The 143,032-nt window shown below is 41.1% G+C and overlaps 3 protein-coding genes and 1 long non-coding RNA gene across 9 annotated transcripts in view; 3 read left to right on the plus strand and 1 right to left on the minus strand.

Annotated features, from left to right (window-relative positions):
• The first annotated feature begins 11,664 nt into the window (after window positions 1-11,664).
• PDK3 (pyruvate dehydrogenase kinase 3) lies at window positions 11,665-69,081 on the plus strand. Its single transcript, XM_052794759.1, has 11 exons — window positions 11,665-12,018; window positions 33,959-34,100; window positions 40,408-40,479; window positions 48,846-49,030; window positions 51,147-51,236; window positions 54,870-54,947; window positions 57,064-57,140; window positions 58,358-58,459; window positions 59,067-59,177; window positions 62,499-62,612; window positions 63,707-69,081. Exons 1-11 carry the CDS (start codon window positions 11,913-11,915, stop codon window positions 63,848-63,850), a joined length of 1,221 nt encoding a protein of 406 aa, XP_052650719.1. The 5' UTR covers window positions 11,665-11,912; the 3' UTR covers window positions 63,851-69,081.
• Window positions 69,082-76,761: 7,680 nt separating this feature from the next.
• PCYT1B (phosphate cytidylyltransferase 1B, choline) lies at window positions 76,762-110,626 on the minus strand. 4 transcript variants are annotated; one of them, XM_052794760.1, is made up of 8 exons: window positions 110,304-110,604; window positions 97,867-97,966; window positions 96,329-96,445; window positions 92,974-93,125; window positions 91,958-92,036; window positions 87,538-87,746; window positions 85,156-85,344; window positions 76,762-79,484 (listed from the first exon to the last, which is right to left on the minus strand). In XM_052794760.1, the coding sequence occupies exons 1-8, from the start codon at window positions 110,421-110,423 to the stop codon at window positions 79,278-79,280; spliced, it is 1,173 nt and encodes a 390-aa protein (XP_052650720.1). In that variant the 5' UTR covers window positions 110,424-110,604; the 3' UTR covers window positions 76,762-79,277. The 4 variants fall into 4 exon arrangements, with proteins under 4 accessions (XP_052650720.1, XP_052650723.1, XP_052650722.1 ...); XM_052794763.1 differs by having other exon boundaries at window positions 76,763-79,484; window positions 87,538-87,680; window positions 110,304-110,597; XM_052794762.1 differs by lacking the exon at window positions 76,762-79,484 and adding an exon at window positions 80,069-80,394 and having other exon boundaries at window positions 110,304-110,626.
• LOC128145107 (uncharacterized) lies at window positions 80,396-92,954 on the plus strand. Of its 2 annotated transcripts, XR_008236350.1 has the most exons (4): window positions 80,396-84,643; window positions 87,559-87,778; window positions 89,659-89,867; window positions 91,886-92,954. It is a non-coding gene; the product is annotated as an uncharacterized LOC128145107 (long non-coding RNA). The 2 variants fall into 2 exon arrangements; XR_008236349.1 differs by lacking the exon at window positions 91,886-92,954 and having other exon boundaries at window positions 89,659-90,244.
• A 12,968-nt stretch (window positions 110,627-123,594) lies between the features above and the next one.
• The window catches only part of POLA1 (DNA polymerase alpha 1, catalytic subunit), a 204,000-nt gene continuing 184,562 nt past the window's right edge, over window positions 123,595-143,032 (plus strand). For both annotated transcript variants that reach the window (XM_052794757.1, XM_052794758.1), the window contains exons 1-12: window positions 123,595-123,707; window positions 125,093-125,217; window positions 126,209-126,305; window positions 126,780-126,860; window positions 127,635-127,750; window positions 128,002-128,064; window positions 129,556-129,654; window positions 131,569-131,764; window positions 132,004-132,172; window positions 133,064-133,242; window positions 136,643-136,755; window positions 137,206-137,322. In XM_052794757.1, the coding sequence (XP_052650717.1) occupies window positions 123,677-123,707; window positions 125,093-125,217; window positions 126,209-126,305; window positions 126,780-126,860; window positions 127,635-127,750; window positions 128,002-128,064; window positions 129,556-129,654; window positions 131,569-131,764; window positions 132,004-132,172; window positions 133,064-133,242; window positions 136,643-136,755; window positions 137,206-137,322 (1,386 nt within the window). In that variant the 5' untranslated portion in view covers window positions 123,595-123,676. The remainder of the gene's footprint in view (window positions 123,708-125,092; window positions 125,218-126,208; window positions 126,306-126,779; window positions 126,861-127,634; window positions 127,751-128,001; window positions 128,065-129,555; window positions 129,655-131,568; window positions 131,765-132,003; window positions 132,173-133,063; window positions 133,243-136,642; window positions 136,756-137,205; window positions 137,323-143,032) is intronic.

A 143,032-nucleotide genomic window follows, 5' to 3' on the forward strand; every position in this document is an offset into this window, starting at 1 on the left:
GTACTGCAGAGAAATCAATATAAGGATAATCTCATTTGCTATTTATTTCTGGCTCATATTTTCACAGGCTTAGAAATATGCATTTCATCAGTCAGCTACTCTGGAGAGGAATGGCATGAATTTCAACACTCCTGCTATTCTTGCCTGCAAAATATTCAAAATTGTTTCTGCAGAAGCTATGGGCAGCAGTGGGGTACATTTATTTAAAGAAATTTGGAACAATGGATCACTAGTGATTAAAATAAAAATGGAAATTACATTCTGGATGCAGGAGGCAAATGAGTATTGCATTTACAATACTTTGGCATTTGGCATGTATGAACCATCCCTGAGTAGTTGCATTTTGGAAATTTTGAAACCTGGTTGTGTTTTGAAGCCTATGAAAAATGCAGATTCATGCTCCTTGTTTTATGCTAATGTGAATAGGTGAAGGAGAATACCAGTTTGTTGAAACAAGGGAATTAGCATGTGAATGGGGAGTATTGGACTTCTCCCTCTTGAAAAGGCAGCTTTCAAAGTAGAAACTAGGATTTAAATCTCACACTGTGATTCTTCTCTTTTCATATCCCCAGATCATGTTACTTGTAGTGAATTAACAGCCTTTGAGCCTGTACCCCATCAGGCTACAGCTGCTGTCATTTTAACTAATAGCCATAATCTGCAGATCTAATGATCAATGAACCAACCTGTTTTCTTTCCTCCTTCCTAATTCTTCTTTTGGATCTCAGTTTCGGTTTTCAGGACTGATGGTTACAAAAATACTTGCAAAGTAAGAATCCGACTGGGAGGCCAGCCTGGACTCCCTCCTTCCTCGTCAAATCCTTTTTTTTCAGAGGACTGCATTGTCAGCCTCGCCAGAGAGCTCTGTGTTCAGTGCTGATGTATTCCTTGTGAACAAAACAAGCTTGCAGCAGTATGTTGCTGAGTAAGCTAGATTGCAGTGACACAGGAGAATTAGTGCCTACTGAAGGGAAAAGACTTGTGGATGTAGTTTCAGGAATGTTTCCAGCACAAGCGGCCATCCACATACCTAAAATCGCACAGCTCAAACAACCTTGTCCCATACTGTAACATGTCAAGCCCCCTTCAGCAGAGACTATGACGTTCTTTGCTCATGCGAAGTAAAAACTCAGGAATCTCTGCTGTGAATGCAATTCCCCAATGAAAGCAAATTTTTGCCTTCCGAGCTCCAATACTCCCTCTCCCCCACCTCCATTCCCCCGAATTAGCCATGGTAACCTGCCCTGCGTTTCAAACACTTGCATTTGTGCAATGGCGTGCGTGTTTGCTTTCCTTCATTGTATTTTATTTGCCTTTGATTAATGACTAAAGCAAAACAAAACCGCTGTAGCTGTTTTTAAGTGCCTGCTTTAGCAGAGAACGGAGCTTGCGATAAGTCTGCTGTGGTGGCACGACTACTCCTGCCTCTGCCAGCACCAGAGCTGGGCCGCTCTGGGCTGCTCTCGAGCTGAGTCCTGCAAATACGACTTGATGCTCTCTGCCCCGTGCAGCCTGCTTTTTATCTGCAAATACATTCACATGGTTTTGAAAACGTTTTATTTGACAATAACATGGGGATTTTTCAGTTTTAGTCCTCTTACTCGTTCAGGGTAATTGCAGTAGTCTTCTTATGAAGTAACACTAGTCTGAGCTCCGTAGCAACTGGATGTTCCCACTGCAATACCAGCGAGCGGTGGCTAAAATCGACTTCTGCTGCACTGCCAGTTGGAAAGGTAGCAGGAGGTGCAGTTATATTATGCTGCTTTAAAGGTTATAAAGCTCTTCTTTCTCCTGGCAATGCCAACGTTTGCCTTTCTGACAAAATGACTGACTCTTTGATGCAATAGCTGCTTTGCTTCATAGGGGGAATGTAAGTCAGTCAGTAAAACAAGTGTTTACCGTCGTAAGAATACAAAGGTGGTTTGGTTTTGTTTGTTTTTAAAATGGATGTGTACTTGTCTTGATTGCCCTGCTGGGCAATAAAAGTTTTCTAATCAGTTCAGTGAAAATCTTGATTGGTACAGGACTGGTGTTGGTGCTGCCTTGTAATGAGATGTACTGTCTCCCAAAAGGATTTATCATAAGACACCTGTAATCTTCTCAAGAGAAGGCAATTTAGGTGGTAGCCGGTGGGAGAGAACAAGCCATTTTTCAGTTCAAGTCACCCTGATTGTCCTTCGAAAGCAGTAACCGGTGTCATGTTCCTAAATCTGCTTTACAGTTTGCTGATTTCAATGAACTTCCACCTGATGCCTGCATCAGAGAATCAGAAAGGTACTGCTATAGTTACAGTCAGGCTGTGCTTAAAGATGAGATACCATAACATGGCTGAACAGATCTCACGCTGTTGTTAAGGGTTGGGGAACATCTGCTGAACACAACTGAAAATGGCTTCTAAAAGCAAGCATTCAGCAGCCATAATAATAAAAACGGTCTGTGCTCCTCATTCTGCTTTTCGGTGTGCCTATCACACACCACTCCTGGCTTCAGCTGAAAAGAAAAGCATTAAAACTACACAGATGGGGAAACTTTGTTAATCATTTGAGTGTGACACCCTCATGTTTAGTATTCAGTTGCTTAATGAAGTGCAAAGATAACTTTGGACCATCAGTAATTCCATTCTTATCCATGTCCACATCCATATCCATATCTAATCTTTCGAAGCTAATCCATCCTACAACAAACCTGTAGACCTGAGTGATGGTGCAACATGGAGAAAGTAAGACTTCCAGGTAGCCAGGTCTCTGCACAGGACCCATTTTTCACCTGAAGAATGGCATTTTATTACTTCTGTTATCTCAAAGCGCACATCTACAAGCAAACACTGAAGCAGAAGTTTTCTCCCCACCTATGAAGCTCCTGGGCTATGCTTTCCCACTGATCATCAGAATAATTTGCAAAACAAGCTGCATATTATGTTTAGTAGGTAGAACAGTTCAAAAAATATTTCTTTGTTTCTCTTGCTAAATTACAGTATTTTCCAGTCATCTTCTTCCAGGAGGCTCTGTATAGAGCCCAGGATATTTTGCCAAATGTTACTCCTGGAAAAGCCACCAGCTGTTGGCAGCAGGCCTTCGAGCCTGAATTGAGGCCTACTATATTTACCAGGATGATACGCATGGATATGCCAAATGAACGTGATGCATTGACTTCTCCTTGGACTACGTATATAAAGACAAATCAAATTGTTGTGGGATTCTTATTTGGCATTGGTCTTGAGCCCCGTTATAGGCATGGATCTGAGCAACCACACTTGCATCCTGATGAGACTCCCCACTGTTAAGAGGAATTGGAACCTAAGATCATGATGCAAGAACGGCTGTACAATACCTACCAGAAAAGCTTATCTCTAACCACAAACTAGTGCTATTATAACCCCGACAAAGGTTTCTTGTATTAGTGAGGTGACACAATCTTTCTTTAGTAGTTCTTTTCTTTCTCCTTGCAGAACTTTATCTGCTGGAAGTTATGCTTAGGGCTAATTTGTTAAGTCACTGTACATAGACATCACCACTGTGTTTGCCTAGTTTCTCATCTAGACCAGTCTACAAGCTACAGTTTGCAAACTATTACAGAAAATCAAGCAAAACATGTCTTGCTGTTTACTCTACAGTGAAGAGGAACTCCAGAATCTGGCAAAAAGCAGTATCAGCAAAAGGTGAAAAAGTATATTTGAAGTCCAGGACGTCACAAAAAGGTATAAGATGATGTTTAACTTGTGCTATGTAAACCAGTTCAGTTTCTTTACTGTGCGCTTCCAAATCTGTAATAAACTGAGTAAATATACGAAAATGGGAACAATAAAAGCTTATTGGTTGAATAAATGAAGAAAAGTGTTTTTAACAGAGAAACTGGAGAAACTACAATCATTAGTTTAAACTTTCCATGGGGTCAAGTTAAGATTCAAAACTCCATCAATTCATGTGTAAATTCATAGAGTGAAAAAGCCCAATGAACAGTAAGAACCACAGGTTAATAAAACATATCAGGTCAGATAAACTTGATACCCAAACCCGCTGTAATTGCATGTGTTATATAAAGGCATTCTAGTGCATGTAATGCTTATTGATTTCAGAAAAGCGCTTGATATGATACTGAATTATAAAACTTTTAGCATTTGGTGCATGAGATACAAGGAAATATCATAATGGGGTGAAAAGGAGACTGATCGATGTGGAGGGACAAAGTGTTTTATCACTGCATCCTCAGAGGGCAGAGCTGCTATTGGAACAGAGGCTGTTCCCTCATCTCACTTTCTACTGCCAAGATCTGGGAGAGAAGGCAATCAGAAAATGCATTTGTGCTTCCCTAAAATGTCTTCTTTCGTTTGAGAGAGGAAAATGGCTGAGAATTCATTACAAAGGGTGTATTTGGACTCAGAATTTTTTATTAGTTTGTCTCTTGGCACACAGATACCTCTGGAAAGTGCAGCTCAGGAGCAGGAATTCTTCTCTGAAAGATTTTTAACATTCAGAAAGCTCCACAATGACAAGCATGACAGCTCTTCTTCCCAGTTGTTTCTGGAGTTGACCTTCTATACTATTTTGTTTAAAGAATCCCATTAAATGGGTGGATTCTCAAAGAAGAATGTTTTGATGTTTCTATAAAAAACTATGATGTTTCCTGGAATCTTTAGCTCTCACCTCATGGCTTGCAGCGAAACCCAAAATCCGCAGTTTCGGGACAGTCCATACGGCAGAGCTGCAGAGGCTGGGGCATGAAAGCCTTGGGAAACGTGCTTCTCCAGCCTGCTCGATAGGGTGTCAAGTACCAGCATAGATGGGAACAACTTCCTGTGATATTATGGTGATTTTCAGACAAACCCGGCAGTTTCTTCTGGAAGATTTGAGTGCATGGAAAACAAATGTTCTACACAAAATGAATGAAAAGTGCATTTCTCTCCAGGTGAGAACTTTAAGAGCCAAGACGACTCAAATCTACTCCCCTAAATGGCAGATTTTATTCCATTTATCTGAGGATACAAGAACTTCTCCTGCTGCATGGTAAATTCCAGGTAGCAAGATCTAACTCCTTTTCAGCTTCTTCCTCACAAGGCCCCTGCAGGCTACAATTCTGCAAACAAAAATGTGCTGAGATTATTTTCCCCAAAGATAAAGATATGCCAGCATGTGGCTACAGCAACTCAAACTGAAATAAAGTTTTGAATTTTCCCCTAGGAGACTCCCTAGCAAGGGAAGAAAAAAAATTCAAGAGATGGAATTTCTTTCAGGGGCACTCTCCTGCTACTAATGCCAAACTAGTGCTATCCTCCTCCTCCTCGAAGTAGGCTGACAATCCCATTTTAAAGGATCTAGTACAAAACCCAAAGATGTATTTCTTACGTATATCTAGTGACTCTTCCTCAGATGGTGTTCTTGCAAGCTGTTTCTGGAAGAGAAGATTAAAAGTAAATCCTTGGCATAAGCGTACTGACTGCTGGTTAGATTCAGTTTTGCACATTTTAGATGCGAGTTAGGACCTGGCTGTGGGGTTTTTGTACATTTGAATGGTAAAAGGAGCACCAAGACGTAGTCTTACAGGGAAGGGGATGTTCTGGTGTGGTTCTGTGCCACCCAATCATAGGTCTAACTCACTTGTTCCAATGGTTGCTCTTATGGCACAAGTAGGACAAAATACCGTGGCAATAAGAATACTCCTCCCAGACAGTTTCCTTGTTTCTTTCTGACAACTGTTACTTTGCTTTACCCTGTCTGTTAGGTTAAAATGGGACTTTCCACCTCACCGACATTTTTACCTGCCTGCTAGGAGAACAGCCTCCTGCCAGAGGAGCGTTGGGTTCAGAACTCTGCTCGTGCCTTTGGGGCACTGGCAGGGCACTTGGACAACCACAAAGACTGGCTCCTGCCCGGGGGCCACAAAGATTTGTCCTCCTTCCCCTGAAGTGCATTTGAGGAAGGGGCAGATGTGAAACTCTGTTGGGGAAAGAAAGAGAGAGGAACACTCACGGAACAAAAGGAAAAAGCGTGTCTAATGGTGTGGTGTTAAATAAGAGTGGGCAAACTCATAAACCTGAAGTGAGTTTTCCTCACTGCCGAAAGAAGTGGGTAAACTCTTTTTCTCTGCATTTACTCTCAGTTATCTCAGTGGCAACGATTTTCTTTCCTGCATGCCTTAACAATTTCAAAAGAAAATCACCTATTTGTTTTTCCTTAGAGATGAAATTTTTATGGGCTGTTAAAGAATAATGTAGCTCTGTCCATTAATATTGGACACACAGGTGGTGTCATCCGATAGAGAGACGACATCACCACCATGGTGGCACCAGCTCTACTTACTCTAAAGCCAATTACTGAGGATAGCTATGTAATTGAAGGAGTCGTGGAGTGCATACTCTAAAAAACCCTAACACATCTAAGCCAGCTAATTATAAACACTTTGACAAGCCATGGTATTTTAATTTACAAAGGGAGTCAAGAATTTCTTTAGCTTCCTAACTCTTAGATTTGCTAGTTTTTGATAGTCCCTGATGGTTCCTTGAGAAAGACTGCTGAACTTTGCTGGTCAGCTAACTAGGATGAGGAAGACTAAATGCAATGACTACCAGCTTTTGCTGGCAAAAAAACTTGGTAAAGAAGCTTTGTTTTCTTGGGTAATAGACAAGAATGGCTGAAAATGTAGACTATGATAGTAACAGAATCTAATCATACATGTGCATTCCCAAATGTAATGACCATATTTACTTTAAACTCATGCCTTCGAGTGCTATCAATCTTATGGCTGTTATGGGTAACAGCCCATCCAAACTTGCCCACCTGAGTGCATAAACACTAGGATGAGATAAATTATTAAAAATAAACCCAGATCTTTTTTGAAGTATAGGAAAGCTTCATCAAGAAACCTTATCCCTCTCTAACTCCATGTGTTCCCAGGGTGGCTTTACACGATCCACTACTTGAATCTGGCCTTGAAAGCATATAACGGCAGGTGGGAAAATACAGTGGTGTTATTGAGAAAAATTAGTACTATGAACAGAAGGAATTTATATGAAACATCACACCACCCTATACTAGTTTTTCCTGTTCTCTGCTGTTTTTTTCTGTCATCTTGTAAAAGGTACTTCGGACTATAATTCTCTGTGTGAATTTCCACCAAATAACTGTTATTGGTTACTGTTATTGTTAGTGTTTCAATTGTATTATACCCATTCTCAGCGAGTGCTTCTGAACTTTAAGATACAGGCGTTACAATAACTTCAATATAAGGGTTTTTTTGGTTAAAAAAATTACTATGAATTCCACAAAGTCAATGTGTCTAGAAAACACTAATAACCATGTTTTCTTGGTTTACGGTTTAACATTCCTTTTCCCCTCCTCTGACATCCATACAAAGAAGTTCATTATGCTGAATCCCCTGCAGCTAGTTTATAGACCTACCAAGTACTCTGCAGTGAAGAAAAACAAGCTTTGTTAAGGAGATTATGGCTCTGGTGTTTTAACAATCTGAAATTTTCGCTGCAAATAAATCTTAATTGGACGAAACATTTAATGCAAAAGCTTTGATCTCTGAAAGCAGAAGTGCATGTAATAGAAAGGTCTGGAAAGAACAAGGTCTAAAAATGTAACAAAAATGTGTCTTTTGAATTGTCCAGAAGAAGTTTTGTTACAAATTTCTATAGGAGTCAATCCCTAATTGTAACTAAGCACTAAGAAAACTCAAACATGGGGAGACCTTTCTTTTCCAGTAACTTAATTTTCTGGCTACTAGTCATATAGGTGTTCCCTATTTGTCCCTGTGGCTCTGCTAAATTAATGCATAAAGACTAGTCCCATACGTAGGGCAGCAAACGCTCTTCCATGTACACTCTGCCATTAGGGTACACGCCTCCCCCCCAGCCAAAACACAAAACTAGGGGAGGGCTGTTTTTAAACACTGGCACTGAATTCAGTGGGAAGCAGTCAGCACTTAACATTTCTGAGGGTAGGAAACACCAAAAAGCTTTTGCTTATGTAAATGTGCTCTACATCACTTCCCCTGTTTTAGGGAATCACTCTGCAGCAAAACCTGATATTGCTACTTTTCCCTCTCAAAGTTTCTGTGGTTTGTGAGTCAGAAGCATTGATTTTACAACAACTCCAATACAGAAAACCAGGAAAAACAATTAAGGCAAGATTGGCTACTCAGATTAAATTATCCACCTCCCTTGTCACAGTGATGACCCCAGAAAAACTGATTTGATGTGTCAGGGTGCCGCAAAGGCTGGGGCTCCCCGGGGAGGGGGCAGGCAGGGGCATGGGGCCGGGTGGTGCCCACGGGGCCAGGACACCACGGCCATCTCATCCGCAGCGTAGGGTTCTGGCAAGTGTTCATACCAAGACCCTAATTCACTTACAGGTGCTGAGGTTTCCGATTGCCTGCACCCCCAGCATTTTTCACTGAACGGGGACTAAGGTATTCTGGCTACTAAAGGGCCATGTAAAACTGGGGCATCTTTGACGCCTAGCCTACTTTTAGTTATTCCGGCTTTGAATTCAACTAGAAAATACGAAAATAATAGCCTTGATAAAAGGGAGATGCTAAGCACCCGAGAAATTCAGCAGCGTCAGCTGTGTTATTGATGTTAAAATTAACTTTTCCTAAGAGGAAAATCCTTTCTTCCCCTCACACCTGTAGAGGCTCTTTATCATATAAACAAAAATTCAGGGAGGCACTCGCAGGATGGGCTGCAGGAAGCATTTCTGCACCAGATGTGTGCTGAAATACATAAAGGAGGCGGGTATGAGGTACGAGAAATCCAAATGGTCCAAAAAACCAGCTCTTAGCAAAACTGAGCTTATGCTTTAAGTTTATTGATCCCGGTGACATTTTCTATTTAGCATTGTTTATAACTTCTCTTTATTTAGGCAGATTGTTTAAGAACTAGGTTTACACGTGTGCTTTTTGCTGCCTTGCATTGGTAAAATGACCATAGATATACCTACGTGCGCTTTATGTTCTCTCAAGCAAGTCTGGCAGTCTTCTTATGCACAAGGTTAGGCAGGGTTGTTGGGTGAGTCTGGGATTCGTATTTGTCTTAAGTGTGTGTATGAACAGTTTTCAGAGAATTCTCCCTATTGATTACATAATCAGCTTCTCCAGTGTCAAGAGAAGCTATCAAGAGTCCATTTGATGAGAAGAGCACAACTCTGTTTTCCAGTGACTTTGCCCAATCTTCATTATGGTTTTAGTCTGTATCAGCATAGACAAAACAATTCCAATTTTCACATGGGCTGGTCAATATAGGTTTAAAAAATTCCCAACAAAGCGATGCTGTGACACTGTTTATACTGCAAAAAAGGCTTTGTGTTTAGAAAGAAAACTCAGTAGTTAACCGTTGTCTTGCTCTTTTTTGAGGCTGAAGTGAAATCACGCTAGGACTATTTAAAAATCTGAAAGGTATATAAAATCAAGTGGCTTAAATTTTGACAATGTATCATCCTTTGAAGTCGATAATTTCATCTTAATTTGGGGAAAGATTGTTCCGTCTTTAACAGAAAACAGTATTATTTTCTGCCAGATAATTCTGCAACTCATTTCAGAGTTATGCTACAGATAAATCAAAATCAAATCCTGAAAAGTATATAACAAAAGTTTTAAAACACTTTTCCTCATCTTCCAAAAAAGCTTCAGAATTACGGGAGGTGTTTCCTGTTGTCAGCCTTGATTACATGACATGCCTCTTCAAGGTGGTCATTTCTATAACCTGCAATTGAAGTGATTTTAAAATGTTTTCCAGCTATTAGAAGTCATTTTGTACATTAGGTCAGAATTTCTCAATCTCAAATTCTATGACAATCACGATAGGAAGGATGAAGAGAGACTTTCAGTAACTGAAGAGTACCTGTTTCTTTTGTGAGTCAGTTATAAATTTATCTTGTACGTGCTGAGTTTATATTGAATTCATTGGAGAAAAAATAAAGGAATTTGTGACCAGTTATTTGTCATCAGATGCATTTGTCATAAATGTACCTAAGCCACGTCATAGCAAAGCAGGAAAAAGTAAAGACACTGATTTCATTCAGTGGTACATTTTAGCTCTCAAATACCTGGCTTCACTTTTGATTTTAGCAATCAAAATTGATTTTAATTGTATTCAGGTGCTTTCTCAGATAAAGATGGGACTTTTCAGGAGATGTTAAGTATCATCAAGAGTTGAACCTTGACAGACACTGGACACGGACAGGGAGTAGAGGGTTGGAAGAGATTCCGTCGGGCCCCCCCTACAGCCACGGCAGGCCTCGTCTTACGATACGGTGGAGCCTTCCACCTTTAAACCTCATTCTCTCCATTCCTCAAAACTTGCTTCATCACGTAAAACGAAGGCGGCCTTTCTCCTGCCGCCAGCTGAATACTGTTACTGCGAAGGCTGAATTTCAGGCTGAAGCCGGTTGCGCGTACACCATTTTATGGGCTGGCTGAGACTGATTAACTGATTCTAAATGCTAGCCCAACGCCCTCAGCTGAATGAATGTCACAGGGTGGAAACAGCCTGTGCCGAGAGGAGGCCGAGGGCACTCCGCCGTGTGGGGACAAGACCCTGTTCCTTATCGTTTAGCCTGACTCTCCCTCCTTCCCACCCATGGAGCCCACAGTGCAAGAGGCCAGAATTAAGAGACACAACCAACTGTGTGATTTAATTATAACTGAAGTTAAAAAGAAGGATTGTATTGTATTCCAAGAGCCTATACTAAAGGATGAGCGAAATGAAATATACAAGCCTGATCTTGAATTTGTGAAAGGAGACCAGGCGGTGGTTATTGATGTAACAATTCCATACGAAAGTAAACTGTCATCATTGACGGACGCGGCGGCTGAAAAAAGTAAAGAAATACTGTCATCTTAAAAGTCAAATTCAGGAAATAACAAATGCTAAAAATATTAAATTTAAGGGATTCCCTGTGGGTGCACGAGGTAAATGGTATTCTGGCAATTACAAAGTGTTAAAAGCATTAGGAATCTCAAATTCCTGACAAGAAAAAATTGTGAGATGTATTTCAAGAAAAGCTTTATTTACATCGGCTGATATTGTACATATGTTTGCGAGTCATTCGACATCTATTGTAAGAACTTAATCATCTGTTACTGTTCTGTTTTATATCCTTTTTGCTGTATTACTAGTTACTGCTTTTGCTGTATTTGCTGTTCTGTTTTATATTGTCTTTGCGGTATTACTACTTATTGCTTTGCTGTATTATTACTTAATTCTTTAATAAAACTACCCCTGGTACTCCTGCCCTGTTACCCTGGCACTGGAAAGGTCGGGATAGTAAATTGGAACTCGTAATCATGACGCGTCATACTAATCTAATTTGGACAAAATATTAATTGGAAATGTCACGTTTTTTACCAATTTGGACCACCTCACCGGATTTGACACAGGTGGACGGGCCACCTTTACTTAACTCGGAAAAGAAACAAACGCGATTCACGTGTGTTTGTGCAGCAGCCCGCCTCCCCCTCCTCCTCACCCCGGGAGCCCGCTCTCCCCCTCAGCCGGTCGCCTCACGCCGAGCCCCGCCCCGCCCTTGGCGGCGACGCGCCTGCGCGTTAGAGCGGGAAAGGACGGCGGCGGGACGAGGCAGCTCCCGCCGCTCGCTCCTCCCTCCGCGGGCGGCTGTGCGCATGCGCCAGGCCACGGGCGGGAGGGGAAGGCGGGCGGGCAGCGGCGGGGCGGCTCCCTCCGCTCGCCCCTCCCGCCGGGCCGGGCCAGGCCGGGCCGGGCCGGGCTGGGCTGGGCTGCAGAGGGCGACGGGCGCCGGCGGGCTCTCCGCTCCCCTGGCATGAGCGCGGGTGGCTGCGCCGCCGCCGCCCCAGCGCCCTAGTGCCGCTGCCGGGGAGGGGAGGGAGAGAGGAGAGGAGCGGAGCGGCGGAGGAGGAGAAGGGGGGGAGCCGGGCGGGCCGCGCCGCGCCGCGCCATGCGGCTGTGCGGGGCGCTGCTGAAGAGCCCCATCCCCAAGCAGATCGAGTACTACTCCCGCTTCTCCCCCTCGCCCCTCTCCATCAAGCAGTTCCTCGACTTCGGTGAGTGGCGGGGCCGGGGGGGGTCACGGCGGTTCTTCCTCCCCGCAGGAGCGGCGAGGGCCCACCCGGGGAGGGGGGTGAGCGGCGGCGGAGGCCGGCGCCTAGGCCTCGTCTCCTCACCCGGCATCTGGGCGGCGGGGCCTGGGGAACGCGGGGTGCGCAGTCACGGTGTGTGTGTGTGGGGGGGGGGGTGGGGTCCGGGAGGGCCCCGCAGGCCGGTGGGGGCCGTCGTGTGTGGGAGGCGGGCTCCTGTGGTGACAGCCGGCCGTGCGCGGTCGTCGTCAGGCGGGGGTAAACACCGCCGCTGCTCTGCCTCGGCGTCCTGAGGTGAGGTGCCAGGAGGCTGGAGAGGCGGGCTTGCCCCTCTGTCCTTGCGTTGTTCCCAGGCGTGGGGAAAGAGGGTCAAAAAATAAGGGTTTCTGGCCTGAAATTTTGCGAGCTTAGCGACCGAAGGAGAGAGTAAGTTGCTGATCTTGAATGCGAACGTTTTGATGTGCCATGCAGACATTGGTTTAAGTAAACCTGAGGTGTAAACTGTGACAGGACTTGCGCAGGGCACCTGTTCGTGGAAGATTCATGCGCTTTAGGAAGCGCTGCTGATGAATAAATAGCATTTTTCTTTTCAGCAGTGCTGGCCTGAAACCCAGGAATGACTCGTGTTGCTGTTAGAAAACTGACATCTCGATCTAGATAACAATAAACTTCTCATGTCTGTGTCAGAGGTTATTTGGCTCTTGCTCTCTGACACAAGAGTTGTTTAGATTTTATTGTCCTATGAATGTTCCTGGCAGAGTAAATACAAAGACCGTATGTAACACCATGAAGCTTTATAGTGTTCCTTCATTCCAATGTTACGCTAACGCTAAGGGGAGGCAAAAGTGAGCCAGTGGTGTTAAGCCAGAAAGTTATTAAAAGTGGAAATGATTGCATGTTTTTGGCAATGGTGTTAGTAAAAGAATGCTGTGAGTATAAAGAGCCAGGGCTGGGCTTGCTACCACATCTCAGTGAGACAGGGTCTTCTGCCATTTTAAAAAAAAAATCACACCTTGTCCTGCGTCACGCTAAAAGGAGAGCCTGACTAGAACCCATGCTTTCCTTCTCTGGTCTCCACTCGTGTGCGTTTGTTCTCGCTTCCCCACCCCTTCCTTTGCTGCTGTGCCTCCCCTGCTCTGGCATTTGTGCTCCTTATGCCATGTCTTTCTGTACTGGCAAGAGCGATGGCCTAAAACTTAGAATATCTTTATTTTAGCCCTGGCACTAAAATCATTTCACCATTGTCTGTTTGAAAGCTGGGTTTGTAATTTGTTGCTGGGGAAGTATTAACGTTCGTGAGGCTTTTCAGTTGTGGCTAGAGAAGTGTAAAGATTTCAGTTTTTGCTTTAATGACTTGGGTGTTCCAGCAAAACTTTGCTTTTTGGTAAGGATTTCTACCGTTCTAAGTTGCCCCTGCATTATTACTTGCTTTTCGACATGTCTTGTGTGGCAGCCTTTTAATAATGCTATTTTTTTTTAACATTGTAGTATCTCTATTACTTTATGGTTTGAAAAGTGTCTCATGATTCTCCAGGAAAAAGTAGTCTTACTTTATGATTTTAAGACTGGTTAGTGTTATGTTCCACTGTGTTAGTGGAAATGAACAGAGTAAGAACGGTATGTTACAGTCTGGCCAGTTCTGTTCTTTGGATGTGTTCCAGTCTGTTGTCGCTGGATGTGTCTGTGGAATCTTGTGTGTGTGTAGGCTATGTTTTTTAAGTGTATTCATGTCTTAAGACTGATAGGAAACTATATAGTCATTGACATTTAAAACCTTTGAAGAAAAAAAAAATGCCTACGGTTTAGGCTTCTAAGGTCACCAGGAGTTTCTAAGATTAGCAGTCTTACGTCGCATCAGCCTTGCTAAAACTATCAGCTTGATGTTAATAAGCCTTATGGGCCACTTAACATCTCCACTTACTTTCTCTTTAGTGCCTGTATTTACTTAGGAAACCTCGAGTAGGAAGATTACAGCAGTTTAATCGAATAGATTAAAAACAATGTACTTAACTTGTGTGATCCCAGGTGTTGACGGCTTTGGGTAGTTTCAAGTTTTGTTGGAGACTTCAGAGGCCTAGAGGAGAAATTGGCAAAAAACCATAAGATGTTGGTGCAAGAGTTTTACCACTCGAGGCATGGAAGGCCTGGACAACATGCACTGTATCAGGGAGCTGTGTTACTTATACCTGAATTACACAAAAAATAATTTACTGGTGGCACAGGACACGAGTATTCAAGAGAGCAAATATGCCAAGCGTAAGGAGCATGATACTCGAGGTGCAGTTCAGTTGTGTTTACCCAGCCTGAATGTTTGATGGGAAGAAGACACTCTGTTCTGTGGTCAGCTAATAGAGGCTACCTAATGTCTCACTTAAAAAGGAATGGTGTTTGTGTTGAGCTATGTAAATGTAGTGCTTGTGTTACAAGAACATGGCTAAATTTTCAAAAAATGCTGAATAAGCCCAAAAGAAATGTGTGAATAACCCTCTCATGGCAGTCTGTGATTTTGTGGTCTGATGTACATGTGTTTCTTGTATTTAAAAAAAAAAAAAAAAGAATTTGCACTTACTGTAATTCAAATTTATTTGGAGAAGGATTTTTGACTTAATTTCTGACAATATTGAAACTACAATATGGTCTTTATGTCTTTTTTTTTTTATTGGTTGCATTGTTTTAGGCTAAACTGCGTTCTAAATTTGTCTCTGCAAAATCCTGGTGAGCAGGGGGAGAGAAACTTTACATTTCTTGTGGGCTGAAGAGTCTCTTCAAACACAGTTGGTGGCAATGTATATTGACATACAGCTTAGACTTTTATAAGTGTAAGTGTGGGTTGTATGGAATACTGTTACATGCCTAGTAGGGCCATAGAGTCTCTATTCCTTTCCAATGATAGAAATCAATGATGTTTATTTTAAAACCTTCTCGGGTAGCTTAAATCAGTTAATTAAACCACTCTAAAAGTTTGGCTGTTTAAGCTAACTCACTAGTACTAAAAACCTGTCAAACAAAACAGAAAGCAATACTTAAAGCAGTGATTCTCAGTTGGTTTTTATAGCTGAGTCCTGTGTGTGTCTATATACCATGTTCTGCCATATGTGATTTACTTGCTGTCGAGCTTGCAGCTATCTTTGTAGCTGCCGCAACTATGCAAGAGGTTACTGTCTCATGGGCTTGGGACCTCCATGTCACAAAGTATGAGTGCTCAGATTGTCTGTGCTGCTTTTTTCTTTATGTGTGTTCATTTTCTGTTTGTATACTCTTCTTGAATACTGTTCATTCAGTTTCTTTCCTACAAAGTGCATTTCCCAAGATTCTTGTGCAATCTTATTCCCTTGCAAAAGAATGACCTTCTGTAAGTGTGTTTTAATATAAACAAGTTTTGACCTTGTTTAATGTTAGCATGTCACTCCAGGTTTATCCAGGCATCCATAATTATTCTGGTCTGGAAAAAAACAAAACCAACCAACTGGATTCAGCTGTGTACTTCCAGACTAGTTACTCTGGAAGTTATTTTGGTAGATTTCCAAGTGTGGGCATTCCTAAATGACCCAGTTTGATGTAATTACTAAAATATCTTTTCTGAAATGAACTTGTAAGTAGAGATGTAGTTTAACATTCAGGTACATGAATCTTTATGTTTTGGGGGCTAGACTGTTTGAGGAAAAAAAATGCCCATACTGGAGATCCATGTTGATACAGCATCTCAATTTAGATTTGCTTCAGAGTGTAAGGTAGGCCTTAGAGGATGACACGTTAATCCAAAATACCAATAATCTGCATCAGCACCTCCATATGTGGGTAACAAATCGGTCATGTATGTCTGGGGGAAGTAAATAACCCATCAGACAGGTAGGTCTATATGAGGAAAGTAGAGTTTCTATGTCTAGGAGTGTCCTGGCATTTAAAAAAACACACAGAGAGACTGGAGCTCGTTCTGCCTGCAGTACAGCCTGGCTTGATAAGGGCTAGGTGTGAGCCAAAACCCTTACAGCTGTACTAATGCTGATCTGTGCCCGAGCTAGCAAGCTCCATGCAACTGCTTGGTTTGGGTCATGTTGGGGTACCTCAGTTGACAGTAAAGATATTAATGAACATCTCATGAAACAAATGGTTGTACTGAAAAGGTTACATATGAAATAATTAAGCACAAATGAAGACACAGGTGAAATATAAATTGTCTAATCCTTTGATCATGCATGAAAGAGTCATTTGAAGTTGTGCAAGTGCTATATTGTGAATGTATGCCAGTATACTATATTTGTGTAATACTTATTGCTACTGCTCAGCTGATGCAATGCCTGAGACTTTTGTGAGTCTGAGGTTTGTTTTGTGAAAAGCATGTGCTGTGTGCTTCTGGAGCTTGTTTACTACTAAAGGTATCTTGGCCAGTTGTACTTAGCTATATTCTAGCCCTTTCTGGTTTAAGTCTCAAACCACATGTTTAGGATGAATTTTGTGCCTGTGGGGTTAAACTTTGCTTTTTTGTTAGCTCTTTGAACGTATAGGTAAAACTTAACAAAATGGCACTTACCCTTCCTTATTTGTCATGTGCTAGTGTTCATGTACCACATAGTTACTAATGAGTTTGGACAAAAAAGTCATGTATATACTTAAGATAGAAGATAGTGAATCATAGTGAATTCTTGTTGTGGAATGTAGCTTAGGAGATCCTGATTTTGTAGGTTATAATCAAAATATTTGTGGCAACTGCTACAGCTACTGGCATTGAAAAATATTGCAAAGGTTGTAATTTAGTAATTTTACTGTACTGTGAACAGCTGAGCATGCAGCAGATAATCACAGTGAGTGTATGCAGTTTGGGAACTGGTGTGTCCTGGGGCATATCTGGAGGAAAAGATGAGCAATGGATCCTCCCCATTTTAAATATAATTTTTGGTATGAAATTTAGTTTGTGGGGTACTTATCAAACTTACCTGTCTTGAGGAAGCTTGTAGGCCTCTTCCAAAACTGATATAAAGAGTAAACCAGGTATTGGCATTGCTGGTGATTGCTGTCAGTTGCACCTGCAGTATTAGATCAGGTTTCTGCAAGAGTGTTTCCTCTGCTTGTTGTCTTGTTGGCAGCAGGCATGCATCAGCTCTGGAACTGAAAATGTGCCATTGAAAAGGTAGCTAGCAGATACAATTTGAACAAGATGTGGGGGTGGGAAAGTAGAGATCAAAAGCAGCCTTATGTCTCCAAACATAATTATTAATGTTCTGATGGAAGATGACTATTAGAAGATTTTTTACACACAAAGGTATTAGAAGTTTTGTGGGTTTGGTTTTTTTTTTTTTACACAGTGTTAGTGGGGAGACCATGCATCTAAGACACTGGCAAAATTTAGGGCTAAAAGATACTATTAAATAATTACCTGCCATTTATTGCCTGCAGCTGTGTTTTTTCTACTGCTGCCTGTGCATTGACCTTAAAACCTCACACTTGATTTAAATGCATCTTCAAAAAAAATTTCCTCTTATCATGAATGTTAACCATTGGTGTGCTAACCACTGAATCGGATCAGAAAGATGAGTGCTAGTCAGGCATTACTGTCTTTTATTTTCATCTGACTGGTTTCAGCTTCCAACCAGCAATTTTGTTACAGCTTTTGTTGGTAGGTTGGGATCCTTTGATGCCTGGAATTTTTTCACTATGAGGTATTTGTACATTGTGATGGAGTATTTTGTCTTGATTTTTGTAAAGCTAAATACATTCGTTAAATGAGTTATTTCAAGCCTTATGAAAACACCATGGAATTTTTTTTTTTGGCTTTTCCAGGATTTTCAATATTATTCTTCAAATGTGTCTGTTAGACCTTTAAATAGAATCCTGATAGGAGTTTTGCCTAACATTGGAATAGAATAATTTTACTGCTGTTTTGCTTTTACCTTGAAAGGCTATCCTTTTGTCACAGTGAAAGCTGGGTGTGCAAGCTGGATTGTCTGTCTGCTTTTGTTCTCGAATTATTTTGGGGTTATTGTTTTTCTGTATTCAGTCCTTCATTCTCTAGATATGAGCATGGATGAAGTTTGCATATAATATAAAAAAGGGTTTTCTTTGAATGGGCTGTAGCACAGCAAGTAGCTGGAAACCTGTTTGATGCAACTGTTGTTATTTATAACCTGTTACTATTTACAGCTCTGCCAGTCTCTGGCAGACAGTGATATTTCAATACTATATATAATATCGAAGGCTTTTGTAGGGCCTAATATTGATTGTTGTGAAGGCCTGGAAGAGTCATTGCAGTTAGATAACTTTGTTCAGCAGTCACTATTGAACTGTGATGTGATAGAGGTATTTGTGCATGTGGGAGTACTATGTAATATTAGATCATGGTGCATTTCATTTACATAATTATCTGTATCAGTCACTTCTGGAGGCTGTTTCAGGGATTAAGTGTGCTTGTTTGATAGTCACCTTTTTTTTTTTCCCCAGAAAAAGTTTGTTTTCAAATTTTATACTGCTAGTTAAATCTTCATTAGTGCAGTTCCACAAATTTCTCAAGAAAAATGTTAGCTTCTGAATTCAGTATTTTAGTATAGCTATAGTACAAATTCCAAACTGGATCACCAAGGCAGTGGATTTTTTTTTTTTGGCTCTCACAAAGGTAAGCATTGGAAATTCTGCCTTCAGTAGGTGATTTGACTGGCCACTTCTTGCCTTTAAGTATGGGCTAGTAGTCTGCAAGTGACCATCCTCCAACTGATGGAATTGATTGTGTTTTGTTTCCCTACACAGCAGAAAATTTCTTGGTCTGTGTTCTGTTTGTCTTTGGACTGACTAAAGTTGCTGCTGCAGTCCTCTGCCAAAGGTGCTCGGAAAGGGAGGTGATGTTACGCTGCGTACGTACATGTATGCATACTCACGCACTTTTTTGCTGAAGCCGATATGGTGTTGAAGCAGACAGTTGAATGTCTTTTGGTGAAAGAAAGAGGACAAGAACGCCTAATCTGCATGAAGCAGTAAACAATCCTAGTTTTTTTTTTTTTTTTAGCAAGTAACAGAAATGATAGAGAATACAGCGTGACAAAAGTTGAGGGCTTGGCAAAGCTACTTTCTGAAAGGACAAAAAGATAGGATCTGTAGTTCTTGAAGATCTAAGAATGTTTGGGACACTTTTTTCTTCCAGAAATGGGTAGAAATTTTTGAAGTGCCTGCTTTAGTCTAGATTTGGACTAATAAGGAGGTGCTTGAAGATCCAGACCTTAATTAAATTTTGATGAAAATTATCATGAATTGATAGCATTCTTTCCCCTTGGGAATGGGAGAAATGACAGCTAGTGATTTTAAAGTAGCATAACTTTTATAAGCTAAGGAAATCAGTAGAAAGGGTCTCTCCTAAGACATAGGGAATATAAGATGATCTGTCAATTTCAGAAAGAGAAATTCTAATGCAGGTAAAAGATATGAGAGCAGCAGAGCAGTGTTAGGAATTCCAGAAATACTGTTCATTAAAAAAGAATCATATGAAAACTGGAAGCAAGGACATGTATCTTGGGTTGCAGTACAAATAACAGCTGAGGTGAAAAGTTATGGGATAGAAAAACTGTGGGAAAAAGATGCTGAGATAATTTATAGTAATTGGGGAGAATGTTGAAGTGTAATGTTTACTTGACTAAAGTAGGTACTTAATGATAAAGACTGCTGAATTCATCTTTGCTTTGATCTTTAGAAAAAGATATATTGTATCCAGAAACTGAAAGGAAATCACAACTCTCCCCCCTGTCCCTGATACAAATTTTAGATAAGCTGAAATGAGTCTAGATCCTCTTGGCTTAGTGGGTGCCAGTAGAAGTAAGCCAATGCTGTGTTTTGTGAGTAGCTGAACACTTTCTTCTGCAAATGTGAGTGGCGTGGTGCAGCACAGCTGTTGCTTACAGGCTTCATGGAAATAACCGATGGTGATGGCCCCAGGGTTGTGGAAATGGGAAAACACGCTACCTGTACTTGTCTTTCAAAGAAAAGGAAGAGGACATTAGAGTAAGTCAGGTGGACTGAAGTAGCTGAAAAAATGATAGAGCTAATGCTGAAGTAATACATAGATAAGCACCAAGAGATAATAAGGTGGTAAAGAGACAATAAGGTGGTAAAGAGACAATAAATTGTGTTGAGGCAGTCTGATTTCCCAGTTAATTTGATGTTTGCTAAGGCAGCAGCAGCAGATGCTATATCTGGCTTTTTATGAAGTTTCGGCACAGTACCACGTGAAATTCTTAATTAAAAAAAAACACAAAAAACCTATGGAATAACATTAAGATGAGATTGCTAATATAGATGTGCAGCATTCTAGTGGGATGACCCCATCCAGGAGCTGAGCACCCCCGCAGGTGCTTGCTGTTGGCTTGGGGGAGAGAATAGGAAGGCTAAAAGTGAGAAAACTTGTGGGTCAAGATAAAGACAGTTTAATAAGGAAGGAAGGCGGAAGAGAAACAAGTCATGCAAAGGCAGCCACTTGCCACCTCCCGCGAGCAGACCGATGCCCAGCTGGTCTTGGTGTAATGGCTGTCTTGGGAGACAGAGCCACCCAGTTTTTCATTGCTGGGCATGACATCATGTAATGTGGAACATCCCTTTGTCCAGCTTGGGTCAGCTGTGCCGGCTCTGTCCCTTTCCAGCCTCTTACCCACCCCCAAACCCACTTGCTGGGGTAGGGGCTGGATGCAGGAGAAAGAGAGAAAGCCTTCATCCTGTGCAAGTACTGTTCGGCAATAGCCAAAACACAGGTGTGTCATCAACACTTTGTCACAACTCCAAAGCACAGCACCTTATGGGTTGCTGTGGGGAAAGCTGACTCCATCCCAGCCAGACTCAGTACACATTTATGAGTAACACTTCGTATATACTCTTATGTTTAACTAGCAGTCATTGATCTTCACAGTACTGTTCTGTGGAGAGTGAGTAGTATTTCTCTAGTTCCCCATGGCCCAAACCAATATAATCTGTAATAGAATTGGGCATAGATTCAGGAATTTTTATCTAATTCCATAGTAACTATACTAAAGCAGCTCTTCTAGATGCCAGTTATCCTTACTATATATTAGTAGTTTTTAAAAGCCACCTTTTCCCCAAAATTGCTAAAGATATTTTACAGGCTGCTACTTAGTCCTTTTAAAATATGTTTATGATTTTGTGTGTGTTCTTGGAGTCAGTTAAATGTAATTTTTCTTCTTGGGATAGTAGGTTGAAAGGATGGATTAGAGCACTGAACTGCCACTGTGAAATACACAATTCTTTTTCTGATGCTTTGTGTGTAAGCAAGTAAGAGACTATTACTGACCCTTTTTTGCTCTGAATCTTTCTTGTAAATGTGACATTCTCTCTTACATGTTCCTTTGTCTTCTTAGTTAAATTATTTTCTTTGCCTGGGAAGAGGCTACTTTTACTCTGTATATACATAAAAAACCTGGCACATTAGTTTGTAGTCAGTGTAAAATAAGTAACACAGTATTATAAATGTTTTAACCAACTTAATTCCTTAAAATAATACACTTGTGCAAATTTTCGTTGATTTTTTCAGAATTGGGTTTAAGACTCTGTAAATAGAGAAAGAGGCAAAGTTAAAAAGTTACAAAACTGCTTTTTGCTAAAAAAAAAAAAATTACATTTTAACTGCTACATCCTTCTTTATTGCTTTTCTTAAAGATTTTATAGACTGGGTAAATACATTTGAACCCTGGTGACTAGCAGTGGCATAGAGGAATCCTCTAATCTTCTTTTTTGCAATGTGGTTTGTTAATCATCAGAAGCATTTTCTAGCAAGATGTTTAACAGTCTAATACATTTCACCTCACTGAGACTGAAGGGAAACTGGATCATATGGTATTTGCAGTATTTTTATGTAATTGCTATTAACTGTGTGAGTCTTTGTTCATAAATGTTAATTTTATTTATGCTGGAGATTTGGAATTTGGCATGTTGACAGGGACTAAAGGATAAAGCAGAGATTTGTATTTTTCTGGAACAGTTAGGGGGAATTATGGAAGTCTTCCACAAAGGTTGGGGAGGAAGTTGTCAAAGCTGTGAGAGCTTAGGGAGAGTGTTAAAAATTTGGAAAATCTAATTGTAACCTTCAGTGTGAAATAGATCTTCACCTTTTATGGGCAGAAAAGGTGATTATAAGCTCAAAGGAGCAAAATTCAGTCTTTTCTGGTTAGTTTATTGTAACAGAATCTGATCAGAGAGCAACAAATGGGGAATAAAGTTTCTTTGGCTTGGTGTTTCAAGCCTCATCTACATTTAAAAAAAAAAGTTTTAAATTTGTTTTAAAATTTTGAGTCTCACCAGAACAAAACACTAAATTTGTTTTGTCCAGGATCTCCTTTTTGAAAGCCATAGAGCCCTTTCGCAGTGTAGGCCAGAGTTGATGTGCTGCACAGTATGCCACCTCTTTCCTGTTCTCAGACTCTTCCCTGCTTGGGTCTCAGGAGTGTTAGTGGAAGAGGAGCTGGTGTAGTTTGAAGAGCCACTTTTGTTTTTTAGAGGCTCTTTGCGCTTGGTTAGGGAGGGAGTCTTTGGGCTGCATGGATCACTCTAGGATCAGGAACCTGACCTGGGCCATGGTTTCTCCTAAGAACGTTTTGGCTCTTTGCCTGCCATGTGGTGTGGGGAGTGCCTGTGGTGTGGGCAAGATGAAGCTTAGCTGCTAAAATGATTCATCTGACTTTCAGCCTACTTGCGAGTTGCCCCAAGGAAAGACAACCTTGGGCCTATGTGTCTAAAAAAAACAATACAGCCTGTGGGTAATTGAGCACTGCTGCATCAGACTTCATAGATCCTTTTGATTACTGTGTTTTCTCTTGGCAAATGCTTTAAAATATGCAAAAAGTTACTTCATTAGAATTCAGTGGTAAGCAGTTTAACATTAGTTTTAGGTCAGGGAAGCTTATTTTAAAAATTCATGCTTTTATTTTAATCTGGGTTACTCTGTATAATATGTGGTACTGGTTTACAGCTTTTACAAGTGGTTGCCTGATAATCGATTCCTCTTGAGAGACATACATCTTCCCTTGAGTCTTTTCTATGAAGGGAAGGCTGTGGCTTTAAGAGTTAAAATTAATGGTTGCAGTTTGACTAAGACTTTGATAGATACGTAGTGTGTTGTGCATCTGTTAATTCCTTCTGTTTATCTGTTCCAGTTCAGTAGTAAGTTAAGCTGCTTTGCCGGCACAGTTGGTTTCATTTGGAGGACCGTTTACTGAAACAGGCTTACTCGAGTTCACAAGTTATATATTGTAACTTATATTATTATTACTACTATGTTATTTATTATTACATCAGTGTATAGCTAATTTAATAAAAAAATGTAGTGATTTCGTCCATGGTGAGCTGTCCAGTTGTGCTAATGACAGCTGTCTGACAGTTTGTCCTTAACCTGCATTTACATGAAAATGTGAACTGACTTTCTCTTGGCATCAGTGGTATTCATCTATACGGCTGTAGTAACTAATACACATAAGACATAAACAAGCTGACTCTTTCAGAGATTTTGGAAATAAGTGGAGGTAAGTATATTTTTTCTGTATACAAATTGAAGAGTAGTTATACTTGCTTAATTTTGCACTTCTTAAAGTCTAGACCTTTGATTGTGAATGGGATTTGGACTGGTCATTTAGACAACAGAACGTAGGCTAATACTTTCTATTCCAAAGGAAAATTTCAGGACACCATTCACTAATGAGAATGCAAGTGCTGCAGCTGGCCTGGCAGTCAAAGAGTGCTTCAATCTGTTGTTAGTTGAATTGCATAAATCAGAAATGGTTTATTAAGCTCAACTGTTTCTGTCGTTCAGCTCTGGTCATTTATCTGTATGCTGTCACATGACTGTTGGAAATTTTAACTGGAAAGTCAACTAGCATGTGAGCTTGCTAGTTGGGTTGTACCTACTAATGAAATGGCACAGAGTGGAAATCAGTGGTCATACAGTGTTAACTAAACTTTCATCTGTGAACATAAATAATTTACACTGAGAAGACTCAAGCACCTCTATCAGTGTGCTTTCCTTTAGACTGCAAAGGTGCAACTAGTAGTGGGAATTGGACTGAAGAACAGAAACAAACTATGTGGGAAAGCTTACTTGCAGACTTTAATTCCTCTGGCTTTAGCCTGTTTTCTGGCAGTAGCTGTTTAACAAAACTTAATTGTTCAGACTTCATAAAAGTGATATGTTATTTTTAGATCTTACTGAACTATAATAATTTTCCTGTCCTTAATTCTTCAGGTTTCATTTTTGAAACTTCAGAGTTACTCCAGTTTCTTTAGTGACATAGAATCAATCTCTTAATGCTGCTCCTATGTGCCAAGTGAAAGCATGTCCTTGAACCAGGCTACTTTAATGAAAAAATTATAGGTGTTGGTGGAAGTAGCCTTAGAGAGCAGCGATGGAGCTTGGGCTGAAGCTTAGGTCTGAGATGTCTAAAACCAGGCTGAATACCTAAGGTTAGTCTGGGCCGGATTCTTAAATTTGGCCATCTGCTGGCTACCTGTGTTGGAACAGCTGTACAGGCTGTGGTTGCTATCCTGTAGCTCAACGTGGTTAGGTCGGAAAAGGGAATCCAGTTTCAACCTGCAGCTTTCCCAAAGGCAGCCTGTGGTAGAGAGGGAGGGTCAGCAAGAGTCGGCATCTCCAGTTACGTTGTGTGTGTTCTTTTTCCCTTTGCTTCGTCGTCTTCATTGGGTTTTACAAAGCCCTGTCTTTTACCAAACAAACAAACCCTGTATGTGTTTTGTGGGATTGGTATTTTTAGTGGTTGGTGAGATAAATACCTAGAGAGTATGCTGAAAATGTCTTTATTTCTATTGGGGAATAGGAATGCTTTTGGAGTTGGGGTTGTTTTGATTTTGTGGTGGGTTTTTTTGTTTTGTTTTGTAGCCACATTTATTGGTGCTGTGCAAGCATGGTTTGTTTGCCTTTTAATGTATAGCTCGTGCTCCAGAAATGGTGTATAATCAGTGGAATTCATCGATCCTTCTTTAGTTCTGTTTTCCTAGCTTCAGCAGCAAGTTATTAGTTTTAGCCTTTGCTCAGTCCGCTCTGATGCCTTGATCTTCTTGCGTATTCATTCGAAGATTTCTCCATCCCTCTGCTTCACTTTTTTGTTTTTGTTTGCCTGTACAGGAGCTAAAAAGTACTCTGGAAGCTCAAGAGAAGACAGTAGATATGATCACTCCTGCCTTCCTGTCTTCCTTCCATTATTTTGCCCTAGATGAAAGCAATAGTAGTAGTTTCACAGGGAGAGGAGGCGAATGGCTTCTGATCTTGTTTTTATGGACTCTGAATGGAGTCCCTCCTCTCAGACATAGAACAGGTGGGACTTATCTGCTTTTGAGTGTTAAAGTAGTGTGGTATCTACTGTCTCAGCTTGGTGTTAGATATGTAGTTAATGGAGAGAACTAGACCTCTGGGTGTGGTGGAAAGACTAACAAGAGCACTTAGTTTCTTCTTTTCCTGTCTCCTCTGACAGATAAGTGTTAATACTCAGGAACTACTGATGCTTTTTTGATGTGACCCTGACAGTCCAGTACCTGCTAGGGATGTGACAGCAATATTAGGTTTTCAAAGCAGGTGACTTTGATCATCAACTGTGAAGGACTACTACTGTAGTCTGTTCTCAAATGGGTATTTAATGAATGTGGGAATCTGGCAGCTGAACTGAGAGCATTTGATAATGTTCTGGAGGAACTGGAGTTCATGGTATCATGCTGAGTTTCTGCCCTCTTCTGCAGCAAAATCAAGGTTTGTATACAGCCTTCTGTATGGAACTAATCCTTTTGTAATCTGAATCTTGGGCAGCGTAGTATTGCACTGGCAATTTGTAGCATTTGCCAGAATTGAATCAGGGTCTGCTGCGTGTGTGTGAATTGCTTCTACATTGTTTGTGCCTCTTGTTGCAGGATGCAGAACAAAAGTTTTCTTTAGGTCCAGCTTTGCAACAGAGGTCTAATTCCATCACTGCAATGGAAGGAACTGAAAAGATACTGGTTCAGAGGGAGCACTGTGATAAATGTTCATTCCTTCCAATTGAAAAATACTTTTTTTTTTTTCCCCCTAACATGCTATGGGTATATGATCCCTAGAGCCTGAGTGGGCCTTGTTATCAATGTTACATTTGTTTTCCATTTCTTAGCACTATGGGGTAAAAGGTGAAAGAGAAAAACAGGGAAAAGAGGAGTAAATGTTCAGACAAGAGTTGAATCCCAGAGCGGGGAAAATAGATTAGTAGAGAAAACTGTCTGGAAGTAGGTCTCTGCTTCCTGAATTTCCTTTGGATTCAAGGTCCACCAGTGATAATACTGATATGTAACCCCGAAACATCCCACTTTTAATCTTTTCCCATCTGATGGCGTATATACATTTAGAAGACCTAATGTGTTCAAGCCTGCTTTTGTGACCTGTGTTACCTCAAACCTTCTGGATCATGTTTTATTTATGTTTTCTTTTTTCCCCCCTCTGATACCTGTCTAATTGAATAAATGGCACGATTTATTTTTGGTGGAAAAAAACACCTTTTCACACCTAAGAAAATTGATTTTAATATTAAATGCCACCTTCTGGGTGAACTTTCTATGAAATCTTAATGTCTTACTGTCTTATTTAAATAAATTTACCTATATTCTCAACTTAAACTTGAGCAAGAACAGTCAAATCAGTTCTTCAGGTGTGTCATACTTCACTGCATAAGCAAATCCACTGTCATTTAGAGACACTGTCTCTTGTGGATGGTCACCATTCCAAATGCAGCAATGTTTGTGTAGGTACCATTCCCACTGTGTTGTTAAAAACCCTGGCTTGTTTCTGTCATGTGTAAGACTGTTATATGGAAGGTGGTTGTCCATAGAATATTCTTCACTGACCTTAGTTTGATGTAAAGTCCAGGAGATCACTGCTTAGATCCTTGTTCGACTAATGCATCTTCTCATTTTCTGTATGTTGAAGGGTGTATCTGTTGTCAGTCTGTTACACTGACTTGTACTTGAACAGAAGAGTCTCAAGATTGGCATCACAATCTCCCTTTGGTGCTAGTTTTGAAGATTTGATGGTGGCAGAGAGGAGGCCATGAATATGCTTTTCTATGTGACTTTTGTATAGGGTGACTGACTAGCCCAGACAGGTAAGATTGTTCAGAAGATTGAAGATGGTAGAGCATTTATTAAACAACCTCTTTTTTTTTTTTTAAACCTTTTTAAAGACCTGCTGTGGTGACACTTGACATTTCTTTCAGTTTTTGCGCTAGGTATGCATGCAGTAGTAATCATTTGAAATAATTTGAAGATTACTTCCTTCACAAATATCTTGCTTTTTATTGCCATTTTTCTGTCAAAGTAACTTCTATTGTATAACTTAATTTATGCAATCCGTGCTGCATTTTTACTAGCTCTGACTTCTTTCAGAGTTCTCCCTTTTTGCTTGTTTTTCTCCCTGTGTGAAATTGCCCTGCTTTCTTTTTGCAGGTGATTGACAAGATACGTGGTGATGACTTTCTTCCTCTTGGGTCATGAGAGAATTAGGGCTACAAAGAATGCTAGGCAGTGTTCGGTCTAATCTCCAGTTCAGAGACTGAATCAACTAGCTTGATGTGATTTGGGGCAGGTGTCTAACTTCACAAGTAGAAGAGATGGCAAAAAGACAGAGCAGGTTGCTGTCTTTTACAGTGTTTTACCATCAGGAAGTTTCTGTCAAATTATGACTTGAGTCTTCTGCAGTTTGAGTCTAATGCTTGTTTGGTCCTTGATGAACTAGGTTACTGCTGCCTCTTCTGTAGTGAACTGTAAGGCTTTGAAGAGTGTTGCTGTATTGTTTATCTGTTTTTTCTTAGGTAAATCCAGTCAGTTTCATTCATTCCTTTGTCACTGCCTGTTTTACTGTTGTGGTCATCTGGATTTCTGCTTGGTCCATCTACCCTTTTAGAAGATGCTCAGAAACTGATGTAATTTACCAGTGTTGAGTGGAGTGTGTTCTCTTACATGTGCTTTTCCTTCATCCTCTTTGGTCAAATTCTGGGTTAAGTTATAAGCACCGTAGGTATGATCTGGGAGTTTCTTAATCAGCTTGAAAGTATAACTTTCATTAAGAAGAGTAAAAATCTAAAGATAATCTAGCATCTTGACCCTGAATTAAAATCTAGTCCCTTAGAAGACAGAATTACTTTATAGGGTTATTTTCTACCATGCAGAGTGTACAGGGCTGCTTTGTTCCCTGCAGCAGAGTAGATCTATAGCAAAGAGGTAGTATGCTGTATGGTTTGTTCTTTATGTTGCCTTAATGTGATACTCCTCATTGAAGGAAACGTGTTTCACAATTCTTCCACTTAAAGCAAGAAAACTGAATCATTGTTCAGTTGAAATCAAGTATTGCTGTATTATAGACACTGGGAAATAAAAGTTGATGATGTGTGTAAAATTCTGAACCCCATATATCATGTGATGTCTTACTTTGCTTTCTTCTTGGCTTTGAGGATAAGAAGTGTTTCACTTTGAGTCTTCTAGTATTTCCATTTTCTGTTTTTTTTTTTAAAGCATGCTTTTAGAGATCTATTTGCTTTGTGTGTTTCTGTGTATATAAGTGTGTATGTATGAAATAAAACGGATGCTGTCCACTAGAATGTCCTTTTTTGGCTGTTCTGCCTGCATTAAACATTGATTATCAAGTTGCACAGGAGTTTTAATAAAGTATAATTCAATTCTAGAGATAACTTGCATACTTAATGAAAGGGTCAAATTTACAATGTCGGTAGTATATCCGTCCATTCTTCACGAGGTTGTTAAAGCAGAATATTGCTTAATTCTTCTGTGGAACTCTTGTCACAAAAATCAATGCAGAACTTGTGAAAACTGAAATAATTGCATTTCTGATGTACTGTTCTGAAAGGGTTTTCTTTTCCTAATGCGGAATCTTAGGTGTCTAACAGCTTATGTACCTCAGAAATGGTATTTAAAATCTTTAACAACTCAACTGTTTGACATGAGAACAGTTATTATTTGCATACCTCCAAAAGTAGGGTTTTTTTTCCTTTGTTTTTATTTTTTCCATTAACGTGTTCAGGACTAGCTAAACTATGCAATGAAATTCTGTTGGCTTTTGAAAGGATCTGAAGACTTGGACTGTTTTTCTGTGTTCTCACAGGTAGCAAGATATTGGAGGGTAATCTGTTACACAGCTTACTGAAACATTTCCAATAGATACGTAGCTAGAAACAGTCAATTCAAGAAACAGGATTCAGACTTTTTAGTAAGCTGTAGAGGGTCCAAGGCTTCCAGGTGCTGTGGTTTCTTGGGCATTCTCTCCTTTCTAGTATTTCTAATCTCTCATACATGGCATTGGGAACTTCAAACTCTTGCTTGAGTTGATGTTTCTTTCATGGATATAGTGTAGCATGCGGGCAGATCCACAAATGAGGTGCTGATATTGGAAACCTATGCAGCTGCCAGTTTAAGGAAATAATTTTCTTAGCTGTTTTTCTTGAAATGAAAGTCTTCCCTAACTTCTGACTTGCAGACAATTTTCAGTATCTTGAAATCTCACTCCAAAACTTTTAATCTGCTTTAAAATATTTTAAAAAAACAAACAAAATGCTTTAAAATCTTCTCAAATGCTTTGAGTATTTAAGTATTAAAAGCACAAGTTGAACTAACAACTTTTTGTTGTGCTCATTTGTTACAAGTGCTTGAAATCTAAATTAAAGTATTTGACAGCTAAGCAGAAGTATATTGTATATCATTACTGAGTCTGTAGAAAGAAACTGCTATGCTACCTCAGCAGATCAGTCTTCACTTAAAGAAAATGAATATATATTTGTATTGAAACACTATTTAGGGTGAAATGTTAACCTAGCCTTTATTCAAAGTCAGCAGGAATATAAAAGTTGCACAGAAATCCTTAGTTATAAAAGGTGTAATATTTTAATGGAAGCACATCCAATGTTCAGAGAAAGTTGAATCTAAAACTTTGAAAAAGTCTTTGGTGGTGGGTTAGCTGTTTTTAATTTGAACATACTCATTTTACTTAAAAAAAAAAAAATGTAGATGGAAAGCACTAGTAAAGAAGGCAAGACAAAAAAGAACCCTTAATAATCACTAATAGTTAAATAATGAGTAGTGGACTGTAAAAGTGAAGGCAAAGGCCTTGCTGTAGGTTTAATGTCAGGGTGGGAATGCTGTATGGATAATTTTATTAGAAACTTTTCTGTCCCTAGCAGTGTAGGTTCTGTTTTGTTGTTAGTTGAACAGTGAGGTCCCACTTCCCTGCCTTGGAGCTCAGAGTTTGTTAATGGCCATTGATAGCAGGATGGCTGTTCTGAGGTGGACCCACAGCTTTTTCTTTATTCTTAAGTCTTGAATGCTTTTCCTATTTATATCCTGTCTCTGGTACAGTATTTAACCAGTAGTTGCACTGATGTCTGTAGGACTACTCAAGACAGTAAAATTACAAATAAAATATGTATATGAAGCTTTTTCTTTATGCCAGTGATCCTCGCATCTTCTGACCAGACTCTTCTGCAGTATTCCTACAGTTGATTCAGTGACTTACAGGTGAAAATTCATGACTCCTCAGAGTTAAAAATGAATGCTAATTTCATATAATTTAACAAGGTGGCATAAAGCTGTATTTGCAATGCATTGCTTCAAGTATAAAAGCAGTGGGCCTTCTATTAGTAATTCATAACAAAAACTGTACTCCTAGTATATTATAATGCCATGCTAGCCTTATACTTCCATGTCATTACATTCTGCCTTGAAGTCTGCTGCTACTGTTGGGCTTCAGTGCACCATAATTAATCAACTCTCTGACACAACACCCCGTTTTTGGAAATTAAGCTAAATACAATCCTTGATGCCTAGTGCGGCGTAGTCTGCACTAGGGCATACTGCATTCTTTCTTCCATTTGAATTCACGCAAAGGTAAGCAGGTCATTGTTTTATACATGTGTATTACTGAGTAACTGCTTGGGGGCTGCAGTGTAAATCAAGGAGGGATTATTCACAAGTTTCACTTTCACTTTAACCATGGGAGAGACTTCAAATTCTCTTGAACTGAAACTGATGGATTTAAACTGGCTTTAGCCTACGGTGCTTAAGACAAAAGCCTGATTCTGGGAATGTATATTGTCCCAGCTGGAGTGATGATAAAATCAAGAAAGAATGCTGTATATTTTGAAAAAAATGTAACAAAGCAAAAATAAAGCCAACCTATAAAAAAAACTATATCTGACTATAGGCTAAACCTGCAAAAGTGGTGTTACAGCTTATTAGAATGCTGTTTCTGGAAAGATCTTTAGAACTTAGACTTACTTGTGTACAATAAATTATATTCAGAAAATACCTAACTTACAGACTCAGGTTTTATTTTTTGTAATTAGTAGGATGTTCCTCATTTTGATGAATGTAGTTGTACGGGCATTGCTGTGACGAAGAGCAGCCACGGAGCAACTGTTAGGACACAGTATGCTTTTTGCTTCAAAAGCTGGAGGATATCTAATTATTGCTGATTCTAGTGAATAGCCATCCTCTCCTCCTGTGCATGTGCTGTTTGGAAAGCAGAAAACTGACCTTATTCTAGAAGCTGAAGCAACTCTGTGGAGGCTCAGATAAATTGCATGCAGCTAAGCAGCTGATACTCTGACTGTGTGCCCCAAACCAAAAAGATATACTGAAGTTGTGGTGAAGCAAGCCTTCAAGTTAGCAGGCTTGAAACAAAACTTCCTTTCCTTTTCCTGCACTGGGCATGCAAAGGGACCCCAAAGGGCTCCGTGCCTAAAACATAGCGGTACATTAGAGCGAGGCAACTCCTTGAAAAGAGACAGTGTAGAACTGCTGGGGTGAGACAAGTTGGAGATGTGCCCTTGCTCGTGGGACGAGAGGAGGTGGGTCTCTTCTGCCAGTCCTGCTTTCCAGTCTAGCAGCTTTTGTTGTCTGCCTTGCACAAACCCAGGGACTGTGTCCGTGAAGGGTCCCCATGCCCTTTCCCAGACTCCCGCAGGCTGTGGGTCAACATTTCCTCATTGTCTGGACTGTTACTCATTCCTTTTGCTTATTATTGCCTAGAAAATAACTAAACTTGCTCTCAGTCACTCTTGGGAAGAAGCAGTCATCGCCTTGGTTCCTGAGGGTTTTTCCAGCCCAGAAGGTGTATGGTGAGCTAGTCAGAGTCTTTCCTGCTGTCCAGCCACAGTCTTCCTAAAGAACTACTATATACAATGACTTGTGAACAAACAAGTGTCTATCTATTGTAGGTGAATTGGTATCTAATTTAATTGAAGGGTTGAACTCTGAAATCATTACTGTGCTTCACAGAACACAATGATGTAATGTCTTGTTTCCTCTATCTAATTTTGACAGGATGTGTGTATTTGTAATTGAAGATGTGAAAATGCAAGTAAGTAAAATAGGTCCAAATATTTGCCGGAAGAACAATAATAGAATTGCTGACACCAATAGAATTTAATGATCCACTGGTTGATGATACCTAAATGAGCAAGAAAAAAGGGAAACCCTAATCCTTCCTGCATATTCCCCCAAGCCTGTGTTACGGTTTGGGAAATAATCCATCAATGCATGTTACCTATGCAAAGAAGGTGAAAACTCTGCTGTTCAGCTGATTATAATGGGACTGTCTTAAAAAGTATCACCTTGATTGTGCTGGTTGCTTTGTACTTGAGTCTTTCAAATTGCAAATCTCAGTGATTGTGTGCCTCGCAGTGCTTTTAACGCTTTCTGGTTTGCTTGAACATAATTTATAGCGCTTGTATTATGCCTTCGCTCACAAATTTTGCAGGCGGTTCTACTGGTTATCATCACAAAAGACACTTGCTGTCTTTCTAGACAAAAGCAGAATACTGACTGTTCATTACAAGTAAAACATGGATTATTTTTTTTATTATTTTAATTTACCTGGACTCTTTAGAAATTAGTTATGGTGGGGCGTTCCCCCACTTGTGAAACGCTGCAAAATACCAAAAAGTATGTCAAGTCAGGTCTGATCTTCCATCTGAATTACTTGCGCAAGAGTCTTAACATCTTAAACTTTCAAATATTTGTAGTTAAAGTTTTATAGGTATCTCCAGTAACTAGTTTAGCTTAATGCTATTGGTCATATCAGTCTTCTGGTTCGTGTAGGGTGGCTCCAGAGAATTATCACTGTTCAACTAGGTCCGCAGCAAAGCATTGTTGTTTTGCTGGATCCCTTTTATTTGCTTGCTGACTGTTTGGGTTTTTTTTTTATTATTTTATTTTCAAAATACTGTGCTGGATAAAACTCTATTTTAAAAGTGAAAGTCCCAGATAATCTCAGCTGCAGCTTTTCCAAATGGCAATGTGGTGATGAGCACTGCACTTTCCTTCCAGGTAGCTAGTGAGCATCTTGAAGGCTAGTCCTAGGAGGGATGATGACCTTTGGCTGGTCTTTCCAGGTGCTGCCGAAATGTTTAAGTACTTAGTAGGTTTGAAGACCTTGTGACATGAAACATCAGCCAGCTGTTGCTGTTCTTTTTTGTCCCTTTGTTTTCGCTCCTTACCCTCTGTTACGTGTGCAGCATGTACTTTTTAAAAGCTCGCTTTAGTAGAAAAGTCATACTGATAAAAGCTAGTATTTTGGGGTCTTATTTCGAGCTAATATCAAGTCTTTGGTATTTGATGATTTTTATTTACAGGATAAGAGGTTTTTATTTATAGGAGAGAGGATGAGATTATGTGAAATTAGGAAGAATGTCAGAAAAAAGGAGTTAAGCTCTAGGAAGATAAAAGTATCTAATATGTGTCTTGGGAGTGAGAGGGAAGTGAAGGTGGGTACTGAAAGAAATTTTTTAAACTGTTTTTTATTTCCACGAGTGGATTTTTTTTTTTATTTTCTAGCACTGGGAAGTCTAAAATTTGATCTGCTGTAACAGACATCTGTTTTTTTCCTTCCTTCTAACAGGTCGTGACAATGCATGTGAGAAGACTTCCTATATGTTTCTGCGGAAAGAACTTCCTGTGCGACTAGCTAACACAATGAGAGAAGTCAATTTGTTGCCTGATAACTTACTTAACAGGCCTTCAGTTGGGCTAGTACAGAGTTGGTAAGTTTAAAAATATTGGATTGAAAAATAAGTGTAAAACTAACACTATAGTTGTTGCTTTACTTGCAACTCAGCTTGAATTGTCTTGAACTGAAGTCTGTTTTCTGCCTTGAGTTGTTTATAATGCATGTTTCTTGTCAAATGACGTTTCATTTTCTTCTGTCTCATGTTAAGTAAATACTCTAATATGGAACTTAGAGATAAGAATTTGTAAGTTAGTCTTCTAAGTTAGTAAAAGCGTACTGTTGTCTCCCAGATAATTAGAATCGGTCAATAACTTCTAAGAGCAAGCTTTTAAAATATTCCTTACTGTATTGCACACATGAGTTCTTGAAATAGCTGTTCTTTTGCCTTATTCTTCCTTTGTCAAAAATACAGAAAGAAAATTTAAACTATCTGTTCTTCTTATTGCTATATCTTTAAAATCATAACCTGGTATTCAGTGGAAGTTACAGAACAGGTCAGAAATCTGATGTTGTCTGGTAAGTAACATTCTCCATTGTAATAACTAGTGTATATCTGAAGTGCTTCAAAGTCCTGTCATCTTTTCCTCATTAATTATTTCTAGCCTACTTACATGTTCAGTGAGATTTGGAGACTACTGCCTTGTATGTATTAAGCTTTAAAAAATTGTTGTTCATGGGGTATTTATTGTCTCTCTATCTGCAAATACTTGACACAAAGAATTGATGTAAAAATATCTTTGCAGTATACAACAGACTTCCCTTTGTGAGTAACAGCTTGTCTAACTGAACAGCGACTAATGTTGTAGGCTTCTGTTAAGTTCAGTTATAGCCCTTGAGCCAAGAAAATTCCACATTGACTGTACAGTGACTGCTGGGTTTGGTCTCATATTTGTCAAGCTTCAGACTTAGAAAATATAAATTAGGGTATGTGATACTGTGTACTATGGTTTAAATATGTTTGTTTATGAAAGGTAACACTAGCTGTCTTGATGACCATTTCAAACATAGTGATTAAGTGCTTCAAATAAATGTAAATGCCATGGAGCCACCCAGTAACAATCACTTTGTGGTTAAGTGGCAGCTCGTAAGGTTTAAAGGCTTGTATCATCTGTCTGATGTTACCGGAAGCTGTTATGCCAAATACGAAAGAGTGGATAATATGCAAGCCTTTTAGGCTTTTCTAATCTAGATGACTTGTGAAGCTGTCTTTAGTGAAAAGTGGACAGATAGGTGAATGAAGTGGCTCTACAGCATAATTTTTTTAGTCCAAATATATGTTCTGTGGCATATGCTTCTGCCCTGCAAATACAGAGTTGAGCAACATCTGGATCACTTCTGGCAAAGGAACTGAATGGGTGTTTAGAGTGGATGTCCGCTTCAGAATTTTTTCTTAGGGGTTTGAGGACTTATGGGATGACTTTTATGACTGCAATAGATACTACTGATTTGAGAGTTAAAAAAAAAAATCACTCCTGAGTGTCTTAGAATATATAGTGACTGTAAGACACTTGTCCGAGTCATGTATTTTATATGATCATGTGATTTGCACTATCACACCTATAGATGGATAGTTTTCTATTAAATGTGCCAAAATATCAGACTGTACTGTGATAAAGTTCAAGTGGACATCCAACCCAGAGATGGAAGTGTGAAATCAAAATGTTTGTTGTAGTGTTCTTCTTTGATCCTCAGTTAACTAACAGTTTTTGTGGCAAGGAATATCTTCACTGAGATTACGCAAGAATATTTTTGTGATTTTAAGTCAGAAGTAACAAAAGTAACTGTAGCATGTTGTTTTTCTGATTATAGATATGGACTTTGAAAAGTTTATTTCTTATATTTCTGTTTAGAGGTTTTTATTGCTTGTTTAAACATTTACCTGTAGATCATAAGTCCTAGTGATACACTGGTGCTAAACCTTGGGCAAAATTTACTGTATCAGTAGAAGACTGAAACAGAACAGTTTTATTAACTTCAGTGGGAATGACCTTGAGCATTATGCAGCTATGCTGATAGCAGGTTTCGAAACATAGTTATAAATCTGAAGTTTAGGCATATCTAGAAAGAGATTCCTGAATTTTATGCAGTAGAATAAATAAATATAAATTTAGCTATTCAGCTGTTTTGTGAACTTGTAAAATGAAGAAACCTCTTCTTGATGCACTTGTTTGATACTTCAAGAAGGAATTTTTTTCAGATCAGATTTCATGATCCTTTATTTTTACTATGCCATAGGTTGAGAAAACTTGACAATTTATTAACATGCAAACAAAAAAATCTGACGTACATTTGCCACAAGTGAGCAAAGACATAATTCAATGCATTATTCACCTTAATCTGTTTATTTGCTAATTGTCAGTAATTTATGTAGCCACCAGCATATTTGATTTATTTACGCTACCACTGTGCACTAGAAGCCTATGTGTTTATGTGCTTTTGGTGAGACTCCAGATTAGCTGGAGCTTTAAAATTTGAGTTCCCAGTCTATTCCTTAATGTCGGCATGCCAAAAAATACAAAAAGCTCCTAATCTTTAAAGGTTTTATTAAACTTTTAAATTAGATTAAGGTGGCTCTGTAAATAGCTGGAACTTAGGTTTGGTGGAGTGAGAAAACAAATTAACCCTGCCTACTGTATAGCATGGATCCTTTCCCGTCAGTCCTCTATCCAGCCAGGCAGTGACGTTCTGTATTGCACAAATTTCCTAGTCCCTTAAGGTCCCTGGGAAAGCAACCTCATCTTGTCACTTCTGAGAATATGCTCCCTGCTGCAGGCAAGCCCTGTTCTCTTCTCGGTTCTCTAATCCATCTTTATGGTCGTGCTGTAGGCATTTTGCTTCCTGTACGCTCCTTGACTGCACTGTACTGCCTAACAGATTTTACAACTGATTGCTTGATTGCTCTCGGGAAAGGTGCATTTTTTTCCTCCTCCTTTTCTGGGTTCCTTAGTCTGATGTGTGCAGCAATGAGGATAGGCAAGACAGCTGTCCTTCCTTTGTGCTACTCAACTGTGCTTTTCTGAATAGAGCTGGCATTACCCACAAAGCCAACTATGAACAAAAAAAAAAAAGTGTTGCATTTCAGTCTGTGCAGGTAAAACATTACCTCTGTCCCAGTTCGAGTTTGTAACTTTGTTTAAGTGTATGTTTTGCATGGAGTAGCAAGGGAAAGAACAAATTGAATCAAAATAACACAGTTAATATGTTCTGGCTGTGAACTCCGGTGATTCCAAATAACAGACAGATCAACAGCCAGTGTGCTAGGGATCAGCAACTTATTTTCAGTTTTTCAAAATTAATGGGCAACTTCCTAGTTCCAAAGAAGTGGGCCTTTTTTAGGCCAGCTTTAAGAGGGCATTCTAGCTAAAGTGCACTGCAGGTAGGACATTGAATGCATGGCAGAATTACATAATAAAGGATATCATCACTAATTGGATGTGATGAGGGAAAATGGTTACAATAAAACCTTGTAATGGATGAGCTTGTAAAATATCTAAAGTGAGTGTGGGGTTTGCACAATATGCTACTAAGTCATATCTAAAATTCACATTTTGATTAACCCTCACCAAATTTGTCGTCTTTAGTACTTTTGTCTGGAAAAGGCTATAAATTTCCATTTATCTCCTTGGAAAGATTAGAGAAATCAGTACAGTTTGGGGATTAATAATTGTTTTTTGTCTATTTTTTATGTTCAGACTATGCTAACAAGATTGTGTTACCATGGAGATATGTTTTATCTTTTCAGTGCTTTAGTGTTAGATTCTAAAGGAAAATCTTAGTGAAATACACACAGGGAAAAAGCAAATCTTAGTGAAATACACATAGGGAAAAAGCAAAGGTATTTTGCATGAATTAAAAAAGAAAAGAAAATCTGGAGTTGACATTATGGGCATTTACAGTGATTTCATGTATGAAATGTGCCATTCCAGAATTATTACATTTGGCAGACTAACAAGAATTCAATCTACCTGGCAGTAATTAACAAAAGAACAAGGCTAAAGGGTGCTTGAAACTAAAGAGCTTGCCCAACGAATTGTACTGTATTGTGACAAAAAAGTAAACACAGGAAAGACAACAGATTTGAAGGGCATAGGCTTTGATTTCTGCTTTTGATGACTCACCAAAGATAGCAAAATATAATTGACATTCTCTTTTTTTCATCTGTGGGGTTTTTTTTTTGTAGATTTGTGTCCTGTATAGTTGTATTCATTTACTAATAGTATAGCAAGTCATCCATTATTCTGGTACTTTTCTCCTTTATTCTAGCTGGCTGGTAATTGTGTGTGAAGTGTGTTTAAAACACCACAAGGTCTTGCTTTTCAGTGCTTGATAAATCCTGTAGTTACCACCATCATTTATCCATATCTGCACTCACAGTTCAAATGAAAAGAAAATTCAAGGAAATAGATGAATTTTATGAAAGGGGAATGACCTTTTTTACACACACTAGCTATTACAGGAGTGAACTGCATTGCTGACTGCTTGCTGTTAGGCAGATTGTAATGGTGGTGGTGGTGAAGACAATGTTGTGAATTATTTATTACAGCTAACCAGAGTTATAAATTTCCTTTTAAACAAGCTTTTACTTAATTTCTTTAATTTTGAGCTGTTTGGGAGGGAGCAGGGGGGGATGAATTTTGTGTAAAAGCTGGAAGTTACAACTGGATAAAAGAAAAATGTACAGCATTTGCATCTCTGAGTTTATTTAGAGACTTGGGATAATATACAGGGTATTAAAACATCCCAGGTTGGGTGACGTATAGTGGTAGGCATTGGACAGTGGGTTTGATTTGTTTGATGTAAGATTACTTTTTTGTAGCTTCATTTAGTCAAGGGATTGGAAGAAGTAGTAAAAGTGATGGAAGAAATTTGAGTAACTTAGATTTGAAGTTAACCTTTTCTCTGAGCTGGTCCCTCTAACTTGCTGGATACAGTGCTTGTGGTAATGATCTTGACTTCTAAAGTAACATCAATTTACTTTAGATTCAGAAAGAGACATCTAAATATTGTTGATAACTCTGTCTAAAGGAAAAGCATTGCCTGTTTCCGTAGTTTCTCTATCACCACAGATATTGAAGAGAAATCACTTTAGCACATTTATAAATTTCCTTAGAGCATTTAGTTTGTGTAATCTTGCTTTGTTTCAGAAACTCACAGTTCCTCATTGGTGCTATGTTCAGCATTGCAGCGTAACGACCTCAGAAGCTGTTCCACCTGCTGGTTGTGCTGAAGACTGGTGACCATGTTTGGCAGCTTTTTTCTGGTTGAGACCTGCTTTAGTCTTTTTCTGACTGAGTTTTCTGCACAATTACTTCCTGCATTAGATGAGAGAAACACTTGGCTTGCCCCTGCCTGATGCTCTAGTAGAACTGTTGATCCTTCAACACAGGAGTAGCAGTGTTTGATTATTCCAGAGTACGAATCTCAATACAGCATAGCAGTAATGGTAGACAGCAAATCAAATCCACACAGCACAAAAATCAGGTATCGGCTTCCTTCAGTACCAGAAATACTCATTGCTGTTTTAGCCTCAGCATCAGCACAGGGTTGCTGATGTTTGTTTGAGATTTCTGGTAGGAGGTCTGTAGTAAAAAGCACCTGCTGTGTTGCTTCTCAAGTGTGGTGGTTGTCCTGGATCTTCAGAAACAGGACTTGCAAAATATTATATGATAAGTGGGGGTGAGCAGCTTTCTAATAACCTCTTCTGACTGACTTTGCCACAAGAGAAGCTGTCACTTCTTTCATGACACAGAGGTATTGAAGCATCTTTCATATGGGAAGAAGCTGAGAATCTCCTTAGAGATATTCAGCAAGCCATCTGGACTGTTCAGCCTGAAGAAAAGGCTTGGGTGGGCGGGGGTACAATATGAGGAGATGTGGGAGTGTGTGAAGGTGCGTACTCTTCTGGAGTACTGTGGTGGGACCAGCTTGGTGCAGTCTTGTTAGCATGGCTTTTGGGGAGTGTTCCCTGGAGCTTTATTTTGGAAGGAATTTTGGATAGCTCTGAGGAATGTGGGAGCAGACTAACATCTGTACAAAGTGGATGACCAGGAAATCAAGATCCAGGGATGAACTAAGTTACATGAAATTACAGACCTGCTTGATTTATATAGCAGTTTTCCTGAATTGTGGACCGTAGGGTCATAACCAATACTTTTTAACTCAATATATTTGCTTTCTTTCTGTTTGTTGCAGAATCCCACTTTATTTTAGCCTTTGCAGAGAACTGTGTACTATGTTTCCGTTGTTTCAGATGAGGTCGTAGTCTTAAGATTAAAAAAAATTCAAAAGTAATCTAGGCTTAAGTATTTTAACTCCTCCTTTATCATTTTTGCTTATTTCAGGTACATGCAGAGTTTCCTTGAGCTTTTAGAATATGAAAATAAAAGTCCTGAGGATCCGCATGTTCTGGATGAGTGAGTAATTTGTTCTCTTGTGATGGTTCATTTTAAAATCATCTGTCTCAAAAAACCAAGTGTTTTTGTACTATAGGATAACAGTGATCTTATTTGTAAGGTAGAATTTGTGCAGCAAAGGCCAAAATTGTAATCTGGACCAGAATATAGATATCTAAGTGCTTTTGAACAATATATTCTGCATTTATACAGTCTGATAGTTTAAGAAATGGCATGAAATTCTTCCTCCAAGGCTTTATCGAGAAGACAACATGCCTGTGAGAATATACTTGTGTATCAAACACTTGTGATTAAAATGTCATTTTAGTATACATTTTGCTTAGTACTGTTGTATATAATGTGTATTAATTTACTAATTTATTAAATACTTTGAATTTTTTGAACACTTTCACTGTCAGTCAATGTGTTTATCTAAAGCTTTTTTAATGGACTTCAATTATTGGTGTTCACCTACCTCATTGTATATTATTACTTATGTTTTGAAAAGAAAGGAAAGCTTAGCCAATGTTCTTTATCAACAAAATCATATTAAAATTGTCATTACAATGTTTCCTTGAAATCTGTATGCATGAAACAGGAAAAAACCCCCCACATGTAAGTGAGAACAACAGGTTCAACACATGCATCAGACTTAAAACCAAACCAAAACACCCCCCACCCCCCACCACTAAGGTCTGTGGTTATCCTGTACTGTATAGCAGTCAACTTTGTTTCAGGAGATTCCTTCTTGCAGGTTTTTTGTTCCGTTGATTGCTTTTCTTAGGGTAGCTTGTCTTTTAACCTTGAATTTCTTTTTAAGCTCTGGAAATCTTGCCTGATCAAGTACTGCTTTATAGGAAGTGTTTCATAAAACATCTTGCAGTCCAACAAATGCTCTGTTTGTGCAAGATGTGGCCTGTGCAAAAATGGTGCTTTGTCTTCAGTTAGTTTCAGATACATTAACGGCTATGTTAGGTTAAATAAGGGTTTCATTAGGTAATGCATTTTAGATGTTAGGCTCTTTTGGTTTTGAGCATGTTATCTGAGGTCTTTACACTTTATTTTTTAAGTATCAAGCAGTACGTGGCAGGAGAAACTGAAGTGCATGAGTACCAACTTCCCTGTGTGGCAGAACTGTAGAAGAAGCCGTAAGGGTTACAGACTGAGTGAATTGTAGTGCTATTGAAAGTAACTATTTTCTCAGTGCGAGTCCTAAGCTGGAATGCTGTATTCAGTTCTGGGTACTACCTATTAAGAAATTAAAACACACGTGGACAGTATTGATGTGAAAGGAACAAGAATTAGAGACTTGGATAGTTCTACCTCTGAATAATGTTGAAGGCGTTTGTTTAGACTGGCAAAAAAGAGATTGAAGTGTGAGACACTGGAAGTCTGAGTGTGCCAAAAAAAAAGTCACTGTAATAAAGGATGGTTGGTTCCTTTAAGTGAAGAAGTGGAGAATTTAAAAATGGCTGATTTTTTTATTAAAGGTGAGACTGTGCACAGGGCAAAAAGTACAAATTGTAATATTAGTGAGAACAGACTGAAAAAGACCATTTCAGAAGGCTGTACAGCATCCCATTTTAAAAGCTTTTAAGAATATATTAGATAGCTTTCAGTGATGTTCTAGGCATGCTTATTCTGTAGTGGATAAATTAGATGAGCTTTTTGACTACCTCTAGCTGTTACATTTTGTGATTCTGTATTTACAGCCTGTTTGCTGCTGGGACAAGAATTTCTGTTTGTGACTCGTTTAGCAGTAAGTTTTTCTACTGCTTGACTTATAAGAACATTTTGAGTGGGATTAAGTTACCAAAACTTAGGTGTCTGTTGCCTTTTGAGATGGTGTAAGCTGTCCTAGACATCTAAGCAAGCCTGGCAAGTGTAACAGAGGTCCTGTTAAGCCTATAACGTCCAGGATGTGCAGGTGGAGACAAGGTGGTTATGTAGTTTCTGGTACCATCTTAGATGTTCTGTATTTAGGTAACTGAATTTCAGCTTTTTATGGACTTCAGAGGTTCGAGGTAGATCACTATATATATTTTTAAAAGGATTGATGAAGAGTTTTCTTGGAGATCTGTTTTTAGAGTCTGTTCGTAATTATCAAATGAATTATCTGATTCTGCTATATGGATAACACACATTCTTGATATTGTTTCATGGCAATTGGAAATATTGTTTGAGATGCTCTATATTAGTATGATATACCAAATATTTGATGATGAACCAAATATTTACTCATTCAGTATAACTGTTAAAAAATGTTTGAAATCTTGCACTTATTGTATTATATGTAATTAAGTACATATAATAAGGATGTTGGGAATTTTTTTGCTACCTGCTGAGGTGAAGTCCAGCTAGGGACTTTGACAGTAAGAGTCATCTTTTATACTGAGTTTGGCCTGTGAAAAGAGATGAAAGATGTGTTATATGATTAAAGAGCAAATTTATTCTTCTTGACAGTATTGGATAGGCTACCTAAGATGAGAAAGTCAGACTTACTTTCCTGCACTTTGCATGTCCTCTGTTCTTAACTTTCTGAAGGCTATGCCATTTAACTGGATATTGAGCTGTAATTAGCTATTATTTTAATATTCTTTGCAAACTATGTCTTTCAAAAATATTCTTTAACTACATCATATTTGTCTTCTAATAGCCCACAGATAAATCTAACAAATTTCTCAATCCCTGTACCAGTATTCCATGTTGCTGCTGTCTAGTCCTATCCTACTTTTATGCATTGTGGTCAGAGGAGAAATATTGGGAACTCTAGTAGTTAGTGAACTACTTTTCAGTGGGAAGAAATCCCATGTCTGAGTTCATTTATGTTCACATGAGTTTTCTATTCTTCTGTAATTGCATGTATAATTTAATACAGAATTTGAGCCATTATCTGGGACACTGTGGGTAGTGCCTTTAGGGATGCATGAATAGGAATAGTACTTTTCTTCAACCAGATTGGTTTGCTTAGAGAGGGACATGTGGAAGTTCACTCTATAAGGTATGCCTGGTCCTTTGAACGAGAGCCTTTCTTGTCCTAGCAGTATCTGTGGTATATCTCTTTGAGTACCTTGCATGTAGTAGCATATGAAGAGGGGTTGGAGCATGCTTCATCTCGGTTCCTCTCAGCTGTCTTGTTCCTGCATTGAGCATGCTGTAGAAGCATGCATATTAATATTACATATTATATACTTGGTCTTACAGAAGACCCACTCTTGCATCCTTTTGTCATTGTAGTGCCCATCCCTATTAGTGCCCTGTGTGGTATCAGGCGACTTACACGTTTCATGATGGCCCCTATCTCTTCTTCCTTTAGCTTAATTAGTATCACAAAATGTGAGACTTGCCTGGATGGAGAAGTACTTCTGCCCCAGTACCACCCCACCAGCTTTTGTTTAGAGCTGAGTGTGGTGTCCACCTCAAGCACCCAAAACCCATTAAGACTTACAGAGCAGCTGATTTTTGGAAATTGAATGACTGACTGCCTTGGTGGTCTTTTTGTCAGCTGAGGCAGACTTCAGTTTCTGTTATGGCTAATCAAGGTAACTAGCGCAGGAGAGAAGGGGAGCTAAACTGATCTTTTAAAGAGGTTCAGTATCCACAGATGTCCTGTATCACTGTTGGCAGTAGTTCTTCAATTAATGCTTTTTAAAATGTTGGAATGATTTGATCAGTTGAACATAAAACTGTCCCCTGACTATTTGTGTTGTATCTCTGCTTGTCTGGGGAGCCTGCTTTGGTATTCTCAGAATTTGGGCTCTCTTTCCAAGTAAACCATTTTATGTATCAGTGTTACAGGATTATAGATGTTATCCATGTACTGGCATAGCTGTCTATGAAGCCATGCAGTGAAGTGAATTGGGAAATTGATCTAGTGAAAAAATAGCCCACTTTCAGCCCTGTGGTCCCTAAACTGTTACACTGCGTGGCCTACAAAGACAGCAGTGCCAACACAATAGAGAGGGTGAGTGGTTGGGAGTAAGTGCGGAGACTAAACTAAAGCTGATGTTTTTCAGAATGGGCCAACTTACCTCTGCTCTTAGTGTATGAATTTGAGGACTGATGTATGTTCATGAGTGTTACCTTCTTATGAATGTTGGACAAAATCCTTTAAAGGGATTTTTTGTCTCAGCATTTCTGTGATGAAGAGGTTCAGAGTTGCTTCAGTTTCTTTATTATGTTCTGTTGGTTAGCAGACCTTATGAAGACTTAATACAATGTCGCCACATTACTGTCACTGTCAGTAGTATAGGCATACGCCAAAAGGTCAGGTTACGTTTGCATTTTTGATAACACAAATATCTTTCCTCAAGCTGCAGAGTGGTCAGGTGGAAGTCTTTCCACAGCTCTGTCAAACAGTATGATAGCAGGAGCGTTAAGATAAGGCGTCCATGCTTAGTAGAAGGTGTAAGCTGGCAGAAGTGTTGGAAATTTCCCATGGTGTCAATATGCATCTGGATAAACACACAGAGGCAGAAGTTGTTTTTCAAAGATTGAAGGGTTTGTAAAATGTGCTGTTCACGTGTACTTTCAAAGAACACTTATTCCACCTGCTATACCTGTGAGTTTCTTTGCTGATTTTTCTTTGTGGTGCTCTTGTGGGAGGGTGTGTGGGGGAGTGTCCTGGAACTGAGAGCAACTGCAGTAGTAAGTTGCCCTGTCTAGAGGTAACACGCACACAAGAAACTTGGTGAACAAGAACTTCTTTCTGCAGATTAAAATAGTGATTATTAGCAATTTGAAATAAGTAAATATTGGAGATTTTATTAAGAAGGTGCCACTTTGTTGTTTGCAAGTAATGTGAAATGCTACTTCAGTTAGTTTTGCACTTCAAAAGCAGCTACACTTTCTAGTAGAGAAATCTTTCAGAGTGTGAACTTGCACCTGTCTTTCTGGTGATTCTCAGCTACCAGCTAGCACCTCTTTAAAAAAGAGCAGCCAATCAAAAAAACCCCACTGCATGTCTGTTCCATTTAAAAGGATTTTTTAGCTTCAGTCTACTCATCACTTTCTTGTCTTTAATCTTTCAGATAATATTATCCATAAGAGAGACATAGCAAAAACGCCCTTTGTCTCTATATTTACTTTCTTATGACTTCTTTTCTTGCACTGTGATGATAGATCAAAACAGAATAATATATACAGTCATTAGGGCTGTATTTAAGTTATTTAACTTGTGTTGTGACATTCATTAATTGCTTTGCATAAGTCTATAGGCTTAATTTATTTAACAGCAATGGTAACACCTTAAATAGTCTTTTGTTAATACACAGAAGCTTGCTTGACTAAAATAGTTTCATATTAATAATTTTTATCATCTGTCAAACCAACTGTGTTGTCTGGAAAGCGGATTCATTATTGGCTTGTTGCACACCAGGTAATCACGCACTCAGGAGAGATATTATTTATTTCATATTTGTGCAAAGATGGGTGCTAGGTGGTAATTCCACAAAGCTAGCACACCCTGCAGTTAAGCAAGGAAGCAATTTATACAGTTTTAGATTCACCTACTTAGTTACCAAAGTCCTTCCCCCAAGTCGTTATTGATAGTCGCTTATCTGCCACCATTTCTACTGGGCTAAGGTTTTCTCCACTTCAAATTAAAAGTGCAGTGTTCTTTTATTCCACAGCGCATGCCCAAGGAGTGTGTGTGGGTTAAGTTGTTTAGGTCTTGAATTGAGTTGGTGGTCACCATCTCCCCTGCCGCCTTTACTTTTCCCCTAGTTCATGTTTCTTTGCAATCAGGCAGTGCCTTCTGGAGCAGGATGTTTCCTTTTGATCAGTCTTTAGTTCCTTTTTCAAGGGTATAGTTGGCAAAGCCTGCATCGTTCATACAAAGTAAGGGGGCCTACAGAGTGAAACTATTGAGTAATGGTCGTCCTTAAAGGACAATGCATCGTGCTTAACCCTAAATTAAGCAGTATCACCACAGTTAGGCCATAACTCAAACATATTACTACAACTGCATTATTTATTCATTGTGGTTTTGAAAATATGATACACTGAATTTTAAAAAAACCAATCATTGGTAAATAAAATTTTCAGAGCTATTCTGGAGTATTTCCTGCCTGCCCCCCAACTAATCCTATAAGCATTTTAAAAATTCCTTGATACAGTCTCCCACAGTTAGAGTACAGTAAAAGCTTTGTGTCTTTCAGGGGTGTGTGGGGTGGTAAGGAATGAGTGGTAAGATTAAGGAAATGTGTTTTGATTTCTGCCCTGCTGCTTTGAAATGTGCCTATACATTTCATGTGTTTGGTCCTTTAAAAGTATCTGCTTGACTCGGTTATCTTTGAAGATGGAGCGGGAGGTTTGTCGTATCACTGCAGTAATGAAGAATTCCTTTATTGTGTGTATTTGCACACTGAGCTTCAGCTATGATTTGCTGGTCTGTAGCAGATAAACCTCCTAGCCCTTTGCTTGCCCTTCGGCATGCTCTGTGCATTTAAGCACTTTGGTAGTGGGATGTCAGTGAAGAGTTTGCCCTTGTGGAGCACGTAGGCATCATGTATATATTGTGGATAGTGGAGCTATCAGCAATAGCAAAGCTGTCAGCAAATAGCAGTTAGTAGAGAGTGTTGTCAGTTGTCTTTCAGATGTGATTGTAAGCGTTGCTTCTCAGCTCTGTTTTTAGCTAGTGTCTCGTTGCTCTGAAACAGAGAAGCAGTGTGAGTAGCAGCCAGGCACTAGTCTTGTCTCAAACTAACATCAGATCTCAGTGGCTGCAGCTCACACAGAATCAAGACTTAATAAACATAAAAAGAGTCTACAAACCTTTTAAGCATTAAAATATTTTAAGCTGTCCAGTCAGCAAGATTGGTAAGTAAGAGAACAGTCGTTCTGTACTGTGATAATATTTAGATTGGGGAATTAGGCAGCTAAAACTTCCCCTTTTCTATGCAACAAAATAGTGTTGAAAGACTACTGAACTGTTAACACACAGGCAAAAAACTGGTGGTTAGACTGAGGATGATGAAAAAAACCTACTAAAAATGAATCCTACATTCCTTGGGAGCTGGCAGTATAGAATGGGAGAAATAATTTTAGAAGTGTATCACTTGTTAAGAATGGTATTTGTGTACTATCAAATGATTGTCTTGGCTAAGTGGTTATGAAAAGGAAGGAAGCATCTGCTTTAAATATGGTGACTAATTGGTAGTCTTTTTTACTTTTGGTGGTCTTAATGTTCTTTCCCCTGCTCGTTGCAGGGGGATTGGAGTAGATGACCTTTAAAAGTCCCTTCCAACCCAAACTATTCTAGAATTCCTTCCTTAGCTGGTATATATCCTACTTTTGATAAAAATAATTAATACATTTCTTTTCAGTGTTCATTATAAACCTACTGAGAATGTTTTGCTGTTGATGTTGTTTTAAAAAGGATCTGTAGAATTGCAGATATAGCTGAACAAGTCTCCCAGCTGTGCTTTCTTTTGAAAGCTGCATTTCACTGTGTGCTTTCTTTTAAACAAGATCATGTAATCATTGTGGTGTTAATATTCATTTAATATTAGAGAATGTAGCAGAGTTGAGTAGTACTAATTTTCCATGGCTAGGCTTTAGAAAGCTATTAATAATTAATATTTCAAGTATGTATTTCAAGTTTGCATGTCGGGGAGAAAAAAACGATGAGCACTTTGAAGATCATAGGTGTTGAACTGCCTTGGCAGGAGAAGCAGAAATCATCCAAGCTGTTTCAAAGTTAAGTGCTTGTTAATAGGTGCTTGTTAAAAGCAATGGAAGTGATATCCTAAAACTTCTGAGCTAGCACAGAGAAGAGCCTGTCAGAGCACCGTTGTATGTGCTCTGCCATCCAGCGGTGTAAAAGGAAACTGAACAGAAGTCACACTGATGATAATTACCTATTCTGATAATAAAACTTCCCAGAATAGATACCAGGTAAACGAAACGCATTCAGAAGTTACACTGCACGGGTTGAGGTGCTGGGAAGAAGGTATGAAGTGTAAAAACTCTCAGGAAATTATGAAGGGCAGTCAGGTTGTTTTTCCTGAGTTTCCTTTCCAATCTCCCAGCTACTGTTGGTTGCAGAGAATGAGAGTTACCATGGTGCATCTGATTGCAATAAAAGAAAATCTTTTGTTCTCCGTTACCAGTGAAGAGGGATTTAATTTAAAGGAAAGTTTCAGGAAGGAATAACTTAGAAGCCCTGAATATTTCACAGATCTCGTGAGAAGTTGACCAAATATTTCTCTTTAATTGGTTTATTTAGGTACTGCTATATTTTTATCTTCTACCTCTGATAATTTTTTGTTGACTAGGAGGGATGGTAAACAGATAAAACGGTTATGCTGTGGGGAGTTGAAAACACAAGTGAGAGATTGAATTTAATTATACTTTTAACAATCTGTTTCTAATTTTGTTTCCTCTAGCTTTTTAGATGTTTTAATTAAAGTCAGGAACAGACACAATGATGTGGTTCCAACCATGGCGCAAGGGGTGATTGAATACAAGGAAAAATATGGCTTTGATCCATTTGTTAGCAGTAACATCCAGTATTTTCTAGATAGATTCTACACCAACCGCATCTCTTTCCGTATGCTTATTAACCAACACAGTAAGTAATTGCTTTTTTCATCGTCGAGAACTCATTAGTTATTGCTTGTAAACCTGAAGCCATAGCTTTGCTTTGGTTTTTTTTTTCCATACTCATGACTAATTCTTAATATTCTGTGCTAATTACGGTAAAAGATATACTGGTGACTGGTTGATTTGGTACTTTGCAGTTATCAGAAATGAGTCCAAAACACCAGTATGCTTTCTTTTAGAATTGTCAGGCTTTGTCAGTGTGGCTGTCACTTTTTAATCTTGTTGGCAGAGGCAGCTCGCATAGTGATACATGAAGTATTTTTAGATAGTAGTAGAGTAGTTGTGTCTTTCTGCTCACAAATCTCTCAACATTGTTTGTAGTGCTGACATTTATTTCATAATGAAATGCAAGGATGCCATAAATTTTGAGTAGGTTATGCACTATATGTATTTTTATTGTTTTTTCAGCAAGTTATCTAGACTTTCTTGCCTTCTGAAGAGGTTGAGTATTTCTAACTTAAGTTTTAAATTATATCCCTTATCTCCCTCTACTTCCTATTGCCTATTTATGAATAAATGTTAGAATTAGTCATCCTTTGTCATTAGGTTCTGTTTCATTTGTTTTTACTAACAAACTTACTTTTTTATATTCGTATTACAGAGTGAAAGGAGTAACTTGCACAGCTCCTATTAACCCCTATGTGCAACTATGCAGAAAGTGATCTGCATAAAGTTAAGGACAGTCTTGTGATCTCTTGTAGTGTATCTTGTGCCTTCTAGCTCTAGAGCTTCATTCTCTGCCCAGTATTCTGCTTTTATGAGCTCTTAGAAATTGTAGTATGCTACAGATAATGCAGATGCTAGAGTACTGTATTGTAAGGTATTTTACTACAAGTTGTGTGTCTTTCCAGTAACCTTTTATGTGACTAACAAATGCCTTGTGTACAAATAACTTTAATGTAGCAAAGCATACAAAATGAGATAAATGCGCAGCTTATTCTTTACTTGCACCTGGGCAGACAAATGACAGATGTAAAACCAAGTTAAGTTAAAAGGCTCTCACAAAAGACTTCTAGCAACAAGTAAAAATGTTGTCCTAATAGAATTCTTGGGCTGAGTGCTAGCATAATTTGCAGTAGTTCTAAAATATTAAAGTTATTTCATTGAACTGAAACAGCTTTTCCTATGGACACTCTTATTGAACTGGTTGAAACTTAAAACTGCTTATAGATGCTTCAAGTTTAGTTAACCTTGTGCAATTTCTCTGTGAAGCAATGTTAATGATCCATCCATGATGGCAAATATTAATCTTGAAGCACTGATGAAAAAGACAATTGGAAAGCAGAATGCAGAAACAGGGTTTTATGTAGGTTGCATTTCTGTTTCATATGTTATTGACAGACTGTTTCTTACAATGCAGTTCTGCAAGGTGCAGTCTGCCAGTGTATTAGCTCACCGTGACCAGAATAGGAAAAGCTTTCAGATCTTGTCTTTTACTCACCTCATACTGCATCTGTTTCATATTAGAGCTGACTAACTTGCTAAAATAGCAGAAAATCACTTCTGCAAAAAAAGTGTAAAACCTTTCTACTTCTTTGAGAGCTAAACTCTTGGTGAAGGATCTGGTGAGTGCCAGACCCTTGTGCAAAGGAGGGAGTGGGGAGCATGCTGCTGAGAGTCAGGGAGAAAGTCGAGTGAGACCTCTGTGCCAGCTGTGAAATTGCAGCTTAGGTGAGTGTAAAAGATGTGCTTAATGCTGTCTTACAGTTCCTCAGTCCTTTTTACTATAACATTTTCACTGTTGTGAGTGCTTCTGTTCTGACATAATGCTATGAATGAAGCATTTTACACTTTAGTTTTATCTAATTTTTGATAGTCCACTTTGAAATGTAGGTTTTCACCTTAATCCTCCCACATCACTATTTCTGTTTTAACTAGCCTTAGCTATGAAAAATGGAAAAAAAAAAAAAAAAGAGGAGGAGGGAGGCAAGTAGTCTTCCTAAACAAGGATTCTGGCAATTTGCTAGAGTATCTTTTTACTAAATGATGCACTAGGCAGTAAGTTTCAAATACCATCAAATTTAAACTTTCCAGGCTGCTTCAAGTGTAATAGATAATTTACTGCCATTTCTTTTTGCTTTCAGCACTTCTTTTTGGTGGAGATATTAATCCTGCTCATCCCAAACATATTGGAAGTATCGATCCTAACTGTAATGTGGCAGAGGTGGTTAAAGGTAAGATGAAGTTAATATTTTTGTTGATTTAAAAAACCACACAACTTAGAATACACATAAATATGTTATTGAGATACAAGAGACTGAAGGTGATTTGAATTCATTTAATAACATAAAAAAAGAAGAAACGGAAGTTCTGCAGTTGCTCACAATAAAGCCATGGGCTTATTGAGACTTTCTAATGTCTCCATTATTAAGAATGGAGAAACTTTTGGTATGTTAACAGAACTAAGAAAACAACTGAATTTTTTAATAACTTTAATCTGTCCTTTTAAATATCAGATTAAGTATCTAAATGTTTTGTTAAACTTTAGATGTTTTCTTCCCTAAAATACTAGAAGCAGGTTCTCATGTACTGCTTTTTTTATCTGATGCTGGTCCTAAAGAAAAATGAGAGTAAGCGAAATTTTCTGATTTTAGTTAGGCCTTTCAGTAAAATGTGCTCAGTAGTACAGATGTTCCAGTGAAACTCCCCATTACTACGTGCATCTGACCGTATCACAGCCTGTTCTCTCTTATACAGAAGGTGTGTATGTGATGGTTGTACCTGAATGATCTGGCACAGTTGCATTAGAAATCCTGTTTGCTTAATGTTTGGAGTGTTCATATGCTTTCAGAATGTTAGTAAGTAGGCATGAGGCTATGCTGTCTGCTTAGAGAACTTGTTTATTGAAGATTCATGCTCTGGGTGTATGTATTTACAAACACAGGTCTTGCTGTAGGAGTGAAATCTACCCTCTGTCCTTCACTGCTGTTTGTGCAGCTGTAAGAGGGAAAAAATATGTTTCTCCCCTTCACTTTCTATCAGCCTTCTGTGAAGTAAGAGGGAAACCTTTCTTATGTCAGACTTTGACCTGCATGAGAGCTTGCTTTGTAATGTAGATGCTTTTTACTGTTATAAAGGCTTCTTGGCTTCTAGTTCTTTTTGGCTCTAAGGTGGCCTTTTTTCAGCAGCTTTCTTTTCTTTTGATTGATCTTACTCCCCTTTGACCTTAGCGTTGTATATGTTAGTTGTGTTGTTTATTTAGCTGTTCCTTCCAATAGCAATGTTTGAATCTATTTTGATCATCAAATTCATAGTTGCTGCCTTGGACAGAGGAGTACATAGTGTCAGAAGGTGCTCAGTCCAGTTTTCAAGCCAGTAGCTAAAGAAGAAATATCTGAAATATCTGAAGAAATAATCATGAACAAGAGGAGGGCATTGTAAACAGTATCCAGTGTTGTCTTTCAAAGAAACAAAATGTCCTTAAAGACAGATGCTGTCTAAAGTCAAGGTGATTGGGGCCACTTCCTTGTAGAATTGGTGGAGGGATTAATTTACATTCTGTATCCTGTGCTAGCTCCAAAATATTCTGGTTCACAGGCAGCATTCTGAGCAATTTGTCAAAGCTGAGATGTTGATTTTGGCACTATATGTGGCAGCTACAAGCTCTGTATGCCCTTCAAACATTGAAGAAGTGATTTAAACAACCACTTCTTACTTCAAGCAGCCCCACCAAGTATGGTGTCTGTAACTGGCTGAGGTGGGGGTCTGTATCTCACTGACTGTCCTATAATAAGATTTTTGAGCTGACAGCAAATCTAAGCTTGTTCCTGGAGCTGGGATTTTAGACGTACTGATAGATCCCTCACTCTTGCTGCTACTTACCTCCAGCCACAACATGAAGTGTGCTTTGAACTTTGCAGTCTCTTTTACAGTCTTAAGACTCTGCCAAAGAGTTGGCTTTTAGAGGAGGGTAAAATGTAAGACTGCACTTAGACTCTCACATGGTTTTGCTAGGGGCTGGGTATTTCACTGGATCGTGAAGTGATAGTGCCTTCCGTTCATCTGAAGGGTGGTAAGGTATCTACTACTTAAAAATGGATGAAAGTTCTACATTAAATTTAGGGAGGCTAAATGGATTTATTCAGAGCTTCTTTGTTCTCTCAAGGTTTGTATAGTGGCTGTGTCTTCTCCACATCCGTGTATTGAGAGGGCTTTTGGTTTATTCCCACACAGTTATTGATTTGCTTTTTAGAGGCCTTGAAGTTTTTCTCTGCAATAAGAATCCAACTCCTGCCCCCTGGATCCATATCTAATTTTCACTTCTATGATGTGGAAACACTTTGAAATATGGTAACATATTCCTTTCTCCATGTAGATGGCCTTATGGTCATAGTAGCTATATTGCTATCTTCAGCTTTTGATGACTGAGTCAAGATTGTGGCTGTGCTTCTTATGCCCCTTTTTTCTAAAGCACAGGATTACTCCCAAGGCCATCAGAAGTTGAGATGATTTTTAGAATATCGTGTAAGTGTAGGTATCCTGCATCTTTTTTTTCCTAAATTATGTGTATCCCAGGCTGAGGTTCTCTGTACAGCTTGGATATTAAATGGGATTTTGATCTTTTTACTAGGACACCTTTTATTGTGTTAATGACAGGACCCTTTTAGAAAGTCTTTGGAGCTGACCGTCTTGACATAAGATTCTTACTGGATAGCTGATTTTGAGACGTTCCTGGGACTTGATCAAGAACACTTCCAGTGTTGATTAGCTCCGTTTTACTAGACCTCAAGTACCATTTGTGTCAGCCTTGTGTGATATGTCTAGCCTTGCGGATGTTGAACAACTGATAGAAACTTTTTTCAGGTAACAGAGCACGTTATAGATTATTTCTGTAGACATCTTGAAGGAGGACAATTACAGGTAACCAGCTCTTTCTGAGGACTAGTGGTTTTTCTTTCTTTGTGCTTGTCACATAGCTCTGAGTCTTGGTAGTGACTGTTTTCTTTTGTAGTGTCACTTTGGACAGGAGGAAGAAGGTACATGCAGGGTGAGGTCAAATGCAATTGTTATGATATCTTAGCAAATTGCTCTCTGTCTGCAGAACTGCCCATCTGTTTATGTGCTTGCTTTCAGCCCACACTTATTACAAGGAAGCCACTTTCGTTAAGGTACCTTAAGCAATGTAGTTAGAACATCTTTGAGTTTGTGGTTTCTCTTTAAGCTAACACTTGCTGCTTGTTTCTAAAATATTTTTGCAAGTGAGGTACCAGTGAATATTTAGAACCACTAGGAAATCTTTCAAACACAAGATGACTTAAACTTTCTTGCTGTATTTTGACAGTGCATAAAGCCTGATTTGGATTACGGGGAGGCTTTTTTTTTTTGGTTCAGTGAGAAAGAATGAAGAATCTTAAAGATTCCAGCTTTCCCCCCGAAAGACCTTGAAAATCAAGTATTGTAAACAGTATTGTGTTTGGAAAAACTTAATTTATGGTTGCAATGTCATCCTTTTTTGAGATGGAAAGAACAAGCATTAAATTGTGATTGCGACTTGACAAATAAGTAGATATTATGGTCAGCCTAAGATTATACCCTTCTGGTTTTCAAGCCCTGAATAAAGATGAAAAATAGCTTTGTCTCTAGTAATCTGCTTTTGTTTGTAGAGCTTCAAATAGAATTTGCCCTTTCTTGACAAATAGGCTATGAGCACACAGAGAAAAGGGAATTAGAATGGATACCAGTTTCACACTTGTAAACTAGTTATGAAAATGAGTGTTCTGCTTGTAGTCTTTTACATACAGGGTGAACTTTGCTAGTTGTCTCTAGATGACTTTGATAAATCCGTGTTCTGTTCTGTTGTTTTGTAGATGCCTATGAAACAGCTAAGATGTTATGTGAACAGTACTATCTGGTGGCACCGGATCTGGAAGTTGAAGAATTCAATGGTAATTGTGAAATGAATTTAAGTGATGTATGTAAGAAAGCATTTCTAATATCTGTGACTTCTAGTTTTGTTAATTATTTGTAAGTTATAATTTGAGCTCTGCAGTTCTGTATGCAGAGTTACTTTTCTTCTTCTGATGTAGACAGACATGGGCACCTGAATGAGAGTTTATCATCATGACCTCTTTACTTCTTGATGCTGAATGCAGAATGCTATCTGCTGAATTCGCTATCACTTTAGGAAAATAAAGTGGTCAAGAACCCTCATAACTGGGAAGGAGACACACCTGCCTTCTAACTAATCTTTTAATAGAGCTGAAATTTGTTTCATTTTGAAGTATGCTTATAAATTCCACTGTCAGTCTCTGCACCAGTGGTGAGCTCTTCTGTGTAAGATGGCAAAATTAGGAATTTTTTTCATAGTCTTGCTTTAAGTCCTACGATAACTTCTCACATGAAAATCTGTTTCAAGTTGATTGCAAAGATGAAAATTGGATGCTACAAAACTGATGAGAGAGTCCTTGTCAGTGTATTGACTGATTTTTGTTCATCATTTCTACTGAAAGAAGGTAGATTATTTTAAGTTAAAAATATAAATTTTCTTGAGTGATCCTCTCAAATTTTGGACAGCTGTCCAAACATAAGACTAAGATGTTTCTAAACTTCAGCAGAAGAATTCCAAAAGTCTCAGAATAGGTAACACTCAAAATGGAGAGTGTGATATATGGGAACATATAAGTTGCTCAAAGTACTATTTAATATTGTGGAAATACTTCTCTACACAAAGTGATATTGTCAACACTGATGCATTACTACCAGCCACCCCTCTGAAAACCAAAGGACCCAACCTTCCCCCCTCCAAAATGGAGTGATTTTGGAGCTAAAAGTACTGAGTACTGCAGCAGAGGAATCAATGCAAAATCAATTTGAAGGCCTAAGTAAAAAGATCCAACAGTAGAGAAAACAAATTGCTGGATCTCATAAAAAAAGTGAGGAGAGAATTACTAGTTTCCTTTAAACTAGCTTATTAACATGAGGGAAGTGACTTTGCAAATTACCTCACAAAAGCAACAATAACATGTTTTCTATGTGTACTCTATGCCTCAAACGAGTACAAATCAGGTGCCTTGGTTTTGGTGATGTGTAAGAGAATTGGAGGATGGACTCTGACAAAATTAACATAATAAAACAGCAAGTTGCCTTGCAACTATATTGTGCACAGCATTGTCTTGGTCTTCTCCTTTTCCTAGGAGTTTTCACTACTGTGTCTCTTAAAGTAGTAACTGGTATTATCAGCCCTCAGTGCCAAAAAGGATGAAGTTGACTCTAGTGATGTTCTGTGTGCATGTTTGTATCTTCCTGCGATTTATGAAGCAGACATTTAGAGACTTTTCTTCAATCTGAACTGCTGCTGGGTCTGACAAGCTGTGACTGTATAATTTAATGCCAGTAGATATTTGAATGTTCAGGGATGACTGCATCTTCAGCACCAAAACTGTCTTGGAATGTATTAAGTGCAGCTGTATTTTCCTGCAATATCAATTGGCACTCTAGCATTCTGAGCTGTGCCGAGCCGTACACCTCTGCTGAAACACTAAAACCAGGACAACAGTGGACAAACAATTCAGTTATGATTTGGAATAAGAAAACTGTGATATTGTTTGAAGTACATTTTGAAGGTTTTTATGAATAGTTTACATTTTATAGGTTTTAATTAAGGTAAAATGTAGTTGTTTTTAGAATATTTAAACAGTGAATTTCTTAAAGAATCTTGTTGTGCAGCAAATATTATGCTTAAATATTGTCCCACTTAAGTGGGAAAGTTCTCTTAGTTAACATACATTGTCAGTATGAAACCAACCACTGCTTAGTGAAGTTTCATATCTAAAAGTCTGCTGACATAGATATCTGAAAATCATCATTAGAATGTTTTACTTCAGATGATAGCAGTAACTGAAATTTATGTTTTTACTTCATGGAACTAATCTTGCACTTGGAAAATTAGAACATGCTTACATACTTGTCTTTGCCTACAGTTTCATGTTATTCCTGTCAATAGAAATGCTACAAAATGCTGTTTTGAAAAAATATTTGTCTTTTTTATTTTTATTTTTTCAGCTAAAGCTCCAAACAAGCCTATTCAAGTAGTCTATGTACCTTCTCATTTGTTTCATATGTTATTTGAATTATTCAAGGTGGGTTGCACTTGTTATTATTTGGAAGGGTTTTGTGAACTTACATTAGTGTTGAAATTGAGATTCTTTTCAGTTACAGCTCTTAAATGTTATTTCAGTTTTCCTTTCTTAAGCTTATTCTTAAACAAGGGTTTGAAACTGTTAAAAGCTAGGCTTACAGCCCTCTCGAGCCCTTGTGTACTTAAAAAAATTTCTGTGTTTTCCTACTTCTCTTTTTGTGCTTTTGCAGCTGGTGAACTTAAAATGATAGTCTATTTTTGCAATGATGATATATTCATTACCTTGCAATTTTCATAAGTTTGCTTCTTTATTGCATATTTGAGGACTGGTTAGGATCAGTGTCTTTTGTTTATTGTGAAAACAGCCCATAGGTTTTTGAGTAGTGTAAATGACACGCTTTGTTGTTTTTATTTGTGTTTTCTGAATAAGTGAAACAAAAGTGAAAATGAAAGTGAGAGCTATTGTATGCGTTTGAGTAAGATAGGTGGTCTCTAGGTGGTGCAGTTGAACACTAGAAATTCAGGGGACGAAAGCATTTGGTCAGAGAAACTTTTCCGAAATAATGGTATTTTGGGTTTGATTTCTGACACTTGTCAAGTATGTTCATTTAAATCTTCCCCAATTTTGCCATTTGTAACATTAATTCTAGGGTAGAACAAGTGAGAATTTGTATGCTACTTGTAGGTATGTTTTGGTACAAGTCATGAAATGGTATGAAACTAGTAAGTTGTATCTAAGTAATGGGAACCTGTGACGGACTGGCAGTGGAAACTCTGTTAATAGATATGGTAAAGTCAGATTGATAGATGGTAACTTAACAGCTATGTGACCCAGGCTGAGAAAATCAAAGCTTGTTCTCTGTGGCGAACATCACTGTTGCTGTTCTGCAAAGTAGAGGTTAAGGATATTGTCATCCCTTATATATAATTACATGATTTCACACAGGGAAAAAAAAAAATCTTGCTTTATGTTCTCTGACTCTATAACAAATAGATAAAAGTATGTATAATGGAGTTCTGATGAAAAAGTTTAACTGGACAGTTCATTGACTTGAAAGCACTTCTTGAATTTGTTTTAAATACGGCCTTTTCTGTCTTGTATAGAAATGTAGCACAGAGTATCCAGATTCAACAACATAAATGCAAGTTCTAAGTTGTCACAAAAAGCCTATATGGTAAAGTTAGAATCAAAGACACTGTTTTTTCCTTTATCTTCAGAATTCAATGAGAGCTACGGTGGAATTGCATGAAGGTAAGAGAGAAGGCTATCCATCGATCAAAACCTTAGTCACTTTGGGGAAAGAAGATCTGTCTATTAAGGTAAATGCCTGAAAATAATATGCAGCTTACAAACCTAGGTTTAGAATAGTATGACTTGTAATTTGAAAAGGCAAATTACTGTATCACTTCTGATACTTGCTTCAAATTCATTAGAATAGAATATTTTCAGTTGGAAGGGACCTACAATGACTGTCTAGTCCAACTGCCTGACCACTTCAGGGCTGACCAAAAGTTAAAGCATGTTGTTAAGGGCACTGTCCAAATGCCTCTTAAACACTGACAGGCTTGGGGCGCTGACCACATCTCCAGGAAGCCTGTTCCAGCGTTTGACCACCCTCTCAGTAAAGAAATGCTTCCTCATGTCCAGTCTGAACCTCCCCTGGTGCGGCTTTGAACCGTTCCCTCGCATCCTATCACTGGATCCCGGGGAGAAGAGCTCAGCACCTCCCTCTCCACATCCCCTCCTCAGGAAGCTGTAGAGAGCAATGAGGTCAACCCTCAGCCTCCTTTTTTCCAAACTAAACAAACCTAAAGCCCTTGGCTGCTCCTTTAACATTTCTAAAGTTGTTTAGGTAATGCTGCTTGAGTTTTGCAGGGCTTTTTTTCAGAACATAATGTTTAAAACTCTTAACTTTTCATTCCTTAGATAAGTGATCAAGGTGGAGGTGTACCTTTAAGAAAAATAGACAGATTGTTTAACTACATGTACTCAACAGCACCCAGGCCTAGTTTGGAGCCCTCAAGAGCTGTGCCTTTGGTAAGCGATTGCAATATGTATTTAAATGTCCCTTTGCACTACTCTGGTTGTGCACTTCCCTTCACTGCAATCTACTGGATCAGGTTTTCCACTGAAGAATTGTTTATCATTGGCAGCTCTATGCAGGTAAAACATGTCAGGAAAAAATGGATTCTGTTATCATCGTTTAGTCTTTGGAATAGAAAATTGCTTTTCTTTGTCTCGACATTATATTCTTAGAAACAACCATTTCTGCATAAGCGCAATATTTTCATGGCTTAATGGACAGGATTTTTAGTGCTGTATTACTGAGAAGGTGGATAACCTAATGAGCTCCTCCTTGGTGTGTAAATTACTGTTTATCTAAGTTTCCTATAAAAAAATGTAATGGTGAGACACGCTGTCAGAATTGCAGAACTTGAGAAGCACCTCCTGGTAATGCACAAGCTTATACTGAACTTTGAAAAATATTTTTATATAAGTTATGGACTGTAAAAACACATTTAAAAAAATAAATTCCCAAACCTCCATGTCATAGGAACACTTTTGGTATGTTCCTGTTCAGTTGGAAATATCTCATGTGATACTCCCTTCTGAGATATATCGGGGTCAGATTTCAAACAAAATTTCCCCATAGTTTCTTCTAAGCAGGGAATTATTTCAGTGTTGAATTCTTTTGGCAAGCATGATTTTTAAAATTATTATTAAAATGAAATTATTATTTTTAATTTATTTCATTAAGTTACATATTGGCTGATTGTGATAAAAATTATATGGCTACTGTTCCATTTGACTGGCTTTCAATAAGTGGATTAATACTGATACTGTATTCTTGCCTCTTCCATCTTTGTTCTCTGTTGCTTCTGATGCAGCCCTTTATCTTCAACCATGTCGAGAAAAAGTTGATTCTTTGAGAAATTTCCTTTCGCTATTTAGGAACACTCATCTAGCATGTTCTTAAGGGATTTTTATTTATTTTTTTTTCTGCTGATACTTCTGTACTTGAAGTGCCTTCAGGCAGCTAATAAAATGTGGCGCAGAGTATGTGACTATTTTTGGTATAAAATAATTAACAGTGAACTGAGGGTGAAACCAGTTCAGAGTGGTTCAGAGATAATAAATTTAATTTTAGATTTTTAGCAGAAAGTCTTTATGGTACTGTCTTAGTCCACAGTTCATAACAACGTGGCACATAAGTGTATTGCATTTTCTCCGCTGTTTGATGCCACCGTGTAGGTGTGAAACCCAGTTCCATATCTGCATTGACTTGATATTAATCCTTCACAGCTCCTACCTCTACAACACATCTTAGTAATGTTTCAAACTTTTGCTTTTCCATAGAAAATCTTCTTGAATGGGATGAGTGATAGGGAACAGGCCTTAATTCAAATATAAACTTTTTTCTTTGTCAAGAATGGCAGAATCTTTCTTGATTCATAATCTGCCTTTGTTCTGTCTCACTTTTGATCAGTAATTTACTATATCAGCCTACAAGGATTTCCTGAAACTTGTTCCCACTATAAACTTATACCTTGATTACCAGTTGTATTCACTATTAAAATGTCTCTTCCTTTGTGGCTCTCTGATTGTAAAATGTGTTCATCTTAGGATTGACACTATTTTTTCCCCATGCATCTTTAGCAATGTATTCCTGTGTATATTTCCTCATCTTCAAGACCGCTTACTTTGATACTTTGATTCTGTGGCATTTATACTTGGTATTCTTCTACTGTATTCCATTTTCAGGACTAGTTTTTCTCTTTGGTCTCTATGTCACTGTAGTCAGAGCTGCAAAGTATCCCCCTCTCTTGTGAACCTGGCAGCTTTTTGCCCTGTGAGGCTGACTGATGCCTGTACGTGACAATGTTGAGAAGAGTTGTTAAGCTCCGTTACTTATATGTGTGTGCAGAAAGAAACAAGTCAAGAACTGGGAGTCTGTGGCATATCTTTCCACTAAGAGGAAAAAGGACTTGGCAGTGAAGCTTGACACGTTCTGTATTATGGCCCAGATTCCGTTACAAAAACAATTATGCTATACTTTGTCAGTCTAGAAACAAAAATCCTTCAGCAGTAAGGTTCCTCATAAATCCTCTTCAAAGTCCATACAGAATGAGATTTTCTTTATTGCGTAGTGCTGAAGACCAAACCACTTAAGAATTACTCCAGAAGGTAGGTAGGTCTGTCTGTGCTTGTCATTCTTGACCTAGATAATATTCTAAACTAAATTGCAGTGCAGTGTAAATAGACATATTCTTCTGTTCTAACACTCCCTCCCCTTGTTATATGATCCCCTGTCTAGTTTATGAAATATTCATAGCCTTTGGGAGGGGAAGAGAGGGATCTTTTTGTTGATTGGTGAAATTCTTTCTCAGTGTCATTGCAAATGTTGTTTAAAAACTGCTGAGAAACCTTGTTACCATGGCAGCATTCAGATTCTAGCAGGTCTTGTGTGCATCTGTACTGCTATACACATAGCAGAAATGTTAGAAACACGTGGTGATGTTTAATGATAATTAGGTTTTCTCAGAGAATGTAATGATTCTCTCTCTGGCAGCATTTGTTTATAATGGGAGAAATGTGGCTTAAATCAGGTTTAATTAAACCTGTAGATACTAGTAACACAAACTTAATAATTTCCTATCTGTATAATGCATACTGTAATATTTAATGAGAAATTGGCTCTAAAAAGCTTTTCCTCCTCACGGCAGATGTGCCACCATTGACTATATTTTGTCCTCTAGGTCAAGCACAGACCTATGTAGAAATCACTTCTTGTTAATTGCCTTTTGCAAAATAAACCTTTTGTAAGGTCTTGCATTAACAAGGTACTCATCTGGGATCTGTCATCTTCATATTTCTTATAAGTTATCTGTTTTGGAAAATACCCTGGAGACAATGTAGAGAAGAGACTGACAGGAAATTTTTGGAAGAAGACAGTATGAAATAATTATGTGGGCTAGCACAGCATAAAAATATTTTCCTGGAAGGAGCAGGAGGCAAACACAAGATGGGCATGGGTTTTAAGGAGGTGTAATTCTGGAGAGAGGGAAGTATAATGTGTTTCCAGGATTGCTTGATACTGCCCTTTACTTGAGCTGTTCCTGGGGGTATGTACTATCTGCCATTTGCCTTTCGGTTGCTGTGCAAAAAGCAAAAAAGGAGATTGCTGAAAAGGCTGAATACCAACTTATAGTGTAGGCTGAGTAATAAAAGAAAGCTTGAAAAGTAATTTGATGCAAATCTAATATTTGGGTATCTTCTGTTTTATAAACGATTGCAGTGATCTGTTGCATTTTCTTAACTTTCCATCATGTTTTTCCTTTTGTTTTCTTGTCTTTGTAGGCTGGGTTTGGCTATGGCTTGCCAATTTCTCGTCTGTATGCTAGGTACTTTCAAGGTGACCTTAAACTCTACTCAATGGAAGGCGTTGGTTCAGATGCTGTAATTTATTTGAAGGTATGAATTTGACCCTTTTATAAGCTAGTAAAGCAGTGCAATTTGTTTATAGCAGGCTGAATAAGTGAACTTTCTCTCTTTTCACTCTTCAACTTGTTTTCAAATTTGTAATTGCTATCTTCGTTATATTTTATCTAAATCAGTTACACAGAATCCTAAAAACCGAGGTAATAAATATTAACCCAGCACTAATACTGGTTAGTTTGGTTTGATTCCTGGCCCCCCCAGTCCCCCTTGTTGGATCTTTGCATTTTGTTAATTCGTCGTAAGTGCTGAACTTCCAAAGAACTGTGTGATGAGAGATGATTTTGGTTAATACTCCTTGATTCTAAAAGTTTTGACCATGGTAAAACTGAGAAGACTATTGACTAACTCCTGACTAGTACCTATTTTTTTTCTATGCAGTTCTTGACCTTTGTGCAATGGACTGTATTGATCCTGTTGTCATTTTTTGGGGAGATCCCAGGGTACTCAGGGGCTTAAGGTTGAAACTAACTGCTTGAATTTCATCAGGGAATTTAAAAGAACACAGCATATAACTCATGTGCAGGTTGTTGACTTAGCGTTGTCACTGTGCCTAGCTGTATGTAGCGAGTGAGTTGTGGAATCCTCTGCTAACTTTAGTTTCTGATGGGTTTAATGGTGTGCATGTGTGGAGGAAAAAGGTATGGTCTTTCTTAGAGGAAAAAGGCTAATGGACTGAACTAGATCAGTCCTCACAGATCAGTGTGCTGACAGAGTCAGAGTTTGCTGGAGAAGTGAAACGTTTAAGTAAAGTAGCTGTCTGCCCCCTGTCAATGACAAATCTCCCTAAAATGTTTTTGACCAAAACTTATTTTTCATGCTGTCTTTGTAGACACCACTGTCTGGAAAGAAGGGAAATATCTTAGTGTTATTACTTTATTTTAACTTTTACTATGACTAGAGCGATTAGTCACAGCTAAAGTATTTTCAAAGTAGTGTTGTGACGTGTAAGACTGGGATAATTGAGACACTTGTTCGATACAGAAGTTGTAACTGTAGAACTCCCCAGAGTATCATCTCGCTCTTGGTATCTCTAATGATAGCTTACCATTGCTTTTGTTTTTCCTTAGGCCCTTTCAAGTGAATCATTTGAAAGACTTCCTGTTTTTAATAAGTCAGCATGGCGACACTACAAGACCACACCTGAAGCAGATGACTGGAGCAATCCTAGCAGTGAACCGAGGGATGCTTCTAAATATAAAGCTAATCGATAATTTGCCACCTTTTGTCTCTGTTGGAGGTGACCTCTGCATTCAGTATAAAGTCTCTGCTTTGTTCCAAAATCCTTCAAACCACAATAGCTAATTACTTCCAAACAAAGACCTAATCAGGGCATTGAAAAATACTAAGAACAAAGTGATGATTGGGACTTAAAGGAAGGCACTAAGCACATTTGGTATGTGAATCCTGTCTACTTCACCAGAATATGCTTGGTTGCTTCAGTCATGCATTGACAAAAGGGATTGCACTGTGATTGCACTTAAGAATACAACGTTGTACAAAAAGATACTATTTGAAATGGCCAATTCTTATTCCAATATAAGGATTGTCAAGATGTGCAGAATCCCTTTAAATGGTGAATAGTATCTTGCACAGCAATATGGTATAAGAAAAATTCTGATGTAGTTAAACATACGCTTTGAAAATCCACTCTTGGCTGCATTTTATATCACACAGTGTCACCTGTTACAGAAAATCCCTTTGAGCTCTTCAGATCTCATATCTAATGAGCTTATAAATGCATAGGTCTAAAAAGGGTTGGGCAGCTTTAAACTGATGCTTTCCCCAAATTCCCAAATCCATTTGTCAAGTGCATACAAAAATTATGTTGTTATAAGACCTTGGGTCTTCCACTTCTTGGTATGCACCTTAACGATTTTTTTGACACGCAAACACAGAAATGCATTTCTATACTTTTTTCCTTGTTTTGAGGAAAGATCATAAGTAGTTAGATCATCTCTCCTTACAGGAAATTCTGTCAGTACAGGGGCAGGGGGGTAATTCAATTTCATGTTTATTGCCTGTCATTTTGGGCGGGGCTGGGAAGGGGAGAGAAATGCTTGAAAGGCCGGACAGCCAGTCATACAAATGAATTTGCCTTAAGGGTGTTGGTTGCTTGGAACCTGATTAGTTTAAAACCTGTAAATAGTTTGCAAAGTTATTTATATATTCAATGTCTGACTATAGTCTGGTAATCTCAATTTGTAGTGTATATAAAGATGTTGTACACCAGCTTTTGGAAAGTGTCATTGGTCTAAATACATGAAACTGGAAATACTGTAGAAATGGGAGGGACAAAACATAGCTGGTACCTGATTTATGAAAAAAAAAAAGTCAAAGAGAAAAAACCTAAGTATTTTCCCCTTAAATTTATTGTAAGGGTTATTGCTGACTACTAGGAAACTGTTCTTCACCAAGTCTTTGCCAATTACTGTTTCTGATACTGTGGCCTTTAGAAAAATTTGTGAAACTTGGAAGTTCTAGTGATATCCTAGCCATGGGAATGAAGTAGATGAGTCGTTAGCAACTCTGATGCACCCTCAGTTTCTCTTAGATGTTTTGATATTTTTTTGAAAGATGTTGCAGATTTTAGCATGGAATAATGAAACTTGTTTACTAAAATTGTGGGGGAACTGTCCGTTTTGTCCTCCCAATGTTTATTTTTATAAAGAATTGATCTATTAGGTAAACAGGGAAATGCTGAGAAATTCCTAGGTATTTTTAAAAAAAAAAAAAATCTTAGTTTGACTTAATGATAGTACTTTGCACTTACATAGCACATTTCATCAAAGGATTACAAAGTGCTTTGAGCAATAAACTTTATATAGCCCCCTTTCTGAAGAGTCAGAGTCCTTACCTCGCAAACCCTTACTCTTATCTGTTGCAGTCAGTTCAAGAATTTGTGAGTAGTTCACGAGTTTGCAGGGCTTGAGGTTCTGTGGGCTTCGCTACACTGTACAGATAAGTCACGCTGGAGCGCCAGGTTGTTTTAACGCGCTCTCGTACGCGTCTCTGCGGAGTGCTGCCGTACTGTTCAGAGGTGGAGATACCAGGATGGCTGCTGAAGGCTGCCTGACTTGTTGGCTGGTAAGCGCTGCCCTTCTGAGCCCTCTCTGCCAGCAGGTAGGAAGAGGGAGCGTGGTGGGGGGGCTGTCCTCTTCTGTTCCCAAACCAGACTTGTTTGACCCTGGCTGGGGGATCTTTACATGGCACAGTGAGGGTGTAATGCCTGTGGCCTCCAGAGCAATAATTTCCCACGACTGCAGGCACTGCTGCAGAGAAGGCAAATTGCTATTTAAGTGATACAGCTATGCTGCTGGGGTGAAATCAGAGTAATAGTTTGACTGAAACACCAGTTGGAAGTCACATCTACTAAAATTTAGTCACTTAACTTTTGCCCTCACCTGTAACTTCTTACTGTTTTTCAAATTCAAGTTGTATGTGTTTTCTAGTAATCACAGAGGAGGGCTTGCTTAAAAATAGAAATCTGTGGTGAAACTAATATTTTCCCCGTTGCCCGTGGTCAGTTTTTCCTAGAACATTACCTAAATCATTCCAAGGAGTAAGATAGTTTGTGTAAGAAGCTGAGTTTCAGCTTTTGTTTGAAGTCATATTTTGAAGTAGTAAATCCCGACCTAGTGCTTCTTTTTGGCTGTCTCCTTATATGTGAGGAGGAGAGGGAACAGAAAGAAAAGAAAGGATGCAGGCATATTGAACTTTTTTCTTGAAGTGAATATAAACCGTGGAAGCCAATGAAGGAAAGCTGAAGATACCATGGAGGATGTTATGGTGTATTAGTCATTTCACTTCTTTACTCACAAAAACAACTGGCTGGCTTTCAGGACTGAAGTACTCTAGTACTTGAAAACTGAAGTCCCCTTAAAGGGCACCTATTTCCAAGAACCCTGAGCCTGTACAAACAGCTCAAAGCAGGAGGGCAGAGCACAAGGAATACATTTTCTTCCCATTTCCCAATGCCTGTTTGTGGGCATTACAGTGAATATGAGCAAGAAGCAACTTTTCTCCTCCAACCTTGTCTAGGCAGTCTGTGCTTTAGTGGAGATCCCAGGTATGCCATAAATTGTTTTTCATCTGTCTTCATGCCGTGTTTCTGCATAGGGGTATTAGTCTGAAAACTGTCTTAGGAAGCAGCAGCAGCAGCAGACTTCTGATTAGAAGAGAGTTTTTCAATGGGTATGCCTGAAAAATGAGGGTGGATGGGTTTTTAACATGGCTAGTTCAGCTACAGATACTGATGATCTTTTTTCAGTTACTTCTACCTTCGACTGGAGTCTGTTATAACTATTTGTTTCAGTATCTTGGGGCTGTTAATTCCAAACTTTCTGATGATATAAAAGTATATTTCTTTTATGGATTTCAGATGTATGGCCTGCTAACGTTATTGCAACCTGCTTGTCTTGAGTTACAGGACACATAAATAGAAAAAAATGTTTTCAGTGAAAATGTTGCGTATCTGTTGTATTTAGTGACCAACAGAAACAAACTGAGCAAGAGATGTTTGCTCGTCGATTCTTCCTGAGAAATTACAAACAACTTCTGTGTGTCGTAGTGTAACAAATAGTTCAACTTTTTTGTCCATTTTGTGTTTTTGTGGTGTGAATGTAATCTATTAATCCCCTGCCTAGTTTAATATTAATAGATACTGAAGTCTCTCCAAATCATATACCTATTTGTGCTCCCTGCTTTTCTAGGCTTTGTTTGAGGCTAACGGGGTTTTTCAGAGTCAGCACTTGAAAAATATTCAGAAGATACTGAAATGCTTCTTTTACAACTCAAATGCACAGTCTTTGCCTCTGTACTTGACTGTGATGACCTAGGATAGTACTGAGAAAGTCTTTGTCCTGCTGCAGTTTGTGCTAGCTCTTGGGTAGTGTTTAAAGCAGGTTCCCTGACACATGCTTAAAGAAAATGGATATTAATTGTAGTGTTCTTGGAAAACTCAAGCTACTTTTTGGCTATGTAAACTACACTTGCTGCTCCAGCTGGATAACATACTCTTCTCCGTCCTCAGTGGCATGTAGAATTTGCTTTGAAACAGCTGTTCGCTTTCTCCAAACAGTGAGCAGGAGTGATCTTTCAGTGTAGTGCAATCTCCTATTCACTTCCACCCAAACTTAGTATTTAGGGTGAAATATTGACCTCATTGACATGGAAGACATCCCCCCCCCCCCCCCTTTAATAAACACTTCGAGATCCTTATGCGTTAGGTGCTGCAAAGTGGTCTTGACTGATATAAGTAATTTTGTAGAAAACAGCCTAAATGTTTATTGTTAGTATTTATCTCTTGAGGATAACCCTGTCTGATTGTGTGGTGTTCAGTTTCCTTGCATGTTTCCTCGGCTGCCATATAGATGCTCTGGTTTCTAATAGCTCTTAATCTCTTCTTCCTGACATACTCACCTGCCTATGAATTAATAGATATAAATGTATTTTTGCAGAGCTTAAGAGAGTATGATGGCACATGACAGAATGATGTATTACTGAGTTCAAAGGTGAGTTTATTCACAAATGAGGAGCACGCTAATAAATTGTGTAGCGACTTCAGGGCTGAATCTTGCAAATAGTTGCACAAGTAGACAGGGTATGAGAGTAATCCCACTTGAATCTGTTCTCAGGATCAACACTTAAGCTGTTGACATTAATTTGAAACAATGAAGATTGGTGTAACTGAAGTGGCTTTCTAATTAAAAATAAATAAGAAAATTTAAAGTTCACGTGCTTTAATTGCAGTATTATGTTGCCTTAAAAGATCTCAGAAATTGGCATAGAGAACTTGTTTCTTAAATCTAGAGATTTTTTTTGTTGTATCAGTAGGATTGATGTGTTTGTGATTAATTCTGACATTGTCAGACTAGTATTAATTGCTTTATTAAAATTATTCCTTTGACTTGAGTACTGCCGAGAGGTGCCAGATTGACAGTCCTTTGAAATTCATCCCCTCTGTAGATCGTATCAGGCAGTGGCAGGGCGTGTTTCCAAGTGGCATGCTCTCAGCTCTTCAGCGAGCTCTGTCCTTATGAGAGGGACCTGCTAGCTGTTCCATGCTTGCTCTCTCTGATGAACTGTTAGCAGTGTGCTAAACTTCGTACTGGGTTTTATGATGTGAGTTTCTGATGTGAGTGGAAATCAAGTCAATTTGTTCCCACCGTCGGTTTTGGGACAGAACTCTTACTGGTGAGCTGGCCTGGCGTCCAAGAGGGAAAGGGGTCTCGTGTTGCCTTTCCTCTGAGCTGGCATCCTTTGAACCAACTGAACCTATAATGGAGGAGCGGGAAGCTAATTTTTCATGAGGTTACTTGGTGATGTTTTGAGTCTTCTGTAACTTGTGTTGAATTGTTTCTAGTCCAATACCCATGTATATAATTTGTGTATACTCATTTTCCTTTTTTTCCCGTTGCTGACAAATAAAAATATGTAAAAACCATGTGATGACATTTCCAAGGGACTGATTCGGTTTCACACACTGTGGAGCTTAGTTTGTGATTGGCAGCCCAAGGTCAACTTCACACATGCCTACAGAAGGACACCCTCAGTGAGCTGCAGTTGGGAGCTTAGAATAATTTTATAGAAGTGTTTTTTCTTGCCTGTTTTGTCACAAAGCAGTTTGAAATCTATGGATACACACCTTTGAGTGTTTCCATGTCCATTTCCCTCCCCCCGCCCTGAGATTTATTGTTAAAATCTCAAGCATAATTTATTTTTTGTTAAGTTGGTTCTAGAGCTGTATATAAATGCAATTGCTTCCCTGTTGTATTACTCTGAATTTTCAGGTACGTTTAATCTGATCTGGTTTGTATCGGATTTCCAGGTAGATTTTAAGACTTGAAAACCTTGAAAAGTCTTTCATAAATATGTTTTATTCCTTTCAGATGTGAGTCTTTATGAAGTGCTTATTTTCACAAAAAACCCTAGTTTTCATTCTGAAGTTACCTTTCAGTGATTCTTGTGGCACAAGACTTGATTTGTTTTCAAAAAGATAAAATCACGTGCTAACTGAAATTGTGAACTGAAATTCACAATTCTTGATTTTGCTGTTACGCCAAGGACCTGGTACCAAAATATTTGCAAAGACAGCGGTTGTGTAGAAAATAAAATTGTACTTCATTTGAGTGGAAAAATTGAAATGTAAGAATTTTTTTGCTGATTGTAAATCTGAAGATGGCTCTTTCTGCAAAATAATGGAGCTGCAAAAGCATTTGTGGGAGACTGGTTTCTTGAAAAACTAGTCACTACAGATATTACTCTAGGTCCATCACCCCTGCAAATATTATTTCTATGTTATTCCTTGCTGTATATAGATAAGCTCCCTGGGTTCTATAGATTTGTAGCTTGAGGCAGGTTGGGGGGGAGCGAGGGGGTGCAGGTGGGAGTGTGTACCCTAAAGTATTTTGGGATAAAACTTAATTTTCTCTTTTGTAGTCTGAGACAATTGGGTTAACTCTTGGTTTACTCTATCTTTTTAACTAGTATTCATGGCTCCTTTCTCAGAACATTGAGGTAAGAAAAGTTCAGGCCTCTTATCTAGAAACTGCTGTTTCTGAATAACTGTCTAAAATAAAAAACCCCAAATTCTCCTTTTTTTCACTTTCATAGCGGAATCCAGACACAGTTAAAGAGCTTTAAGTTGAAACAATTATAAATTAAACTTATTTGGTGACTGGGAGCTCGGCCATTTGAAATTATGAAGTAATATTTAAAAAAATGAGCTTTGTTTCATGTTCTCCAAATTCCTGGTATTGCAGGAACACACAGGTTTATAAGCAGAAAAGGTGTTAGCATTGGCAAAACATTGAGCTGAATTACAGAGTTTTGGTGCCATCTGTACGCTATGTATGTTTTAAACTTTGCTAAAATTCAGCTAGACTACTGCGGTTTCGCTTAGCATTTTGTTCTAGAAGCGTATGGGGGTTTTTCCCTTTGGTTTTATAGCCCTTACTGTTGACTGAGACTTAATTTATTGATTTAATAATTCATTGGTTTAATATATCAATGCAAGTAACAGAAGGGAGTATTTAACCCCTTGAATCGTCATTGTTACTGTGGTAACAGCAGCACAGCCGGTTTGCAGAACTACGGGGTTTAGAGGGACCAAATCCAGTTTGATGCTGAATAGAGATGAAGCCTATAGTTTTAGCCACTTCCTAATATTTCTGCGGAGTGTGACGTTTCCCTTAATGTTCAGTGTTATTAAGGATTGCCTCCAATTCATTTTTGTTGCTTGGAGTTTTTGATTTCCTGATATGGAAGCAGCAGAAGGTCCTACAGTGGTTTAGAACCAAAAGCGAGTTATTGGGGGTTTCTGAAACGCTTGTTCTGGGTACGTCGGCATGGTTTGTCACCACATGTTGTTTTCTTCGAAGCGTATGAGCACCTTTGGGGTTTGTGTTTTTTCTGCTACATAAATCTCCCTAAAACTAAAGTTCCTTTGATTATTCCTGACATCTGAAATATCTGTTATAAAATAACACCCAAGGCTTCTACCTTGAGATTTCTTCAGCTTTCCATAAAGTTTTATATGTGTTCATAACTTATTCAAGAAAATGAAAAACCAAAAGTTTCTTATCAAGCAATTCCAGAGCAGGAAAGTGCCTGGAGACCCAGCTTGCTTGACTCAACTTTCTTATTAAGTAATAAATGAGGCTCCAGATGGTCAGAATTTTGCTAGAACTGAGATAATTTCCTTTCAGATGAAGAATTTATTTTAAAACTTCAGATGAGAAGAAATCTGTGTTGTACTTTCTTGCTGCTTACCATTTGCTGTGATAGGATATTCACAGGAGCTGAGTGGTTAAGTAGCTCAAAATTGCAAAATCTGTTGGCATGTACCACATAATATTTGACAGTAGCTGTCTGTAGAATATGAAGCAACTAGTTGCAGCAGCAATATAATGAAGATTTATGGCTCTAGGACACAGGCTTATGTGGGAGAACAACTTGTAATGAGGGATCAGTTTCCCATTATACAATTCATGCCTTTTTTAGACTGCTGTGGACTCATTCAGTACTTAAATTTGTTACTTTCAGTGGAAAGAGAAGTCTTGCAGTAGACAGTTTTTAAATGAAGTCAGACATACGAAACATGTCAGGCATGCCTAGTAGGAAAAATTAAACCTTCTTTTTGTCAGATTAGTTTATGTTCATCATCTAACTCAGAGGCTGTTTTTACTTCAAGCTTTTGCACCATCTCCTGTAGCAGTAAAAGTAAAATTGAGTGTAGTAAATAATGTCTGCTGTATTTTGTCTAAGAGCATCAGTCATTCACAAGACTGTTACAGCAATCTGAAAACCCTTCTCCATCTAGTGACTTGGATAATTTTTTATGTCTTTGGCCCAAACTGTCCCCCTTTGTGTCTCCTAGTCCAAAGGCAACAGGCATGTCGCTTTGCTGCTACTAGCATGCAACTAGGAGACGTGATTTGGAAGTTGTAAGATGATTTTCCTTCTTGATCTTCCACTGTGAATTCTTTTCTTGAAAGTCATAAATGAGCAGGCACCTGTAAGTAAGCTGATTTAAAAGGGCTTTTTCAGAAGAAAGCTTCAGTTCTGCCAGTTTTCAAGGTCGCGTGTTGCCTATGTTTTGGTATTAGAAAGCTTTCAAAGGACAGCTTCGTTAGAATTTTCTTGTGGTTATGGAAACTGATGTCGGTTGTTAAAACGTAGGAGCCATCCTAGCAGACTTGAGGTTGTCAGTGGTGCACGTGGCTTCCCCAGCGCTTTCTGTGAGCGCCTCCCTTGCCTGTTTTGCTTTGCTCTGATGTTAATAAATCTCTTCTTAGACACAAGAACACTTCAAACAATCCTTGGGGCTGTGGAGGACCAACACTTAAGCATGGTTCGGTTTGCATTCAGGTAAAGGAACATGGGTTTTTGTGTGTCCCTGCGAGTCATGGTTCTGTGGCGGTTTCTGTGTCTCTAGACATCGCTGGACTAAAGGGTTAAGTTTTACAAACACCAGAGAAGCAATATTCCTTCTGTCCTTATTTTCGGATACGGGTGTCCGTTGTCAGTACGATGCAGTATGCTTGAAAACTGCCTGCTATGTTATGCACCACATAAAACGGCCAGGTCCTGTATGTTATAATGTATGAGTTTACCACCTTTACAAAATATTTTGCAAATAGCCCTTTGTGATGGATGAGGAGGTTGCAGTTATGCTTTATTCTGGTATATTTAAATACATTTTGTCTTGCTGTTATTCTGTGCACTTAATGATGGAGAATGCCGGCTTGCTAAACATCGTGTTTTACAGCAAGAGAGCTGAAGTTTCTAGATTTTGAATGGTATAGGAAAGTATTTTATCAAGGTGTTTGAGACACAACTGTCAGTGTTCAAATATATAATCAATCTCTAACTTTTTGTTTCTCAGTAAAGAGTTGAACAGTTGGGTAAAACATGCAAAAAGATCACCTTGGGCACTTCCCTGTAGATATAATTTCATTAATTTAGCAGGTGAAGTCAAATCTGTGGATGGCACAGTAGTACCACCACTCTTTGCATAATGACTAACTGCGTTTTAATTAGCTTCTATGTAGTTTATGTTCTTAATGACAAATTGACTTGAATTCCCAGAAACTGGAAGTCGAAAGGTGTCAGAACAGAGGTGCTTGACCTCATGGCATTATTTTTTTGTGCATTTCTCTAAAGGATACAGACTGTGAGCTTGCTGGTGTTTTCTGATGGTTCTCCGTGTTCTCTGTGTGTCTATGATACACATATGTGCTGGGGGGGCGTTGAATAGAAGGTACTTGGGCGTGGTGTGGTGGATAAAATTAAAACACCCAAGGCAGAATTTCCCCTTAAATTTGTTTTGCCTGTTTGTTTTCAGATTATATTTTGCTGTACTCCACTGTACAGAGCAGGCTCTTGTGTTTGCGTGAAAGGCAAACCTGCCTTACCTAGCTTATGAACTTGCAGTTCACTGTTTCTCATTGAAGGAAGGATTGATGCTCTTGGAGAGAATACCTAAAAAGGGGTGGAGATACCAAGTGTGAAAGAACCGTTTGAACTGAAGAAAGGTACTGGCCCAACCATAAACTGGCCATGAATAACTGCTGGGACAAGGGGAATTCAAGCCTCTTACTTGAGGAACTGGTTTTAACACGGGAGCTGCTGCATGCGGCTGGGAGATACGGCAGAGTGACTTGTCATAGGAAGAGCCTCAGCTGTTGCAGGAGTCTCGGTCCCACGTTCCCCAGTTAGCATGGCAAAGATGCATTTCCAAAGGCTTTCAGCTATTTTTATTTCATTCTGCATCTGTCTCCTCTCCCTCAGGTGGAGCTGGGAGGCAGTGGCCTTGATTTCCATTTGGATTAGAAATGCTAATGCAGCCCTTCCTTGCGCACGCCAGGAAAGGGCCTTCCCTTCGGAAAGAGAAGGGCAGAAAATATCTGTGTGTGCGTGCTTGGGGAACATGCATTGTATTTTGAGAGGGGGAAAAAAAAATCTTCCTTCAAAATAAGATCAGAAGAGTTCTTAAGACAGCCTGCTGCCTGAAAGGGTCTCCACACAAGAGGCAAAGCCCTAGGTCTGATTTCAGCTCTGTTTTAGGAGGTTGGACGTCTTCCGCACCAGGCACGAGTGAAACTGCTGCTTAATTATGTGCTATCATATAGGACTTTTCCCATGGTGGTTTATTATTACACTTTTCTTTTTTTTACAAGCAAATTGATGTAGTGTCAAACCTTTTTTCCTGCTGAGCTGAGTTGATAGGCCTGGTGTTGATGCAGGGGACCTTCTTGGTCCTGAGGGGGTTTGCCGAAACCAGAATCTCCTCGGGCTGGTCTGACCACGGGGACGCGGCACTGGGGACCCACCAGACGGCTTCCGTTGGCAGAAGTCATTCTTCCCGAGACTTCAGAGTGGAAAAGCAAGGAATCGGGGTCGAGGAAGCAAAGTCCTCAACATTGCGTGCCGAGGGGAATTCAAACAGCTTCACCCTGTTTTAGCGAAGGCTTTGGCGTGGGGAAGGAGGTCAAGGGTCTGGCACCGATGCTGGACTCGAGCTGTTTTACAGTGGTCTCGTAGTCACTCTTGTAGCCAACGTCTGTGGCCACTAGCTGAGCAAGGCGTGAAGCCTGTCCTGCCTCCAGGCCAAAATCACCTCTGCCTTTTCAGGGGCAGAGAAGGTGGAAGTGAATAGCATAATTTCCAGAGGGATGACTTGCAGATGTAAAAGGGAAAGCGATGCGGACAAGGAGAGCAGAAGCGTTCGGGAGAAAGCAGAATGGGCGACGCTAGGGATTTATTACAGCCGTATCCTTGATAAATGGTCCCAGCTCTGAGCTGGTCCTCTTGGGAAGTCAGGATTCCTCTGCAGTTTTCCTGTAGCTTTATTTGAAATGCCTGTTTCCTGCTGTTAACTTTGTCCAGCTTCCAGCTGTCAGTACTGCTTTGTGCTATTCTAAATATTTTCTTTCTCTTGAGAATTACGTCCCTACAGTATTTGGGCATAATTTTTAATATACACACGAAATTATAATCTGTTTTTTTAAATGTGTGACTTATCTTTCTTGAGCCTTTTGAGCTCAATCATCCCTGCGAGCGAGCTTACACGATGTTGTATTTCATGCCTAACTGATGGAAGAATTTAAGGAAATACTGTAGATGTCTCACAAGTGCTGGCACAAGAACTCTGCCTTGTACTGCAGAAAATCATCTCTGCTTCTTCAGTCATATTTCAAACGTTCTCCTACCTGTTTTATATGAGCTCGTATCAATTCACAGCGGGGACTCTCCGACCACCTCCACTCATGCTCTTCGCTAATGTTTTCAGGGTTCCTACGGTGCAATGAAATACCAGTTACAAAATTGAAAATGCTTTGCAGTTCGTACCGCTGGATTTAAAGTTTGTTCCGAATCTAACATGGTGCTTGTTTGCAGTAGAGAGGGAGAAGCTGCCGCAGGGCGCTGCAGCTCTTGCTTTGTGTCACCTTGCCTGGGAAGGCCCGACTCGGCGATGGCTCGCGTCGTCCCTGGGTTTCAGGTCCGCGTGAACAAGGGTCCCCGTCGTCCCTTCCCAGAGCGCCGTCGGCAGCGCAGGCGCACGCCTGCGTGGAACTGGCACCCAAACGGCAGTGAGACGGTGGGGCAGGCGTCGGTCAGAGCCGGTCCCTCTCCGTGGGGCTGTGGAGGCGGCTCGGTGGCAGAAGAGAAGCGGGACTGCAGCCGGGCTGACTTTCCCCACTCCTGGGAGCGTACGAGGATGTCTCGTCTGTCTCCCGAGTGATGCAAGGCACTGCTTAAGACAGCCCCAAATCCATCTTAAGTAATAAAGCTTGTATTAGACCAGGGAGTGTTTTGGTGTAGACTCTGTGCTTTTAGTTTCTCTGCCGCACTGAACGACTTTGAAATTTGCTTATTCCGTGATTAAAAATATCTTAGCTGGGAAGTCCTAAGCCCCCGTCTGCTGGTTCAGCTTCTCCCTGCCTGAGGCAGGACTGTTCAATAAATAAACAATCTTTCCTACAGCTGCTGCAGTAACAACTTCTTTCTTACAGAAAGGACAAAAGGGGAAGAGCGAAGCGGGAACATTCAGGCATCAGACTGACTTAGCTGGAGGAAGAGTCAAGTCGAAAGGCCAGTGTCAGGATTTGCCCCTGTGGCTCAGGTTTGCTGCTGCAGTTTCCCATAAATCTGGCACAGCTGCTCACCCCCTTGGCGCACGCAAGAGCGTCATAGCTGCTGCTGGGGATGGTTTTCAGAAGCAGAACCGGGATGGCTGCGAAAGCACTGCCTCTTTCTTCCACTTAGAAGTAAGAATTAAAATAGCGGCTCCGGATCCCACTGCGTTGGGGCGGAGGGTGAGGGAGGTCTCGAACGTGCTGGTGCCTAAGAGGCAGCATTTCCCCACCTTTACCTTGCAGCCAGAAAAATGCGGGTGAAGGTGAGGAGAGAGGTGATCCGTCAGGGCGAAGAGCAGCAGTACCGACTCAAGCAGCAGGATTGGGGGCAGGTTTTGGCAAAGCTGCTCTGCTGGCGTTTGAGGGGGGTGTAAAGCCCTGGGGTACAAAGGGTGGGGATAATGAGCACTGTGCTATCAGTGGGTCTTAGGGAAGGGGTTGTGTTTTTGTGTCCAAAGGTGCTATAAAATGAAGGTGAGAGGCAGCAGTATCTGTTGTACACTTTATTTTTCATGTGGAGCTTGGCTGATAAATAGGACTGAATTAAAGCAACACTCGTGAAAAATAAAACCCAACCATGACTCAGAAGTGCAAAATTGCTCTCCACGCGTCCAGAGACGACGAGGTTCTGGTTTGCTGAGACAGCACATGGATTTTACTGTCTGTACCAGCAGGGCAAAGGCTTCAGCTTATTGATATCCTAAATGCAAACGGATGCCTGGTACAGTATATGGCTTTGTTGCTGGGTAGCCACCTGTGACGCTGAGAAAACAGCTTCTGTTAAGAAGAGGTCACTGGTGAGTTTTTCTCCAGTTCCTATTTACAAGTCGTGGTGCTGTCTTCCACTCAAACCACTGAACAAGGGCTGCTGAACAGCAAGCGCTATGAAATTAAAACAAAAAAACGAATGGTAAAAGCCCAGAACAACAAAAACCTGCCCACCTCCATTGCATTTGGACATGGCTCATCGTAGAAACAGCACCAGTAGAGAGCAGACAGTTCTCGTGGTGGAGGAGTGGTTTGTGATGGGAAGACTTAAGACTTGCAAAGGTTCAGAAAAACTAACAAGTGCATCCCAGGTATGAAATTACAGTAACAGGTTGCCTAAGGCTGAGAAAGGTCTTAATTGCATCATCCTGTTGGGCGCACAGCTGGTGGCAGCTGAACTAGCTGTGGCTCTCCCTTTGCGCTTTCCACCCTGTTCCCTGCTCCTCTTTTTGCAGCTCTGTGAAGAAGGAACTAGCTTGACTCCAGAGGACAAAGCAAAGTGTACTCGGTCCTGCGGTAGTCCGAGAAGTGCCTGGCAAAATGTTGCCAAAGAAAAATCGGTTACCCCGTAGCAGGGGAGGGACGAAAGCTGTAGGGAATGAACAGAGTGCGGGGCTAATGTGGTGCCTGGTACAAGGGTCTGTAATTTACCTGCCTGCAAAGGGATCTGGAAGGGAAGGAGTGAAAGGAGTTGACCTACTAGGCCACTCGGCAAGGTGAGGACGGTAGCCTGGGGTGAGGGGACCGCTGCCAGCGCCGTCCTGTGTGCTCAGGCACTCGGGCATCTTATTCCTTCGGTTCTTTTCCAAGAGCCGCTCGGAGCCCTCCCTCTCCCAGCGTTTCCTGGGCTGCCTGTGCAGGGAACCAGCCCGCAGCAGCCTGCGTGTCCTCATGGGTTTGCAACTCCAGGCAGCAGGGCACGGCAATGATTTCGCTGCTGCAACTCCCTGCCCGCAGTCTTTACCTTTACCTTTACCTTTGCCAAGCTGGAAGGAGATCAGCTAGGGCATCGAGGGGAGGGGAAAGCTTCACTCGTGCTACCCTTTCTGCTTGGGGCTGTATGGGTGTCATGGACGGAGAAGGAAAATCCCCATGCCTATTCCTGTTTAAAAGGTTTCCATTGTTTTTTCCAACTTTTTCTCCACGTTAGGGTAGAGGAATGGCCTCGGGACCCCTGCAGCAGCAGGGTGTCTGTGAACATGTCTTGGTTAGAGCTTGATGAGGAATTTGTTTAACTGGTTGAGTAGCATGTGAGGACAGCAGCACTGTTGTGCTCGTCATCTGGGGAGACGTAGCTGGGAGCAGCAGGGTTTCCTAGGAGGCCAGGTCCCCAGGCCTTGGGATCCTACTTGTGGTTTTTAGAATTCACCAGTAAAAATCACCAATGTCTTAAAACTGTCTGTTTCCTATAACACCACATTCCAGCTAGGGCTGTCTTTTCATTTACCTTCTTTCCTCCAAAGTGCAAAGCCAGGGAGCAAAACAGAAGTTATGGGGTAGCTGTTCAGGCACTAGGAACACGGAGAGCAATTTGATAAAGCAAATGCAGCCTGACTCTTTACATACACCCCGTAGAGAGGCTTGGTCAACAAGCAGCGTTCAACAGCTTGAATATATTAAATGGATTTCCACCAACTCAGCTGGAGAGCTCTCCATTTTGCTGGCATGGTTTGGGGTCTGGGGCAGATTTCATTCAAAAAGAAAAGAAGTAAAATTTTATTTCCCGTTTCTGAATGTATTTGCTGCAGCAATGCCGTTTCTTCACGTGCCAGAAGAGCTCAAGGTTAGCAGGGTCCGGTACAACTGCATCTTCTCCATCCACGGGCCGCAGCCATCGCGTTGCCTGTGTGCCGGGTCCGGATCAGGAGCCGACAGGGCTTCTCCCGCCGGCCCCGCTCGGTGCAGAGTTCCCCGCCGAGCCGGCCTGGCCCCAGCAGCTGTAAGCAGCAAGACATGGAGAGGAACTTGCACAAAGGTGTATGTTTTTCTGTTGGTCCCCGCTACCGTGTCTGGCAAGCGCTGCCGGCAGGGCCTCCGGGCACCGCAAGGGAGCGGGGATGGGATAAGCTCTTCCTGAGATCTCCCTTGCTGTGCTCCAGTCTGGTTTCAGCATCTTCTCCCAGAGCATGTTCCCTGCTGTCAGAGATAGCCCAGCTGTTCCTCACGCTTCTCCCCATCCAGCGGTTGAGTTCACAGCTTGTTCTTCTGTCTCATGGTTAAAAAAATATATATTTTACTTTTCATCCTCGTCTCCCTCGCTCATGCTGCTGAGGGAGGCAGAGGCAGCTTTTGGAGAAGAGGGAGGGGAGGCTTTATTGAAGACCCAGGGTGGAGATGGAGAACGGGACGGAGAACGGCCTCGCGTAGGACTGCTGTTGGGGCTCTGCCGGGGAGAAAAAGCCTGGAGCATTCGGCCACTTCGTTCCTGGAACATCTGCTTCTGCAAAAGCAAAGTGAAAAGATGCTCTTTGAGTAACGCACAGAGGGGGAAGGTATGTCTGTGGGCAGGCAGGGGCTGTGCTGCGCTGTGCCTCTCGCCTGGGAGAGAGCAGGGAGACAGAGGATAGACTTCTGCTCTGAAGCATGGCCAGTTCAGCCCACACTTAGCCTTTGCCTCTTCTGCTGTGCGCATAATAACCTGTTTTTTTACATGACAAGGTTTTTTTTCTTAGATGGGATACCCCTAGTGTGAGATTACCGTGTGTGTTGTCCTGTGCCAGCTAGGCAGAACTCCCTTGGGATTTCTTGTACGTGTTGGTCACACTCTGTCTCAAAAAGTCAGTTTTCTGCCTGAATTCCCAATGTTCCTTGTTCCCAGGACCTTTTCCTTTTAGTGTGCTGGGACAGACCACCCGTCTCCTCCTGAGCTTCCTGGCTGGCCCAGACTTTTTTCCTCCTTCCCTTCTGGAGGGATGCAGCCACTTCCCCAGCTACCTGGAGCAGGCACCACCCAAACCCTTAAACTGTGGATGGGAATGTTAGAATTCAGGTGTCTGTGTTGATAAGAGAAACACGTGCAGGCTCTACGTTCTGCTTTGGGCTTTATTATCATTTTTTGCTTTGTAAAGCTGAGTGGAGGCCTGCCAGAGCTGCTGGGGTGGAAGAGACCACCTTTTCGGTCAAGCAATCTGCTACGCTAAGGCAAATGCTGCAACTTGTTAGCGCCTGCGTGGCCTCACGTTAGGCTGCTGGGCTGGGTTACGGGAGATCTGGCATGTGCTGCGTGGCTGCTGCGGGCTTCCTGTGGAAAATGCCAAATGCGAGTGCCTCGCTGCTCCTCCTGGGAATGGGGAACGAGAAGTCTCAACCTTGGCTGGAGCACCGGGAGTCGGATCGTAGGTGATGCTTGGCTGGAATGGAAGAGCCAGCCCAGACAAAGTTAAGTTTGCTGCTCGGGTCTGAGAGCAAAATACAATTTTTCAGAACGTATTCTGGGTTTGCTTTCTTGGGCAGCTGCAGTCCGCAGAGTTTCTCAGCTTGAGTTTTTGTTTTCTTCCTCCCCTTCCCCCTGCAGCAACTCTGCTCTGTGATGACCTTCCTCCCAGCCAAGGAGTGTGTGGCTGCCCATCTTGCTCTTCCTCCCCCTCTTTGAAACTCAGTATTCCCTGCCAGTGGAGGGGCAGATACTAGGTTTTCCCATCAGGTTTCTGGTGTTTGCTAATCCTGGGGGTTAACGATTGAGCACAAATACCAAATTTAACTGTTACCCTGTCAGCTCCCTCACCCAACTTATATCTTTATCATGTTGGCCATTATTAACTTAGTTTTAGAGCCTGGATGTTGCTGCAGTGCAGAATGACAGAACAGTTCCTGGCTGGAGCCACACTTAGCAATGCTCTCATGCATAAAGACCCACGGTGTGTAACCTACCCTGCACTACTGCTAGGTCCAAAATAGTCAAGGTTTCCTCAAATCTCAATAGTTAGCAGATGGTGGTTGCTCCTGATAAATGGTGCCAGGCAGCATTTGGATGGGGGAAGGTTTCTGCTGCGGAGAGCCGTGAGGATGTCACCAGGGCTGGCAGAGCCCTGGAGCCTGCTGAAATTCAGTGGTAGGAGTGCAAAATTTCTCTTTCAATCACAGGAATTGAGGTTTTGTTGGCTTGACTTAGTCTGTTTCATCCTCTCGCTGAAGATAACCCCCAACAAAAAAAATTATGTTTGATATGAAATCTCTTTTTCCTGGCCAAGCAAAACACTTCGATTCCCTCCTGCCCCTGGCACCTTACCAGCCGCTTCAGAAAGCTCAGTGATGTTGTGGGGCTTCACGGCGGAGATCGAAGTGGCCCAGCTTGGCTGGTAACCCACATGGCAGGGGGTAATTGACTGTACCTCGGGCCGCATGGGCCAGGGATGGAAAGGAGAATCCCACCTTCTTGCTAAGGCCCTCAGCCAGGCCGTAGGACACCTGCTTTTCCTTCAGCAAAGAGTTTGTTGCTTGAGCAAGCTGCTGCACTCCCGGCTTCAGCAGGGTAAGCGCCTGGCCAGTCCGAATTGCCTCCTGCATTAGTGCTGTAAGCACCAGGTCGCTGGCTAAAACCTGCGCTGCTGCAGGAGGAGGAGGTGGTTTAAGTCACCTGCCTCCAGAATGACTCTTCTCCTCCAGCTGTGCTCTAGCAGGGTTGGTAAGTCATGCCCTTCGCAGGCAAAATCTTCCTAACAGGGACTGCTCCTCGGGCCATTGGGTGCTGAAGAAGTAGAATAAGTGTTAATGGCTTCCTTGAAGTGCTGGAGGGTTAGACAAGGCTGGGTGCGCTCTGGACCTTTACCAGAGGTGGGAAAATAATTTCAAAGCCTTAGTTCGAGTAAGTTCAGATACCCCAAACCAGTTTAGGGAGATAATGCTTTCCTTTTGGCAAACTTGCTACTGGGCAAAACTGTTCTGCCTGTTTCTGAATTCTATTGCCTAGACGTTGATACTCCTTTGCTTTACAAAACAAGCACCAGTTGGGCGTTACGAAGGATGGCTGCTTTTGAGCTGCTGATTCTTTCAAGGCCGTGCTCAGATCTAGGCTGCGGATGCACGGCGTGGTCTAAACACCCTCCCTGGGTTCTAGTTGCAACCTGCAAGATTTATCGGAGCGCCCGCTGATGTCTGAGGTGATGCAGCCCTTTCCCAGTGCGACCATCCCCGACTCCGCACGCCGAGCAGACGGAAGGCGTCCCTTTGAAGGGACACCTCGTCTGAAGGGACACTTCTGAGGGAGACTGGCACGGAAACCCTGCCCTGTGAGCCTTGCTTTCTCTCCGCTGACCTGAAGTGCAGCTGCCTGCTCGTACATCTCTGAGAGGTTCTCTCTGCCATTACGGCCTCGGCGCAGGGCTGCGCGGTGGTCCTCTCTCACGCAGGAACAAAAGTTTCATGCTGGGTTAATGGTTGTTTCTGACCCTTCTGTGATACTCTCACAGAAAAAGTCCAGGCAGGGGATTGCACAGGTGGGCAAAATTGCCAAGGAATTACAGACATCTTGACATTTGAAAAGTGACATTTTGACCTTTTTCACAAACGGGCGGGTTTTTTGTGGGTTATGTGGCCCTTACGTTTAGAAAATTGATGCTAGCATAAAGTGTATTATAATAATTATTTGTGAAATAATAATAGCATTTTAATGGTATGCAAATTACTGATTGAGGAATCCAGCATGCCCATAACGATTCCTGTACTTTTAATGTCAACATTAAAAGCAATATCTAACTAACAGTGATAAGGTAAATTAGTGTTAATAACAGTTTTGACACTAATAGCAAGTTATCATTATTTTAAAAGTCTTTCCTGTTGCCAAGGCTCAAACTGATTTTAAAAAAGCCATACCGCTTCTCGGCTTGCTGTCACTGACGCTTTGCCTACAACACTGTGAGGAGATTTCACTCTTCTTGTTCCTAGCAAAGGTCTCTGTGATTGCAGCAGAGTTCCTACTCTGTGGTCCAACACTAACTTAGGAAGCAGGAGGCCACCCCCAGTTCCTAAAAGACCTTTGCAGAGCAGCTTTTCCTTAATCGAATTTGGTAAAATGTTTATCAGCAAAGGGTTTTTAAAAATGCCATCGGTGTGCAGTGTTGAGTGGGTAGAGCGAGGGAACGGGATCAAGGCTTTTAAATTTTTTTCCTCTCTTGGCACAGCCAAGCTCATCTCACCTCCTGGGGGTTTCACATGCTCTGTTAGCATTAGTTTTATTTATTCAGCACCTATGGCCACAGGACCATCCCAGATGGGAAACACTCGCCCAGCTCTATGGAGAATAACTTAGAGGAAGCTTCGTGTGGATGTGGTCAGTGCAGGTAAACCTGGGCTTTTCATCGCAAGAGTTACCCTCTTCCCCTCTCCAAGGAAAATGATACTGTCGATGAACAAATTGCTAAATAAACTATTTGTTGATTGTGGCTGGGACGGGTGTTACTCGGAGAGCTTTGCATGGGACAGGCGCAGCTATAAAGGGATTATAAAGATGCAGTCTCTGTTCTGAAGCCTTCACAGCCTAATTTTAGGCTTTTCTCAACTGCGTGGTAATCAACACGGCAAGTCATGGCTGAGAAAATATGAGAACTCCAGTAAGAGGTAGGTACCATGTGCTTTGGTGGCCCTGAGTTGTGACGTGGCTGTGATGTGGGCTACTTAATTCACCCGGGGTCTGTGACTCTTCCCGAGGGTTTGTTTATAAACAAAACCTCTGCTGAGATCAAGAGAAGGTACCTTTTGTGCCAGGCAGTTGTTCAGGTATGAACTGGTAAATGTAACCTGAGAGAACATTACGTGTGTGTTGGCTCCTTAAAAATATTCCGGTAGTGTCTGCTTCATGCTAGTCCTAAACTGTTTTTTCTGGCTTGCTGCCTCTGTTGACGTTTTGCCTCAAACTGTAATCCACGAGCAGTTAAAGCTTTGCACAAACCTCTCACAAAGGGTCTGCTTTCAAGCGAGGAGGGAGCTGCCTGACTGTCTGTGTGCCACGGTCTGAAAACATTCCTCTGAAGCATCCTGCTCTTCTGCGGGATTATTTCTCTAGCTCTCACTCTGCTCCCTTCAGTTCACCCTGCGCTGCTTGCTGCTCTCCTCTGTGCTTGCTCACGTTTCGAACCAAGCAAAAGCCTCACTGGGAGCTTGCGACGAGAGTAGCACGTCCAAGCTGATGCCTGTACTGGAGGGTCTGGCTGGTGCCTGGGCTTTCACCAGAACTCAGCTGCGCAGGGAGCTTTTGGAAAAGGACTGACTCCCAACAGGGAAGGTCTAAGAAGGTCTGTTCAAACAGATGAAAATCCTACGTTCAAATTAAGCTTTGCTACTGCTTTCAATGTAGCAAAGGGAAGTTGTACCAGAAAACAAAGCCTCTCAAGGTTTGGCAAGCTATCAGAACTCAAAGATAGGGGCTGGGACTCTTTTGGGGCTCTGAAGTGTCACCAACTCACCACTCGCTCAGTGCATGACTTTGGTTTGAGCAGGTATGGCCCTGGGGTTTCTCCCCAGAAGGATGCTGTTGCAGACTCTCAACTGCCTTTCCAAGGCACCAGGGGACCTTTGGTAAATGGGCTCTGTGGAGCTGGCATGTACTGAGGAGAGCTTTGAAAGTGCTTCTGTTTCACCTGAGCTTTCCCTGCAGTCAGTCAGGTGAGCCTGGCCACTCAACATGTAAATTCATTTCTTGGAACTTTAAAAACTACTGATTTAAAGTTAGAAAACTGTCATCTTCTACTGCTGAGTACAGAGCATGAAGAGAACTATTGAAAACTTTTCAATGGTCCTGTTTCCCTCACCACCTCCAGTGTATAATTCCTCCCTGATGTCTGTGTGGCACCCCATTTAGTGCTAATGGGGAGAACAGACTGTATTAGCCTTTTTGCTTGTGTGTTGCTGTTATGCAGCTCTACTGAATGCAGTATCACATTCAGCATTGCACCTTCACAAAAGACACAAATTATCCCAAAGAAGCAACAGCCAGAAGTGGCAAATCCTCCTGCTGCAGTATTGGCATGCATTATCAGATTTAGCAAGCAGGTTTGTTGTTATCCTACTGTGCTGGCTTTCAAAACAAAGACTGCAGCAAAAGAATCTGCTCTTGATCTGTGTTACAGAGGAGAAATAAAAACTACTCAGACTTCCTGGGATGGCAGAATACCTACCCAGGCTCCGTCAGGTCCAAACAGCTCTAAAAAGTTGCCAATAAATTCCCTGGACTTTTCTTCCCATTTCTGAATGAGGTCATGGCTCTTCTCTTCCACCTTGTAAACAAATTCTTTTGATTTTTCCTCCACATTCTTGACTTTTTCTTTCATTTTATCCACTTGGTTTTGAAAGCGGTATTTCTTCTCCTGTTTTAAAAGTGTGGACAGAGATTAATATATAGGGACTTGGAAATAATCAGCCACTGACAGTTGAGAAGAAGAAAAAAATTGCATTAATGTATCCTAATACATATGGCCTTGGTTAACTATTCCCACGTTATTTTTATAAATGCAAATTTAACATTTGTGGAACGAAGTGCAGAAGGTACATATTGAAAAGACTGTCTTGTGTGATTACTGTGTTTAATCCAGTACATGAATCTTTCCGTATTTTCAAGCTGAATGCACTTTGAAAATTATATGAGTCTTATGAAGCATACAAGCGAGAAATTAATAGCTCAAACTTAGCAGTAAGCAAAAGGCAAATCTCCCTGGGTTTCCTAGCAAATGCAGCCCGCTGCTGACTTCCCAGCTTGGATGTTAATGGGGACCAAAATGCCTCTTTGGTTGGATTTCTGCAGAGCAGAAGGAAAACTCTCTTCACCTCTGAGCCTGGCTAATACAGGAGCTTCGGGCTGCCACAAAGATGTGTGTAGGCCAGTGGCTTGGGGCCAGCAAACTTCATAGGAAAGAGAGCAAACTCCTAATTGCTAAGTCACACAGAAAAAGAGAGGGACAGAGAAGATAATGTTAGGGAGCTCTCATTGGGCCAAGCTTCTAAAATACTCCAGGGTTAAAGGGCTTTTGTCCCGAAACCTGTCTGTGCTCTGCAAACGTACGGTACACCCAGCTAACGCTGTGCCCTTGAAAGTGTAATGGTCTCTGTAGAAGCACAGACCACTATTGGCTTTTAATTTCCTGTGAACTTCATTTAATGGGCACTTGAATTTACTTTTAAAGCAAATATTGTTTAGTGCTAAGGTGGGTTTTATTCTAGCTTGTGAATCACTAGAAGAACTGTCTTTGTCAGCCGCAAGGCCAAACAAAATCCTCAGTGTCCAAAGAAACCGAACTCACTTTGCACCTAATACGTGATCAACCCTTCCTTTAACAAGGAAACCCATGCTTTGGTGAAATCCTTGGTGAAATCCTGTGGTTTTAATTTTGAAACACAAGCAGTCTCTGGTGCAAATTAGTATTTCTGCATTTAAATTACTATAAGCTAAATAACCAGATGCCAGGAGGGACTTCAGGGTACATCACTGTCTGAGACTAGGGGGAGAATACCTGATGCAACAGTATCTTAACATCAGAGCTGCTAAAGGATAAATTTGAGAACCCCCAAGGCATCCAGCATGCCTTAATTTAACGGATATTTGCAATAGTGATCCTTCTGGGTGGAGTACTTACAAGCAGGATTTTTTAGAGGTGTAGAAGACTGAAAAAAAAAAAAAAAAAGCACAGTGACATAAATATTTATGCCCTGTGATCTGTGATTTATCTGCCAGACTTCAAAATAAGAAACAAGCAAACGAAACCCTCATGAAATGACACAACTGAGTCCTTCACAAGGGGGTGTCCCAGCTCCAGGGAGGGAGGTGGCAAGTCGTGCTGTGAGCCAGCCCAGTCACAAGAGAGGTTTCAGTTGTGTGGGTTATCTCGAGGCCTTAAGACTTGAAATAGTGAAGGAAAATAAACTTTTGTTTCTGTTAAGTGTTTACTCCTCGCTGGAGGATAAGGTGCAGTTCTGTATGTGGAAGCTGAATAATTTGAGCCACCCTTTCAAATGGTGCTTTTGCCCTACCTATTGTGGCTTCTGAGCTCTTCAGCATCATTTACATACCAGCTTCCTAAAGCGCTTCCTTGTCTTTTAAAAACCATTTTAGCTTTCTCTAGTAATCTCACTGCTCAGCGGTTGGGGGGGGTTGTTGTTGTTGTTTTTATCCTGTCGCATTGTACAGAAAGTTTGGCTATCAAAATCTTTGCTCTCTGTGCTGCCTTCTCACAATGGGAATAAAGAAAGAAATTGTGTCTTGGGTGAGTGGCTGAGAAGCCTGCGGGGGGGGCGGGGCTCCTTCTTAGTGTGTCATTAAGTCACCTACAACTCAAGGAATAAGGAGGAGCAGCAGCTTTGTTACAAACGTGAAAGCATAAGATGGAAACGAAGCTGCTAATTAATAGGAGCAATTAAAACTGCCCTCAGTTTTCCAGTTTCTTTTACCTTAAGTTTTTCCCAGCTATTTTAAAAGCAGCAGGAGGAAGATCTCCTTTAACCTTTACTCTACGTTCAGGGTCCTAGGAGAGAGTGTTTCAGAAGCAAATGCAGGTCGGTATACTTACATTTATAAAACTAACATTCAGCTCTTTGGCGGTGTATCCTCGTTGGAGGTTGCGCCGGGCGTACACGTCGTAGTCCCGGACAATCCTTGTGATGATATCCGATGTGGAGATACCTTCGGTTCTCTGCGTTGGTACGAACATTCCTGAGCAAAGTGGGAAAAGAAAGCCCTCTGAGAAAGCACGGCAGGACCAGGCGCTGCGGCAGGTAGCTGAGGATGAACACAAAAATGCCTGACCAACGGTAAGAGACTTGTAATTCTGCCTGTCTTATTCCTAGTTCTTCCTGATGTCCCTGTGTGAGCTTAGGGAAGGTGCTAGGTTGCTATACTGTTCATTTTTCCTCAAGTCTTCAGAAAGGCTGTAACTTGCCCTGTTCACAGTGTCAGCCGTGATGTGGAAGTTATTAGACTGGCAGAGGCTCCCGAGCCGGGAAGGCTAAACCTCGCAGTTGTGGCAATTCACTGAGCAGGTCTTTCCATGCGCGTAGCCCTTATTTAACGTCGTATGAAAGAGCAGGGGGGTTGGCTTCCACTCCTGCTATTGAAAGGCCGTTTGCTGCTCTCCTGCGTATTTCCACTCTCCCCTCCCCTCCTGTGCTGCACCATCGGACGGTCTTTGCTCTGCTGAGTAAAACAGAGCAGCCTCTGGCCTTGGCCAAAGCCAGGAAGCGCCTTCAGGTAAAAGATGCGTTACAATAACTGGAAAACACCCTGGAGGTGCCAGTAGCTTGTAACAGGAAGGCGAAGTGTAATGGTAGCGTGAATAAACACGGCTGTACCGTGGGGACTGAGGGTATCAGCCTCCATAGACCCCATTTCACGTCCGCCTGGCCATGTCAGTGGCTGCATCACCACTCTCCCTGCCCCGACAGATCCGTCCCTAAGAAAACTGGCCATTTATTAAGACTGCTTGTATTTTTCCTCAACACAGCTGAGGTATAGATTGCTTTTTAATTGCTCCTCATCAAGACAGGGTCACTTGAACTGCTAATGCAAGTCACAAAGGCAATAATAGCAGAGTGCTACCACACCTTGGTTTAGTAGATATTCAGGGCTACACAAAATTACTACTATCAGATATACATAATTGCAACATCAAGCTGCTGATGAGAGCGAGCTGTGAGATAAGACTGGAAGTGGTTTTGCAAAAAAAGTAGTGCTTTGTCTTAAAAGGGTGCTATAGCTGCTGGCAAATTAATCCTCACACGATCGCTTGAAGTAGGCAGGCATTGCTAGCTAATTTCACAGGGTTAGAAAAAGATCTGGGGAAGGAATCAAGAAGCTTAGCAGCCTCTTGTGACTAAATGCTATTTGATATTTTTTTCTTTCTGATCTCTAATTAATATTCTGCTAAAAAATAGATTATTTTAATCATGAGCAGAGAGGTTTCCCTGATTGTGCTTTTCAGGCTTGCAGCAGTCACTCAGAAAACTATTTTTGGAAGCAATGAAACCCACTTTGAGCCAGAAACCTTTATAGATAGGAGCTACAAGAATACACGAACAAAATCCAAACCCTACCCTTGCCAAGCCAAGAGCGGAATTGTTTTCAAGTAGATGCACAAACCCACGAATGACAACATTACCTTTAGTCACTGATTTTGCTTTCGTATGCTTCATGTGTTAGACTGATTCATGTTTTCCAAGCTACTGTTCACAGACGTGCAGAGGTTTAGTCAGCACACCCTTACCCAGCTCACCGTTATCCCTACGCCCTCCCACCTACTGAAGGGAGCGGGGAAATGGGAGCCCATGAGAATCTACACAAGGAGCTCCACAATTCCAGTCTGCTTCTCTGCTTCCCAACAACCTGATGTGGGAAAATGGGAGTACTGGAACTAAGGAAAATGCACCAATGCATCCACAGCACTGGTCTATTTAAAACAAAAATCCCTAGGAGAAAGGGAGAAATCGCTATTGTAATAATGTTGGTCTGGAGCATTAGGACTATTACAGCACTAGATCTCAAAAATAAGGTAACATCATTCCCGGTTTATACGTAACAAAATTCAACCATAAAAGACTAAAGTCACTTCTCCAGCAGTGACAGACACAGGACAGACCACAGGTCCCTGAAGCTGTAAATCCATACTCTGTTGTGCAACATTTGAATTTCTCGTCAGGACACGTGCGCACTGACCCGCGCCCAGCAACGGCAGAGAAGGATGTGCCAGGTTTGGGCACTCTCCAGCTCAGTCTGCTAACGATGCAGCGACGCCAAGGGCTGCTGTCATGTTGTCCTGTGCGCTCCCCACCTTACAGAAGAAAAGCAAAATAGCTGCCTGTCCAGCACATATGCTGGATGTCCCTCGGTGACCCGTCCTTACCAGAGGTATGTTTTTGTTCCTTTGCCTAGTGAAGTAAGCTGGTGCTGGCTCTGAAACTGTAGAACAGCAGTTCCCAAAGGAGGCTTGTGAGTCTGACACCACAGTGAGGTTTGCAAGGGGAAAAAGATTAAGAACTGCTGCTATAAAAAGCTTATTCTTTCAGATCAGGTCAATACCTGGTTGTCTGCTGTCATTGTACAGCTTGAGAAGGTCAATTTGCGTGACAAATTACCATCAGGCAGATTTGCTCTGGAATTTTTTTAAGCCTCCAATAAGCATGTTTATGTAGACCAGGAAGAGGATGGATTCACCAGGTTTCAAAGCAGCACCTCCAGGGAGCATGAGAAGAGAGGTGTGATCAGTTCCTCCTCCCGCATTGTTGACTTCAGCATGTTCGTGTTCAATGTAATATGGTAGTCAACCCAATTGCTAAATAGTCATGGCAAATGAATTACTCTGATGCTGACTTAAACTCTCTGCCAGTGTAGTGAAAGGAACCCTTGGTGCAAATCAGAAGTGGATCCTACTGACTCCTGAAGGCTGCCTGTGCTTGCCCGTGTTCAGGACTGGGCTGAGTCAAGGAGTCCTCAGTTCGCGGTTATCAACAAACAACTGAAGTTGGCTGGCCTGCTGTGGGAACTAAACTCATTTTCATCCCTTCAAAGCTCTTGGTCAAGCACCCTAAAATTATTTTAAGAACCCAGATGGGACTCTTTTGTGACAGATCTGAATGGTTTCCTGAGGGTTATGGCAGGAATTCAGCCAAGGACATCCTTTGTGGTTTTACAAAGTTAATCTTTCTGCTGAAGTCAGCAGTATCTACCATTAGGGTGTGTATCAGGTTTGTGTGGCAAGGTTTTGGTAGCGGGGGGGCTACAGGGGTGGCTTCTGTGAGAAGCTGCCAGAAGCTTCCCCCATGTCCAACAGAGCCAATGCCAGCTGGCTCCAAGACAGACCCGCTGCTGGCCAAGGCCCATCAGTGATGGTGGTAGCATCTCTGGGAGAACACATCTAAGGAGAGGGAAAACTTGCTGCACAACAAAAAACTGAAGCTGGAGAGAGGAGTGAGAACATGTAAGAGAAAACAACCCTGCAGACCCCAAGCTGGGTGAAGAAGGAGGGGGAGGAGATGCTCCAGGTGCCAGAGAAGAGATTCCTCTGCAGCCTGTGGGGAAGACCATGGTGAGGCAGGCTGTCCCCCTGCAGCCCAAGGAGGTCCATGGTGGAGCAGATCTCCACCTGCAGCCTGGGTAGGACCCCACGCCAGAGCAGGGGGATGCCCAAAGGAGGCTGTGGCCCCGTGGGAAGCCTGTGCTGGAGCAGGCTCCTGGCAGGACCTGTGGCCCCGTGGAGAGAGGAGCCCACGCTGGAGCAGGTTTGCTGGCAGGACTTGTGACCCCACAGGGCACCCACGCTGGAGCAGGCTGTGCCTGAAGGACTGCAGCCCAGGGAAGGGACCCACGCTGGAGCAGTTTGTGAAGAACTGCAGCCCATGGGAAGGACCCACGTTGGAGAAGTTCTTGGAGGACTGTCTCCCATGGGAGGGACCCCACGCTGGAGCAAGGGAAGAGTGAGGAGTCCTGTCCCTGAGGAGGAAGGAGCGGCAGAGACAAGGTGTGATGAACTGACCCCAACCCCCATTCCCCATCCCCCTGTGCCACTCGGGGGGAGGAGGTAGAGAAAATTTGGATTGGAGTTGAGCCCTGGAAGAAGGGAGGGGTGGGGGAAAGGTGTTTTTAAGAGTTAGGTTTTATTTCTCATTATCCTACTCTGATTTGGTGGGGAAATTTAGTTTCATTTTTTACCAAAGTCAAGTCTGTTTTGCCCATGATGGTAATTGGTGAGTGATCTCTCCCTGTCCTTATCTCGACCCACGAGCCTTTCATTCTATTTTCTCTCCCCAGTCCAGCTGAGGAGGGGAGTGATAGAGCAGCTTTGGTGGGCACCTGGTGTCCAGCCAGGGTCAACCCACCACAGGGCGTAAGACAATATGATATTACCTGTACTGCTTCTCTCCCAGCAGCTGTGGTCAAAAGGCAGGAAAAGAATTTGAGCTGAGGCTGAAAAGGTGCTAAAAAGGTAAAGCTGCCCTTACCTGCCTCCTTTATGTGTTTGTATACATCATCCGAGCCAGCGGAGGAGTACGGGATGTCATCGTGGGCTACAAAGTCAATCTGCCAGTGAACAGAAGAAGAATCACATGCCACCATCACTGAATTTTGGTTCAGTGGGGGGTCGTTGTGGAGGATCATCTCTTTTCTCGACTTCAGCTGAATTGCTTTTGACATTCTCATCCTAAAGCCATCACCTAGAATATTGCACTAGATTTAGGCCTACAACTGCTATGTTGCAAGATCGATTACGAAAGAACAGAAAGCTTGTCTCCAGAAGCACTGCCATTAACACATCACTCTGGCTGGCTCTGTGTGATATTCTGCAGAAAACGTAAGACTCCCATTCCTGCTTTTATTGCTACTGGAAGAGCTAAGTCAAGTGGCAAAGCCTTGGCTTTCAAAACCGTGGAGGCAAGATTACTGATTCTGCCTCCTTGGGACTGTGCATATATATACATGCATACCTAGTACTGTCAAGCTCTCCTTTCGTCACCCAGTGATGTGGACACTAAAATACATCCCAGTTAATTATGCTTTTGTTAAGATTCATATAGATTGCAAGTCAATAGCATGTAAGAAATTCTGTCCTGCCTTTTAGAGGACGCATGACATTTTTATGTATTTCTGGCCAATTATTGCACCTGTTGATGTTAATAAGAAACATGCCTTTAATTCAGGACTTTAGTCACTATGTGATAACTTTCCTGGTTCATGATCTCCTTTCCTGAAAGTTAATTTGTGAAGAATTCTTCAGTGTTATTTTGCAATTCAAAAATCCCACTACAGAAATCATCCCAGCATATTGAGAAAAAAAGGCAAGACAAATACAACATTTTCTGACAAAGATGGAGGCAAGCAATGCCACGTACCTAATTTCAGTGACTGGAATTAACTGAATTAAATAATTTGCTCCAGCTAATAGAATTTCACAGACTTGCTGTTTATTCTCAACTGTTAGTCTACAAAGGGGAAGGGAGGGATAAGGGAAGAAATGTACCTTATGTTTTTCAAGGAACTCGGGTGTCAGTGTCCAGGGTGCATCTCTGATGACCTCATCCACATAACGACAGTGTCTGAGGGCTTCATATCGCTCAGTTTCATTCATCACAGTGAAGCCTTTGAATTTATGAGTTAAATCATCACTGCAAACTAAAATATGGAAGTATCAACAAAATGGCTCCACAATTAGTAGCATTAGCATGACCAGCAGTTGATTATTTCCTGATAATTCCATTAAGCACTTAGTTACTAGCTAATTTTGGGGTGCTTCAGGGCATCTTAGAGTTCTGCTGAGGGTTGGCCAGTACAACCATAGACTTCTGAGAGATCCTTCCCTTTCTGAAGCTGCAGCCAGAGCCCAAGTGAGATATTGTAGGACATCTCAGCTTGTATGGTACGCACATGTTGAGGCAACTCAATCCCACAATAAGCGTGGATTTCACAGGCTGTGAAATTTTGGGGTCGATGGCCAATGCTTTATAAACAATCAAAAAGTGCAGTGTCGACAATCACAGAGCACTCGCAAACTTCATGTATCACAAAATGGTCAAGGCGGGAAGGAAGGCACCGCTGGACATCACCTAATCCAGTCCCCCTCCTCACAGCAGGCTCAACTACAGCAGGTTGCTCAGGGCCATGTCCAGCTGAATTTCCAAAGATGGAGATCCCTCAGCCTCTCTGGGCCTCCTGTTCCTGCTTTTTGGTCTTATGTAAACAACGCTTTAAATGATGAATTTGCCAACAAAGCTCTCAATCACAGCAGAACAGTTTCTCACTAACTAAACACTGATGGAAAACAAGTCACAGCAGATTTTATAGGAATCTGTCTCTGAGTTTAGCTTTGAGTTCAGCAGATTTCATACAAAGAGAAGTAAGGCTTGTGCCATGTTGAAATGGGAAATTGCAGAAGGAAGCCCCGTGGAAAGGACTGGGAGAAGCCGTATGCTCTAGTGGAATGAGCAGAGTTAAAAGTCCAGAAATCCTGCATCTTTAACTCTGGATGTGCCAATACTTTGTCACATTGCTTTTAAAATTAGGGGAAGCAACACCCATGTTACCAGAGGACTATAAAAGTTAGGCATTATCTTTCTAGCCACATAACATTGTGTAAAACCCTGTGACCTGTCCCCACAACTGTAACTCTGCCCAATATTATAGCTACAATAGTTATTTGACATCCCACATGGAATAATGTGATACCCATTTACAGCTGGGTTGACAGTGGTTGTCCCTCAGCACAGGTCAAACCTGTGCCTTTGGATCTCACTTGTCAGTGACACCAGGACAAATAGTAAATGTACTTGACAAATGATAAATGCAACATTATTAGTGCTGCAGGGAAGTGTGAGAGCAGGCCTACAGCTGCTGCTGCTTTCTAATTTGAAAACATCAACCTATCAGGCAAGGTGCTGGCAAAGATGCAGTCTTTTTTTGAGATCTAAAATGGATGGTCTTGCTGTGATGGTCGTTAAGGACCTTTAAAGTAGGAAAAATGTAGGAAGTCTTAGATAGCCCTGGAGTTCGTGCAAAATTCAAAGCCAGATAATAATATACATATGAATTTCAGCTAGCAAAATGGTGCTCTATCCTATTATGTCATTTTTGATGCCTGCTGACAAGAAATTTAATGGAGATCAAAGCATTTTCAGTAGAAAGATCCCTTCTGAGATTGTAGTTACGTTTTTTTTACAGCCTTTATGTCATCTTAAAGCTACCCTCTCCTGGAAGAAAGGGTCTACTAAAATTATTGGAAAACAGTAATTTTTGCTTGAATTCTGTAGAAAGGTTTGATTTTATTTTTTGATTACTGTTTGTTCATGTACAGTACAGACACAATATCTCTGTATTTCCTTTTGATTCCATCATTCTGTTTTAATGACTGATTTGGGAAGGTGTAAATGTCTATTTTAAAAAAAAAAAAATCTTAGCTCCAAATAATTGTCTTCACAATGAGAAATAAAAGGGGTTGGTTGTGGTGCCCACAAAGACACATGACACCAGTGCTTTTGCAGCACAAATTGTATGTGGGTGTGGAAAGGTGCCCATTTTTTAAACATGCTAAGACACAGTGCCTTGCTGGGAAAAGGTGCTGATGAGTGCTGGCTGCTTCGTCCTTCACTCCAAATATAAGGGCAAAGTGAAGCTATGCCGTGAATTTCAAAGGAGCCCCAGAGCTCCTTTCCCGATCTGGGACACGCCCCACTCCTTTAAAAGCAACAATGAAACCTACATAACTTGCATTTTTTTTAAAACCTCACATTCTTGCACCTCCACTTGCTTCTTCTGCAAGCTATCTGGCTCAGCAGGAAGACAAGAGAGTCCTAAATGTTTCCTTTGTAACAAAGGGATGTCTCCTCTCCCTCCTAGGAAGCTCCATGGGAATTGCCACAATTGATAAGAGTAAAACCAAAAAGTGTGTTTATAAGGAGATTTTGCTTTTCCTCCTTGTTGGGTCTTTTTTTCCCCCCTTTCAACTGATTTGGGACAAAGAGGCAAAATAATGCATCTTATAAAGTGTCCAAAGGCTGCATTCGCATTTGCTTTATCACCACTGCTGTAAACATTTGAGCGGCTGAATGTTGCTGTGAAATGTTTATGCGAGGTATATCTCAGCCCCAAAGGGGCAGGGAAACTGGAACTGAAATGCATGTTTATGAGGCCTCACGAGAGCAGGGCTGGCACATCCAGCTAGGCAGGAAAGATCCACCCTCCGTTGACTCCTCCGCCACGTACCAACTGCTGAACAGCTGTTAGCCAGCCACACAGCAAAAACCAGAAGATATTCACAGCAAAAAAAATGATAAGAAAGTAACCTGCCCGGGGATGCTTGTGAGCTGAAAACTACGTTCAAATCATGACCTACATTTGGGTCTTCATTGATAACAGGCTGGATTTAGCTTCTCTGCTGATGTTGAAGGCTGGGTCTGCACACACAGTACAAACCTGGCAGTCAGGGGCCGTGGGCTGTGCCTGGCTGGCAGAGGGACCGAGGAGCCAGAAATAAATGAGCGGTTGATCTCATTCACTCATCTCCATCTTTGAACAATTTTGAGCGAATAACTCAAAAAGGTAAATTATTCATATAGAGCTATTCTAAGCTCAGAGTCATGCAGGCACCTGCTTTAACTAGAATGGGAATTGTGCCTGTGCTGCCAAGGGCAGAATGTGACTTTTACTTTAATTGATGCAATTGTAAGATGTAATTCAAGGCAAATCGCCTATAGAAAGCCTCCAGAGTGAAAGTAGCATTGAAAGTCATAGCGTATAAACAGCTGGGGGTGCAAGCACGGCAATAACTCTCTGATACTGAAGCACCGAAGCAAAAATCCAGCGCAATAAATAACTGATCTTACCTCCTACTAGTAAGTAGCTATTTGGGAATAGAGTTTTGGCTTGCATAAGAGCTCTAGCATGGCCAGAGTGGAAGAGGTCAAATATCCCATCTGCATACACTCTGACAGGTCTGTCAACTGTGGAGAAAGAAACACAACAGTGATTTTTCAGACCCAAAACAAGTTGTACTTAATTCTACTGGACAGGTTTTTGTTCCCAGATCAGATGGTTGTGGCGATTTACCCCAATTCTGATGTTCAAAAGCACCATGGGTTAACTTGCAGTGTTTTATCCTGTTTGTTACTTGTTCTTCTCTGTACTCTCTGCTGTTTTCTCTCAGACTTAGCCTATTTATTATCATCCATCATCCCCGTATTCTAATTTAGCAAAAATGTCATCTCCCTGCCTCATTCGGAGTTCCACCATATGTCTTGTTCTTTTCTCTCTGCATTACTAGTCAGTTCTGCCTTCTGGATTTTTTTGTTTTTTTTCCTTATTTTTTTCCCATCATCTCCCTTTTCCTCCCCTCTTTTCTGTGACTTTCTTTTTTCCATAGCTTACCACTGTAAAAATGTATTGCTTACCTCTTCCACATAAACCTTTCATTTCCCTTTTTCCATACTTCCCCCAAACCCTTCTCTTCTCTCTAATGAGCCTAGCATTTCTTTTTCTCACCATCCTCCTTCTACCACCCTTGTAACTCTTGCTTTCTGTACGACATCTGCAGCAGCAGCCTCTGGATAGAAAAAGGACTTGCTTTACCAAATGACATGCCTGACAGCTGTGCCACCTCGGAGCAAAAGGACAGCAGAGATGAGCACAACAGAGCTCCAACCTCCATGGACTGTGCTTCAGGGCTACAGAGAGATGTCTCTGCTGTCAGGACATCCAAGGCTCCGTGGGAGAACATTGTTCCTTGCAGAGCTGACTGGAAAGCTGCGGCTTACCCCTATACAGTGTACGTACTTCAAAAGCTTATTTTAAATTAGTAAAATAAGTAAACAAAGGCTTTTTAAAAATAATCTCTTGGAATTTAGGGGAGCTGAAGTATGTCTTTCAGACTTTATGTGAAATCATCCCGTTTCCCCAGCCCAATTACAAATGTCCAGATAAAGAATTTGGGCATAGTTTGTTTGCAAAGGGCAAATGGCCTTTAAGGCCGCTTAAAGTCTGATGTGATCGACAAGACCATCAGTGAAAGAAGAGTTTTTCCAGCATACAGAGGCGGTACAGGAAGAGAATCCAGGAGGTAGCCACTACACAACACAATTTTCAGGCTGGCTGGAGTAGGCTGGCAAGCCTTCCTTCCGACCAACATGCAGACATCCACGAAAACATCAAACTCTAACTTGAAATGTTTTCTCTTGTTGTTTCTCTAACAGAAGATAACGGTCCTGTAGTTGCTGGTTTCTTCCCCATTACCCGATAGCACCAGATACCAGGCTGACCCTTCTGGTTCCAAGTGGAAGGCACAAGTGAGCATTGACAGATGTTTGCAAGGGAGAGCCTGTGCTTTGGGAGCACCTGTGGTCCTGCTGATGTAGCTCTCTACACATACCTGGTGTTCCCAGGCGGGCTTGTGCAATGGTTAGCTTCTCATGGGGGGCTTGGCACTGACAGCTTGTTTCGTCTGCAAATGGAGCAGGTGCCGTCAGAGTCTGGAAGGAGGAAAAAACACAAAGGAAGTCAATTTATTCTTTCCATCAAGCAGTTAAAAAAGAACCATTTAACTGTGGCAGGATGCTGTAACCAGGCCTAATGCTGGTTTGTTCTCTGGGGATTTTTGCTTTTTGGTCAGCCCTGAGCGCACACAATTCGCACAAGGTAAAATGACGAGGAAAATAAAGCTTTCCAAACACATCATGCAACCTAATTCTTTGTTGAGAAGCTTAAGCATTTTTGAGGTGGGTGCAGGTATGTAATTTTTCTGTTTGCAGAACAAAGTCGGGTTTGATGGCCCAAGCAGCTTAATCCTTGGTTTGGTCTCAACGACGCCAAAGGTCCAAGATGCAAAATGTATTCTGCTACCTGCAAGTAATAGCTGGAAAAACTAATTGGGATTCAGAAAGCTGCAAATGAGCCACCTCTTCACAAGCACCAGTTCCTTCCACTGATATCAGTACAGGTAACTGGGACTACAGGTTGTTTTGTTGTGGTTTTAATCAGAATCTTGTATAATTTTGAGGAGCCATTCAAAATAAAGGCAAGAATGCAACCAGAAGTCCCACCTAACTAGAGCTAACTGAGCTGCAGCTCCTTTCTCCGGTCTGACACATACTGTAATAGCACTAAAATGCTCTAACTGTAATCTGAGCACCACAAGGGCACTTGCTCTGAAGAGCTTATAACCTAAAGATATAAGAGAGAGAGTGAGGATGCATGAAGAATGATGTGGCATTATCTGTCAGGAAACTTGATTATAGAAATTGTATTTTCTGCCCATGCCTATGTAGGAAGTTATCAGTGATCAGAACTGCAGAAATTTATTATCTGCCATATGGTCTGATATGAAAAAACGCACTTCTACTGCTCTTGGCTTGAAATCTTTACGAAATCATAGCTGAGTTTTGGTTTGCTTCGTTTCTGTGAGATGAGGTGGTGGTTGGAGACAAGCCAAAGGAAATCTGTCACTTACTTTGCCTCCGCCATGATTTAGCTGGGACCTTGTGGCCTTGCAGCTGTGGTTTGGTTGGGTTTTGACAGTGACCGCTTGTGTGATGTACAGTTGTCATACAAGTTTGAGCACCCATGGTTGATCGTAACAGAATCTCTCTTCCCCTTTACACTTTTTTTTAGCTTTTAGATGCTGAATGCTTAATCAGTGAGCATTTATTTTCTTTAGCATCCCTGAGACACTTTAAGACATGTCATGCCTAATTGCTGCTGACCTCTGGGCTCACTGGCTTGTTGCCTGGGAAGCTCAGAGGACAGTAGTAAAACAGCAACAAAGATTTAAAGATTCATATCCAGCTCTTTCTGCTGATTTACTATTCATTTTGTTTACTGAAAGCACTAAAATTTTATGTAGATTTCTTTTTTTCCTTCCTTTTTTCATAATCTCAAATGTTGCAGGAAATCATCATCATTAGTATCTTAGTGATGAAAATCATGTCATCTTTGCACAGACAAAGTTAAAAATGGAGAAACTATGACCAAGTCGCAAGTTTCTGCCTGGGTTTCGTAGACGGGAACTGTTCATCGGGCCACCCACGCCGCACAGTGTAGAACATTACACATAATCATACTGTGCCAGCTCCTTCCTTTATTTTCTAAATACCGTCTTTTTGCTTCTGGCTTTGCGATTGCTGTGTGCTAACCTGTCTTTTTATCTCCAGGCAAGGTCAAGTTACACGGCAGCCCATATGGCCTGGTTCCCGCTGGGATAAAGAGGAAGGCAGAAATGTTAAAACAATAATGGCTATGGTCTGAGGCCTGCAACTGGTAATCAGATCCTAGCTTGGCAAAGGCTGTTTCCTTGGAGATTACTTGAAGAAAATAGGCCTGGTTTGCAGGAAGATATCTTCCCCCCCCCCCAGCAAGCACAGTGGTGCTTTTTATCCATGTAAACACCTTTGCAATGCCAAGATTTTTCTTTCGGTCTCTGCTCAATGGAGAACAACCTCTATTAGCTTCCCATCAGTCCAGCTTTTGCAAATGCTCATCATTAAAGCTCACTTTACGGCCGAGGGCTAAGAACCAGACCTGTCAATATTCCCATTACTCTGTGACCTCTCAGTCACTGGGTATGCAAATACATTAAATACAATAGATTAAAATCAGCAATATTCTATCAAAGCCACATAGAGAAATGCATCAATACCATGTGCTGACAGATCAAGGGAAATACAGCAGTAGCTTCCCAATGAGTATCCAATACTATTTCGTTTGGCCTAGAAAAAATGTCACTGAGCTTAACAAAAACATCTTATAAGATGAGACCATTTGGTTTGCATATAAGAGCATAAGATAAAATATTTCAAGAAATTATTTAAAACCAGAAATAATTTATCAAACCTCTTTCAGTTTGTATATAATTACTGGTATTCTTTCCAGTTTCTTGTCAGTAATAACTAGAATTGGGAGAAGACAGCAAGTAATTTATATAGCAGCTTTTTCATTTTGGTTAATCTGTTAAAGTACTTTTAGAAGTTTGCTCTAGTTTTGCCAGTAATCAGATGGTTAGACAAAGACTTATGGAAAAGTACGTCTGTCTTTCTCTGACAGATTTTTCTCTTCATCTGTGCCTTCATTATTTTCAGGCATTTACATTTTGCAATTAGTCAAGCAAGTCAAATTAGCCTTGTATTTTGGACCAAGGTAAGCTTCTGAGATCTGCATCATCCTGTAGCAGGGTGCTCTATAGCCTGTGTGAGTTTGGTGATGAATTACCTCATTTTGTTTGTTCAGCACCTGCCTCCTCCTTGTATTATTTGATATTCTTGTACTGGAAGCTTCAGTAAATTTATCTGTAGTCACCTCTTCCCTGCCTCTCTCTGTTTCTCCCCTCAGTCACGTTTTCCAGGCTGAAGAGCTTTACCTCATTTATTTGTTCCTTGTATGGAAGCTGGTCCACAACTTTCGATTATTTTTGTTGCCCTTCTCTGTTAACCGCAAGGTGGTTTACACAGTGTTTGAACTGATAACTCTTCCAGTTTCTAGAGCTTTAACAGATAGGAATAGAAAATTATTTACATGGTGCTCACGCTTTGCGGTTACCTTTGATGACGTAAGCACCTTACACCTCGTGTCAGCAGGGAGACCTTACTTTCGTTTAAGCAGTCCAAATGCCACGTCGTTACTGTGTTATTAATACATGGTGTCTAGAGAAAGCCTATTACATGCCATAAATGGAGAAGTCATTGTAATATTAGGACTTGTTAGTGATATTTACTTCAGAAGATGTTAAAAAGCTCTTGCAATGCAAGTCCTATTTCCTGGGAACGAGGACACTGCATTCAATTATAATTAAATTCACTTCCTAAAAATGAACGTATGCGAAAACATCATATCCAATAACCCTTGCATATCAGAAGCCATTCATTCTATGACAAGTTTAAACAGTGTCTTACTTGCATTCTCACAAATTTGCAGAATAACTGAATGATGCTCAATAAACTTTGGGACATTAAGAGATGGAAGGTAGGTAAAGAAGGCTTGCTGGGAAACGCCTCACAGCTGCATTTGCACCCAGTAATGTCTTTGCAGCCCCCAACTATATTTAATGAGACAGTAGCCCAGAGAGGAGAGTACAGGGTGGTAGGCAGCCCTGAGCTGGTTCTGTGGCCGGGATACTTTATGAAGAAACCCTGCCTGACAGCTAGAAGCAGCTTATTTTCAGGTGTATCTTGATGCTGCCTTTTTACTATCTCTCTTCATAGTCTCTTAGGCTACTGTAGCCATTTAACTTAGCTGCTAGTCAGCAGATAAACATTCATAGCTTATGTTTCCAATGGATTAAAAGGAAAGTAGTCAGTGATTTGCAGAGGAACAGCAGTCGTACCACTGAAATAACAGGTCAAAAGCAGGAGCACCTCCACGCCCTCTCTTTTGTTTACAGCCTGTAATAGGAAGTAATTAACTGTGTTATTGTTTGCTTGTTTTCCGTATGTTTGGTTGTTGGGTTGGTTTTTTTACACAGCGGCAAGGAAGATAGAAGTATTTTTTTAAATGGGCAAATGTAGATCCATCTATGCCATAGTGCATCTGCCATTATAACTCTGCCTGCAGGGTGACTGCATGCAACACATGCTAATGGAAGGAGCTACTCTCTTCTTTTTTTTTTTTCTGTTTTTTGTTTTGATTTGCACCGCTACACTACCTCCCTCACCACATGACAGAGACAAAAATGTTGTCCTTTTGGTAGAGAGAACAGTTGTATTGTCATCTAAGATTTTGCCATCAACAAAGGCCTAAGAAAATTTCAGCTCTTGAACCAGTACAGCTACACAGGCAAAACTTGGTAGAGCAGGCTGGGCCCATGCTTATAAAACAATTAAGCTGGCAGGCAAATTCTGTGGGAGGTCTGATGCTGTAATCTCTTTTTATCTCAGAGGCAGTATTTAAAACAGATAACTGATTTCACTGGAACAAATCATGTGGGTAAAATCTACTCATATGAGGAAAGATTATTTTGGGAACCTGCTCCTGATGTTGGCAAACAATAATTACAGAGCAGGAAACACTGACATCAGTTTTAAGGAACATTTAAGAGAAAAACACTATCAAAACTCTTGAGAAGGAACTAAAAATACATGCTGAGTTTCTAAAGTATGAATACCCTTTGCAAGTGGAAAGACCATGTTAAGGACTACCAAGGTCGTCTCTCAGAGGTTGAGGGAGTGAACATTGTGAAAAATGAAAAGCACGTTGTCTCATGTATTGCTTTTAGTAACCTTGACCCATACAGGAAAATTTATGAGCAATTAAGTTGTAATTGAACGTTACTGGTGGGTGCCTCCAGGTAAACTTTTCACAAACAGTTCCAATATTAATGCCTGTACCAGAAGAAAATCTAGCCTGTTCTTCCACAGTTCTGCTGACTCGGGGAGGTAGATGTAAACTAAAAATGGAGCAAACTAACCCAATAAGAACAATAACTTAAAAAAAATAATAATCTGTTTGCAAGCATTCCAAATTGCCTTATTCTCAGTTGCTTTTTCTGGGCTTTATCTTCAATCAAATATACTTTGCTTGTCATTAGTATTAAGTCAGTAACAATTAAGTGCAAGATGCAATTACAAACTGAAGATATAATAGAAGAAAAGCAGCTTCCACTGCCTTCTCAAGAAGCACAATGATGTATATACATACAGATTTGTAGATTCTGAAAGTAGAACAACTATTACATAATCTAATCTAATATTTGCAAAAGGCCAAAGAATTTCGTGACAAGATTCCTGCGTGACAGCCATGACTTTTGACTGAACTGGAACACATTATTTAGAAAATAAGATCCATCTTAGACGTAGGACAGGCCCCAAGTCAAGCAGAGCTCAAGCGAAAGAACTGCCGATGAAGCACCTCAATCTCCATGAACACCACCTGGAAAAGAAATGCGACCCTGGGCAGCTTACCCGCCTGAGCCCGCTCCCCTGGCACAGCTGGAAGGAGTGCGCTGTGTACAAGCGTCCCAGGTGGGACCCACTGAAAGAACAAACCGTGCAGCCTGTGAGCCTAGCTGTCCTCCTGTCCTCATGGCTGGAGACATAGCCAAGCTGTCAAATGTGCTGGCACTGAGAAGGGATATGTGGTATTTCAGGATAAAGAAGTATGCGGCTCCTTCAACAGGGCACTGGTTACCAAGCGGCAGCCTGCAGACACCGTCGCAAAACGAGGATGTTGCAACGGGACTGCAGAACCAAACTGGCCATGGTGCATTTGCAATCCAAAGCTGAATGGCAGGTGCTTGCTGGCCCATGAGTAATGCTGAGGGTTGGCCATGGTCAACAGACCAAAAATGTGTAACCACTGTTCTAATGCCACTCTGTCTTTTATTGATCAATCCAGAAACTGGAGATAAGGTCAGTTTGTATGTTTTGGATTTCTAATACCCGTTTCTTTTTACTTGTACGTTACTGTACACACTGATTTATGGCTAAAAGGACCGAACTTCAGCTTTAACGTAGGCAAGGGTTAATCTACTGAAATCAACTGAGTTATAGGTAAACTATTGGGTGAATTTGGCCCAGTATTCAAACTCTCCTTGTGCTTCTACATAGAGATACTTAACGTCTATCAATTATTTCATGTCAGATGTAGGACAGCATTCTGTATAAACCGCTACTCAAAGTAGAGCTACGTTGAAGCAAAAGAAAAAAAAAAGAACAACAAACCCCATTTTTCCTCCTGCACAGGAGGCACGTACTCTCTGCGGTTCCACAGCTGGCAGGCAGAAGCACCCTGGGAAGAACTGTTTTCCCATAGGGAGTGCACTGGCCTTCTCTACCAGATCCCCAATTCATCCAGTGCCTTTCACAAGAGCTTTTCACCTTATGCCTTCTGTCTGCGTGTATATAGGAAAGGAAAGCAGATTATGTGGAAACAAAGGTAGAAGCACATATTGGGACAGACAGTTCTGGCTGCATTGAGTGTCTGTGCACGATCCTGGGTGTGTGGTTATACACTACACGTACTTCTTGCCTGTGTAGTTAGTGTTTGGCTCCTAATTCTGTATTTCTTCTGCTCCACATCCACGTATGTGTGTTTGGTTTCTTTTTACATTTTATACTTGTTACCTTATAATGTTGTTTATGTTTTTGAGGAGGAAGCAGAGAGAATCTATTTACAATGCTTTTCTACTCCTTTTTAAAGATATGATACAAATCTTCATAGTAACAACAGCAGCACAGTTTAAGGAATCAGTAATATTCTCCTAATAAAAGCTGCTTCTAAAGTAGCATTGCATATATGCATTCGCAAGCAAAGAATGCAACACATAGAATGTAATGTTTTCTCCCTGTCTTTGTGTGTCATTTGTGAATCCCGCAAAAATACTTGTAGTTCTGTATGTCTGATGAACACGTATTGCAACATGCTTTTGCAGAGACTATGGCATTCCAGAACCTATACCAATTGCATGTCCTTTGATGTAGTAAAGGGAAATCACAGCAGATTTTTGGTGTCTACAGGCAGTTTTTGTTTGGTTTTTTTTAAGTGCAGCAGAGATTGCTACATGCCCCCAAGCGCAAACCACATTTGGCATGTTTTTATGGGTTTGTGCTTTTATGTAGTAGTCAACATTTATGAAAATGAAAAATTAATCTAGAGCAAAACCCAAACTTGTAAAGGACCAAAAAGATATTTGGTCAAATAAAGTCATTTTGGGTTCCTTAAATGTAAGGCTATTTCCATATATATTTATGCTTAGTTCCACATTGAAGTAAACAGATGGCAGACCCCCTACAGTCATAACATCACGTGAGAGAGAAACAGATGCATGGGACACTTTTTAACCACAATGAAACCCCCTAAATTCATCATTAGCTCCCCTGATTAAAATTGCATATACCTTTCAGCGATACAGGAAAGATAAAGATCTATGGAAGCTCATGGAAAGAAAATATCTGAAATAATTCTAGAGGTTGCATCAGACCCTCTCAAAACACTGTTTGCAAATATGAAGGGAGCAAGGCATCCAGGGATGAAAATATAGGAATCCAAGGCATGCATGCTTTTCTTGCAATTATTTCAAATTTTGCACTTAACGTTTCATTGCTTAACAGCAGCAACAACGAAATTGTCTAAAGGAGTCTAGTGCCCCCTTAAACCATTATACAGCTCAAGTGAAAGTACTAAAACGTTCTCCTCTACCCTTCAATAAAATAAAAAAGAAAAAGTGTTTTCCAAATGTAATTGAATAATTTGAAAAAATGAATTCATGTACTCATGTCTTCTAAAAAATCGATGAAATAAGCAAAATAGCTAAAGCAGCTGATACCTAAAGTGATGTGAGAGCTGTGATCTTCAGTTGTACCCGAGTCTCATTCTGCAAAGTATTGTAGATTCAGCAGCCCCAAGATATTTGATACCTAATTCCTATTGAACTGTAAAAGTCCATAGCTTCTGAATCTCAAGACGTGGCAGAAGAAGTAAATCCGGGCTTGGGAGCAGGCACTGGGATTGCCAGGGTGAACCTCAAATGGCCCTGATGCTTACAGTGCCTTGGCAGAACATGTTTTATCTGCCATATGGATAGGCCCTAAGTCTCCAGCTAGTCTGTCCTTGCAGTGGTGACACTAAGCAGAAAAAAACTGGTTGGGTACTTCTACACAAGGCCCCGATGCCATCTCCTGCACAGGCAAATGGGATCTTGCTGCAGCTCAAGCTGCCTGAGAACAGGCATCCGACGGTAGCACGGATGTCACGTAACCACTATCTCAGGAACAGCCCGGTATTCCTGGGATCGCATTGCCAAGGACAGAGCAGACACAGCGAAAGGACATATCTGCTTCTTTACGTCATCTTGAAGATAGATTCACTTTAAATTCATGAAAACTGCTGCTTAATTCCTGCCTGGCCCTCTACCCACCAACATCCCCGCAAGCACAGGCCAAACCAACTGCCTACCTGTCTACTCCCTCTCCTCCCCTGTAGTTCACCTTGGCTAATTCAGGTGGTTTTCTGCTCATCTGGTTTCTTAAGGTTCCTTAAGTTGTGCCTGACTTTCCCTCTGTGTTGCAGAAGAGCCTGTATTCCTGATTCGGGCTCAAACTCACATTAGACTCAAAGCACAATGAGGTCGGTACTGCGATGGGAACTTACGTTTCATTGCCCTGCATTCCCTTAGCTGACCTAACCCTAAGGACTTCAGACAGTTTTGAAAATAAGACATTGGTACCCAGGTCCCAAGAGTACTCTCCCAGATGTTCCCACTGAGGCCTGTGTTGGATGACAGAGACGTCATCCAATGTCTTTTCCATACGAGGACAAGAAGCTCTCAGCGTGTTCAAGGGAAAGGTGAGACCAAGCAGTAGGTTTTGAAATTTGTTATCAAGTAAGCTTCGATGTGTATTCGGTTTTGCTTTATCTGCAGCACTGCCCTTATAAATTGCCATTGTTTCCTTTTATGAAAGACACTATCTGGAATTGTCTTCCTGAACAAGGTGTGTTGAAATGCCTGTTTGTTTCTTGCAGGGTGAGGATTGGTAATTCTCGAGGTGCACACCAATCCTTCAAGGAGCTGCCCACATGTGGGACCAAAGTCAAACTCAAGAGACATAAATGGACTATAAAAAAATAAGCAAATCATTTCACAAGGCTTCGTACTTACTCTTTGGTATTTCATCCTACGGTATCTCTGCCACCCAGTTAAACTAAGAGCTTGCCTCACTTATGGCCCTTTTTAGCACAGATGCACGCAGGCACACCCTAACACTGGGATTCCCAGGCTGAGATCCACAGCCCTGCAGTGCTCTGCAGCTTGTTGAAAGTTATCTGGGGACAACTGCCATACCTGGAATGTGCAGCATGATGTGACTGGCAACGATGTTTATCCCATTTAAAACAATGAATACCCCCATGACCAAACCATGGGTATCCTAGGGTTTAAGCAGGAGAAGCAATGCTCACTTAAAAAAATGGATGGGACAGTGGTAGATGAGAAAGTGGCCTAACCCAGCAGTTTGGTCCAGACAAGAAACAGATAAATGCAAAACGATACAAACCAGGGTTGGAGAAACGCTGTTTGTGGGATTTTTTTTCTTGACTACAAAACTGCTAAAATCACAGCTGCGGAACAAGCCTGCGACTCTAATCGGTTTGTTTCTCCATTGTGCGTTGAGACTAAGGTACGCGTATCACTCAGGGAGAGATTTTCCTGGCATTCAGACACGTGGAATTTGAGAACGTAAAGAAGGCAAAGATTAAGTGAGAGATGGACCAGGGGAATTGACTGAAGCATGAATGCTCATTAATGCTCTAGTTGGTTAAGAAAACCCAAAGAGTGTCTTGGGAAAAAATTAATGGCAATTTATATCACAACAGTACTAGGCACTGGAAAACATCAGGTTTCAATACACATTGAAACTTACCTGAGAATTGCCTTCAATGTCCCCTGTTTTCCTGCTCTTTGAAGGATACAGGGGTTTTCTTTAGTCCTACTGTGACACTTCCTGCTAAGCTAGCAGACTCCATAGCCTAAAATCAGAGGACCTGGTGGCAGACATCCATTAAAAATATTCGCAGTTTTAAGGCTTTAATTAAGTAATTCCTGTTTTAGTGAAAAGGACAACAACTGTTTCAGAAAAGAACTAACCCCCTTTTCATCTTCTAAAATTTGAGCCAATTCTGAAGTTATATTTCTTAACAAAAATTGCTTCCTAAAAATGAGCCTATATTAAGAACTTGAAAGCCCAAAAGACAATTAATTTTAGAGATGCGTTATAACCAATGAACAGCATTAAAAAGTCATCTGTAAATATCACAGACTTTACTTTTACAGCCACCAGTTATATCATTCTGAGGTACCAAAGCCATTCTGAGGTACCAAAGCCATCCTGAGGTACCATCCTGAGGTCCAGGATAATAAAATGATACTAAAATGTTAACTGAGACACCCTCTTTCATTTACGTTAATGAAGTAAGTGACTTGGTTACTACTGGCCCACCACTGTACGCGCTGCCTTCAAAGGAGTGGGATCAGAGAAAGTACTGAAGATCTTAAAAAAGATCTGATAGGAACTTGATATCCATGTTATTAGATCATCTGTCAAGGGGTGATTCACTTTAACTCTTCAGGACACCGGCTCTGAATTCTTCTCGCTTAAGCTATAACTTAACTACGCTTGCTTGCATCGCTCCTTATGCCCTAACAAGTACGGTGTTTTGCATTATACTTCACCAGGCAATTTTTTTTTTTTTTTTTTGCCTGAAGGTAACGTAGATCTGCTGACTGACAAAATATCACTTTATAAGGACACACTTTCCATAAATCTTTATTCAAGATGTCTCCATTGTCCATTATTGGTACTCGGGAAGATCTAAAACATCATAATGAATTCCTGTTTTATTCGTGTACTCTAGCTGTCACCTTAATTTCCACAGAAATTATACTGGAATGCATGATACTGTAAATACTGGCATCATGTTGTCACTTCTTTCTTTAAAATCTTTTAAAATGTCAGACTACATGGAGTAATATATTCAAACGGGTTGTTCTATCTGAGCTTTTGACAGACAAATCTTAGACAGCCTGTACGAACACACTGCAGTAACAACACGTGAGCTAACTTTCCCCATTAAAACAGCTCCAAAAGCCTTCCACGAACAAATTAACAGTCGTCTTTTAAGTTGATTCTAATTATAACACTAGCAAGCAGAAAACATTAATTTAGGTCAGCTCCAACGACTGTTGCTATTTCTTGTCATATCAGAACGTCTCAACTATAGTGTTGAATTTAATTACTGAAGCTGGATGTTTAAATATGTTTTCAATTAGGACTGTGACTGAATTCTGGTGTTGAATGATCTAATTTCCAGTACTAAACTGTTGCATCCATCGTGCACTTTCACACCTTGATACTGTCTCTGCATTTCTGTATGTGTGCGTGTAGGTATTGTTATTATTCTTTTTTCTAACGCCTTGCCAATGGTGCACACCATGGCGGGGAAAGGAGTGGTCGTTCCTGATGGGAATAGTAGAAGGTTTAAATAAGCAGCAAGGAAGCATTCCAGTTATTTTCAATGAGCCCATCAGAAAAGGGCAGCTCTCGGAACCTTGACTCTCGGGGTACAGGGGCCTCGTAAAGTTGCCTGAGGGAGCCTTCCCTCACCTTTAACCGAAGGCCACCGGAGGAGTTTATTTTTACTGCCGCTCTCCCGTCTCTCCCTCATCCAGCCCCCCAAAACCCCGCAGCTTTCCAAGCCTCCCTTCCTCACGTATGGAACTAGAACCTCTTCCCTGGGCTCTGAAGTTGAGAGAAGCCGCCTTTCCCGCTCCCGGCCGAGGGGCTGGCCTGCCGGGCCCACCGAGGAGCAGGAGGCTGCCGGCCCCGGCGGGACGCGCCTGTGGGCCGGGGCCGCGGCTCGGGGAGAGGCCGGGAGCGGCCCTCGCCCCCCCCCGCCCCGGTTCCGTGCTGGGCGGTCGCTCCCCAAGCCGTGCGGCTTCTCTCACCGCGGTGCGGCTTTACCGAGTCACACGCCGCCCGCTCCCTGAGCCGAAACGGCGGCTCTCCCACGCCAGCCCCTTAACCAAAGGCGGCGGACCTTGCCACATCATTGCCCCGACGCGCCCTTATTCGGCGGGTTTTGGGTTTGTTTTTTCTGTTTTTTTTTTAAAGGAAGGGAGCAGCAATTCTGCCCGGCTCTCAGCGTACTCCCCGAAGTCCCCAGCCGAGAAGGGCGGGCGGGAGGGGTCCCGCACCGCCGCAGCAGCCTTCGCTTTACCCTCTCCCCGCGGAGTCGCCGCGCCACACAAAGGGACCCGCCGGCCTCACCGGCCCCGCAGCGCCCGGGGAAGGCTCGGGCGGGCGGTCCGAGGTGGGGCCGGACCCGACTCACCAGGCGAGGCTGAGGGCAGGTGTGCTCCAGCTCCTCCATGGCCTCCTCCGAGCGCCGCGCCTCAGAGGGGGATCTCGGGATACCTCTTTCTGACTCAGCATCGGGCGCCAGCACTGGCATGGCCGGCGGCAGCCTCGCCCGCCGCCGCCGCCGCCGCCGCCCGGGCCCGCCCGGCGCGGGGCTTCGCCGTCACGCGTGGGCCCGCCCCACCGTGAGGGGAAAAAGGGGGGGGGGGGGTGTGTCTCCCCGGCACGGCCGCCGATGGTTGCCGCGGCAACCGGGGTTGCCGCCCCCCCCACCCCGCTTCCCTCAGCGGCGCGGTGCTGAAGGGACAGCGCCAGCCTGGGGTCCCTGGGGCCGGCTCCCAGGGCGGGAAGGGGAAGGGGAAGGGGAAAGGGAAGGGGAAGAAAGGGGAACGGCCGCCCGCTTCTCCTCCCTGGGGAAAGGAAAAGGTGCTGGGAGCGCCGGTTGGGAGTAGGGCTGGCACGTCTGGGTGTTGTCGTGTGGTTAGAGGGGGGGTTCAGTTAGTGACGTCAAAGGAGTTCGGAGGGGGAAGGGGGTGCGTTTCTTTCAGAAATACGTCGTCACGTTGACTTGGGTTGAGTTGCTTTTGCAATGCTTTTGCAAATTCGTGGCGTGGAAGAAATCGAGTTGCTTCTCAGCGAAAGGAACGATAAGACAAAACAGGTTCGGTAAAAACGCCATTCTCTTCTGCCAAGAGATGGGTAACAGGACGTTGTCGTAACGGTAGCGGCTCCGTCTAAATGCGGCAACACCTTTCCATCACAGCCAAATATGTGACAGAGTTCCCAGGCCCTTAGCGAGGAACCTGGCTAATGCCTGCCCAGGAGTCACGACTACATCTGCTGTCGCACCGGGCGGCTGCTTCACCGCAGGCAGCTGTGGCTGCCAAAGCCGAACACCCGGCCTCCATACTCTTCAATAGCATGAGAATACGATCAAGGTAATATAAAGCCAACGCTCTTTAGAACGGAGAGATTCCGTTGGCTATTGTTAACCTCGATAGATTCGTTACAGTGGATTCCAGCAGTACTTAGCTGCGGTGGGCACCATGAGCGTTGTTTCTTAAACATCAGACTTCATCAAGGGACGCAAACATTTAAGGCCAGCCAAAGCCATGAGGAGTTACAAGAGAATTGTGCCTCAGGGTCACTCCCTAGGACTCGAGAGCTGAATTTCAAATGTCTTATCTTTTGCACATCTTCAAAGGAGGCCAAGCGCAATACAAAAAAAATATATGAGCTATGTGAAAGGGAAAGGGGTAGGTATGTGAAGAAGAGGAGATGAGAAAGAAAGTAGAAAGAAAAGAGAATGTGAAAAGAAAGAATGAGACAGCAGTTGAGAAAAAAGGAAAATACGTGCCGAAAGAGGTGACTGAGCAAGGAAAACAGGTAGCCAGACTAACTAAATCTCACAGCTGAAACCCTTTCACATAACTGAGTTCCTTTAGCAGTTATTCTGTGAGGACTGCTCACACATTACAGAAAGCATACTCAAGAGAAATGATTAAACCATGATTAATACAGCACTCTGCCTGAACTGTGTAGCTCATTTTCTTAGGAAAAATATTTGCAGGAGTGTTATGCCGTCAGAACAACATTTGGACAGCATGGCTAAGCAGTGTTAGGACTAGAGCAGCCAGAGGTAGCAGGCAGCCCTTTTATAAACCCAACCGCACAGGCCAGCTCCTCAGGGACCAGTGCCGGCGTGCTGAAGGAGTAGCACCGGGTGTCCGGGGGACATGTCCGGGGTCAGTCTCCAGCGCTCCCTGACCAGGAGGCTGCGTGGGAAAAGAGGTGAGAGGGAAACGGACCTTCTTGCAGCTGGATGATTGCCAATAAACGGGAAATGTAAATTCCCTTGCCTTTTATTTATTTTGACCATGAAAGGGGGAATTTCATCTTTGCTTTCATGCTGAGAGTTTGCTATTGACTTCGGCTGAATTTTAATTTGATGTTTATAGAGATAAGTTTTTCCATATACACGTAGCATTAAAGAACGATGTCTCTCTTGCAGTAGTGTTACCACCTATCCAAGTTGTGCCAGAATTTCAAAGTGGAAGCGGAATACTTTTCTTGCTGCTTATTTAATTTCCACCTCTGGGAAATACTTTATAATTCTTTTTTTTCCTCCTGTTTGAACAGCATGATTAAGAAGTGTTGTGTACCTCATTAACAGAGGGAGAGAGAGTTGAAATAATGGCAGAGGGAAGGTTGTGGGGTCTGTCATGTCTATCCAAATGGAATTTCTCACAGGCCATCTTGGCTCTGATGATCTTAGTCAACGCATTGGATACCTCAAATAAGATATCCTAAATTGCATCTTCTTCTAGCTGTGGGGGCAAAATGGGCTTTCAAAAGGCTGGAGTGTGTAATCTTTACTCTCTAAAGTAAATAAATAAAAATTAGGTTTGACTGGAGAAGCTCAGCAGATGGCCTTCTGTAAATCCTTACAAGTCAGCCAACTTTTAAAAGAACAGTGGAGCCAGAGTGACGGGTGGGATGGTTCATGCATCTAATTGCTTTTATGTAACCGAATATCCTGCATTAGGCCAAGTAGAGTCTCCTGGGCACCCTCCTGTCATTCCTTCAGAAATAACAGGGACGTATACCCACTGCCGTTAAGGACTGAGCTCTTGGCAACAGCTGCTTGGGCTTGAATAGACATCTGATGCATAAAAATCCTGTCCCAGGGTGCATAAATTAACGTTACATGTAAACAAGCCGGGAAACCATGATCCCAATCCTCTTAACGCTAATTCCAAGGTCTGAATTGAATAGACAGCAAACAGGGAAAAATCTTAGCCGTTAGGAAGGTTCTGTCTGATATGTGGCGGGGCTTTTTCTATACGGAATTTCAGTTTGCAAACTGGAACAATTAATTCTCAAAGCACAAAAAATAATAAAAAAATAGGTTTAGGTGTTACATTTAAATCCTCTCCTTTCTGAGACTGAAAGTATTATCCCTCTCTAAGCTTCATGGGCAGCTGAAGATTATAGAGACAAATATTCTGAGTAGATTCTTCTATATCTTCAAGCCCTAATTTTTAACTATCTCCTTGCTTTTTTTTTGTTTGTTTGTTTCTATTTAGCCATTCATATTTTTTAAGTCTTTTAGTGGAGCATTGATCAGTGCCTACAACCGTAATGAAACAAACTTCAATTCCTCGTAGACACCAGCACCTATAAAACTTCTGCCGTGCTTTTTACCATATTACGCATGTTAAACTGATTCTAGCAGACTAGCACTGGTAGGCCAACATGGCTGAAATCTGAACATGAATTAATGTGTCCACTTCCCTCAGAGGGGTTCTTTTCTCTATACTTGATGCATTAGGATACGCAAGAGGCTTACTTCGTCAAACGTACTACATCCAGGTTCATAGCTATGCTGTTTAGTTTACACTAACTGCATCCTTATCTTAAGGCAAAATCCCTAGAAGGAGCAACCTGTACTTGGAAATTGTGAATAAACCCATTAAAGGCCTCAAACTGCTTGAGCAGGGAAATGATAGGCATTTCACAACTACATACCAAGGAGTGCTTTCTGCTCCTTCTAACTGTAAGGCAGTGCTATAGCCTGCTATCTGCAGCAGAGTATAAAGACTTACACACAAGCCACTTGCTAACACAGTATTTTGGCTTAGTTCCTCACAGTTGTCCAGAGATCTTACTACTACAGAGAAGTCTGTAAATACTCAGCAAACTCTCCAGGCTAAGGACTGTGATATTTGCTGAATTAAAGCAAAGATGCTCCATTATTCTGATGTCCTTTGTAAAAGCGGCCACTGGAATGCATTGCGGTCCTTGGAGAACATCATCAAGTGTCTGAAGTGCCTCGGTGAACCTCAAGCACCAGTTAGCACAGCAGAAGTTGTATTTAAAATGGTCTTTACATGAGAGAGGCTGCAAGAGTCTTCTGACTTAAAACTGAATCGTAATGAAGAGAAATAGACCCTGAAGTAATTTCTGTTCAAAAGTCAGCAGGAAACTATGGAAAACCAGGGACTGGTACGGTTAAATAGTGTTTGACTTCAAAGCCAAACATCTACAGAAAACATCATAGAATAAATTATTGAATATTTAACAGATGAGCTGAATTTTGCTTCAATGTATATATTTTGGATCTTGAAGGTTTTAATGACTATTAACTGTGAGACTTTGTAAGATGGAGGAATGGCTTATGTCTGGAGCAGATTAGTTAAAATACTATGTTTCTACATATGTATCTATATATCTATCTATCTATGTCATACTAATTCTAGACATGCTACAATTAGTAGTCAAAAAACAGCAGAAAAAGATACCTTATTGCTGAGATGATCAGTTAGTTAAATCACATATTTTTAGACTGAGATTAAAACCCCACGACGGTAGGGGTTTTTTTCGCACCTGCATAGGTGGGAAAAAAAAGGGAGAGAATGAAAGGTATGAATTAAAATACACCCCACTGTTTTTCACTGCCTCCAACACCATTGCTTTGCTGCTTCCATGTCATGTTGTCTGATACTGTAGCTTTAATTCCTTTTTAAGTTGTAGTTCATCATTCCAGTGGAACACACGATGCTTACAAACTACCACCTTTTTGTTAGAATAAATCCAAAATATTTCCTATTTATGAAAGAGTCTTATAGGATTGTATAGGGATTAAATCCATAAGGTTTTTTTATATGCAATGACAGTCCGTAAATTACGAAGAGTAAAAACATAGGATTTGGTATAACATAATCTTAAACCTGGTTCTTGCCATAATTCCATAGTGGAGATGTGATTTTTAATAAATGCTATATTCTCTAGGATACTTGTACAGAATCAAATCAGTCAGTCTTCACATAAGAGTTTAAGTAAAAATGCCGTGTTAATTCCAGTTCATATATAAATCATCTGAAATCCATAAATTCTTGAAAATAGTGGCTTTGATAATGCCATTCATCCATGCTTTACGGCACTGCTTTGAATAAGTGAGGCTACCCACTTTGGGGCAGGTTCTTTTTGTTCTTGCTCTTTCATGAACTACTTTTACAAGCACTTTTGAAGAAAATGGTGAGAAATTATGGTTGGTTTTTGACCAAGAGGATATCTGTCTTCATTTTATTTTTCTGCTGTCAGAGAGACGGTCACTTAGTGTGGGAAATGTTAGGTCTGTCTGTCCTGTTATTAGATTGTTCTGTTGTCCTTGCCAATTTTAACAATCAAGCTTTTAATTATTGGGTTGTCAGGGGAGGATGAGGGATTTCTGGCAGTGGGACAATCCTGTGGGATGCACAGAGGTTGGGAAGCACTGTTTGTTCATTCTTATTAAAAAGTTTTTCTTCATGTCTAACCTGGACCTCCATTGCTGCAATCTGTTGCCCTTGCTTGTTTTTTCTACTGGACACAGAAACCAGATTTATTCTCTTTTGCTTTTTGTATGACTCATATGGTTAAGATTTTGAAACAATAGTTTGAGGATTGGGAGTAGAGAGCTGACATTCAGCAGTAGGTTGGTATTTTTGTCACGTCTCTCATGACTTGACTAAACTGCCCCAGTTGTTGCAGTAGTTTCTCATAGGTCATATTTTACAGATCTTCTCATTATCCTCCCTGTTCTATTTTGGGTTCTCTATAGATTTCTTGCAGAGTGGTGCAAGCACAGTACTTCAGCTGCAACTTTACTGCTATCAAGACATATAATGCTGGATATTACAGATCTCTCTACTTTATATATATCAGTGTAAACTTTGCCTAAATTATTCATATTCTCTGTTCTGCTTCTTATTATTACAGATAAAATACAATTTAAGAAAAATCTCTTTCCTATTTACATTTAAACTATGTTGTTATCTCTCCTTTCTCTTTTTTCCCTCTTCTGGCTTTCTAGATACGCACTCCGATCCCCTTAAATCCACACAAAGCTAAGACTGCCTTTCCTGCACATATTTGTATTGTGCTCACTTCTACCCATTTTCAATCTATCCGGTGCCTTCCTTCTCCCCCAGCTCAATTTCAAAATTCTTGGACTGACCATCAGTATTCTGTGACACTATCTTTTCCAGTATTCCAAGTCTCCAATACTTTTTTTACCCTCCACTGTTCCTGTCAACCTTTATCTTCCCATTTGTCAATTTTTCATGCAAATGCCTTCACAGGTCTTTTCCGATACTATTTCAAATGCAAACCTGCCAAGTAAAAGATCAAACAATCATGCTGTAAACTGCATTCAAGTGACTGTTGGGGGGTCACGTTTAATATTTTGGGTACCAAAAATGTAATAACTGGCGGTTTTCATAATCTGGGTAGAGATAAGCACATTATTTAAGACAAAACATGTACTTATGCACTGTAAAATGATCACCTGCTAGCTAGTTTAGCTTTTACTAATTATTAAGAGTGTTTGACCCTAAGATCTTATTTCAGCTGCTTATAACTTTGCCACCTTTGAAACTTTTGATCTGACGTTACCGGCTGGGCATCTTCTGCCCACTGAGCAGTTATGGACAACTTCCACCAGCATAATGCAGCTGTTTCTGGAAAAGAGATTGAGAATACCCTGCAGATATTTTGGGGGCTTCTCCTCTGAAATATTCAAGAGCTTTCATGTTTGGGAGGAGAGATTTGATATTTGTTTGGAGGTTCGGCACTCATGATGGTGGTGTGCCGTTTTCTATTTTCATGAAAATTGGGCACATTTGGTCTTGGATATAAGTCACTTCATGTGTGTCAGGACCCTGAGGGCACTAAAAGACCTTGATGGCCCTGACAAGCCTCACCTGGGGCCTCCACCCCACACCCTCTGCCCATGGGCTTGGGGGCCTATGTAAGCTTCACACGCATATGCCTTCTTCCTGAAGGCCCCTTCTCTGGATCTGGATCTATGTTGCAGACTGGTTTCCTGCCTTGACCTCAGCCCTGCCTCATTTCTGTGGACCTGCCTGGTGATTCCTGGATCTGATCCTAACCCTGACCTGTGGATTGACTAAATGGCTTGATCTTGGACCTGCCTCATTGCCATGATATTGCCTTATGATCTGGACTCATGGTTGGACTGGAACACCCTCTCCTGTCCTGTCCTACTCGCCTGGCTCAGGTACTGTGGAACTGGGTCCTGGTTGGGGAGGATTCTGACCTGCTGGCTGTGTGATTTCCCCCTTGGGTCTTGGTTTGCTTTTCCTTACGGAGCAGCTCCCTGGCAATGAGTATTTTCTTGGTTTTAGCTACCAAAGTATTTGGAAATCCCATTTCTTACTGTGGTGGGGGTGGGGTGGGTGGAGAGCACAATCCCACAGACTTGTTTAGTTTTGCAGAACGATGGCCTGTGTTCAGTCTTGGGACTTGGAGACTCTGCAGGCCTCTTCCTGCAACAGCTTCTTCCATTTTTGCCTAAACTAAGGCAGATCAAGGTACCAAAACTGATTGGAAGGACTTTTTCTCTCAGGTTCACAGTTACTTTCCTGCTAGTGTCCACAAGGAAGAACCAAAAGCATCTTAGCTGGATTTGAAAGGAAGGAAAAACTTATGACTTGATAATGTTGGAAAGCAGGATCAGATGCCAGTGGAACAGGGACACACAGGGAGACACCTGAGAAGCACCACAGAATGCTAACTATTTGGTGGATCAGGCACAGACAACCCACATTTGTCAGCCACCACTTCTAAAAACTTTCTATTCTCATTTCCTTGTCAGAAAAGATAATCTCAAGCCCACCTTTATGATGGTAACTGTCACACTGTTTCTGAGGCATTTGTATACTATAGTGATAAGGTTTTTAAAGAAGCACCAACTCCTCGCAAGATAGAAGACATAAGGATAACCTGGACTCTTGGCTGGGCCTGCCCAGCTCACCTTGCTTGGAGCTGTGGGAGGAGACCCTGGGTGGCAAGGTCCCTACCCCACCAGCTCTATCATGTTGTCATTGTCTCCTGGTCCTTAGGGAGCAGCTGACCCTCGCTGCACCCTGACAGTGGGCTCAGGCCTTCCGAAGCCCTGAATCGAGCACGGTGGGGCCTGTCCCATGGGTGCATGGGGTCTTCTCTGGTGATTCCTCCTGAGTCATCAGCCTGACCCTGGGCTTTGGTGTCCCCACCATGCTGGCCCCCTGCCCACTCCACAGCAAACCTCTTCTGAAGCCAGATCTCTAAGTTGTGAGGACACACCTTTGCAGGGTCGGGGTGGGGGGGAGCTGCTGCCAGGGCACTGACAGCCCCAACCAGCCTCACCTGGGTCCCCTGCCCTCTGCTTGGGGGCTCTGTTTGTGTTCTGGCCTGCCATCAGTCCATGCTGGAGCTGGGCTGTAGGAGTGCTGGTCTCCAGCTCAGCCACAGCCATGCTGTGAGAGACTGAATTGTTATCTTGAGCTGTTTGTCTCTGGACACATGTCCCTGGCTTCCCAGCCCGATGTTGGACCTGCCTCGTCATTATGGACTCGTTCGGTGATCCCTGGGCTGTGTCTGACGCTGGTTACCATCATCAGGCCTGATCCTGGTCCCCACCCATGGGCTGACTTTGTGGCATGACCTTGTACCTGCCTTATCACCATGGACTTGCCCGGTGATCACCGGGCTGCGTCTGACCCAGGTTACCATCACTGGACCTGACCCCGAGTCTCGTTTCTCATTTGACCTCAAACCTGCCTGATCACCACAGACTTGTCTGCTCTGGGTTCTGGGCTGACTCTGGCTCCCGTCCCTGGGGCTGTCCTGCTTGCAGTCCTCAGGGGCTGGGGGACGAGGCCCCAACTGTCCTGCCAGCCTCGCTGTGCTGGGCTCCCTGCCCCCAGGGAGCAGAAGTTGTCCCTTGCTGCTTCTCCACGCTGTGAGCACAGCCTTTGCCAGCACCAGTCCAGCAACAGAGAGCTGTCAGGATTACAAGTAGACTTTGCAGCATCTTGTGATGCTGTCCTCCCTTCTGCAGAAGAGAGGTGAAACGGTGAACGCCGAGACTATTCACCCGTGGCAGCGCTTTTGATCTTCAGCCAGGTCTTGAAATGTAACAGCCTCTCTGCAATAATGTTCTGCTTATACACGAATTGTTCATTTTTGTGCAGTTGTAAAGAGAGAGCACTGAAAGTGGTTAAAACAGAGACTTTCATGCTGTGGCAATAACTGTACGCTCTTGAATACCATTGGCATCAGACTTAATTCTTAGACATTATAATTATGTGAGGACTCATTCTCTGTGAGTTTGCTCTCGCTTGTCTTCCTTACTTAATTCACACTATAATATTTTGTACTTTTCTTCTAGGCTTGAATAGGAATATTGTATTAGGCAAGCAGGTGATGAGATTCTGCTCTCTGTTTGTTCCGGTTAGCATAATTCCACCAGTTCTGGTTGAGTTACTAGGATTTGCTGTAATTTAACTGCAATCAGAATTTAATGTGTTTGTTTTTTTAAAAAAAAAAAAGTATCTCTGGATGTTCATTCCATAGACCTTTTTTTCTGTCAGAATGGAAATTAATGTGGTGTTCTAGTTTCTATTTCATGTTTGTATTTCAGAGCCTTTACATCCTAATAGCAACTTTATCCTCTTCATCCTCATGTTAGCAGGTAACTTGGGTAGGAGAAAGAGCATTTACAGGCCCAGTAAGCAAGGAACCTACCCTTTAAACATAGATGTCTGCATTATCCTTATTGATAAACAAATGGAGAAGCATCTATTTCTTCACATTTCTATGAGTTAACTACCCATGAAGAGTTTTGAAAACAAAGACCTCTTGGTAATTAATAATCTGAGATTATTAGTTTTAATTTACATAATCTGTGCTCCTTCGGGAGTTTAGTCCCCCATACAGTTGAGTGATTCATGTTGAAATGTCATGTGAATAGCATAGTTTAGTAAGCAGCTGCTGAAATGAAGTAGAGCTGGACCATAACAGATGTAAAAACTTTAAGTTAACTGAGTGATAACATGAATTAATTCAGACCAATGTAAGGATTAAAAGAGTAAAATACTCCATGTTTGTAGGAAATGTACACATATACACTCATATCCTGAGCACTAGCATGCACACACACACACACAATTCTCCACAAAGACAGTCCGTACTTAACAACGATAAAACAATGTTTAGGCATTTTGACTTAGACATAGTACAGGTGAATTTGCTACCTTGCTATAATCCAGGGTTTACTCGCATTCTGCTTTTTATACCACCCCTCTTATTTTCAAGATATTTTTTCCATCATCAAAAAAATTACCAACTGTAAGCTTAATGTGTAAATCTGAATCTGAGAGTTTTAGCTTTTTGTCCTACTGTCTTTGAGACAGATCAAGCATGCCCTAGACATAAAAAGAAAGATGAGAAGAATCCTCAATACAGTAATTATTTTGTCCATTTAACATAGGTTTGATACTATACTCCATTTGTACTTTCATATGTTAATATATACCAGTTTATATTATCTTGGAGCTCTTGCAACAAGTTTACAATATTTTCTATTCATAACTTCTGTATTTAAATTAAAGCTCTAAGAAAACGATATGGAAAATACATCTTTGTCACCTTTTGTTGATATCTGGGAGTTTCCTGAGCTTCCTCTTCTGTACCGTGTTTTTGGCTGCCTACCATTTTCGTTGCTGTGCTTCTCTTGCACTTTTCTCTGCAGCTATCACACTTTCCTTGAGAGAACGTTGGGTGGCTCTGAACTGCACAGCGGAATTCCCACTTCTTGTATTTAAAGGAAATTGAGTAAAGGTCATGCCAAGTTGTTCTTGTATGACTGTCCCAAGGGAGGGTAAAGATCAGCTCAAAGTAATCTGCTGTGATAAAGCCATTTAGCAGAGAAAGTCCCAAATCCTGCTGGGTTATTTTTCTTTTCCAAAGCAAAGTGCATCCCTGCTCACCCCCCCTTTCTTCCCCCCCCGCAGCATTTGAATATGCTTGTTGTGCTGTGCTGCAGGAAACAGATGCATTCTTGTTATGGCCAGAGATGAATGTCAGGATTGAACTAGTGTTCATGAAAAAGTCTTTTGTTTGATCTGCGCTGTCCCACAGTGGAGCTATGGCAACAACTTTGGTTTGGTAAATTAACTGTATCACTGTGTACTGGCTCAAATCATGGCATCACCTGAATGACAAACATGCCACTGTTTGTATGACAGCTGACAAAGAGTATTGTTTTATTTTAATCAAAAGCATTTAAATCCAGTCGATTCAAAATTCCAAAGCATGTGAAAGCTAGGTATATATGAAATGCAGTATCACTCTGTTTTTACTCAAACTGAAGAATTTCTTGACATTGTTATTTCATAAATGTTTCTCTACCATAGCTTAAAAACTTGAGTAACTTCTGAGTTTGAACCCCACATGTTTGGTGATGTGATCTTGTTTTCTGCATGTGTTTAAAAACAGAAATAAGCCAAATGGTGGATACACTGCACCAGATGAAAGGCCATCTGCAGATCAGACAGGCATTCCTCCTATAGCTGTCTGTGTTTCCAAGGATGCAGGTTTGCTACAGCTAAGCTGATCTAATAACTAGCTACTGCCGAGGGGGGTGGTCTCATTCTCTCCAGTGCCTGGGATAGGGCATTCTGGCTGTCGGAGTGGCTAGTCTCTTTTGGCACCAGGGAGCTGCTACAGGTGGTTAGGGTGGTTCCTCTGCTTCCATCTAAGACTAGGTCCAGCAGTGAGAGGTAGTCTTGTACTAGGAACTGGGTAGGTAAGTTAGAAGGATCAAAGTCTGGTAGGTTTTTTTTTTTTCAATTCTCTTTTACCAATGCAAAGGAGTTCTTGTGGAGAAGGAAAATAATTTTCAGTTTCAGAACCATAAAAATTCTCTCTTCTAGATAGTTGAAAATAGTCAGTATATCCAGGCCAAATAATACTAGTTAATGCCCCTGCAACAGCGTATCGGCCGTAAGGACAGAGTCCTATTTGCTCTCAAATGGCTCTGAAGTGTTGGTGCTACCTGCCTCTCTAAGAAGCTGGAGTCGGTGCTTACATATTTTCACAAGCAGCAAATGGTCCTCCGGAATTTTCTGCAAATGAAGGTGGAAAGTTCTTTGGGCAGTGACTAGCCAACACCGATGTTTTTGGGAAAAAGGTCGAGGCTAGTCTGTGGTGAAACAGCACAAACCCCACCAGTTTCTCTGGGTTTCTTAATGAAGGCACAGGCAGATAGATCTCAGACATTTTAGAGGAGAGGACTTGTAAAGGTTTAGTTGTCATAACTGAGGCTTTTAAAAACACTTCCAACTATGTTTGAAACTGAAATACATCCTTTTCCAGACACAGTTCTTGCTCTTCAGCTGAAGGCTGGTGTGTAATACCTTCACTCGCATGGGTCAGGAGTATCTCTCTAGCATCAAGATGAGCAGAACATACTCCACCTCCCCACCCTGCCAAAGTCGGGTGTATGCAAGCAAAAAGCTCTAACTGTTTTTTTCTCTGAGCCCTCCATGCACTTGGCCTCTGAAGAAATCCAGTCTAAATCTATTTTTTTTGTGTGTGTCTAGCAAGGAAGTTTAAAAAAAAAAAAAAGGTGAAGGGATTTGGGAAATAGGAGGGCATCCATCATGTTAGCTATTTTGTCACTAAACTGGCCAGCCACTACCTGCCTTTGAAGAGGCTAGGGAGTGATTTACTGAAGGAGTTCCTGAAACTTGTGACAGAGCAGAACACCTGCTTTAAACATGCAAAAAGCAAGCCATGGCTCCTGCAGATGTTAGCCATAGCCTGTCACGATCACTCTTCTAGCTTCAGTGGTTATATATTGTTTAAAACCGTGTGGGAAATGTCCGTTTCTCCCGGCAGGGACCGATCCACTGCTGACAACGTTGTTGCAGGCTGTCCTTGACCCTCACGCTGGAGCTTGTAGGCGACCGACATCAACCACCACCCTCTCCCAATTCAGGTGCGTGCATTTACGTTATTCTGCCCCAATTAAGGCACCGTACCACTAGGGTTTATAGGCCCCTACATCCTCGCAGCAGCGGGAGCTCTGCCGGACGCCCCTCAGGCGCAACTGGCGGGACGGCCCCGATCCGTTTGCTGCTGCCCCTCACACCCCTCGCGGGATGAACCAGCGTCTGCAAACCGGCGGCTGCAGCCTCCAGCGCCAGCCCAGGCCTCGGCCGGAGCCCGGGCCTCGCCCAAAGAAGCGGCTCCGCCTCGCCGGGGGCCTCCCTCCCGCGTTCGGCCGTGAGGAGAGAGCCGGACGGCGGCTCCCTCAGCCCCGCGTTCGTCTGTGAGGAGAGAGGCGGGCGGCGGCTCCCTCAGCCCAGCTCCGCCCCCCCCCCGCCCCGCGCGCGGGGGGCGGACCCGAAGCCGCCGCCTGGGCTGCTGATTGGCTGCCGCCCCGGCGGCGGCTCGCGGGGCTCCCGTCTCGCGCCACTTTCGGGAGCCTTGGCGCCAGCGGAGGGGGCCGCGGGCGCCATGGCCGAGAGCGGCGTTCGGAGCCGGGACGGTGAGAGACCCGCGGGGAGCTCGCTGGGAGGGGAACGGGGCGAGCCCGGGGTGGCAGCCTCCTTCTCCGCGGCGGGGAGGTGGCTGCCATCGTTCTCGGGTTTAGGCCCGGGGCGGGGGGGGGGGGGGGGGGAGCAATGGGGCAGCGGCGCTGAGGGGTGGGGAGGAGGAGAGCGCGCGTGCGCGGCGGGCGGGCGGGCTGCAGCTCTGAGAGGGTCGGCTTCGCCACAGCGGTGAGGCCGGGTTATCCCGGGCGGGAAGGCCGGAGGGTTACCTTTCCCCCCCGCCCCTCACAGGCTGCCAGGCTGGGGACGGGCCGGCATTTCGCTGCTGGGCAGTGGGTGGTCTCAGGTGGGGTTGAAAATAACGTTTTCCTCAGGAGCACGTTGCCTTAGGCGCTTGCTTACGGTGAGCGCAAAGAGTTGACAGAAAAATCTCGGTAGAAATACACCCAGAGTGTTTGCATCTTTGCAGTTCTTCCACATCTGGTGCCAGGCAGCGTAAGTGCCCCTTAGCGGTACAAATCCTTACTTACTCGTCTCGGCCACACTGCCTAGGTGCAGCTCCATTAACCGTTTGGCCTCCTGCTGTCACCAGGAAGGGACTGGCCTTCTCCTCTGGCTGCCTGGCCTGGCCTGGCCGCTTGCGCTAGCCCTGGGTCTCCTCTGCCTGCAGCCGGGGGGTTCAGCTCCTCACACAAAACCTATAGGCTTGTTCCTGGGCTAGTTGTCCACTTTCATACGTTGGATTGGGACCATTCATTCTCTGTAGTCAGATAAATGTGTGTCCCCCCATCAAAATCAAGAGGGAGAGAGGAAGGTCAAGAGAAGCAGAGAGAACCTTGCTGTGGAGAGCACTGTGAAGGGAAGAAAGTGTAAGAGGAAGGGGGGCAGCAGTCTTCTGCTGCCAACAGATTACTCGTTCATCTCAATCTAGCTGCACTCTTAAACGTTGTGAAACCACCTAAAAAACCATTACTGCTTTGTAGCAATATAGGCCTTTTCTAAGTCTGTCTGTTCCCGAGTTGTCATGGAGACATGCAAAATAAAAGGAGCTGGAAATTCCCAAAGAAAGAGTGGGGGGATCCTTTTCAGATAAGGGTTGATGAGATTTGAGAGATGCTGTGGAAATCTAGGTGATAGCGTATTGCTGAATATGAACTGGCACGAACTCTGTTTGATCTATGTGTCTGTCTGAGACCATGCCTCCGGTATAATTCCAGAATTGGCTCATCAGGAGCCGTCTGTGTGCCTTTAGCCAAGTAGGTCTCTATGTTCATTTTAAGCAAAACTGCAACCATCTATTAATACATCACTGAACACTAAGTACCAAACGTAACAGCAGCTCATTACTAAACTTATTTCTCTTGTATTTAATTAATTGCAGCAATGCATGAGTCTGGAAGTTGTGCAGCATCACGTTCTAGACGTGAGAAGAAGTCTAGAAGAGGCCAGCAAGAAGCACTGGAACGTCTGAAAAAAGCCAAAGCCGGTGAAAAAATAAAATATGAGGTGAAAATTCCTCCTCTTTTATTAGAAAGTGAATGGGAGCTGAGATGCTTAACTACCCTTTAATACATATCTAAAAGTTACAGGAAACAAAATCTGCCTTTCAGATCAGCTTTTTTTCTTTAACGGTGTATGTTTTTTCAGAATGTAACTGTTTTGCTGCTTTCTGGTATCATTCATTTGCTTCTTTCTGTTTTCAAAACTAAACCTGTTTTATTAACTGCAAGTCAAACATGCTTGTTACTGCTTGATAACTATCCCACAGGGATAAATTTTAAAATTTAATTGTGTAATTAATGTTATGATAGGAAGTACTTTTTTTTTTTAAACTTCAAATGTTTTTAAATGTTAAATGAATTTCAAAGCTTTACGTGACCGAAATCCATTAATATTGATATGCTATGTTTCCACAAAGAAACCAAAATTTAAGTGTTTAACTGATAGAACTGAAATCTGGCAGTGTAACATTGATACTGTCCAGTTAATTGTAATGCCAATAGGAAGTGACTTGCACGTTGAGGTGGATAAATCTACAGAAGCCTGGCATGCATAGATCATTAACATGCAAGTTTACTCTGAGGCACAAAAGAGCATTTTCAGCATTATGCTTGGGCACATCAAATCACCTTCCTTTTCATTGAGGTCATCTTGGTGTTTGAAATAGAGCCAAAGGTCAGAAGTCTCCATTGTTAGGATTTTTTGGGGTTTTGGTGGGGTTTTTTTGTAATGTGAAACGAGCAATAAAGCAAGTCAGTCTCAAACTAAATCTCTACCAGTGCTTCAGTAGATTTTGAGTTTCAGCATACTGTGATAATTTAAAAAATTCGTCACTGCCAAAAAAGAAGCTTAAACTGAATGTGTGCTTACTAGTTGTGAACAATGTAACAGTGTAGGGAACCATGCATTTCTTGGGAACTTTTATGTTCTTACTAATGACCTATATTAATAAGTAATGGGATGGGAATTATTAATCCTCAGTATACTTTAACTATAGGTTGAGGAGTTCACAGGTGTTTATGATGAAATAGATGAGGAAGAATACTCCAAGATGGTCAGAGAACGTCAGGATGATGACTGGATTGTTGATGATGGTAAGTTAAGATTCATTTGGAGAATTATTTTGGTTATAGTGTTATAACTCAGTTAGGCTTCATAATGTTATAATTAGTATGTTCTTACAAATTGTTTTAGGAGGCAAGAAAGAGATCAGCTTTTATATGGAAATGAATCTTTTGCATTGTTCTCATAGTAGTGTATTGGGATGGTAATGAAAATATTTTTCTGTTAAGAAGTTTTTGAAATTTTATTTCCAGTTATCAGTGACGTAACTTTAACAAGAAGTACTGTAATTGATAATTTCTAATTAAACACATAATAAGTGTATTTAGTCTAATAGAAGGTACAGCTGGGAGTGCTGTAGTTTTTAATACTTCTGCATTTATAACTTTTGCTGTATATTAAAGGAGAAAAGTTTAAATATGTAAAACTTTTGATTATGAATATATTTAGAAATATCAGTAGACAGAATTTAAAATGTAAATCTTTAACAGTTTGTTTTTCTACAGATGGGATAGGTTATGTAGAAGATGGAAGGGAAATCTTTGATGAAGATCTGGATGATGATGCTCTTGGTTCCAGTAAGAAAGGTAGGTTGAACATGACCGCTGTAGAATGGCTTCCAGTGGCTTTTAAAAGGTACCTAAAATGGGCAGCTTCTTGGCATCAGTATGTGGTGAATGTGGCCAAATAACATGTTACTTGAAGCACTATAGTTCTATGCCTGTGACTGGATTTTGTTTAGCCCCTGTGATACGGAAGGTAGAGGTCCACAAATTGAGGTCAAATCACTGCTAACTACTTCAGCACTACTGGGGCAATTTTGCTTATGGTCCTCTGCGGGATATATATTCACTTCTAGAACAAATGCATCTAGGAATGATCTTGGTTTCCAAAGCCAGTGTCTAAAGGATGCTTGGTCTCTTTTGCCACTAAAATACCTGCATGCTTTTAAGCATCTGGGATCAAATGATTTTGCCAACTTTTATGAAGTTGCTGGCAAACTGAGAAATTGAGTCTGGTGTTGAGAATCCAAACCTAGTGCCAAACTCCTGGACACTTGTGTTTTTTTCAGGAGATGTTTCCATGTAAAGTATCTTGGTCCTTTTTCTGGAGTATGAACTTGGATATGCAAAGATCATCTCTGATGTGACTAGGAAAGATAGGGTGCTGATAGGGTTTTGCGCTTTTTTGTGTGTGCATGACAGCCATTACAAAGCTGACGGCAAATGAAAGATGATTAAGCCTCATCTCAGCCACCAGTGTGAAGGTGGAAAAAATATACTACCTCAGCTATCTATTCCTGGACCCTTAAACACTGAGCTTTGCTGATGCAGAATTCACATTTTTATATTTTTCTGTAGGAAAAGGTGGCAAAACATCTACGGTTGATAAAAAGAACGTGAAAAAATCTGTGGTGTCAAAGCCAAACACAATTAAGTCTATGTTTATAGCCAGTGCTGGGAAGAAAAACACAGATGTAAGTTTTTATGTTTTTGAATTTAAAGATTTCTAACTTGTTTGCAGTGGTTTAGTGGGAGTGGAATAAAGCAAGGGCTCATTTCAGTTTCTCGTGTCTAGCAAGACATAAACTCCTGTTACAATCTCTTAGATATGGAGCATTCCTGAAAACATGTGTTTTGTGGAAACCCTTTAGTCGTTTCCTGCTGGTCTCCTGATTGGGTTTGCACATATAACTGAGAACTGTTTGGCTAATCTGTTATTTTGCAGAAAACTGTGGACCTGTCAAAGGATGATTTACTAGGGGATATTCTTCAAGATCTTAATGCTGAAGTAAGTATGTTAATAAAATTTGTTTGAAACACCTTAATGCGTTCTTTTTTTTTGCCGTGGAACATCTCAAGAAAATAAAGTTCTTCCTAAAACTAGACCATGTAAGATTGATTTCTTCCATAGCACATCTGCTTGGTATATTCCATGTATGTATGCAGCCTACCTGTCATCTCCACCATGCAGAAGTTGCGTGACTGTATTGGTTTGATAAGCCAAAACTACTATGTCCTGATTAGACGTGATTTATATTAATGTGATGTAGAGCCTGTGCTGATGCACCCTTCTAGGTTTTAGTCAGCTTGGAGTGAAACGGGACTTAACCTGCATCTGAATTGCATATACCATGTATGTGTATCACCACGCTCCAGCCAGTATACTGTAGCATATTTCCATCTGGCGTGTTTGGGTTCATGAGGGGACCTGAAGGAGGACTGTTTCAGCAGATGATGTAGCCTGAACTTCTGTCTGCCTCCTCCTGCTTTCCACAGTTTGCTACAGAGAACCAGATTAACACTTCTCTGAGTTAGGAGTGCAGGATGGCTACTGTAGCAGGCTTGGACTGTCTCAAGTGAGGCTGTTCCTTGTCATTAATGACTTTTCAATGAGTTAATGCCCCTTAGCAGGATTCCGTAAAATGGAAAGGATTGCTTACATGTAAACTGTGAAACTGCTGCAGTGGTGAGATACTGAATTGAAATATGTTGTATTGTAATAAGCATAATGTGTTTTTACAGAGCAGTAAGAGGGGTATAGATGTTCCAATGTAAAGTTGTTCTCTTGGTTTTGTACGCTTATTATTTTACTTCTCCCTGTGATATCTGATTGAGAGTTATAATACCTTAGGCTATCAAAAACTCTCAAATCATTAAGCAAATGCATTTTAATGCTGTCAAATTTTGTGGAGCATTGATTAGGGGAAATAATGCTAATAATTACACTATGGCTTCTATTTACTTAACTAGTAGTTAGCTATTGTTTTTTTGGCTTTGTTGTTTGTTCTCTAAAATTTTCTTTTGTTACTAGCTGTTGATCAGTATAAAATATCTGTGCATGTAAATAAATTAAAACGGGTTTTCCTCTAGTGTGACAGTGCTGAAAGAGCACTTCTGCCTTTCTTAAGGCATGTGTGTTCAATACTACTGTTTCAGCAGACATGAGGAACATCCCACCAGTTATTCTGATATTTGTGCATTAAAGGCACAGTTAGCTATTGAAATGCCTGCTGTTTGAAAAGTGTTTCACTTATAGATGACAGTTTTTCTCTCAAACTGTTTACCAAAAAAATCCAGCGTCGGTCTTCATGGGCTGATTGCTCAGATAACTTTTTCTTTTTACATGGCTGAGCTGTATATCGGGAGGTGTGTTTTCCTGGCAAATGAGAAATACTGGTGGCTTTCTTTGTCTTTGGTGGAAAATGTTACTAACCAAGGCAAAAGAAAACACTGAACACCACCTTCATTTTGTCACTTTCTCTTTTCTTTTAATATTCAGACTGTTCAAATAAGCCCACCACCAATTATAATGCTGAAAAGGAAAAGATCTGCTGGAGTACCACTGAATCCTTTCTCTGTGCAGTCCCAAACTCCTAAGGTAATGGAAAAAATCAAAAAAGTTCTCATTAATAAGTATTAATCTGTATTTTGGTTGATTTGAATGCTGTTGTCTTTTATTTCTGCTTCTAGATTACCTTTCTCATTAGCTTCCTTAGCAATGTTACTGTGTAACTTCATGCATTTTTTTTTTTTGTCTTCCCCTTCTATGTTAATACTTAAACAGAATACAACTCCATCTGTATCGTTAGTATAGTAGTAGTATATAGCTGTTACATTTGACAGGTGAAACTGTCTTTATAATGTCCGGTGCATCACATGAAGGTGAGCTTCTGCTTTGTCTCTTTTTTCCTAAGAGTAGAGAAGACCCTTGTGGCAAGGAAAGGATGATGGGAAGTGAAATAAGCATGAGAGACTCTATTTGTGGGTGTGGAAAAGGTGTGGAAAAGGATAAGAAACTCATCTTCTGCAGAAATGAAAAGCAAATGGAAAATTGAAGCTATGGATAGAAGTTGACCCTAGTGGAAGATTTTGGAGTGAAAGGAGGGACGGGCTGCCAAGGGTGGAAGGCTAGCATTTTGTTAAGAGTTCTGGTAAATGAGAAGGACGTTATAGCTGGAAATACAATGAGATATTTGGTAAGAGTCTGTAGAGGGCAAATGGAGTAGAGTAGATAAACCCGATTTGTGAAACCTTGTGTAATAGTGACATCAGCTCTTATGCAGATAATAATTGCAAGTGGCACTCATTTCAGCAGTTGTGTTGGAGCCTAGAAGTAATTGAAAAAGAAAAAAAGTGGGAGATACAGTAAGAGAGGATCTTTGTCTTCACAGTGCAAAACAGTGGTCACTTTTAGTAGGAAACATTGAGAAGGGAATTAATTCCCAAACAGGCTGTTCAGATGATAGCTTCTGTGATCCTAGCAGGAGGAATTGGAGATTTTAGACAGTGAAACAGATGAAGAGGATGAAGAGTCCAGCCTTAGAAAATAAATGGGCATAAAAAGCAAGATGGCAGTGATGCTTTCTATTGCAGGAGATGAGCAGGAATATAAGTATGAATAAATGCATTTGGCTGAGCTGGCAAAAAATTGTTGGTGAAGGTAGATTAAGTAATGTTTGCTTTCTGTTTAAGGTGAGTGAAGGGCTGAGTTTGTCGTTTGCCACAGTAGAAGTAGCTGTACTGAGATTAGAACCCTAGAAACGATTGTGTTCAACTCTAAGTTCTATGTTGGTAGATAACAGCTTTCCCCAAAGATAGAGGTTTTGGACCTTGCCGCAGGTCAAGGGCCAGTAGATGGAGAGACCTGTCGTTGGTCATGGCGGAGGGTACTTCATATGCATCTTCCATAAAAAGAGGTTCTGTAGCTGCTGCCGTAGTGGTATCTTGTCTGAAAAACAAACTATGTGCTTATTGCCTCAGATTTTAGACTTGCAGAGCATGCTGAAATGCCGTTTCTTTGTTTTCTTCACTCTCCCTGCCATGTCTGTAGCATGAAGAAATCCAATGGCGAAGCACTCTGTTTTCTAGATCCATGGTGTCTTCTAGACATCCTGAACTCATTGCTGATATGAACAGGTGTAAACTGCCAGATTGGCCTTCCGTGGTTGTTCCAGGCTCTGTCCCTGCCTGAGGTATATTGTCACATACGCAGGTGACACAGAGGTTTTAATTTAGGAATGGAGTAGTGCTATGTGGGGAAAATAGTGAAAGTAACCACAAACTTAATTAAATGTCAACCATGGCCTGTTGTAAACTGCTTTTTAAAATTATAGTAGAAACACATAAGAATTTAAAGTTTACTTTTAAGGAGTTTTAGCTGTCATGCAAAATATGTGGAGCTTTTCCTCTATCCCAGGTTACTAGTTCTGCAAATAGCAAGTGCTAGATGGTTTTTTTTCCTTTTTTGCTCTTAAGAGAATTTTTTTAAACTCGTGGCTAAAATGTCTTTCAGGTAATCACCCCTATATCAAAGAAAGCTCCTGCTCATCTCAGAAAGGAAGCTTTTCCTCCAGCTTCGTTTCATCCTAAATGTCCCAATTACACAGCAAAATCTGCCATAGTCTCTGAAAAAGAGGATACCAAGTATGTGCAAAAAGCTACAGAAAATGGGGGAATAGTGAAGACAATAGAAGAGAAAGCTGTTGAAGGTATCAAAAAGAAATCAAAACCCCATTCTGGAAACTCTTTAAATATGGCATATTAGTGTTAAAACACTTCTTAGTTATGCTAAATAGATGCTTAGATGGCTTAAATGTGATATTTTCTTTGTATATTAATACTGTATATTACGTTCATACATGTAGTATGCTATCTATGTATACTGCTGTAGTATACGGTGTGTCATGTTAATGACTCAAGCCTTTAGTGCTATGTGCAACACTTCCAGATGATGATCAGGGAATGATGGATTTTGATGAGGAGGACTTTGATGAACCTATGGAAGCAGAGCATGTGGAAACTATACCTGAGACAGCTGAAAGCTTGAAGAGGGATGAGGAAATTGAAAAGAAAGAGACAGAGCAGCTGGAATCAGAGAAGAAAGAGACATCTGTCTTGTAAGAATCTCTTTTTCTTTTTTTTTTTCTTCTACCAATAAGCCTTAGATTTATCTTCATATTTGTCTTTGCCAATGGGATAATTATGATACAGACAAAATGATGATAATGCTATGTGATGGGTTTTTTTGTAGTGACGTTAAAAATGGTAATGTTGAACATGCTGATAGCTAATTAACTGAAAAATACTTGATGTCTTTGGGATTTAGCACATGACAACATAACACATTTTAGTATATTGAGGTGACTCAATGTGGGTGTTGAACAATGATCTTCAATGCCAATAAGCAAAAATGAGGAATTGCTAACGATGCTTGTTCTAAGCAACTATGAAGGTATTTCATAACATTAGTTGTAGTTAAAAGTATTGTTGCTAAAAGTAATTTCACATGGTGAACAGCTATATCTTTGGAAATAGGAAAAACTTTTTTTTTCCTGTTTTTTTCGATTGTTTGGAAGAATCTCGAATCATACATTTCCATAAATTTAAACTGTAAAATATTTGAATGAGCAAAAAGACTTAAACATTTAATGACTGAAAATGTAGTTTTGTTGAAATAATCTGCTGTTCCCACTAAGCAGCTTGTACAGATGGATGGATATATTTGTTGTTTAAAGGCTTGAATGACGAAGGCTGAAATACCAGGCAAATGATTTTTAAAGCCTGCCTGTTGTGTACTGAGAACCATACTTGCATGTGGGTTTCTCTCTTTGTCACTCCATCCTTCTTTTCAGAGAAATCTGAGGAAACCCAACTGTTGGGAATGTTGCTTGGTAGTGGAAAGAGCAACAAAAGGTGTGAGATTATAGGGCTGAAAAAAAGCAAAAGAGTGGTCATAGTAAAGGCATAAGTTTACTTCTTGTTTCTTTCTTCTTCTGCAAAACCCGCAGAAGTTGTTCTCTCTCAGGTATCTCATGTTGGGACAGAATTGATGAGGATGAAGCTGATCTAGTAGTGGCAGAAGTTCAGCTGGACCCCAATCTCCTTCCACTTGTGAATGGGGAAAATGATGATCAAGTCTTAAGATTTTATTGGCTGGATGCTTATGAAGATCAGTACAGTCAGCCAGGTAACTGTTCAGTTAAAGGCAGAAAATGCCATTCTGAGTCTTTTTATGTAACTGGGATTTTCAGACTTGCCTAAATTATGTCTAGATACCCTGTCTCTCTGTGCTTCATAACTTGTACATTCATCTCTTGTTTTTCCACACCTCTGTCCTCAGCGCAGGGCACTATGACTGGGAAAAGTAAGAATGTCGTCTCTTGGCCTAGTATAGCAGTAGGGAGGTACAAAGGGAGCTACTACCACTTCTCAATGTTGGTGACCCATTGGCAGCCTTAAAACCCAGTGCACTCCAGGAATAAGTTGGTGTTAATTTCTTACTCAGTGGTACAACAATCGAGCATGCTTTCTTCCTGTTTCTGGAAATGTAATTTAAAATTCTGATGGATTATTAAAAAGCAGTTGCACAATTTTATAGGAAGGAAAGGTATGTCTATCAAGGGAGGAAGGTGGCCTGAAAAATACAAGGTCTATCTAGATCCCTTTATTCAAACTGTGTAAATCGTGAAGATTGTCTTTGGATTAACATCCCTAAGATACTTTGTGCAGTTGAAGTGTGAATCCTAGCTCATCATCTTCAAAACTGCGGCATTCTGATCTCAGCCCTGACAAAAGAAGTGTTCACATCTGTTCTAAGCACTTCCCATCCATCCTCTCATTTCATCAGCAGCTTTAGGATCTTGGGTTTCTAATTTGTGCTTCATGTAGGTTTACCGGAAGGTTCTTCCGTATGTTGTTGAAGGTTTTTTGGGTTGATGCTGTAAGCATTGAGTCAGATATGTTTCTTTGTTACACCTTTTGTTGTGAGTTGGGATGCCAGACTTAAATATGAGACTGTGCTGGGCTGAACAGCTTGGTGATGGGAGTGGTAATAATCATAGATATCTTGATGAAATCAATGGCTTTAATATAAAATTGCTACTTTTAAAGACCCCACTATTGTTCTTTTTCCTTCTTTTTGTCTTCTAAGTCAGTGGTTGCTGAATGGAACATAATTATGAAAGGATTTCTGTTCCTCGCATGCAAGGAGTGTTCTTTTCTCATTATGACTTTTTCAGGATTGAATAATAAAGACTGCACCTGTTTTCAATTAGTAATGTAGAAGGGAAAATTTTGATACTGCTTTTTGTTTAACAAGTTCATGATCTTTGTTTATGCCTCATTTGCTGTGATGTCAAATGCATTGCCTGAAGAGTAAATACTATAGCATAATCATAAGATTCTTTCAAACTTAATGATTTTTTTTGGAGGCTTACTTTTCATAACTCCCTTTACTATCTTAGGCAGAGAACTTGAGAATTGTAATCCTATTAACATTTTAAAGAAATAAGAAATAAAAACTGCCCTTTCTTTCCCCTCTGCAAGACATTTTCCTTGTCTCATGACTTTGCTTGCCTTTTGGTTCATTGGTAGCATGATCTTTCTTTTCACAGACTTTGTGTTTGATAAGCTTTACTCCCATTTTTTCTTTGTTTCTTCTTTCCATAATCAGACTAACAGGGGATAAGGCCTGATATCTCTTCTCTCATTTCTTGGTTTTACATATGAAATGTCTCTGAGAACTCTTTGAAGTTAGCCCTGCTTTTGGGGGGGGGGGGGGGGGGTGCGTGGGGGTGTTCAACTAGGTGACCTCCAAAGGTTCCTTCCATCCTAAATTACTCTGAATCTGTGAAGTCTGGGGGTTAAGACCACTTACTTGTCCATGCTAGAGTTGATTAAAGTTTGTCTTTGCAATCCAGGCAGCCTTTTACCCTGTCTTTGACTGGTTCATGTATCCTCCTTTCTACCTCACCTGCTTATATGTATGCCTCTGACAGGTTAACTTCTCCATGCTCGTAATATTGCCAGCTGTTCAAGCAACCAGCTACTGTTTTGTGGTCTCTCCCATAGTTCCATCTTTCTGTATGGTATAAACCTATCTGAGTTTTTTATCCCTTTAAAAAAAAAAAAAAAATTGCTGGGGACAAGAACTTCATCTTCCCTGTCACTTAGATCTGTAATTTGAGCTCTTTTTAGATCCTTTTATTCAAACTGTCTAAATCTTGAGGATCGCCTCTGTATTAAAATCTCTAAGATACTTTGTGCAGCTGAAGCTTGTATCCTTGCTCATCATCTTCAAAACCGCAGCATTCTCTGTCCTTGACAAAAGTAGTCTTGTTCACATCTATTCCATGCACTCAAGAAATTATTTTTCTTAGCCTGTCACTCTAACCCTGTCATCTGTCTTAGTGCATCTTCACTGATTTATCTTTGATCTAATGGAGTAAGAAAGGTGCCTCTACACCTGATAGATTGCATGGCAAAGATAAATTATAACTCTTAACCAAGGACCTGTTTGTGCATTGGCAGACCAAGGAGAAACATAGGTTCCAAAATCTTCTTTATGTGAAACACTGTTTCTGAGACAGTCTCAGCTCTGATGTTTCTGATTTCATCAATAGTAATGTACTGTAGGAAGAGTGTCTTTCACGTAATCAGATTCCAAATTGTTTGGAGTTTGAAGGGAACTCAGGTGAAGCCAGGTTTTTGAGTTGTACTTGGAATTACTTGTAATTCACAAACTACGTGAAAGTCAGCTGGCTTTGTTCTATGTTATTTCAAAGTTTAACATCACTTGATTAGCAGTTTGCAGCACTTTGTGCTAATGCCAAGTTCTCTGTGCTCAGAGATGTGCATGTACAATAATGACATGGTCCATAGTGAAGTCAGTTGTGCTAGTCCTGCTCTATATAGGCTTTCTGAATGTCTACCTTTGTTACAACTGCTGTCTTAGCATCCAGGATTTCTTGCGATGTCATATGTCTTTCCATGTTCTCATTTGTTAAAAAGTCAGTTGAAAACTTTCCACAGTTGATAAGCTTCTAGTTGTTGTCTCCAGAATGTATTTCTACAGGTTTTATTAGTAGTAGGGTCTTGATCTCATGGTACTAAAGTGTAGGAAAAATGAGTTAATTTTACTGGTCCAGCTGAAGAATGAAAAATTGCAGATAACACATGTTTCAGGAGTGATTGACAGCACAGGCATTCTGATTATCTTCAGCTTTCACTGACTTCTGTCTCCTTCCTCCCTCTCCCCATGAATTATCAAACTAATGTAGGTAGAAATGGACTATCAGAACAGAATTCTAAGACTGGCTGTGTCACGTCATTTTGAGTTTCACATATCAAGGTGTTACTATAGTGATGGAGGTAGGGGCGTGAAGAACTACACAGGTATCTATTTGTAAAGCTGGTGTTTAAAAATTTAGAATGTGCTGATACATTGGAAAGATTTGTTGTTCAAGGACCTAAACCAGAAATGGTTGTGTTTCTGTGTAAGAATACAGAATAAGCTGCTTTAAGCAACATTAAGAATGATAAATTTAAGAATTGCATATTGAATTCTTTGCTCTGCCCTTCTTCCTTAGGTGTGGTATTTTTGTTTGGTAAAGTTTGGATTGAATCTGCAAACACCTATGTCAGCTGTTGTGTGACAGTGAAAAATATTGAGAGAACTGTTTATCTACTGCCACGTGAAACAGTAAGCATATCTTTCAAGCATGTCAAACATAAGTACCTTTCATTCTGCTTATGGCAGGTTATGAGTTCTAGTAGTGTGTTTGTGGGAACTGTTGAAGCCAGTGTTGTCTGTAGGTGGTAAAATCCAGTGTATACACAGGATATCATGTGAGATGCAGAGTAGAGCATTGCTGCTTCCCCCCGACCCTAACTAACAACTGCAGTCAAATTGTTACCTTTAGACTTGCTGCTTAGAAAATAAAGTTGTCTTGAAGTATTAGTAGAAAACTTAGTGCTTTTTAAACACTCTGTTTCAAATAATATTTTTTAAATTTGGGGTTTCTTGGCTGATTGCATTGTAGTTTTCACTTGAAGAGATACGTGATTCATAATAGCAAAGCAAAATTCAACTTCTTGGTCATGTCTGCTGGCATTTTTTGTTAATTTGTAAAACCTAACTTCTGTTTTTGAGGAAATTGACCTATCCACCGGCAAAGAGACGGAAACTCCGGTAACTATAATGAGCGTTTTCAAGGAATTTAATGACTGCATTTCACCGAAGTATAAGATCATGAAGTTCAAATCCAAGGTTTGTCTACAAGCATCCTATTTGGTCATTTGCTGTTGTTCTGGTTTGTAAGGTGGAAAGTCTGTTGAAACACTGTCCAGTGGGGGAGGTTATGCTGAGATGCAATATATAACTCCTGACATGTGTAAGTGTACCTGCCTGTAAAAGCCATCCCAGTGTCTTCCCAAATATCCATACTCCTTTAAGAAAGGTAAATCTGCAACATGATTGTTCCACCAGAGGTTTAAACGTACTGTTTTCAAAAATACTCATTCATTAGCTTCTTTGAAACTGGGTTGAATGTCAGACTGTCTTGCTTGCTTGCTGAGCTATTTTTGAGAATACAGAACAGATAGAAGTTCTGATGCCTAAAGCCTGGGTATCAGCTCATGGTGTCAAAGTTTAAAATGAAAGATTGTGTTGTCCAGCAGATAGGTCAGTACACTGGGATTAGACCATCTTTGCATTTGACCAGGTGTCGTATTGAACTTTATCTCTTGGCATGTCTCATCCTTCCTTTCACCCTTGCAGATTTATCTTTTTAGAATGGGTGCCGTTCAGAGCATGGATTGTCATAGTGCGCTTATACAGGAGGTAACAAGTTGTGAGAACTGTCATGCAGTCTTGAAACTTAAGCTGTTCTGGGCTTACACCTATGGGCAATAGTCTTATAGTGTTATTCTGCTGTGTTCTGTTTGCTCAACAAACCTGAAAAGAACATTGGAAAACCAAAATGTTGCTGTAATGGAAAATTTGCACATACAGTAATATAATACTTGTTATAAGTCTGCAGGAAAAGAGCTGATACCACTGATAGTGTTGCACATTTGGACTGAATTAGTTTGCTAGTGTGAGAAAGCTTTCTTGTTCATTTACATAGAGCATTTGTCTTTTGGCAGGGGTGCAGAGGTGAGAAGTTTGTGTGGGGAAAGGTGGCTAATATGCAAGTTAGAGGAAAAGATGTGTTCAGAGTGAAGTGCTTAGAAATTTTTCCGTTTCTTGAAGCAACATGTCATTAGTCTGGCAAAGCTGTCTTTCATTGTAATTACTGGGTGGTGTGGAATTAGTTTTAACTTTTCCTAGCCTGGCAGTCTTGTGACTTCGTAGGATTCATTCCTGAATAGTTGATCAGGAAATGGAATGGCAAGTAAAAATGCAGGAAGAATGGAATTTAACAATATGTAAATGAGGGAAAATAAAAACAAGTTCATATAGTAATTCAATTTGGAAAGACCCTCAGGAGGTCATCTAATACAAAGCTAGAGTACTTCTGAAAGTTTCAGTTGTTAAAGTGAAAATGTGAGCAGTGTTTCTCAAATGGCAAATTCATGCAAGACATGATGTCTTTTCATCAACGTGTGGCTTAGTGCATTATTTACGTAATTCAGGGAAAATGCACGTCATTAGTACTTTGTAAAACTTTTTTTTGTTCTAGATTATTTTCTCTCTCAAAACTCTGATGCAAATTCAGCTTTTTCAGTTTTCTTGGTGTTATTTCTCTTGTATAGTTGATTATAACTTAATTGTTATGTATCAGAAAGGAATGAATTTAACAATAGGTAAAAAACAAGTTTGTCATAGCTCACTGTTTGAAGACCCTTTGATGAATGAGGGAGGAAACTTGGGGCAAATCAATTCTTCATTAAAAGAGAGGATGCAAACACTTGTACTCTGGAAATGAAAGGAGGGGGAAAGGCCTTTGAAAAGTCACAGATCTGCTAACAGAATCTTAGGAAACCTCCCCTGTTCCGTGGTATGCTAAGGAAGAATAGTGTGAGTGAGGTAATGGAGTAATATAGTTTAACCTTCAAAGATGGCTTTTAAAAATAAAGGTAAACCATATGCAGGAAGTATTTGAACTGTTATTTCTGATGTTAGTTCAAAGCTTATCAAATTTTTACTGACTTTACCCAGAGCTCAGGGTAAAAGACCCAGCTGTGTTGTCCGGACCATGACTGTAGTGCTTCTGGGGTCCTTGAGTGTAACACAGGAGTGATCCCTAGCAAGAATAGGGAAGTAACAGCACTTAGGTGTTGTTCAGATCTTACCTAGAATATTACAACACTTGATAACCCTGATGAGGGAAGATTAACTCAAGCGACAACAGGTACAAAAGATGGTAATTAGAAGGATGAGACAAAAGGAGAGTCAGTTATACCAGAGATAACTATGAAAGAGCTTTAATTTTTTTAGCCTAGTAAAGTGAAGAATAATGATAAGACCTTTTTGCTCTCTAAAAACATTAAAAGGGGATGAGCAGCAAGAAAGCTATTTAAAGGAGAGTTTTAGCAAAAGAACAAATTTATAAATTTTAATTCATGAATAAATTAGGCAGGATAGTTGGGTATGCAGAGAAGCTCTGGAATAACCTACCAGAATTGTTTCTGAACAGTAAGAATTCAAATTCTGTTTGAATTCATCAGACTCCTCAGTAAACTGAATTTTCCTAACATGGTAAAAGGCTATCCAGCTTTATTTTGCTGGCATAATTTTCTGCTGATTTTGATAGTTACTGTCTCCTGGAAGGGTTTAATGAGAACTGGAGCTAGCAGGAGGGTATGGCACTAGTAGTGTGGGGGATAAGAGAAGAGATAGGATTGGAGAGCAGGGCTGTTGGTGGGGCCTTTAGAGGATTATTCAAGGAAGGTATTACAGTAACTCAGCTATTCCAGCTTAACACAAAATTGACTGTGAACAAGTGGCACCAAATCTGGCCAGGCTTACATTGCTACAGCAGGGGGTCCTTTTGCTGCCTGCATGGTAATTGTGGAAGGTAGCGGGTTTGTCCCATTACTGCACCCTCCTTTTCTTTTGTTCCTCTCTGAGACACCTCAGTTTGCCTGGTTATATACTGTATTAGTCTGTTTTTCATAAGGAGTCATCATCTTTCTTCTCATTGCAGTCATACCACCAGAGGTGGTGTGTTGTTATACAGCCCTTGCATCTGTGTTTCCATAGGGGTGTGCAGGGCTCTCAAATTGAAATGGTGGTGGCACTCAGCTGAGTGAATGCTCCCAAAAAGTGATCTCCACACAGTTGTGACTGTATGTGTTTAAGAGCTAATATGCTTTAGAAGAACTCCCCTGTTCTGTGATGTGCAGCCAGTGTTCCACTACTGTGTTGTTAAGGGTTGGTGTTTTGAAAGATTTTTAAAAGGCTAATGGCAATATTGCTCAGGTGAGCAGAGCACTCGTGAGCAATGCATTCAGAGTAACACAAGTCTCAGTTTTGGCATAGTACTCTGAAACTGAGAAACTCTTATTCTTCCATCATTAGCTGGAAATCAGAAAGGTTACTAGCATACTTGCCATGCACCCAGAGTTCTTTTATTCAGAATACCCAGTTTTGCGATGATGCGGAGAGAGCCAGTATTTATGCACTGAGACAAGTTGTCCTCTGTGCGTGTGTGCGTGTGCATCTTGGCCTTGCCAGCACCAAACTTTGTCCCTGGGAACAGATACACTTAAGCCATATCATTTCCTCCTGCACCTGCTGCTAATTGTAGCTTCAATGGGTTGCACTGCTGCCAAGTTAGCAAGTCTTCACAAATCAATTTGAAAGCAGCCTTACTCCACTTAGGAACTTAGCAGCTAATCACTGCTGCTCATTTCTGCTCTGTGAAGGGCCACTTGAAGGGCAGATTACTCTGCAGCAAAGCATTCATTCACTGCAGTTATGACCAGACGCTTGTGTAATTGAGCTGAGCTCTGTGGAATAACGCAGATGAATCACTGCAGCATACTATTTTTACACTATGTTCAGCTTGCGTTTGCAACAAGAACTTGTTTGAAGCCTGAGAGTGTATTTTAAATTAAAAAAAAGAAGGGAGCCACTGGTAGCATGTGCTAAAAGCAATGCATTGCCATCTCTTATGTTACAGCTACGATGTGCTGCTTGTGTGAGGTGCTGCTTTGGCTCAACAGTTCAGATCTACATTTGCATGCTAATTTATAATGCTTTTCTTTCTTCATAGTGGTGCTCTTCTACCAAGTTACATTACTGTTTTCTGCTTCCACATAGCTGTTGATGCCGTAGTTGTTTCTGGATTTGCCTTCTTCCTATTTATAGCAGAGGGCCCTCTCCTCTCCTACCCAGGCTTTGCAACCTTAAAACTGCAGTGTTATGTGAAGTAGCAAGCTTAACTGCCCGTTGTAGTGCTCTGAGGGAGCTGTCGCTGATGCTATTAATTTAAGGAAAAAAAAAAACAAAAAACCAGCCACCCAACCTCAAAACCAAATAACTTCGAGGTTACCTAACTGTGCATGTATTTTGTTTATTTGTAAATTTTATTCCAATTTATGGTGACTTCGTTCTTATTAAACTTAATGTAGTGGTATATTATGCTGACTCTATGTATACTGTGCTGAACTTAATTTAAGGGCCCTCCAGGAATTCTTGTAGTAAGAGTAATGTTCTAGCATAGTTATGGCATAACATAATAACAATTTTATATAACAGTGGTGCAGATCATTTGTGAAGTATTACAGGGCAGAGCATACATATTACAGGGTAGAGCGTGGCATTTCAGCAGGTACCATAGTGGTGTTGCACAGGATATTGTAATAATTTGGAAAACGAAGGCGCTTATTCTTAGAAACTGACAAGCTGTGCATTTTGTGGAAAATCATTATTGTTCTTGAAGAAAGCAGAAGTGATACTTTCAGTAAAGATGTACTGAACTTGATATTTGTTAGAGATACATAAACAAACTTGACTACTTTCTAGTAAAACCCAAGTCACTCAAAATGAAAAATACAATATTGTCATAGAAATGATTCTGTTCTAAGCATGTAGTAAGTAAACAGCTGGCAGATGGTTGGGAAATAAGCTCTCTTGGGTGCCTCTCTGAAGTGCTGGTACACTAAAGTATGCAGTATAAAAGGAGGAACTGCGTGCAGTTACGGGGCTACAGTCTCATTGGGATCACAGACACATGGTGGGATAGGATGTGGTTAAGAAGGACAGGTTGGAATAGCAAGGAGGGGGAGTGCCTTTTACATGTCAAAGCAATGGGCATGCATGGAGTCCTGCCTAAGGATGGGCAAAGAGCTGGTCAAGAGCTTATGGGTCAGGATTAGAGGGCAGACAAATGAAGGTGACATCATGGTGGAAAAAGAAAGCCAAAGCCCACCTACCTGGAGTTGAATCTGGTGAGGGAGGCAAAGAGCAGTAGGAAAGGCTTCTATAGGTACAGGAAGACTAGAGGAAAATGTGGGCCTGCTGCTGAAAGGGACAGGGGATGTCGTGAAAAAGAGCATGGAAAAGGCCGAGATACTCAATGTCTTCTTCACCTTGGTCTTTACTGCTAAGTCCAGCCTTCAGCAATCCCTGACCCCAAGAGACCAGAAGGAAAGCCTGAAGCACAGAAGACTTGTCCTCGGTGGAGATAAGGTTAAGGAACATTTACACAAATTGGACAGACACAGGTGCATGGGACCTGATAGGATGCACTCATGACTGCGGAGGGAGCTGGCCAATGTCATTGCGAGGCCACACTTGATTATCTTTAAAAGGTCATGCTGATCAGAGGAGGTTTGTAAGGACTGGAAGAAAGCGAATGTCACTGCTATCCTCAAGATGGGCAAGGAGGAAGAGATTCCGGGGAACTAGAGGCTTGTCAGCCTCATCTCAAGCCCTGGTAAAAGGTGATGGAGCAACTAATTGTGAGAACAACTGTTTTCCAGACACACAAAGCACAAGAAGGTGCTTGGGAGTGTTTGGTGTGGGTTTA

Source organism: Harpia harpyja, chromosome 8, assembly GCF_026419915.1.
Source record: "Harpia harpyja isolate bHarHar1 chromosome 8, bHarHar1 primary haplotype, whole genome shotgun sequence".
Lineage (NCBI taxonomy): Eukaryota > Metazoa > Chordata > Aves > Accipitriformes > Accipitridae > Harpia > Harpia harpyja.

Excerpts from the sequence above, each read along its gene's own strand:
- PDK3 (XM_052794759.1), top strand. The coding sequence starts at position 11,913 with ATGCGGCTGTGCGGGGCGCTGCTGAAGAGCCCCATCCCCAAGCAGATC. Across the intron at positions 12,019-33,958 it reads CAAGCAGTTCCTCGACTTCG|GTCGTGACAATGCATGTGAG; the intron begins GTGAGTGGCGGG and ends TCCTTCTAACAG. Across the intron at positions 57,141-58,357 it reads TGTTATTTGAATTATTCAAG|AATTCAATGAGAGCTACGGT; the intron begins GTGGGTTGCACT and ends CTTTATCTTCAG.
- PCYT1B (XM_052794760.1), bottom strand. The coding sequence starts at position 110,423 with ATGCCAGTGCTGGCGCCCGATGCTGAGTCAGAAAGAGGTATCCCGAGA. Across the intron at positions 96,446-97,866 it reads AGCCCGCCTGGGAACACCAG|TTGACAGACCTGTCAGAGTG; the intron begins GTATGTGTAGAG and ends CTTTCTCCACAG. Across the intron at positions 92,037-92,973 it reads AGTTCCTTGAAAAACATAAG|ATTGACTTTGTAGCCCACGA; the intron begins GTACATTTCTTC and ends GTTCACTGGCAG.